General features: G+C 37.7%; 3 protein-coding genes, 1 long non-coding RNA gene and 1 pseudogene across 5 annotated transcripts in view; all 5 read left to right on the top strand.

Moving 5' to 3' along the window:
- Positions 1 to 20,601, top strand: part of LOC143887744 (2-methyl-6-phytyl-1,4-hydroquinone methyltransferase, chloroplastic-like) — a 20,895-nt gene extending 294 nt beyond the window's left edge. The window contains exons 1-3 of the mRNA XM_077391913.1: positions 1 to 706; positions 1,389 to 1,695; positions 20,283 to 20,601. The exon at positions 1 to 706 is cut by the window's left edge and continues 294 nt beyond it. Coding sequence (XP_077248028.1) covers positions 147 to 706; positions 1,389 to 1,695; positions 20,283 to 20,438 — 1,023 coding nt within the window. The 5' untranslated portion in view covers positions 1 to 146 and the 3' untranslated portion in view covers positions 20,439 to 20,601. The remainder of the gene's footprint in view (positions 707 to 1,388; positions 1,696 to 20,282) is intronic.
- A 4,820-nt stretch (positions 20,602 to 25,421) lies between these two features.
- LOC143887130 (calmodulin-1-like) lies at positions 25,422 to 27,504 on the top strand. Of its 2 annotated transcripts, none has more exons than XR_013254075.1 (4): positions 25,422 to 25,658; positions 26,214 to 26,371; positions 26,867 to 27,017; positions 27,129 to 27,258. XR_013254075.1 is itself a non-coding variant. In XM_077391234.1 (4 exons), exons 1-4 carry the CDS (start codon positions 25,583 to 25,585, stop codon positions 27,261 to 27,263), a joined length of 450 nt encoding a protein of 149 aa, XP_077247349.1. In that variant the 5' UTR covers positions 25,427 to 25,582; the 3' UTR covers positions 27,264 to 27,504. The 2 variants fall into 2 exon arrangements, 1 of the variants encoding a protein (XP_077247349.1); XM_077391234.1 differs by having other exon boundaries at positions 25,427 to 25,658; positions 26,867 to 26,947; positions 27,129 to 27,504.
- A 5,428-nt stretch (positions 27,505 to 32,932) lies between these two features.
- On the top strand, positions 32,933 to 44,586 carry LOC143887743 (uncharacterized). Its single transcript, XM_077391912.1, has 4 exons — positions 32,933 to 33,117; positions 34,569 to 34,633; positions 43,867 to 43,970; positions 44,333 to 44,586. Exons 1-4 carry the CDS (start codon positions 33,009 to 33,011, stop codon positions 44,517 to 44,519), a joined length of 465 nt encoding a protein of 154 aa, XP_077248027.1. The 5' UTR covers positions 32,933 to 33,008; the 3' UTR covers positions 44,520 to 44,586.
- Positions 44,587 to 58,602: 14,016 nt separating this feature from the next.
- On the top strand, positions 58,603 to 62,272 carry LOC143887742 (uncharacterized). The gene is made up of 2 exons (XR_013254358.1): positions 58,603 to 60,118; positions 61,910 to 62,272. It is a non-coding gene; the product is annotated as an uncharacterized LOC143887742 (long non-coding RNA).
- Positions 62,273 to 82,612: 20,340 nt separating this feature from the next.
- Positions 82,613 to 106,392, top strand: LOC143888653 (pentatricopeptide repeat-containing protein At4g21065-like; annotated as a pseudogene).
- Positions 106,393 to 144,179: the final 37,787 nt, after the last annotated feature.

Genomic DNA, 144,179 nt, shown 5'->3' with positions numbered 1-144,179 from the left:
ACATGCATCTCAGTCTCTTCAATCTGTAGATAAAAATTAGATTTTACTTGGGGGGTTTGTGTTTTTCTTGTGTTTCTCAGTCATCATATCTCTAGAAAGATAAAGCACTAGATTTTGGTTGTGGGTTTTCTTTCTTTCATCATTTAATGGCTTCTTCCCTGTTCAATGGAGCTGTTAATCTCACACTCATTAGACAAAGAACTTCAAATGGGCTAGGTTTTGTGGGTTCAGATTTTCATGGGAAATGTTTGCCCAGAATGGCTGTTTTTCCTTATGGTGGAAATTCTAGGGTTAAAACCTTATCACCAAGATGCAGTGTTTCTTCTTCAAGGCCAGCTTCTCAGCCTAGGTTTATTCAGCACAAACAAGAGGCATTTTGGTTTTATAGGTTCCTTTCTATAGTGTATGACCATGTCATAAATCCTGGTCATTGGACTGAGGACATGAGGGATGAGGCCCTTGAGCCTGCAGATCTTAGTGATAGAAATATGACTGTTGTGGATGTGGGTGGTGGGACTGGTTTCACTACTTTGGGCATAGTTAAACATGTTGATGCGAAGAATGTCACAATTCTTGACCAGTCGCCTCACCAGCTTGCCAAGGCGAAGGAGAAGGAGCCTTTGAAGGAGTGCAAGATTGTGGAAGGTGACGCGGAGGATCTCCTATTCCCTACGGATTATGCAGATAGATATGTCTCTGCTGGAAGGTAATTTGCTCATTCCCTTATGTTTACTTTGGTTGAACTTTTGGGAATTTCAAACTATGAAGTACAAATTTTTCTGTTACAAAAAATGTCTGGGTGTATTTCAGTTACCCATATCACACATTTTTGGATGATTTTTGTCCAACTATCAGCATGATGTGTAGTTGTATACTTTTATTTGAATCTGTGTGTTGAGTTGGAAACATCCACAGATTCGCATGGAAGATTTTTTTTTTTTTTTTTGTGGAATTTACAAGATATTTACCATCTCCAAATCTGTATCTAGGCATCTGGTTCATGGGTTTTCAATTGTTTCTTTGATGAAATCCAATTTCAATTATTTGGAAATGATTGTTAATGCTTTTTTTTTTATGGATTTGTAGCCCTTGATGGGTATGCTGTGTTTGCTCATAGTTGTAACCCTTGATGGTTATGCTCTGTTTGCTCATATTTTATGGCATCATATTGCTCATATGACCTTGCTCTTTGAATAGATTCATGTTGGTATATGACACCTGTCCTTCCTTGTTTCTTTACCTTGATTGATGTGTTTTCATGGGTCTCTACTCTTGTTTTTTTCTTTTTCTCTGTTTTCCCCCCTTTAAGAATAATAGGCGAGGCATTCATTTCGTCTGAATAATAATAATTGGTAGCTGATATAGCTTCTATGGCTGTCTTCTATCAGCATTGAGTACTGGCCTGACCCTCAGCGAGGCATCAGAGAAGCATACAGGGTCTTGAAAATAGGTGGCAAAGCCTGTGTCATTGGTCCTGTTTACCCGACTTATTGGCTCTCTCGCTTTTTTTCGGACTTGTGGATGCTCTTCCCAAAGGAGGAAGAGTACATAGAGTGGTTCGAGAAAGCTGGATTTAAAGATGTTCAGCTGAAAAGAATTGGCCCTAAGTGGTATCGTGGAGTACGCCGGCATGGTCTAATTATGGGATGCTCAGTTACGGGGGTGAAAAAATCATCAGGGGATTCTCCACTTCTGGTATTGTTCTTGCACTGCATTTCTTGGTAGTACCAAAAAAAAAAAAAAATCTATCAAGATCAAGAACAACTCTTTTTTCCTTTTTTTTATTTGGAATTCGTTATTTTCCCTTCTTCACGGTGATCTAATCTGCATAAATAGGAATAGACTCTTTCATCAGGTCCTTGTCGGGACCATTTCAAAAAAAAAAAAAAACTATTTCTTATAAGAGTAAAGGCTTGTTTCATATCTGAGCAAGTGAATTTTTTATTGGAGCAAATTTGAAAGGCTTAAACAAGTAGCAAAATATTCCACTGTTTATCTCTGTTTTTCACGTTCATGTCTAGGTAACTTAAATCAATTATGAATAAATCAAACCAACTAATCACACACATAAACCCTATAAAAAAATGGCTCTTGCCGAGCCATCAAAGAAGGTACCGGATGCTTCACAATTTTGATGTTCCAACACTACACTGATCGGACAAGGCATTAGCGCAACTGTTTGCATAATTGCATCCCCCTTATTGTAGCAGGTATGCATTCTCTAAACCTAATGAAAGGCAATCAAGAATCTTTCAGACACTATTTATAGGTGGTAGCTTTGTCTCTCATTTACCAAGTAATTGGCATCTTGCAGTCAGCTGCTAATGCTTCCTGGAACTGAACATTTAAAACTGCAACTCCCAGCTTATGTTCATCCATTCTATATGCCCGATACCATCACACCAGGGACGCCCGGTGGGGTGTCAGGCTTAATGGCATACAACTACTTGACTTTCATCACTCTCTTGAGATGCTGTTTTGGTGATTTGGACAAGATTCTTTTCTTCATTAATGTTAGGAGTTTTAGAACCTCTTGAACCACAAATCTGGTGTTTATGGACCAGGTAAAATCCCTATACCTCGTACTTAAAGGGTTACCAAAAATGGGACAGTGAACCACTTTCTCCCTACAAGCCTAGTGAATAGCCTGCTCACATTTTGGATGACCAAATATCCCATGGTACCAAACCTACAAAAGCAATGAATTTGTTATTGCTAGAATAACAATTCGCTGTCGAGTATCGATTCCAAGGGTATATACTATGGTGAACTCCCTCAAGAAATGGACCGAAACCTTCATCCAAAGTCTCATAATTTTGTTGTTGTCTCCTTAGTACCACGCAACATGGAAGTAAACTCTGATGCTAATTTTGGATAAATAAACTGCACTCAGTATTGCAATCGACCTCCAAATCTCATTTGGTCCTTATCATCCCCAAAATCCATCAAACCAGATGATACATATAGCATATTCAGATCGATGTTTACTCTTAGTCACCGTACTTATTGAGAGAAAAAACCATCAAATCTGTTTCAGATTAATGGCACTCTCATTAACTCATTCAAAATTTGAGATTTCCTAAGTTCCTCTCCTGTCGATTCTTGTTTGATGATGCACCACCTCTCCAGACTGTTCTACGCCAAGCTAATGGTCATCCAATCCATAATGTGTCAGCTTCTACTTTCCTAAATTTGTTTTGTCAGAAATAGTTGCTTTACCCATTTTCATCTGTCCAGATATATTTGATAAAAGTCATGACGGAAACATGTACGTGATTTTTTTCTTTTGTCAAAAACAGTCTTTACGCCCATTTTCAAATCTCATGATAAGTCATTGCATAATACTTAGCACGATATTTTAACGATTTATCTATTTATGTCACAAAGGAAAAACATATGAAATCAATTTTTGGAATGGAAAATTTGTTTAACCATAGAAAATGATAGGTTATGTGCTCATTCGACATGAAATTATATAAACTGATTGCCCAAGTGGTATAAATTCAACTTATGATAGTACATATAAAATGATTGCCCAAGTGCTATAATCAGCACATATAAACTGATTGCCCAAGTCCATAAGGACAATTCAACTTATGATAGTTGTATCATTGCTGTAAATAGAAAATTGACAACTACAATTTGCATAACTCGGTATTATTGGACCTGAATGCTTAATGACATAGAGGTCTTTCTTTTAAATGGTTGCTTAATGACATAGATGTCGTTGTAAACATTTTGGAGTTTCATTTAAGTACAACTGTATGACCATGATTCTGGAGACCATGATTCTACAGTCTCCAGAATCATTTTTAGGCAATCTTGCAATTTAATGTTGTTATAAACCTTCTTTATAATTTTTTGAGAACAGCTGGCAGAGAATATTATGTCACGGAAAGAACCATAACTTTTATAAGGTTGCAACAGATATTTGAGAGGATCACTGGTGGGGGAACTCTTGGCCCCTGGGAAGTCCTTATGTTGTATTCCTCTCTTTCATTATAACAAGTTCGCATTCTGTGGTTCATGTGATTTTCCGTCAAATTGGCATACCCCCACTGACTAAAATTAATTAGTCTAAACTTCTTTTCGTTATAACAAGTTCTCGAGGTGCAACTCGGGTAGGGTTGGGTCAGGTTGAGGCCAACCCGACTCGACCTAAGGAACCCTTTTTTCCAACCCGACCCAACCTGAGTTCAACCCGACCCAACCCGAATTTTTAAGCTTACCAAAAAAAAAAAAAAAATCCTAAAAAATGTCGGGTTGCCCAAACCCTCAACCCGAACTCGACTCGAACTCAACCAGGGTTGGGAAAACTCAACCCGCACCCGAACTCAACCCCACCCAACTTTTTTTCCGGTTGACTTGCCGGGTTCGGGTTGAACCTGACCCTAGTTTCACCCCTAATTCTGGGCGATACTTCTCTTTCATTTCATCCCAGTAAATTATAGGATCTTATCCCATTCTTAGATTTTGGCATTATACATTGGTCCGGTACATATTAGCCTAACTCGTTAGCTTCATCTTTGCTAATCTAATCCGTTGGTTATTGGACATTTCATAACATTTAAAGTAATGGTCTATGTCCGATAACCAATCAAGCAAAACCTTAGGGTCAAGTCTGCCATCAAAGGAGGGCGCGTCAACCTTAACCTTCTTGGTGATGTGACCGGCCCGATCATTCCCATGCAAGTTGTGCACATATTCTTGAAAATCCCAGCGCTCTTCTTCACAAATTGGTGGGTGTAGACCTCTAGGTGATGGGGACCATCGTAGAGCCATATTATAATATTTAAGTGTGTTTTAGGTGTCTTTTAAGTTCTTTAAGTTATAGTATGGGTATTAGAGTCTTTTTACATCAAAGTAACTTAAGTTCTTTGAGTTATGTATGTTTTAAATAGGCCCCACATGTGTATTACCGGATTTTTCAAGTTAGAAGCAAGTAAGAGGGTAGTTTGGTCCAAAGGTATTAGTTTTTTTAGGGTTTGAGAAAGTTCTAGTTATCTTCTTTCTTATATATTGTAAGCCTTAGGGCACTTTTCGAAAAGAATGCTATGTTATGTTTTGATTAATGAAAAAAGATTTGAAGCTTTTCCTCTTATGTGGATGTGATGTCTACCTCTTGGCAAGGTGCGATGCCTTGATCTTCCTTACGGTGCGATGCCTTGTGTTTTTAGTTTGTTAGATTCCAACCTTTCTATCTCTCTTTCATGTCCTTTTTTTGGTTTTTTCCCCATAAATCACCTTTCCTCTCTTTCCTCCATTAATCTCACCTTGCATTATTTTCTTACCCATCTTTTACCCTAAACCTAGTAGAAATATTTTTCGAGTCTCATAACATATTTTAGGAACCAAAACCTAATTTTTACAATTTTTACCCATCCTTTTCACCCCTAGCATCCCTTCAATAGACCCATCTTGCTTAAATTTGGTATCAGAGAGAAATATTAGTTCAACATTCAATTGTCCTGCTTCACTAGGTGGGCGAGGATATCAGAGAGGTCTAACATGCTCAAATGTTTGATTGAGATAGTGTGGAACCTCATTCCTTTGAGCAGTGTTCCTTCTCATAACTCATGTACTAGGAGGCCCACCATTGGTGACATCAATGTTTTGAAAATCAGAATCGAATCATAAATTGTAATCAGGGTTGAATCGTATCGGATTGTAAATCGGAAGATATATATATATATATATATATATATATATATATATATATATATATATATATATATTGTTAACTTACCAACTTCTCCAATAGCTTAAGTTGTTGGAGAAAGGCGTTATTTATCTTTATACTTTAACACTCCCCCGCACGTGTGGCCCACTTGGCAAACACGTGGCACATGTGGTCCCACTTTTGGGCCGACCATCACATGTGGATTTTTGCTATCGAGAGGTTTGAACTCGAGACCTTTGGCTCTGATACCATGTTAACTTACCAACTTCTCCAATAGCTTAAGCTGTTGGAGAAAGGCGTTATTTATCTTTTATACTTTAACATATATATATATATATATATATATATATATATATATATATATATATATATATATATAGAAAACGGTTTCTACACACAAGTGTAGATAACTTATCTACACACTAGCTTAAAATACAGTGGAGGCCCACATTGTTTGGGTGATCCAAACTATTCATTTGATTGGCCCTCACATAGATAGGGTGTCCACAAAAAAATCACCTCCATAGGATCATCCTAACCCTTCGAACCGTGGAGGCAAAAAATGGATAGATTTGTGAAGGTTTATACACGTCAATTTTACCTCCACAAATCGTAGGGTTGGGATGATCATATGGAGCTAATTTTTTGTAGACACCCTATCTATGTGAGGGCCAATCAAATGAATGGTTTGGATCACCCAAACAATATGCCCTCCACTGTATTTTAAGCTAGTGTGTAGATAACTTATCTACACTTGTGTGTAGAAACCGTTTTCTCACTCTCTCTCTCTCTCTCTCTCTCTCTCTCTATATATATATATATATATATATATATATATATATGAGGAATGTGTTCGTGCGCTTGAGCTCTAACATCAAATGGTGCGCTTGAGTGCACCAATCACATGGGTCCCACAATTTCTGTGAGGATCCAAACCATTCATTTGCAAGGCCCTATCATAGATAGGGTGTGTACCAAAAATCAGCTCCATTGAATCATCCTAACCCCTCCAAAAGTGGAGGGCAAAAATGGGCAGATTTGTGGTCTGTCCATTTTGACCTCTACAAATGGATGGGTTAGGATGATCCTATGGGGCTGATTTTTTGTACACACGCTATCTATGTAAGGGCCTTTCAAATGAATGCTTTAGATCATCCTAACAATGTGGGCCACATGGGTTTGAGAGCTCAAGCGCACCATTTGATTGGAACGCTCAAGCTCACAATCCTTTTCCTCTATATATATATATATATATATATATATATATATATATATATAGAGAGAGAGAGAGAGAGAGAGAGAAAACAGTTTCTACACACAAGTGTAGATAAGTTATCTACACACTAGCTTAAAATACAGTGGAGGGCATATTGTTTCGGTGATCAAAACCATTCATTTGATTGGCCCTCACATAGATAGAGTGTCCACAAAAAATCAGCTCCATAGGATCATCCCAACCCTACGATTTGTGGAGGTAAAATGGACGTGTAAAATGGACGTGTATGTTTATCTGTCCATTTTTTGCCTCCACGGTTCGAAGGGTTAGGATGATCCTGTGAAGCTGATTGTTTGGGCACACCCTATCTATGTGAGGGCCCATCAAATGAATGCCTTGGATCACCCAAACAATGTGGGCCCCCACTATATTTTAAGCTAGTGTGTAGATAACTTATCTACACTTGTGTGTAGAAACCGTTTTCTCATATATATATACATACATATGAGAGAACATTTCCTGTACACTTGTGTAGGTAAGTTACCTACACACTACCTTAAAATACAGTGGGGGCCCACATTGTTTGGGTGATCCAAACAATTCATTTGAATGGTCCTCACATAGATAGGGTGTCCACAAAAAATCAGATCCATAGGATCATCCCAACCCTACGATTTGTGGAGGTAAAATGGACGTGTATAAACCTTCACAAATTAGTCCATTTTTTGCCTCCATAGTTTGAATGGTTAGGATGATCCTATGGATCTGATTTTTTGTGGACACCCTATCTATGTGAGGACCATTCAAATGAATGGTTTGGATCACCCAAACAATGTGGGCCCCCACTATATTTTAAGGTAGTGTGTAGGTAACTTACCTACACAAGTGTGTAGGAAATGTTCTCTCTATATGTATATATAGGAAAGTGTTTCTGAGCTCGAGCTTAGAAACTCATGTGGGCCCACATTTTTGGGGTGATCCAAAGCATTCATTTGAAAGGCCCTTTCATAGATAGGGTGTGTACAAAAAATCAAGTGGTTAGGATCATCCTAACCCTTCCATTTGTAGAGGGAAAAATTGGGCAGATCCGTGGAGAAACAATATCTGTCCATTTTCCCTTCACTTTTGGATGCATTAGGATGATCCTAACCACCTGATTTTTGGTACACACTCTAGCCATGTAAGGGTCTTTCAAATGAATGCTTTGGATCACCCCAAACATGTGGGCCCACATGAGTTTTTGAGCTCGAGCTCAGAATCACTTTCCTCATGTATATATAAAATAAAAAACTAGAAACAAATTAAAGAATAAAAAAAAACCAATTATTCAATCAAATTCATTAATTCAAATAGAAAATACCATTATTAGCCATTCAATATTGTAATACGAATTGTTTGCTAACACATACTAATAATCTATTTCTCATCCAAACCCATGCATATTGGATAACAATCTTAAAAATAAAAAGAGACACAAGATGTAAGTAAGTAATGCCCTCAAGCACATGCACCGTGCTTGACTGGTTCGATTTGTTCGAATTCCTAGTCCTCTGTCTTCTTCCTTCTAATGAGAGGGATTTTGAAGGCGTCTTGTATGTAGAAAGGAAATGAGATCTTTCGAAAGAAAGTCTTTTTTTTATTTTTTATAAAAAACTTAATTTGGATAAATCGCATGAATCGTAGGATTTATGATCGAATCGTATGATTCATACAAATTAAGATTCAATCATGAGATTCAAATCGTTTTGCATAAGATTTGATTTGAATCATAAAATGGAATCGCAAATCGTAAGATTTTCAAAACAATGGGTGACATTCTCATGCTGCCTAGCGTGGATGGCTTTCTCTAACTTCCCTTGACGTGTCTCGACATTTTATTTGTGGGCTTGCATGTTTTCTAGCTTAGCATTATACTATCTAAAATCTCTACGCACTGGTCTCGGTTTATAACCCTGGATGGTGTTCCCATTTGGTAGTTGGTTCTGCTGTGAGTTGCAATACAAATGGGAAACTAAAAGACCCAAAACAACTAGCTACACGAAAAACACTTATGGATCTCATGACTAATATGGCATATGATAAGACTGGAATGACAAATCCTATAGTTGATTGGTGGTGGAGAACTAAAGTGGACATGTCCGTCAAAGGGTAGGGACCTAAGGATGTGGGAAGGCTCTAACTCACGATTGGGGGTTTTTAGAGAGAGTGAATTGCAAGTGCAACCGTGCAACACAAAAATGTTACGCAAACAACGTGCTGAGATCAAAACAATATTCTGCTGTACATGCACTGAACAAAACAAGACTACAGCAGACATATACATATTTTTATCGTCATTGAGGGCACCAAAGAAGGTCGACAGTGAGATGGAGTTTGACACTTTGACCTTCATTGCTGTCCCAAGAATGCAGTTTCCTTTTAGAGGTTAAAACAAACAAGACATGCTGTCCTAGCCCTCAGATTGGACTTCAACAGCACTCCAACAAGTTGGAATTTGATCCTTAAGGGTAATTTCAAGTAACAAACCAAAATTTGGGGACTTGACAATTTAGGATTCAAATGCACAAATTGACTATACAAACAGGTTGTTTTGAAGATATTAAGTACTCCAAAGAGCATCTCTGATGTGGATGCAGATCTTGGCCAAGGTGATTTGGGCATAGAGTCGTTTAAATATACCTTTTTCATGAATAAAGGAAGGGAAACTACTCTCAAAAGGGCTCACAAGTTGTTGAAGTCAAAGAGCATCTTTGAATTGGCACAGCCATTGACTTGGCATCAAGAGGAATGCACTTGGCATGGAGACTTGAAGCCTTTCAAGCTTGGACATGTGGAGCTATCCTTTGGTGGTCATTTTCTTCATGTTTTGCCGTTTTGGTTATATGCATATTGTATAGGTGCATGTAAGTCAGTGTCAAGTGTGTGTGTGTGTGTGGCTGAAACCCTGAAACCATGTGATCATGTTGTAATGGTGTAATAAGTGATAAAGGGACTTCCACATCATCAAACTAAGTGGCATCCAGCTGTAACCATGCCACATCACTACTTGTGAGTGGGGTAAAACTGTCATTTTCTTAGTAAAAACTTCTCGAAAGTTTCCTAGTGGCCTATAAATAGGACCTAGGGGTGGCATTTTAGGACAGCTTTTGATATCCTGAGATTTGGTGAGAGTTTAGGTGTGGAGGAGCTTGAGAGATATCTTGTAGGGGATTTCCCTTGAGATTTTGAGGATTGTGGACTTGGAGAACAGATTCTTGAAGCAAGAACTCTCCTTTCTTTCTAATCTTCCTTGTGTTAGTGCAAGTTCATTCATTCAATTCATATAAATTTGATTCCAAACTATTTTTGTTATACTTCCATGCAAATCCACTTCATTTCTGTTTTGATTTGTATCTTCTCGTCATATCCTTGCATATGAGATTGATAAATCAATAAACTGTTAATCAATAGAGTTTCACTGTTTTGAATCTGATCTAGACATCGACTAGATCTAGTTTCCATCGGGAAACTCCTCTGCTTGCTGTAATTTTCTAGATGTTAAAACCAGCCCTATAGATATATTTCAAGAACAGATTATGCTCTGTTTACTTTAAATCCAATCTCAGCTTCTTCCCTCAAGTAGTCCCCTAGAGCATGGTTTGGGAGGTTTAGTGATGCTATCATGCGTTTTGGCATGAAGCAATGTGCAGTTGATAATTCTGTCTTCAGCCGTCAGTCTGCAGTTGGTTGTGTGCTATTGATAGTCTATGTTGATAACATCATCATTACTGGCAGTGATTCAGTGGGGATCCAGAATTTGAGGACCTTTTTGCAAAAAAATTTGGGCCGTCTGAGATACTTCCTTGGCATTGAGGTAGCGTATACCACCAGGGGGATCTCCCTCTCACAGAGGAAATACGTCTTGGACTTGCTTGAGGAGACAGGTTATCTTGGAGTGAAACTGCCTCAGTTCCCATGGACCCAAATGTAAGATTACTTCCTGAAGAGGGAGACTTATTGGATAATCCTCGCAGATACAGGAGATTGGTTGGTAAACTTATATATCTTATAGTCACTCGCCCAGACATTTCCTTTGCTCTTGGCGCTGTCAGCCAACATATGAGCTCACTCGTACTTCACACTGGGTAGCAGATCTTTAGATTCTTCGGTACTTGAAAAGTGCTCCAAGTAGAAGTTTGGTCTTCAAGAAGTAAGGACATCAGAGGATAGAAGGGTCAAAAGATGTAGATTGGGCAAGATCTCCACCTGACAGGAGATCTGCCACAGGTTATTGCACGTTTGTGGGAGGTAACCTTCTGTCATGGCGAAGTAAGAAGCAGGACATTATTTCTAAATCTAGTGCAGAGTCTGAATATAGGGCCCTGGTACACACAAATGGAGAGCTTATTTTGTTACGCTCTCTTTTGTCAGAGATTGGTTTTCCTCCATCTCCTTCTTAGTTATATTGTAACAACAAGGCTGCCATTCACATTGCCACAAATCCGGTCTCCCATTAGAGGACCAAACACATTGAGGTCGATTGCCACTTCATCTCGCGTAGGATTCAGAAAGGGGAGATATGCACAATGTTCACTAGATTGGTGGACCAATTAGCTGATATGTTGACAAGCTATTGAACAAACCAAAATTGAGTGATATTTGTAGCAAGCTAGGAATGTTTGACATTTACATTCCAGCTTGAGGGGGGGGGGGTGTTAGATGTATGTATATGCCTAAGGGCAGAATGGTCATATGTAATATTCTCCTTTTATATAAATACATAAGTGAGGGGGATATTTCCCAAAACTCACTTTTCTCCTCTTCATCTTCTCTCCAACAATAACCAAACTACACCTACATTCTAGGAATGAAGGAAACTAGCTAATCCTAGACTAATGAGCAATCTAGGGCTGATGTGAAGTGTCCAGGGGATGCTCCTGCATCAGGTATTGACTAGGTCATTAGGGGTGAAATCTTGGCGTTAAAGGCAATCCCAAGGTGGCAACCTTGGACTGTGGCAAAAAGAAAAATTAATAGAAGGGATCGACTCAGGAAAAGGAATCTCCAATTTGCTAGTAGATGCGTATGTTCTAAGAACGAGGAAGAGTCATTGGATCATCTCATGGAGCATTGCTCTGATGTTCATCAACTATGGAAGCACATCGTTAAAAGCTTGGAATTTCATGGGTTTTCCAAAGCTCAATCGAGAATATCTTTGTTAACTGGAGCCTTGGACCTTTTGGAAAAGTAGGCCAAATCCATTGGAGGCTAATACCTTACGCATTGATATGGCAAATATGGAAGGAGAGGAATAATTACATTTGCAAGGAGAAAAAAGGGGCCTGAAAAGGATTGTGTTAGAAATCAAAATTGATCTCATATCTTGGGGAAGGAAGGGCGAGAACTTTGCCTCATACAGCATGGGAGACATCCGAAGAAACTAGAGAAAAAGGTATGGCGATAAAAGCAGTCCCAAGGTGGAGACCTTCTCCCTATGGATGGGTTAAACTCAACTTTGATGAAAGTTCTAAAGGTAACTTGGGTCCTGCGGGCATTAGCAGGATCTTCTGTGGTCATAACTGTAGCACACTTCATATTTTCGAGTCCGATGGGGGTGTACGACTATAATGATCTGGAAGCTGGAGCCCTCCTTTGGGGATTGAGATGGTATTCAAGATCAAGGAACAAGCCGTTAATTATCGAAGGGGACTCCACAAGCATTATAGCATGGACAAGTAGCAAAGTAGCCAGACCATGGAAACTAGCTGATATAATACCTGAAATTTGAGATCTATGTTGGATTATAGATTCTAGTTTCAACCATATGAAGTGGTCAGCGGATGAGCAGACGGATAAATTGGCTAAAGATGGTGGGGATAAGGAAGAGCTGACTGGGGTAAATCCTAATCGAGAAGAAATGAGCCTAAGGTGTTGGTTGGTGATTTTGGCGGAGTTTCTATTTTATTTACTTTGAGGGACACCTTCTCCGCACGTATGTACACTGTTGATTCACAACAATAAAATCATTACCTCTCCAAAAAATATTCATAGAAAGTGTTGGGAATCACCTCGTGGGTGGAGGGTGAGTCTTTTAAGTGTGCTAATACTGTGGATGAGACTTTGAAGAGTTGAGACCATGGCGATTGATTCAATTTATTAATAGATTTCTAGATTTGTCTTGGAGATATCTAATCTTATATTCTCAAAGTGCTAATGAGATTGTGGACAAATATTCTAGAAGTGCTTGCTAAAAGCAGAGTCCATATATACATGAGGCAACTTCATTAAAAGCTTACTTTATTAATAGTTGAGAATTGTTATCCTCATGCAGGTGAAAACCGCATGACAGTACGCGGATGGCCATTGGCTGAAATCGGTTGACGTGGCACATGTTGTTTTTTTGTAGATAAATGACTGGGTGAAAAAGAGGAGAAAAAATGACGTGACAACCAGATGACAAAGAAAGTGACGTCTCTCTTTCTCTCTATTGACACCTGTTTTCAATTTGACACCCTTCCATTGATATATTCACTCCATCAAGCTTATATTTTACAAATGATATATTCACCCCTTTTCTTCCCCTTGCCACCACCTCGTAGTGTAAAAAGACTAGAGGAGAGTGGCCCATGGAATAAAGGGGGATTTCACGTACAGCGAGACAAGTCTCTATCTCTCTCACTTGCTACAAAAAATAACAAATCTCACCCTTCTCCAAAAATTAATGGCTTAGAAGATGCAAATAGGTGGGTCCAAGTATACATAGTGGCTGTCCCATGGGATTTATTCCAACCCTTAACAAACAAATCTCATTTGTTGGTCCATGATGTAGAAGGGTGTGCCTAGAAAATCTTCTCTGTAGGAAGATCCTAACCCTTCTCCAATTTGTTAGTGAAGTAAAATGAATGGCTTAGCACTGTATTGGATGCTCCTAACCCTCCTATATTTTGGGGTAAAATGGACGGCTCGGAGAGTTCTAAGAAAATGAAGGGTTGGAATAATCCCATGGAGAACATTTTACTAGATTGGGAAGAAAGGGGGTTGTCACCTCTCTCTCTCTCTCTCTCTCTCTCTCTTGCTACAACATAATTGAATCTCTCTCTCATTCATAAATGGTGGTTTTTGTGTAGAAATTCCCAGTGAGAACAATATCTTCATATCAAAGTGAGGACCCTACTAACTACGTGACATCCACATGTATAGTGGGCCCATCTATTTGGATCATCTATGCGCCACCCCCCTCTAGCCTATTTATGTCTACTCTTTTTACACTACAGGGTGGTGGTCAGGGGAAGAAAGGGGGTGAATATATCATTTGTAAAATATAAGCTTGATGGAGTGAATATATGAATGGAAGGGTGTCAAATTGAAAACAGGTGTCAGTAGAGAGAGAGAGACAGATAGTAGAGAGAGAGAGACAGATGCCACTTTCTTTGTCCTCTGGTCTGTCACGTCATTTTTTCTCCCCTCTTTCAATCAAAGCCATTTCATCTACCAAAAAGCAACATGTGCCACGTCAACCGGCTTCAGCCAATGACTATCCGCGTACTGTCACACGGTTTTCACCCACGTGAGGATAACAATTCTCAACTATTAATAAGGTGAGCTTTTAATGATATTGCCCCATGTATATATGGACTCTGCTTTTAGCAAGCACTTTTAGAATATTTGTCCACAATATCATTAGTACTTTGAGAGTGAGATTAGATATCTCCTAGACAAATCTAGAAATCTATTAATAAATTGAGTTAATCGCCATGGTCCTAACTCTTCAAAGTCTCGTCCACAGTATTAGCACATTTTAGACTCTACCCACAAGGTGATTCCCAACACTTTCTATGAATATTTTTTGGAGAGGTAATGATTTTATTGGTGTGAATCAACGGTGTACATACGATGCGGACAAGGTGTCCCTCAAAGTATATAAAATAGAACTCCCAAAAAATCATCAACCAACACCTGAGGCTCCTTTCCTCTAGATTAGGATTTACCCTTGTCAACTCTTCCTTATCCCCACCATTTTAGCCAATTTATCTGCCTGCTCATTTGCTGACCACTTCATATGGTTGAAACTAGAATCTATAATCCAACATAGATCTCCAATTTCAGGAATTATATCATATAGTTTCCATGGTCTGGCTGCTTTGCTAGTCTATTTATGTGAGTTTTTGTGGGGTGACAGCCCCCCCTTATTCCCTGTGCACTCCCCCCTCTAGTCTATTTATGTCTACTCTTTTTACACTACAAGGTGGTGGCCAAGGAAAGACAGGGGGCGAATATATCATTTGTAAAATATGAATTCAATGGAGTTAATATATCAAAGAAGGGCTGTCAATCCAAAAAGCTGTCGAGAGAGAGAGAGAGAGAGGTAACTTTTGTCCTTTTCTCTTACGCTTTTTATCAGTCATGTCAGTTTTCTCCTCTCTTTCACGCAAAGCCATTTCGTCTCTGAAAAAGCAACTTTTTATAATTTTGAAAAACTACGTCACAATGCGCCACATCAACCGGTTTCAGCCAATGACCATCCGCGTATTGTCATGCTAGTGAAACCTGCCTGAGGATAGAATGCTTTATGTAGAGGGATAGATGTGTTTCTTTCTCATACTCATAGTTCTAATAAAAATGTAGTCACACTTGCTAAGGATGTACAATAAGTAGGGCAAACTCTACTCAAGTTGTAATTTTCTTCATGCTCTTAATTAATTTTAGTGATCGTTTAAGGAAAAAATCATGTTGAATTATGTATTTTTATGACAACACTACATGGTCATTTTGAGTGTGCAACTACTTGCATTTTTCAGGGTAAACTGTACTATAAAATACTAGTTGGGTGCACGCCTTAACTGACCTTTACATAGCAGTAGTCTTACTGATGAGATAATTCTGAGAGCTACTTGTGCCGCTATGGATTTTAGGAACAACAAATGCAAAAAAAAAGACAGAGAACTAATATTCTCTATCATTTAATTATTTTTCTTCTGTCTTTTTTATTTTTTGAGGATGTACCACCAAGGTTGCCCAGTAGGAGACCATTCTTCTTCTTCTTTTTTGAAATGGAAAAATAATTTCATTAAACAGGGAGAGGGCCGAGATGGACCACCCCGAAGAATACAAGATACTACAATGATACAAAGATGACAAGAAAGCCCTCAAGGAAGGTAAGAAATCAAACCACTCCAAACCCAATCGACTAACACTAGCCTAGCCAAAGAGTTAGCTTTCCCATTTGCAGATCTCCTCACATGATTAAAAACAATAGAAGATCCCAAAATAAGATCATCTATTTCATAAAAAAGAGAAGAAGATCTCTTAGGAGGCAACACTGATCTATGCAACCAACGAATCACATTAAGTGAATCTCCCTCCACAATAGTGCAATCTATAAAACCTCTATCAAGTCTTTTTATACCCTGATATACCGCCTTAACCTCTGCCTCTGAAGCATCACATACCCCTAATGGGCCAGAATAAGCTCAAACAACAACACCACAAGCATCACGACAAAGACCTCAGATCCCAGCAGTGCCCGGGTTCCCAAATCTCAACCCATCGAAGTTTGATTTAAACATCCCATTACGCGGAGCCTCCCATCACTGAGAAATATGAGGCCAATCCTCCTACTAAAACACACTTCCCTCCATCCCTCGCATAAGTCAAAGGCCGACCCAAAACCGAAAGCCGGAAGACATATCTCCCCAGATATAGTGAGTGCAATAATTTTAATGTAAAGCCAATAAAGAGATTTGGCCAACCCCTTAAATACTCAAGAATTTCTCTCCTTCCAAATCACCCACCATGTAGTAAGAAGGCAAATTCTCTACAACTGTTTACCTTTCTTTTTTCATGGCACGAATACCCAACTACGAATCAACTCCGGAATAGAAAATGGAAATACCTAGCAAATGCCAAACCTCTGAGCAATGCATGAAGAGATGACCCACAGATTCACCATCTTCCTAGCATAAGGGGCAATGGTCGACAAGCCACATACCACGATTTCAAAGGAAGTTAATCGTTTGAATCCGATTGCGACATGCCGCCCAACCGAAGATAGAAACTCTAGGAGGGCAAGGAAATTTCCATTCCTTTGCTGAAATAGAGGATACACCACTCGGCACCTAGAGAAAGTGGAAAGATTTAACAGAGAAAAAACCTGAGGATTCCGAAGTCCATACTCTCTTGTCCGACCCATTCCTTTTAATGTAGCACCCATCTTTTTTTTTTATGGGCAAGCTGGGGTTAGGCAAGACCCATACCAGATATATTAAGAGAAATTATGTAGCACCCATCTAATAGATTAATAAATTGAGATACCGAATCCAACTCCCTTTCAAAAAACTTCCTCCTAAAACTGGGTGTCCAATCTAAGCCTCCCCCGTTACGAACAAAACAATCACAGACAAAGGCCTCCTTCTCAGAAGCTACAATATATAAATTCGGGAACAGATTCAGAAGGGGCTCATCTGCACACCACACATCCCTCCAAAATTTAATCCGGTCCCAGAATAAACGTTAAACCTAATATCTGTGTTAAACACATGAGTCATTTTCAAAATATCGTGCCACACGGTCAAACCTTATTTATTGAAAAGGTTATCGGATTCTCACTTTCGTGGTTTACATCCTTACTTGCTTCCAAACACTCTAACCCAAAGTTGAGATTGCTCCTCCCCAAACCTCCATAACCACTTTCCCAACATGGTATGATTAAATTCTTTGACTCTTCTAATTTATAGACCTCCATTCTTGATAGGAAGGCATACTTTCTTCCACTTCACCAAAGGAATACCCTTCTTGTCATCAGAGCCTCCCCATAAGAATCTGCACTGAATCTGCTCAATACGCAATCCTACACTCACATGACATTTGAAAATAGATAGAAAATATATGGGTATGTTGGCCAACACCGCCTTAACCACAACCAATCTTCTTCCCCCTTTAAAGACAAGATTCCTTTTCCAAGTCTCCAACCTGCTTTCAATTCTTTCAACAACAAGCTCCCACAAGGCTTTATTAGATCTACCTAACCCCAGAGGAAGACCCAAATAGGTAGAAGGCAAATGATCCAATTGACAACCCAAGATCTTAGCTAAATCAAGAGTCTCGGCCTAGGGAACATTCAGGGCATACAACCTAGACCATTCTCCTAAGACTGCGTTTGGATCACAGGAATCAGGAATTGGTATTGGTAACAAATTCCAATCCTATTCCAATTCCCGCAGTAAAAGGAATGTCAATTCCAATTCTAGTGTTTGGATAAACTTTAAAAACAGGAATCAGTATTGACATCTCTATCCTGTGAAGATTTTCGGCATTCAAACCAAAAATCAATAGTGCCACAAAAAGCATCTTAACAGGATGATCAAATCCTCTCACTTGTAGAGATCTATCATCGGAGGATTAGATTCTCCTTTGAAGATTTTTGGAGCATAGTGTATTTAGATTTGGGCCCAAAAAATGGTTGAGCCAAATCTCGATCACTGATACCATCCAAGACATGGGTTTCTTCAATGAGATGAGAATTCTCTGTGAAGGATGGAGACAAAGATCAGCCATCTACACCTTGGTTGTCATAGCTCCATCCGTTGTGGGCACTCAACAAATCTATTATTTTCTATGTTACACCTGAAATTATTAGGTTAAAGAGATTCATCATCCCTCCTTCCCTTATTCTCAGAACAAGATAATCGTTGACGAATTCGGAATCCATGGAGAGAGAGAGAGAGAGAGAGAGAGAGAGAGATCACGGGGAGAAATTTTCTTCTCAAATTTCTTAGCCAAAATGTGCTTTTTTGAGTTAAGGGGATGAGAATACCACCTACCTCGGGCGGTAACACAATCCGCCCGAGATTCCACTCGAAATTTCCCTTCGCGATACCCTTTACATCGATAAAAACCATCCAAACACTGGAATCGGCCGGGTTAGAATCAAATGCCGATTCTTCTTTCCAATTCGGACAATCCAAACGTGTCCTGAAAGAAGTTTCAAAAGCCATGGCTCCATATCCCCTTAGGGAGGGATGCATGTCGAGGGTAAGATGTTTCCTTTATTATTATTTAAGGGAGGCCAACAACATAGCTGGTTCGTTGACCAAGTACGGTGTAAGTAGGGATGATTTAGTTGTGGGACAATCGCTGCCCCTGCTGGATTCCGTTCCTTTCCTTGTTTGTATAAATATTATGTTACATTCTAAATAAAACTTTCAAAAACTGTCAGATAATGAATTTCCCCATCAATAGAAATGCCAGCCTTTTTATTGGCTTGCATATGAAATGGATGATTTTATGAGAATATATATATATATATATATATATATAGAGAGAGAGAGAGAGAGAGAGAGAGAGAGAGAGAGAGTGCTGGAGTTTCATAACCAGGCTAGAGACCGATAAAAGTATTGGTTAATTGTCTGGAAGAATTTAGCCATAGCCTTTTCATATTCCGAGATTTATTCCCTATTAAAGAAGTTATTAAACTCTCATCAATCTTTCCTCGTTTATGTTGCAAATATATGAACCCACTCACGTCATCTCAGAAATCATGCTGTCTAGGTAGTGAGGTACTATTAGCAGCTACTTGTGCCAAAAGCGATTGCAACTCTAGCGCCTCCTCATTCTTCATTTTCCATATGTAGCTAGTTGGTCTTTATATTAACAAAAATAACATTATTGAGGTGCTTATTAAATTTATTATTCTTTGAAATAAATGAACAGAACGATCAAGTTATTCATGAATTTAACTGTTTAGTGTAAAAAATTGATGAATTTAGATATAGCTGTATATTCTTTATCACATGCTTTATGGTTTTAATATCTAGACGACGCACATGGCATGTATCGTATAGAACTGAAGCCATAATCACAGCACATTAGACTGAACTTTTAAGGCCATGTTTGGAAGCTATGGAAGTTTTTTCCATGGAATATTGGTTTATCAAGTGGTGGGAGATCGGCAAGGAGGGCAAGCCTTGGCGCAACGGTAAGGTTGCTCCATTGTGACCTGGTGGTCACGGGTTCGAGTCACGGAAACAGCTTCTCTGCAAAGAAGGGGAAGGCTGCATATATCTAGCCCTCCCCAGACCCTGCAATGGGGGGAGCCTCGTGCACTGGCCGCCCTTTCAAGTGGTGGAAGGTGGGCAAGGAGGGTGGGAGATGGAGAGAATTGAGAGGGCATGAGTGATGTGAGGGCGAGAAGTGGCTGAAAAATAGGGAAAATTATTTTTGAGCCACTTCTCATCTTCTCTCTCATGCCCTCTCAAGTCTCTCCCTCCCTCACTGTCCTTGCTCTGTGAAGACTTGGTAAGCTAATATTCCATGAAAAAAAATCACGGGTGCCAAACAGGGCCCAAATGCTTTTGTTTTCTATGCTTCCTTTTTGTTTCCTTTTTCTTTTCTGAGAATTTCTTTGTACAGCTTGGGCCGAAGGTTGAGGATGTGAGCAAGCCAGTAAATCCGTTAGTGTTCCTTGTGCGCTTGATTCTGGGTGCCATGGCTGGGACATATTATGTGCTGGTTCCCATTTACATGTGGCTCAAAGATCAAATAGTTCCCAAAGGCAGGCCTATATGAGTTTTTGTTGGGATATAGCAACAAACTATTGTGGTAATCAAGCACTTTAAAAAAAAAAAATGTATTTATGTTTTTATGGACGTTCCTTTTTTGAAAGATGACATATATATATTCATATTATGAAGGTTACATTGGGGACAAGTAGTCCCACCCGGTTTGCATAGCATGAAGATCCAGGACCATACATCTGGGCCAAAAACATAAAAGACCAACTCATCATACATCTGTTTTTATGGACATTGACACTTACATCTGCCTTGGTGATTTGCTGGCCCCTGTTTTTTAGGTTTATCAGCTTTCTTTTGTCACACTTGTTATTTCTATAGCATAAAGAGTATGCATCTTAGGTTATTATGTTTGTTTTGGGCGTATGTTTAATTGTTTAGTCTTTGTACAAGGCAATTACACGTTTTAGGACCTCAGATGGTGTGTCTGCATGGGAAATATGGAGGAAAATGAAAAAAAAAAGGGATTTTCAATTAAGGAGAACAGCTGCCGGAGAGAAAATAAAACTGGAATCAGAGTGGGAAATTGACTGCCATATATGTATGATGTCAAAGAAGAAATCTATAAGTGAAAGTCAGTTGTTCAATGTTACGTTTGATAGGTCCCACTTAGGGTGGAATAAATAAATTAGTTTAGATATGTGTTGTTTACTTGTTTGTGGAGTTTTTTCTCAAGTTGTTTGGTATGTGTAGGAGTTTTAGAGATATGGGTTAAAATGAGTAGATTTGTCTGGAGATGGGAGTTTTAGAGGAAGTGAGTTTTCTATAGTTTTTAGAGGAAATGGCAAGTGAGTTTTCTATAGTTTTAGAGGAAGTGAGTTTTGGGGCTACCCTGTGATGTTTTATTTCATTCATTGTATGTGTAGGAGTCTTAGAGATATGGTTTAAAATGACTAGATTTGTTTGGATAGGAGTTTTAGAGGAAGTGAGTTTTCTATAGTTTCAGAGGAAATGGCAAGGAGTTTTCTGTAGTTTTAGAGGAAGTGAGTTTTCGGGCTACCCTGTGATGTTTTATTTCGTTCATTGTCTTATCGGCAGATTGACCGAATGTATGGCTTGTAGATGGTGGGACATCTTGTCCCCCTATTTTTCCTTTTTGATGGAATAAAAGTTGTTAGATTTCAAAATAAAAAAGAGGAAATGGCAACTGAGTTTTTTATGAGGTATAAATAACATGTAAGTAGTCTTTTTTTAAAGGGCGCTGAATTTTTTTCACCCCCAATTAAGGATAATGTGCCCCCCTTTAACATGATTTGAAGTCAAAAAGCGTTAGAGCCTTAAAGCCTGCCCACAATTCACGTTAAAAGAGAGGCTCATTTTCCTACAGGGCCAAAAAACCTTCTCCCTTCTATAAATCAATGAAGAAATTTATCCTGAAATTTGTGTCTTTGCACAAGCCACAAGGAAGAGAATTGACCCTTCCCTTCGCCCTTGGGTCAAGAGGCTAATCTTCCCTTTAAGAAGATCAATCATATTGCGAATCGAATTGGGTTCGTAACATTCAACAATCCAAACCATTCATCTTCATGGTCTAGATGGATAAGCCATTTGCCGAATTCCACCCCATATGGATGGTTGTAACCGTTTAATTTATGGGTTGTGAGAAAAGTGAAAAAAACATGGGCGGGTCGGAAAAGATCAAACCAATATGAACTGCTTGCATTACAGAAGAAGTATAAAGGCCACCGTCCTAGTAGGGCGTGGCAATAGAGATGTGGAAAAAAAAAAAACTTTTGAAAAGCACATTATTTGTTTTATTAGGCATATGGCAGCACAAGATTTGCTAGCAACCATCGTAGAAGGCATTTTGCGGATGGATTGTTGCATGTGAGAGAAGCCACACCGGCTCACTTTTCAGTAGATTTTGTCTTCATTCATGACGTGGCTGCTCTCACATGCAACAACCCATCTGTGAAATGCCTTCTGCCATGGTCGCTAGCAAATCCCTAGCAGCACATATATGGGTGGAACTCAATTACTTGAGTGGTCGGGAGAGAGAGAGAGAGGTGACAACCCCCTTTCTTGTTAAAATGCCCAAAATACTCTTACCTCATGAAATAACCAAAAGACCGTCATTTCATAGGCAGGGGTGTTTGTACATTTTATCTTGAGGTGGGCGTACTTTGGTACTTTACTTTTTTTGATGGGTTCTTTGGTACTTTACTTTTTAGCGAGATAGGGTACCTTATCTCATAAAAATTACAAAATATCCTTATTTTATAAAAAATGGCCAAAAGTCGATTTACCATAGCAAACCCACCCATGTGCTCCTCTAGAGTCACAAAGTCTATCCTCCGCCCCCTCTTTGGCTCTTAGGACTTGTCCTTCTTTGACTTGGGAGGCACATACCTCTCCCTTTCCTATAGCAAGATCCTGTACAATGACTTGCCCATAAACACAGCAGCCCACTACTCACAAAAGTAGAAACCTTTCTATAATACTAATTGTTCGGGTCCCCTTTACTCAGACCCCGTTTGGCACTCGTGATATGCTCCGAAATTAGGCCCAAGTGAACCAACCTCAAGTGAAATTTAGTCTCTCATTGAAAGGATGTACACGCTAGTAGAACGTGAAGAAAACTTGTATTGCACCACGGAAGACTTCACATGACTAAGTTTTTAGAGGTGACTCATAAATGGGGTGGGGGGGTCTCACCTATTTACAAGCTTCCTCCTATACCAATGGATTAGATAATGTCACTTGGCAATCTTCCAATTGTCAGGATCATCTTAAGACATGTTTGGCAACTACGAAAAATTATTCCATGGAATATTCATGTGCCCAATTGTAAAGGACGAACTCAGAAGGATAGAGGACAGAAAACTAATAAGGCACAAGTGGAGCATATGAAAAATCTCTATAAAAACAACAGTAAAAAAAAATATGCTACTTCAAATTGAGATTTTTTTTTTTCAAAATTATCGAGGGGTGCATCAATAATTAAAAATGAAGACCTGTGTAAAAAGGTGGGGGTGACGCCAGCTGAAGACAAGATGAAAGAGCACTGCTTAAGATGATTTGGGCATATCCAACGCAAGCCTTTGGATGCTCCAGTGACTCGTGCCAAGTTGATGGAGTAAAAAAGAATTAGAGGCAGATCAAAAACAATTTGGGTAGAAACAATTAGAAAATATTTGATGGTTAGGGAACATAACAGAGAACATGACCTTGGATAGGAGAGAATGGAAAAAAATGATCCATGTAGATGAACCCAACTAGTGTGAATATTAGACTTAGTCAATTTGAGCCGGGTAGATTCTTTCACCTTCTTCATGAAAATTTTCTAAATGATTCATTAGATGACCCCAACTAGTAGTCGAGTTGAGTTGAGTGTCGAGGGGTGCATTCTCCCATTCTATCAAATCTCTCCCTTCCCGCCAATCTCTCACAATTGGTTCTAATATTCCGTGAAAGTTTTTCATGGTTGCCAAAGCATTCCCTTAGAAACATCTAAGTTCTCCACAAAACAAAATATAAGAATACCTCTTGTTGCAATCTAAATTGGTGATCTGTTTAGGTGGCTTAGTGATGCAGGTACATCTAGGAAATCAGTGTGAACCAAGTACCATATCAAGTCGAGCATCTTGAGGAAGGTGTGCAGATTGAGCCACCAGTTCAAGAACAACTACCGCAGCAGCGTTCGGTTGTTTGAGCCGATTCTCCACAGCGGAACAATTACAGATGGGACTCCGGGATTAAATTGGAAATATCAGAATTCCAATGGACACTAGAACCCGAGGAATTCATTGATGCCACCTGCTGCTTTCCATTGTTGCCTCGAATTTCCCAAGAGTTACCCTTCTATTTCAGCCCATTGTTTCTTCTCCAAACCACCCCTTATACTCCCCTGCGCTTTTGATGAATAAAATTTTAGTTGCCTTTCATTGCCTCAGTTTGTCCTTTTGCCGGAAATTATCACCCCAAAACAAGCCATCTGCTGCTTGTTGCCTTCCCATGCATGCCACCTGCTTCTTCCCATTGTCGCCTCGAATTTCCCAAGAGCTACTCTTCTATTTCAGCCCATTGTTCCTTCTCCAAGACCACCCCTTATACGCTCATGCATTACTTAGTAAGAGCTGAGGTATTCCTGCACAGGGTAGCAAACGGTCAGATGACCAATCCGGAGTGGTTACTCTAGGAAGGCCCTCCGATGCTTAAGTCAGTAAATATAATGATGATGAAAGTTTGCTATGAATAGTAAATTTCGGATTCGGACCCTTACCTTTCAGCCTTTGGAGGCTACTTATAGTGGAGGCTTGGGTATCAGATTACACTTTTACCCTTGGGGACAGGTGTAAGCCTCTTGATTGGTAAAACGTTGCCCTTTTCCTATGCAATTGGACATGTGTAGGATTATGATTGGGCAAGGTTTACACTAAGACTTTCCTAAAGATACTGAGCCACATGTTGGTGTATGAGTGGAGGTTCATTTTGGTCCCATCACCTCCGAAGCCCTCACTGCTCTATTAGAATCAGATGGTGATCAGGGACTTTGGTGGCACCCTATGATTTGATACTAAATAACCTCAAACCAGGCCATCTTGTTCATTCAACATTACATTACAAAATTATCGACCAATGGCATCTATGCAATTTCTCATAAAACCAGAACCATTTCGTGACACACAATCGTTCAAACCAACCGCGTAAACGCGTCGGAAAACAACCGCATTTACTCACATCTATCAACTCTGCTGAAATAAAAAACATAAAAAGAAATTAAAAGAAAATGGAAAAAGAGCGCAAAAAACAAAACAAAAATCCTTAGTCACGGTCATGAGACCTTGTCGTAAAGACCCGGCTAAAAATCGAGCAAGCCATTGAATTATTAGTTTTCAATGGAAGAAAAGCCTTTTGGTCTTCGATCCTTTATCTTTAATTAAAAACACTAGGCCCACTTTGAGAAAATCCAGAAATTCCGTATAGCCTATTTGACTACCACCTTTGCTCTACCACTTTGAAAAAAAAAAAAAGAGAGACAAATATTTATTAAACAACCCGTCATGACCCTACATAAAGCCCGAGTAGGAATGAGATTGTGTTATCTTTCCTACTCCCTTCTTTCCTTTCTCTCTCTACATTTTAAATATATCTTTCTTTGCTGTTTGAAGTCCATTTCCCTGTTTTAGAGATACAATCATGGTGGATGTATTGAGTGAAGAACAGATCTCTGAGTTTCAAGAAGCTTTTTGCTTGTTTGATAAGGATGGTGATGGTATGTTCTACTCTACTCTTACGTCAGTGCTTCTTTGTTTTTTTTTTTTCCATTTCATTCTTATGCATTTTTTTTTATATAGTTTGCTTAGAGTGATGTATAGATGATGTTTTGATGGATTTCTGAGAGATTGGGTTTTGGTTTTTACTATTTTTTTGTGGGTTTCAACAATGATGGGTATATAAAACTTTGGATTGATTTCTAGGAAAATGTTTATTTTACCTTTTTCTTAGTTTTCGGCTTTTGGGTATCATTAGAAATGGCTTTTGGATATCATTAGAAATGGTTGTACTTTTGATGGAAATTGGATATTTGACTTTTCTTAATGAACCATCAATTATGTGTAAAATTTGAAATTATTATTTGGGATTTGCTAGAGACCTTCGCAGAAGGCATTTTGCGGGCGGTCTAGCAAATCCCTTATTGTTAAGTTCATTTTCCATTTTATTATTTGTAAGTAAAGTGGTTGATAAGGTTTTCATTCATTTGTTTCAAGGTATTTTTACTTTAGTTTATGCGATTTCAAATCTGGGTATTATGTATTCTTTTTTGTAGGCTGTATTACAATAGAAGAACTGGCCACTGTTATTCGTTCCTTGGGCCAGAATCCAACTGAAGAAGAACTCCAAGACATGATCCGTGAAGTGGATGTGGATGGCAATGGGACAATTGAATTTGGGGAGTTCTTGAATCTCATGGCAAGAAAAATGAAGGTCAGATTAATAAAAAAAAAGCCAAAAGGAAAGAAAAGGAATTGCTTACCTTGAAAGCCTTGTATGTAAATATACACAAAAAGTTGGTGTATAAGCTACCCTTAAAAGCTAGCTGTTAAGTAGAGGGTGCCCAAGTCTTTAAAAACCCTTCCACGTGGAACCCGAACAAGGGGTTACACAAAAAGTAAAATGAGAACTACGAGATCTTTTCCGAGGGATTTTCTCAGAGGGTACACCTGGGTTACTGGACAGTTTTTTCCCATTCTCGAGGATACATTGGAGTTACCATGCCCCAGCTCCATTACCACTTTGTTGGGCTAGGGTAGAAGCCACCTTAAAAGCTAACCGTTAAAAGCTAACCGTTAAGGGGAGGGTACCCAAAGTACTTACAACCCTTCCACATCCGGTCGCTTTTATGATGTAGGATCTTTTGCTTTCGCGTGGAACCCCAACATGCAACACATGCCCATTGATTTGTTACTTTTTCTCTTGTAGGAGACTGATGCAGAAGAGGAGCTGAAAGAAGCGTTCAAAGTATTTGACAGGGATCAAAACGGATACATCTCTGCCAACGAGGTGAATATTCGTTAACCATGTCTTCGAAGGAGATGAATGATCCTGTTTAGTGTATACACCATTGCTCCATGTATGAACATTATATTTCGTGTACCTTTGAATGGGGGACTTTCTGCCATCATTTTATATTAGAAGTTGTTTTATTGAGAGAAATGCTTTCTGTTTTTTTGCTTTTGTGCAGCTGAGGCATGTAATGATCAATCTAGGGGAGAAATTAACTGATGAAGAGGTGGAACAGATGATTAGAGAGGCTGACATGGATGGTGATGGGCAAGTTAATTATGAGGAATTTGTGAGGATGATGATGGCTGTTTAGTTCAATTTTATTCCTTTTTTCCACTTTCTAGAATTTATTATATCTTTGTAGCTGTTCGTTGGCTTCCTTCAAGATCATCCATCTTAGTCTTTGTTTTTTTCGTTCATGTCATGTAGACAAAGAAAAATGGATTCTTCAAGAAACAGAACTACATTAAAAGCTGTTCTTCTATTCTTTTACATTTAGTTCTGTTTTGCAGTTATGAAATCATTTTATCATATATAATGATATGTAGACCATCGATTTGAGCTGTTTCTAATATAACACTTAAATTTATTAAGCAGAGAATTTATATGATGGGTGGCAGTGAAAACACGTGAAGTTTAAAAAAGTAGGTACGGCCCACTTTTTTTGATGATCCAAACCGTTCATTTGTTTGGGCACAACGTAAATAGGTTGTGCCCCAAAAATCATTTCCATCGGATGATCATAACACTCCGATCTGTAGAAGATTCCATAAATGACTTTTGGAAATCTTCATATTCAGATCAGTTCAGATCGGAGGGTCAGGATCATCCTATGGAAATAATTTTTGGGGCACAACCTATTTACGTTCTGCCCAAACAGATGAACGGTTTGGATCATAAAAAAAAGTGGACTGTACCTACTTTTTTAGAATTCACGTGGCCACCCATCATATAACCTCTCAAGCAGAGAATACCTCTCTTGTTCATTTAAACTGCAACTCTGCAGACAAAAGTAAACCATGGTGGCCCTTATTGTAACTTCAAAATTTCATGGTTGAACTCACCCTTAAAAGCTAGCCTTTCAAGGGACGGTGCCAATAAGCACATCCAAATCTCTGTACTTTTTTAATATGGTATCTTAGCTTTTGCGGGAACCCCCAACAGGTATATTATTAATATTAATATGGTGAAAGGCATTAAGAGAGATGTCTACAGACCCAGCCCCGGTGCACGCAAATGGTCCATCATGTGGGCCCCACCTAAATCATTAAGCCATCTAAACCATCCAATGTATGCCTCAAACATTATATTTTAGAGAAAAATTTAAAAAGCAATGCTCCAAATCTAAGAAAGATACGTTAGAATCACTGTCCCAATGAAAAATTCAGACTAAAATGGCACTCTCAAATGGAGCCCACAAGGATGAACAGTCCAAACTCTAAATCATGTGACTGGATATAGGTGGGCCCCATTCTGTCTCATAGTATATATAATAAGTTCGGTTACTTAGATATTCCTAGCTGAATCTTGTGAAATATTAGCTGTCATTGACTGGATCAAGATAGGAAACTCCAGGTCAGCTCCTTGTTCTTTGCATTCATGTTTTCAAATAAACACTTGGGAGGAAAAGTCTCACATCTGCCTCTCTTTCCGATGATAAGAAAAAAATGCACCCTTGACTCTCATGGCTGTCATGGACGGGGACTGCTATTTTTTAAATGGGGAAATGACAGAAAGAATACCCTTTACACTCACAGATAGGATGATAAATGCTTATGTGGGGGCACATGGTGGGCATTGGATTTTTTTATGCATTACTAAAGTTTATTTGATTTAAAACAACACCAAATTGGGAATTTTGGATTTATATCACATGAATGGTCATGAATATTGAATCTAATAAAGAAAAGAGAAAAGAAACAGAGATTTAAGTTACTTTTGCTCAGTTCTCTCGTCGGGAAAGAAAAGGGAAGGGAAGGAAACTGACGTGGCAGAAAGGAAAGTGAAGGAAAAGAAACCTGACAGAAAACCTGTCAGATGAGCGTTTCGATGCACAGAAACCTGACAGAAACTAACATAAACTACAGAACTATGTGTTTTGTTGCAGGAAAACTCAATAGAAACCTGTTAAACAGAAACTGTGACAAACTAACATGTAGAATGATGCCGACATAGAACCTAGTCTAAAATAAGTAGGTCCAACCCTCTGAAGTCAATCAAAATAAGAAAACCATGACAAAAAGAAGCTGAACAATAACAATGCCAATCAAATTATCACAAATATAGAGTTGCCAAGATATAAATCAGGCAACCAACATAGACTTGACATAAAAACTACATATGTATGCCAATAGATCCTACTAACAACAAGTGGATAGTACCCAAGAAGAAGAAGAAGAAGCCCCAAATTTCAGAGATGAGAAACACAATAGCAAATTTCTCCCAAAAATTGGCCAACAAAAAAAAAATCTGTTTGCTTACAATTACTGTTGAGCATTAAACACGAAAATGATACCCACAAAATCGTGACCCGAGAATCTCACCCATAAAAAACCCACTAATCTGTTGACAGAAACCCCAACCCTAAAAACGAAAATGATACCCGAAACCCTAACCCTAAAAGCGAAAATGATAAACCCTACAATCCACAAACAACAACAATCCATCACAAATAGCAACAATCCACAAAATCCAAAAAACAACAACAACCCATCCCAAACCCAATTAAATCCAGCACCTAAAATCGAAGGAAAAAATGACAGAAGCGTTGAAACCCTACACAAATATCTTTGAAACCCTACCCAAAAAATGATAAAGAGGAGGATGAAGAAGAAGAAAAAGAAAAATGGAGGTCTAGTTAGTGCAAAAAAGTGAACAAAAGAAGAAAATAAATGGCAGAAGAAAAAGAAAAAAAAAATGACACAAGTAGCAGTAGAAGAAGAAGAAGAAGAAGAAGAAGAGGGGAAGGGACTTACCGGACGAGTGGAGGTGGTCGTGCCGGCGAGCCGAAGATCAGCGAGAGTTCTAGGGCAGAGGAGTCGAGAGAGGGAAAAAGTTGGGGAAAAGTAGAGTTTCCGATGTAAGAGGTGTGAAAAGGGCTTTCCGTGAAATCACAGAAACCCCTTTTCCACATTTTTTTTAAAAATTTCCACGTAAGTTAAAAAACCTTCCGTGGAAAGTAAAAGAACAACCAAAAGCAAGGTTTCCGCAGAAAAAAAACCCATGTTTCCAGGGAAAACTAGGGGAAAAGAAGATAAAAGAACACAGCATTTAGGAGTTCAGATGCATTATCACTTTGGAGTAGCTCTTTGAAGTCTCTCTAACTAGTAGCAGGAGAATAATTAAGTTGTTTAATATCTAAGACCATGACAAAATAGCTTATATTATGCATTATTAACCAGTTCAGTTTTTTTAGGGGAAAATAAAGGTGTTTATATTACTTCTAAATAATCTAACTCATTTGGTCGCATCCTATGAGTCATCCATTTTTATTAAATTATGTTTGGCATGCATATTTCAAAATTGGGAGGTGATTTTAGCACTCCACTCTTTTGATATGTAGCGAAGGCTTCTTGTCTTTTAGTGTTTAAAGGGCTGTCAAATTGAATCAAAACTCTAATTGTAATTTAAACTCAGATTAAGGTTTTGTTCGAAAAAGCCGAGAGATTTGATTGTCGCGTCGTAAGAAAAAAAAAGAATAAATGGGGAAGAAAAAATGTTTTTTTTTGTCAGAAGGAAGAGTTGTTCTAGTTAGTTTTTCTGGCAGTTGGGGGGCGGGGTGCATCTGGTTGGTCAGCTTACTGTTGGGGGGCGGCAGTGAGAGCGTAAGCGGCTCTCTTTGCTCATAGAATGGGCGGGCCCGAAGGGGCAAGCGAAGTCATCAGCCACACGTCCTTTCTCCTATATAGAAGATATACCCCGGCTCATTCTCGCCCGGCCAAGTTGCATGTTCAGAGGCTCACCTCCAAGTATTGTCACGGACTCGTCTCGTACTTTTATTTAGATTTCCCAAAAAGCTTTGACAACACCAATTAAAAACTAAAAGACAAGAAACTTTCGCTACGTATCAAAAGCGTGGAGTGCTAAAATCAATTCCTTTCAAAAATTAGTACTCTGGAATCAAATTAAATTATGTCTACTTGAAATGGAATCATTTCTGCATGTAGTTAGTTGGCTAGTTAAAGAATAGGATTGTAGTTAGTTGGCTATGGTGACATCCAGCCAATGGGGGAGCCCTTTTCACTTGATTTTAGCAAAGGCTCCCTCCATTCTAGCATTCTCCAATATATAGAGGGATTACTACCTAAAAAACTAGGGATTGAGCCTTAGCTCAATGGTCAAGGCTTTGTTCTTCAACCTAGGTCGGAGGTTCAATTCCATCTTCCCTACTAAAAAATATTCTTACACTTAACTTTCGTGATGCCAAATATGTCCCCGTGACAGTAGTCACCACCCTATTTAGCAAAACGCCATTTTCTTTTTTGAAAAAATTGCATTTATCAGTTTGCGGTTTAATATCCCATTTAAAACTTTTACGATCCGTGTTCTAGGAAAATGTTTTAAACATTAAACGTATTAAAAACGTTTTTTGACCAACTTTCCAACTTTATGCTCACTTTATTTTGTAAATGACAATTTTAAAGCATTTTTTTTGTATTTCCGTTATTTGAACCAACACTGTATTTTTTTTCAATGGTGAAAGAATTTCATTACTGAAAATGAGACCAAGAAAGTCCAAGCAATACAGTCAGAGAAAAGAAATAGATTCAGAGAAGCGAGGGAGGAAGAAAATAAAAATGCCCTATGCTCTCGTTGTCACTCCTTGTCTTTCTATTCTATCTGCCTCCCCATTGGCAGATCGCCTTACGTGTTGGAAGGAGACTGAAGCCAAATCCAATCTATCCTGAATCTCGTCAAAAAAGGTTGCAAATATCCAGGAAGCCACGTGTGGTCTTCTTAGCCATCTGATACCATTGAGAGAATCCTCTTAGACTATAATCTTACTTAGATCAACATAGTGGAGCAATCTAATTCCTTAGAGAATAGCACAAACTTCAGCCTCGTTAGCATCTGCGACCCCAATTAGCTCACTAAATGCAAATACATATACTCCTTCTTCATCTCCCAATAAACCTAAAATTCCATAAGGTCCTCAATTCCTCGGTTTTCAAGACTAGGGCCATCAAAATTTAGTTTTAAAATTCCGTGGGCCAGTGGGCCCAAGCTCTATTAAATTCGGATTTTGTCCATCACGTTTTATTTGTGTGCCAAATCTGCCAAATCACGGTTTGCTAACTATGGTCACGACACATTGTGCCACATATAAACGTCCTGTGAATCTAAGAACTTGGAACCTTGCATCTGAAGGGAAGTGATATATTCACCTCTTCTTTTACTTAGGACAGCCCCCTCTAGTGTATTTATGACTACTCTTTTACACTAGAGGCAACTGTCCAAGGAAAAAAGGGGCGAATGTATCATTTCTCCCTCCCGACATGCTAAAATCTTTCGCGCGTTCCCCGATAGTTCAAGTAGCCGACAACAATTTTCATTTCTTACCATATATGCTTCTTTTTCTAAAGCTTGCTTTGTAAGGTTTTACGTTCATTGTCTCCATTCGTTACGTTAATCTGAGCCGTTGAAACAGAAATAGACAACAGGGGCATGTTAGTAGCTTGAATCGCAAGGTAGTTGTCTCTTTTTAAGTTCCCTCTGATTTTCATTTTTACCATGAAAACCCAAATCCAAAAACCAGTAAATTTCAAGAAGAGTAAAAATGCAGTGGCTGAGTCAAAATGCAGTACCCAACTTGAAAAGAACGGCCTTGAACTCATGGGTTGCTGTTCAAGACACGTTCCTTTCAACACCAAGGTACTTTTTTTTTTTTTTTCAATTCCTCACCTTTCTTTAATGAGTTAATTTTTGTGGGTTTTGTCTTTCTTGTTTTTTTATTCTTAGTCTTTGTTTTTTTGTTGCTGTACTTTTTGATTTTTACTTGTTGTTGGGATTTCTGTATCATTTTACTTGATGGTTTTCTATGTTTGTATTTTAACTTCTAATGATTTTTTTAAAAAATTTATGTTTGGTGTTGAAGGATGTTTATGAGAAGAATAAGGTGGTTTTTACAGTCTCAACTACTATGCTATGTGTTGGGACGACTTGGGCTGGTGAGTTGCATTTGGATTGCCTTTCACTATTGATTTAGTTTCATCTGGGTTATATTCTGTAAGGATTTCCATCAGTTGAAATGTAAGCATTTTCATGGCAAGAATGAACTTGAAATATGATTATTAGAGGTAAACAGAACCCATGTGGCAATTTCTCTTTGTTAGTTTGGTTAGAATACTTCTAGGCATGTCTCAATGAAGAAGATTTTTGCTGGCCAAGCCTCTCAAACAGTGACCGTTTGATTAGGAACATTACTACAATTAAGAGTCAAACGAGAAGTAAAAAATAAAGTATTGTATGATTTTAACATTATGATCAAATGCATTGTTGGAGAACTCCCAACCTAACTTGTGTCACGCCCTGACCCCACTCACTCTGTAAATATTGTCTGGTTCTGGGTCTTCTACCCTCCCCGGTTTTGTTTTTTAGCAGCACTAACCATGCCCGACCCACCCACTCCGAGGGGCTCGCCCCTTTGAGATGTTGAAAACACGTCAACACAGGGAGAAGGAGAGTTCACATATATATCCTAGGAACATTCTCTCCCTCTCCGATTTGGGATCTTACAATCCACCCCCCTTAGGGCCCAGCGTCCTCTCTAGCACATCGTATTGCGGGAGGTATGGCTCTGGTATCATTTTGTCACACCCCAACCCCACCGTGTAAATATTGTCCGATTCTTGGTCTTTTATCCTCCCCGGTTTTGTTTTCCAGTAGCACTCGGCACGACCCACTCCACAGGGCCCGCCCCTTGGAGATGCTGAAAACGCATCAACATAGGAAGAGTGGGAGAGTTAACATATATAGCCCAGGAACTTTCTCTCCCTTTCCGATGTGGGATCTTACAATCCGCCCCATGCGGGATCTTACAGCTTGGAACACATTTTCGGTTTCTTTAATTGGTGTTCAAGAAAAAAATTGTATTGTGAGATTCATTTTACTGTTTTTTTTTAATGGTTCATTTTACTGCTAGTGTCAAGGGAATTGGTTTAGGCCTGGTACAACAAGTTACCTTCACTGGATGGGGAATCTGTTTGGTTTTGGTAAAATGATGCAGAGTGTTATTTTCATTGAATCTCAAATTCTTAACTTAGTAACAGTTACTGGAACTTCACCCAAGAGATGATGGTTCTTTTTCCTCGACTGTTCTGCAATATAGGATAATCTGCCATGTAGTCAAGTGCGGACTGTTTATCTCATTTAAATTCATACTGTGATAGTTTCAGCCTTCATAAATCTCTTATGATATACATCTATCAGAATTCAAAAGAGAAACAATAAGGGAAAAGAAACAGAGAAATAAAATGGCCATATAGAAAGAGAACCATCCTGCATGATTTGTTTCTTTCTTTCTTTCTTGCCATCTTTTTTTTTTTATGTTATACCATATATCTATATGGTTAATATGATAGCTTCAAATCATTTTCTAACGACAAAAATAACATCACAGGTTACTCTGTGGGAAACCTTCATCAATCAAATGTTGAGAACCACCACCAGTCAATTGAGCAAGCTGTGAGGGATTATATTTTGTTATGTTTTTCAGACCATGTTTTTAGATGTTGCTTTTTTTTTGAAAGATTTATTGTTTTTAGATGTTTTTAGATGTTGCTTTTGTTCCTTCCTCGTTGCAAACACACTCATATTATTTCTAGCTGTAATATTTTACTATTTCAAATTGGCATTATTGTATATTTTATTGATTTTTTTATGTTCTACTCATAGTAGGAAAATACTACACTTATCAACTTACAGTGGTCGTTAACTTGCAGAAATGAATTAGTTCCATACATTGGTAATGTTGTGAACAAATGTTCTTTTTCTTTGCTCATAATTACCACTTAAGGGAAATCTCCCAGTACTTTAACTATGCTAAATCTTTATGTTTATGTTTGGATTACTGATTCACTTGCGAAAGAGGGAATGAGTTAACAAGTAAGAATCAAGTATGAGTGTTATCATTCAAAAAAGAAAAAAAAAGCAATCAAGTAAGAGTAGTGGAACGATGGAGGACATAACGATGTAACATAACCATACTGTTCGTTTATAATCTGATAATTTGTGAATTCTTTTTTCTGATGGCTAAGAGAATAATTCAATTAACTTGCAATCCAAACACCTGTAGAAATGTAAAAGCAAAATGTATGAAATAGTTATGCCTCAAATATCTACAAAAAAAATTGCTAGCCCTTTTCTGGTAGTGTGCTATGAAATTGAATGATCACATGGTTGATAAATAGCCATGGAAAAGCCTAGAAAGCTGTTGTAAGAGCTTGACAATAATACACACCAAGGCTTGCTAAAAGAATTAATGTGGCCATCTTGATGTAGGAGAACTCTGCCATTGGTTAACATTTTGACATTCTATTCATTTAAGATGCTTGTTACCAAAAGAGAAAAAAAAAAGAAAAAATACGGTCCATCATTTAGCTTTTGGTTCTCAAACTTACTGAAATTGTCATTGAGTCATTGATGTACACAGTTCCAGTCATCAGTTTCATAATCACCTGTCTCTTCCTCTTTTGTGATATCTTCTTTGTCTTTCTACATGGAACCTGGAATTATTCAAGGGTTTAACTTCCAAAAAGTGTAAATTTTGGGATTGTAAATGTCAAATCCAGAATCTAGCCTCTTATATTTGTTAAACTCACATACAAAATGATCTTTTCTCCTTCTAGTCCTACTTGTGCAAACTTTCCCACCTTGATTTAGTGTGCAAAATGATATTTTCTCCTTCTAGTCCTACTTTTGCAAACTTTCCCACTTTGATTTAGTGTGCAAAATGATATTTTCTCCTTCTAGTCCTACCTTTGCAAATTTTCCTACCTTGATTTGGTGTGTCTCATTTTACCAAGGGCTAGGATGCAATTTCGATTGAACTGCACTCGTGGATGTGGATTGTGGCCGCTCATTCATTTACTGGTCATAGTTATGGAAGCAGGTGTGCTGGTTTTCATTATATTACTTTTGAGTAAACGACATTGATATCCAGTGTCGCATTATCACCAATAAACCATGATTACACAAGGTCGAAATTGTATCTTCTACATCTCTGTTCCAATCAGGATCAAGTTTCAAAATCCCAATATTGATCAGTGTATCAACTGGTGGCCAAAGAGATATGTATCAGCTGTATCAACGCCAAATCGGCCATATCGGTGGTATGCTTGTGAATCAGGTGATAGAGGTATGCTTGTGAATCAGGTGATAGAGGTATGCTTGTGAATTGGGTGATAGAGATATCGATGGTCAAACATGTCAGAATTTTGTAAAAATAAAAGTAAATACAAAAAAATGATTGAAAATTGTCGAGGACTCTCTTCAACCTCATCTCTTTGGTCAGCCTTAGTGCCACGCTTACAAATTGAAAATTGCCTGACTGAAGAGCTATACTCCGAGGTCTTGAATGCATCTATACTTGCTGCAAATTGATCTTTATACGTTGGTCTGAAGCTTGCAACCTTTGCAATATCTCATCCTTCTTTTTGAGCATCTCATCTTGTTGTTGAAAATTCTTAAATGATGATTTCAAGTTGGTTTTGATCTAGACCCTTGGAAGGGTCTAGAGGCGATTCAACTTTTTGTTCTGTTTCCAGAGCATATATCTTTCGCCTTGGGATAAGATCGGCAAAGGAATAAAATCCTTTCTAGAGCGTATATTCTTAACGGTGATTTCAAGTTGGATCTCGTACCAAATGATGTAGGGGCCCAAAAGATTTGGAATGCCTATGTGAGGAAATTAGTAAGGTGGTTGAATCAGGAACAGGGCCATTGGATTGGAGTTGTTAGAAGGTAAGGACAATGGGAAGAGGAAATTAAATAACAAATACAGGGCTGTTTTGACAACGCAAAATAGGTTAGTGAATGGATGCTTTGGTCAAGGAAAACTGGTACTAGAAGTAGATAATTGTGTTAGGGTGGATAGGATTACTCTTAGACAATCTCCTCTAGACCCTGGGTGGCTAAAGTTCAATTCCGTTGGCTCAAGTATTTGCAACCTTGGTCCAACTGGAGTAGGGGAATCCGTTGAGATGAGCCCGTGTTCATCAAGTGGGCTTTCTCCAGCCCATAGGGAAAAAAGGGCTCCAATCAGGCTGGGGTGAGAGTGATCCTTCAGGGTATCATGATCATGAACATCAGTGATTTGGGTTGGACTTTCGTAGCGGGTACTCCTTTAGTGTTAACTGATGGATGGACCGTAGTTGTTCTCATCCTTGGAGATTTGCGGATATGATAGATGATAGGTACCCCGAAATAGAAAATAGGAGAAGGAATGGTGGTTCTTTTGGGAGAACCAGTCCCTCGAAGAAAATATAAACGTCTACAATGATCTCAATTTTCAACACAACTAAGACTCTACTACCAATCGGAATTAAGAATAATCAAAAGAAAACTAAAAGATAAATATGAAAGATAGCTTAAACCTAACAAGCCAACGTCAACAGTTGGTTCTTGAAATCCCTAAAATCTGGGGACTCAACACTCCCTTCCCTTTGAAAATTGCCTTGTGCTCAAGACGGATGCTCTTCTTCCTCTTCTTCTTCCTTGTCACTGTCAAGAACTTCAATCAACTGAAATTGGGGAAACTTGCATTTGTGGCCGAGAACAAAGCGTTCATCACAATTTTAACACAACCCTTTAGAACGTCTGTCCTTCATCTCACCTATTGTAAGCCTTCGAAGACCCTTCAGATCTGAGTATTCATATTGAGCTCAATCGCTGTGGCCTTTTGAAGTATCTGGCCATGCTGGACTTTCTCTTTCACCATCCGTGCTAACCCAATATAGCCTCATTTAATATCTTTGGACATAAGACCTGAACTTCACTTGCCAACTCATCCTTAAGGCCTCTCACAAAAGTACCAATCAGGGCCTTCTCAGTCCACCCTTCCACCATATTTGACAATTTTTTGAACTGCTTTGATATTCTCTAACCGTACTTGTCTGTCGTAGCTTACTAAGGGCTGAGTCGAAATCCTCAAACTCAGTAGGCCCAAATCGAACACATAAGGCTATCTTCAAGTCCTTCCACTCCATATTTTTGTGTACTTTCTCATACTATTGGAACCATTGTAGCGCTTCACTCTTCAGATGGAATGATGAAAGAGTCACCTTCATATCTTCTGCAGTTTGATGGAAGTGAAAGAATTGTTTGACGCGATACACCCATACCGTAGGATCTTCTAAACCATCAAAGCGACGGAACTCGAGTATGGTGAACCTCGTTTGGACAGATCCTCCCGCTGTTCCATACTTTGAAGCGTTGTTTCCTCTTAATTCCATGTGGGAAGAGGTAGCCTTGCCACGGGAAGCCTCTTTCTCAACGGATTTCTAGTTTTGACTTTCCATAAAATTGGAAAACATCTCTGCCAGATTGTTAACAATCTCGTCCAACTTCTCCACTCTCTCTTCCATGGTTGATTTGTTCTTGGGTTGACTTCTTTTTGTCATGCCAAGATCAACCAAGCTATGATACCAAAATGATAGGTACCCAGAAATAGAAAATAAGAGAAGGAATGGTGGTTCGTTTGGGAGAACCAATCCATCGTACACGAGCACGAAATTGAATGATAGGTACCCAGAAATAGAAAATAAAAGAAGGAATGGTGATTCGTTTAGGAGAACCAGTCCATCGTACACAAGCACGAAATTGGGCTGAAATCTTCTCTGCGTTTTCATTAAGAGATAAGAAAATATAAACTTCTACAATGATCTCAAGTTTCAACACAACTAGGACTCTACAACCAATCTGAATTAAGAATAATCAAAAGAAAACTAAAAGATAAATACGAAAGATACCTTAAACCTGACAAGCCAACGTCAGGAGTTGGTTATTGAAATCCCTAAAATCGGGGGACTCAACAATAGAGGAGATCCATGATCGAGTTGAGGGGTATGCCGTTCATTTCCAACATACTTGGAGATCCATTAACTCTAAGGAAGATCGGCTTGCTCGATCTAGAATTTCCCGAGTTGCTTTGGAGCTCTTCGACACACTTCCCCTTGATGTTGTTTTCATTGTTCTCGCTCGATCTGGAATTTCTCGGCTTGCTTTGGAGCTCTTTGAGAACGCGCCCCCCTGATGATGTTTTCTTTGTTCCTATGCTCTGTACCTTTGTTTTTCCTTTGTTGCATCGACCAGCTTGGTCGCTTCTCTTTTTAATAAAATCATCTATCATTCAAAAAAAAAAAAAACATGTGTGGAGCTGATGTAGATCGAAGTGGAAATTCAGATTCAATAGGTTTTAGAACATAGATCAGGTTTAATGTAAGTTGAAGGAACTGTTAAATTCGAATTTATGAATCTCAGGTATGGTTCTTTAGATCCAAGTTCTAGATCTGAGTCCCTTCTGAAACTTTGTTTCGCAAAGATCAAAAGAGAGAACATATAGGAGTTTTCTGATAGCAACAAACGACATTAATACATCTTCTAGGACAGAATTCAATCAGCAGGATAATTAATCCGGCCAAATCAAAATCTTCTTGGTTCCAAGGTTTAAAATTTCGGTTTCGGACATAGCCGAAACCAAAATTTCGGCCTAAATTTCAGCCGAAATTATGGAAAAAAGTAAATTTCAGATTTTTTTTAAAATTACATTTTCCTAGCCAAGATTTCGGATTTATGTGATTTCGGTGTCGGTCCCAAACGAAATCCGAAATTTCAAGTGAAATTTCAGTTTTCGGGCGAAATTTAAAACGATGCTTGGTTCTAGTTGAAGCAGACAGATCCGCTTTGAAGTAATTCAGAAACTGAATCATATAGGACAATTGTGTCAGTTCAATGGTACTAACTACATTTCAGAGATTCAGGTAAATGAATTCTGAACTGAAACAATTCAGTCCTGCTGTTGAAATCCAGTGGTTCCTGGTCATTAACCATTTGGGAATTGGTTCACCTCAGCCGCATCTCATCTCCAAAAGGAAACAAAACACAAGTACCAGCAGCCTTGGTTCAGTACAAATTTAGATGCTCAACCGAACAGATTAATCTAGTCCTATGTTCATGATTTTTAGCAATTTCTGGATAGATCCAGATCTTTGTCAACAAGTTCAGCTTGTGGAGATGGAGAAGAACAGATCTGGTAGCAATTTGACGAACAAGAGTTGAGGCTATCAACTAAGAATTGCTTTAGTCGATGCCATCGAAAAAAAAAACAAACAAAAGAATTGCTTTAGTTGCAACAATGATACCAAGTCAGTGATCGACAGTCTCTGTTGCAGAAATTCTGCAACTAAGGTTGCCATTAAAGGTTTATTTAAACAACTATCTAAGTTCCATTTACAGTATAGCAAAATATTGACAATTGTCTACAGATCTAGCTTGGTAAAATTAGTAGACAATCTGCATCTAATCAGTGAACAAGAGACTGTTCTCATTTTGGCAGAATGCTGCTAATTGAAAGCTTCGGTTGAGTAGAGAAATGCTGCAGATCTACTTTGAACTACAAAAATAAGTCTCCTGGAATAAATTTCAGATCAGAGAACCGTGGGCAGAGATATAACTTCTGAGTGTAGATTCTTCATGACTTTATAAAGCTTTTACGGGAGAAATCTAATTTGGACTGTACCAATGGCATGGAATTTATGAGCAGAATTCAAGAAAGAAACAAGACAATTGTTATAATTGAATCTTCATGACAAAATGTTTACAATCTAATATGGAAATGATAACGGAGAGGACAAGAGATCCTTACTCGAAGAGTTCTCCATCGCTCTTCCTCGGAGGGGAAAGCCATCCTCCTTGAGCCCAAGGCTCTACAAGAACAAACTTCAGACACTCACAATCTTCTCAAAATCTGGACTGGAAAAATTGACAATTATTGTAATTGAACCTTCATGACAAAATGTTTACAATGTAATATGGAAATGATAATGGAGAGGACAAGAGATCCTTATCGCGAAGAGTTCTCCATCGCTCTTCCTCGGAGGGGAAAGACATCCTCCTTGAGCCCAAGGCTCTACAAGAACAAACTTCAGACACTCACAATCTTCTCAAAATCTGGACTGGAAAACTTGACAATTATTGTAATTGAACCTTCATGACAAAATGTTTACAATCTAATATGGAAAAGATAATGTAGTGGACGAGTTCTCCATCGCTCTTTCCTCGGAGGGGAACCTCATTGAGCTAAAAGACATCCTTCTTAGGTCCAAGGCTCTACAAGAACAAACTTTGGACACTCACAATCTTCTCAAAATCTGGACTGAAAAACTGAAATTCCAGCAACTACATGTCTATTTATAGGCAATAGGAGACGGATCTAGCCGGGGTGTGTTGGGGGGTTGTGTGGGTGGGGGGGGGGAGGTCGGGAATCCTCATTGTCCTATCTATTCATGTGATTAATCAAGGGATGTTGGGAAGAATGGCATTGATGTGGACTGGAATTCTCCAAATCCTCGAGACTTGGCTTGCTCGCACCACTGGAGTCAATCTAAGTTTCAACCCATACCAGGCAGACTCTTCTGAAGTGATAATTGTACTGCCGGCCATAGCCGACCTGAGGATCATGATTCCGGTGTGGAAATCGAAGGTGGGATCCCCGTTTGACGAGCTTGCTATTTTTTGAGGCCGAAGGTGATCAAAGTTCTTCTAGTTGATCTAGTGGGAGATATCTGGAATCCTGCCCCATGCTTGGAGTGAGGTAAACTTCAGAACTGTTGGAGAGAAGATTCACCATGTTGAGTGTATTTCCTCATCTTGGCATCTGGGCTGCAGATATAAGGTGGGATAACTGTTGATAAGTGTGTCTAGGCTGGTGTCCGATTCTCTGATTCTTCCTGCTTCCATGGATTCCGGCATGGTGTAGTTAGTTGCCAAGAAAGCTCTTGGCAATAATCTGGTTATTTCGTTTTTGTTGGTATTTTTTTCCCTGAATAGCAGCCAAACATTTTTGTTGGTATTACGTGAAGATTGTGGTTAAGAGTCTCCAATTTGTTTTTGAACAGAATTTTTGTATTTTGGCCTCTAATGAATTACTTGAATTATCTAAGAGCCTTAATTCCATTTATGTATTAGACTATGAGCAACGAATGTGAATTACTTTGGAAGGTAGACAAGAGTGGTTATTTATGGCTAAACCTTACTATGGTCACACAGTTGGCCCTTTGTTTGGAAATTTCAGTAATATTTAGAATAATTGTACATCCCCTAGAGCCATAGCTTTCATATGGTGTGCCATATAGCGTAAGATCTTGAAAGGAGACCAAATATCTTGAGGAAATACATGTGATTCTTCCACTTGTCTATTTTGTGGTTTTATGAAGAAGACACTCACTTTTCTTTCTGTCAATTGTCCTTGGACATCACAAATTTGGGGGTTCTTGGTCGAACTATTTGAACTTCCTAATCGTTTTGAGAATTGCGAAAATTTAGTCAACCTTTCGAAATGTAGTATTAGAAGGCTTAAAAATAAAAGGTACCCATGCTTATGGAATATGCAATATTCTTCTTCCATCTACAATATGGTTGGTTCGAAAGGAGAGAAATGACTGTTTCTTCAGAGGCATAATGAATTGCTCAAACACTATAATAAATAAAATAATAGTTGAAGTGTCTTAACCTACAACCGTCTCATCAATTCAGTGATAACCCTCTTTTAGAAATAATTAATGATTGGGTCTCTATATTTGTTAACCTCGCCCCTCCATAACGACCCATGATATCTCGTCTAAGTTTGCTTGAGGGTTATAAAATTAAATTTTTGTGGTAGTAGTAAATTATCCTTGGACCACTTGGTCTGATGGTTGGATAAAATTAAATTTTGATGGTAGTAGTAAATTATCCATTCCCTTAGCGAAAGAAGTGTGTATTAGTAGTGATATGAAGAACCGTTTATCGGAATGATTGACTATTTTTTTATTTTTTTTTTGAAATGGGGAATGCTTGATTATTTTATTCCTTTTATTGACTGTGAAGGGAATTACAGAGGTGATAAGTGAGCTAACCTTGGGGTTGAATGTACCAATTTAGTTTGTAACTCTAGGCAGCCTATAGTTTGAGTTTTGTGTATTGCAAGCTATTTCTTGTGTTTATTTTTCTTGTTAGCTTGTCTAACTATAGTTTGTTGTCTTTTTTCTTTCTTTTTTTTTTTTTTTGAATGGTTAGTGTGTTGTCTTTTATATATTATAAATTTAATTGTTCGAGAAAAAAGTCAGTTATTTAGTATTTGTGTTAACCAATATGACTTTTAGTGGAAAGGTATATGATATGATTTGCATTGGTATAGCAATAAAAAGCCCTACAATGATGTATACTTATGTAAACAGAACAAATGATGATATTGTTCATTTTATGCGATTTGATATGCATTATGTATTATACAACATTTTTCCCACACATGAATATTCATGTATCACGTCTTTCATGTTTTTGTATTTTCATATGCAGACCAGTTTTGTGATACTTGGACCAGAAAATTTTACTGGTCCACCCTCCCTGTCGATGCAATCAAAGAGAGAGAGGGAGGGTTTTTATGCATATATTTTGACTGATGAAAGTAAATTCTGTAGTATAAAGGAAGAGAGGCATTGGATGGTCTATAAGGATCCAGTGTTAACCTAGAATCCTGGTGTATTGATATATCCCTTATTTATTTATTTTTTATGAATCTAGTATTACAATTTATGATATTTGTCCAATTCTCTGTGGTAGTATCATGAACCTCGTCTGTTTATGCTTTTGATTGGTTTATGCTGTGTTAACCCTGTCTGCTGTCTTGACTGAACTTTTGATTCTTGTTTTGCAAGCAGATGAAACGCAATAATGACCGTGCACATATTAGAAAGACAGCTAATTCTGGAAATGTCAGCGTTTCAACCTGTATTGCCATTGCTGTATCCTCCTTAATTATTGGGTTTGTTCTTACTCCTTAATTAATCTTTAGTTTGAGTTAGAAAGCAGAACTTAATATTTTACATTAGAGTATTAGACTGCTTCCCATTTTAGGTAACGATGCATTTAGATTTAATTGCCTTGCTTCTTATTTCTTTAAGGCTCTGTTTCTTTCCATGTAAAAATGGACGAAAAACATAAGACAAAATTTTTGCCCATTTTTACGTCTTCGAAAGAAACAGAGCCTTAATGAATGACAGTCCTTGGCTTGTTTCCCTCAAAGTTGCATTCAAATTTTCTTTTTCCTTATGTTTTATCGCTAGCCCATGTATGTCTTAGTAAAACTTTGCAACTTTTGCTTACATGATCATTGTTTGATTCCAGGTTCGGACTGGGTTGGCGAGGTGGAAAAAGGAACACGAATAGAAAATTCCAGGGAGAACAGCTGAATTCGCCGGGACACATAATTAATCCTCGGAAGTCGCACTTCCGTTCCAAAGTCAACAACGTTTCCGTCAATAATACTATTAATCTAACTGTAGGAAATGGACCGATGGAATTATCAAAGTAAAGTTGCAATACCGAACATATAAAACATAAACCAACTGAAATAAATGAAATAATTACCCCGTACTTTATACATAGATATTGCTTCATCAAATCAGTGTTTGAAAATTTTAAATAGATAATACTTTTGAGTGACAATAAAGTAAAGAGTCAGAAAGACTTATGGGTTGAGGGTTAAAACCTGTTGTGGCAATATTATGCAAATGGCCTGTTGACGGTTGCCTCAACTAACGGCTTTTGGGAGTGGCAATATACGACTTGTGTCTTCTTATTTTCGTGAGTTCTCACAAGCCCATCAAAAAAGAAAAGACAAGCTGGGTCTTTGCAATTATTAAAACTGTAGTCCATATTGATGAGCTGCTTCTTCTCGTGTTTTGGTCATACACATGGCAACATATGCTACAAGCCTACGAGTAATCTTCATGTGAGTGCTCAAAAGAGGCTTAAGTTCTCTTCTTTAATCTCTTGGATTTTAAAAGGTGTTTGTACCCTCTGCTTCTCTTTGATAGGCCAATTTCAAGTCTTTATCATTGTCCTTTAACTAATCTATCCATTTCTGTTTTATGTTCAGTAGCATACTTCTTCAATTATTCCTTTTTGGATTGCCATTCTTCGTTTTGCTCCCTGAATTCATCCTTTAACACGACTGCTAATTCTATTGTGCGAACCGCTCCCTGAATTCATCCTTTAACACGACTGCTAATTCTATTGTGCGAATCATATGCTTATTTTTGGCTTCCAACTCAGTATCTCTGGCCCCTAACACTTCTTCTTTGGCCTCCAACTCATTATCTTTGGCTCCCATAACTTTATCTTAGTCTGTAAACTCAGTATCTTTGGCCTCCATTTCTTTATTATGCTCTGTTTCCTTTTCTTTCAAGGCTACCAACTGAGACTTAGTGGATGCCATGTCTGAATCTTGGGAAGAACTTATGGAAGCCAATTCTTTTTTTTTGGCATCCAAATCTAATTTTATGCCAGCCAATTCTTTTCTGTCGAAGCCAAATCTGATTTTTATAGCAGCCTGTTCTTATTCTGTTCTTATTCCTTACCATTTACTATTCTTTCATGAACTGCGACTTAGACTTAACAGATGCCAATTTTATGCTATTCAATTCTTTTACTTTGGCACCTTATTCAACCCCAATTTGCACTTCTTTTGTTTCCTTAGCTGCCAATACTAAGTTCACCATCTCTGAAGAATAGTTCACCATCCCCCCATAGTTGATATCTAGATTCCCAAACCAGTGTGTTCCCACGTCACCCAAAAACATTATCCCTAGCTAAGCCAGTTTATCCATCAAATCCCCAGCGAGAGGAACGATCAAGAATGTTTCATTCTCAATCCCAACAAAGTCATCCTAGAAATTCTTCAATTTCTCAACAGATCACATCTATTCCCAATCAAACTTCTCAGTCAATCATCTCTAGTAAAATGTCACCGGATCCTTAAAGCCCGAATTTCCTTAGTAGAGTTCCTTAATCCTCCGACATTTTCAAAAGTTTAAGTGTCAGCAAGAGATTTCCAACTTGAAGACCTAACAACAGGAATTCTCAGTAAGGAACTGAGTCCAAGGACCTAAGAAGGCATGTGTCCTATCGTTGGTCCGCCCAAAAAGGGGCATCTGTAGACACCCCATTTTTCCATGATAGGACTAACAATAGGCCGCTGTGATGATGATTCTGATGAGGAATTCGGTCAATTTTGGTTCCTTGTGTAGTTGACAGAAAGTCCTTTGTAGAAGCAAAAGAAGGTGAAATTTCATGTTTCTTTGACCTCAAAGCCAACCCAAACAATCTCAAATACATGTAAACTCTAGCACCTAGTAAAACCATCTTGAAAACCCAGAAACACTGCAAATAACCCCCGAAATGCAAACCACCCAATCACAACTTTCTGTCGCAAGCACAAGTTGCACGCAACTTTCGATCTCATGGTCGGTCAAGAATCATAAAATGCCTTCGATCTCATGGTCTGTCAAGAATCATAAAATGCCAATTTTTTTTAGTCCCTCATAAAAAATGAAGAGAATTCTCGCCTGATTTTGCGCCTATAAAAGGCCCTTCGGCCAATGAGCAAGGGACAACTTCCTTGCTTGAAAACCCCCTCAAGAAGACTTTGACAAGCATTTGGAGTACTAGAATAATCGAGATCCGACATGGACTTTACTTGGAAAAACCAGAAAAGAAGTCGGGACCAGAAATTCACCTTTTCTGACAAATTTTCGTTAGATTTCTGAAAAGATTGGTTGAGGAGTCAGAGCGTCACCCCTCGGAAGTACCAAAATTGATGGTTTTTGGGTAATATCTTTATCTTTCTTTTAAATTCCATTTGGATTTTAATTTTAGTAAATTAGAGGGGAAAGCCATTGGAATTAGGGCCTTTACAAACCCAAATCCAAAGGTTTTCCCCATAGTTTAGATGATTAGGGTTAGAATTTACTAATTCTAAATGGATTTTCTTCTCTTTCTCATCCTCTCTTCCTTGATTTCTTTATGGATTTATGCAACAATTGAAGCAGAGATCATGAGTGGAGGATGTTTAAACCTCCATTCCCATTACCAAAGAGAGCACGAATGACCAAAGAGAAAAGAAATTGAGTATAAAACAAATTTGGTAATAATTATCATGTATTTCTCCTTGATAATCATCTAATAAGTCTCTAATGATCTCCCTTTTCATTTTAAATCTTTGAATACTCTCTTAGAAGAACGTAAGTGAAATTTGCCGGTTTTACGATTGCAAGGCAGATCCTGAGATCGCAAGATCTGATTTCCCAAGAAAGTTAAATTCAAAATTAAAGGGAAGATTCATATCTTGCGATCGCAAGATCCAGAGAAATCGCAAAAGATGCACTCTACGATCCTCTCTGAAACTTGCAATCGCAATACCTGGTACATAATTGAAATCCCAATAGGAAAACCGAGAGAGAGAGAGAGAGAGAGAGAGAGAGAGAGAGAGAGAGAGAGAGAGAGAGAGAGAGATAAACTTTTGAGTGTGATTACTGTAAGCCCAAGGGTTCAATCCTACCTATGTTTTGATGATCTACAAACTCAAATTGATTATATGTTGCTAATGTTCTTGCTAGTGTTGTGATTTAGACAGGTTAGGGAAGGATTGCTGTCATTGGACAAAATGGGTAGATACAAAAAATGGGTACATAATTGAAATCCCAATAGGCAAACCGAGAGAGAGAGAGAGAGAGAGAGAGAGAGAGAGAGAGAGAGAGAGAGAGATAAACTTTTGAGTGTGATTACTGAAGACCCAAGGGTTCAATCCCCACCTTACCCTTTATTGACAAAATGGGTAGATACAATACTAAACTAATTCATCCCACCTTTTTATATGACAAAATGGGGAGAAGTTTTGGTAAATTGATTAGGACTCCTTGTACTCATAGCTTTTGTTCATTTACTAAGGGGGAGTAGTAATCATATTACTAAGGGAAGAAAAGGAAAAGAGAACTCAAATTTGAATGTCTATATTTCTCTTATCTCATATACTTGTGATTGCATTGTTTATATTTCTCATGTTCATGATTATATGCTTATCATGCTAGATCTTTTTGATATCTTTTCAATAAGCATTAATTGATTTTATCAACCTTTAAGGGGGAGCTCCTACCTCATAATCAATTTAGGTTTGTCATCATAAAAAAGGGAGAGAATGTTAGCCTAAAGGTTTAATCCTATGTATGTTTTGATGATCAAGAAACCCAAATTGATTAATTAAGGACTAATGGCTTTGCAAGATGTTGTGTATTAGACAGGTACATTTGGAAACCACAACTTGCAGAAGAGCCAAAGCCAAAAGCTTGGAGATAAACTATAGAAGGTGCCTCCTCATGCAACCCAAAGTGAAAGAATTCATCAAGTGGAGGAAATCACATGACCCATTCAAGCCAAGTGTTCATTGAAGACAAACCAAACTAAGAAGACCTTGAAGCCAATGTAATCTTAAGATCAATTAGTTTTTACATTTACTAGATTGTATTTGAGATCAATTCAAATGGTTTTGCAATTTCAAAGTGTTTAAACCAATTTTCAAAATCACCCATTCACCCTTTTCACGGGGTCCAAAACATCTTCAAAATATACTAAACATGATTAAAAACTTCCACCAAAAACTTATTTTTAAGCATATCAAAGTTGGAAGAAAATTGAAATAAATAACCAAATATGATGAAACATAGATGGAGTTGTAGACGTCTACCGCATCATCTACCGGCTACCAGAATTGATTTTCAACTTCTGGGATTTCGTAGACGGAATCGTAGACGTCTACATTACCATCTACGGCTGCGAAAATATAGTTATTGGCTCTAATGGCTAGTTGGAATTTTTACCAATATTTACCATAATGCCATCAAACGGTCATATCTTCTTTGTGGTTATAAATACCACATTAAATGGTCATTTAAAAGCTTCTAACACAATTGGAAAAAAAATTGAGCTTCAAATTTCAATTCTACGAGTGTTCATCATTACTCTTTAAAAAGTTTTGAAATTTCACATCCTTGAAGAGATCTCCATAGGGCTTCATTGTACTTTTATTTTGGAGGATTTATGATCTTTACAAGTTGTATCAAGGCTTCAAGAGCCTAAGAAAGTTTCTTCTTGTTCTTCATCAAGCGATTGTAAAGAGGGTTTTCGTTCAGCCCACTAAGAGAGGTGAATCAACCATTGTAAAGAGGGTCTTCGATTCGGCCCACGAAGAAAGGTGAATCAAGCTTGTAAGAGGTTTCGTTGATTCTGCCGGTTAAGAAAGGAGGATCTAATAGTGGAAGTCCCCTAGGAACCTAACTTGGGAAGAGTGGACATAGGCCTTGATATTGAACCCAAGGTCCGAACCACTTAAAAATCTCTTGTGTTCATTGCCTCTTTTTCCTTCCCTCATTCACACTTTCTTGGTAACATCTATCACTTTGCTTATTTTAATTTTAATTTTAACAAGGGTTAGTTACGCTTCAATTTCTAGGTAATTTAAATTCCAAAGGCAATCTAAGAGGAGGGGGGGGGGGGGGGGCGTGAATTGGGCCTAATTAAAAATCTCTATAATTTGTAATTTGGTTAAACCCTAAAAATTAGAAGTGCAACTTGCCCTTGTTAATTTATAAATGAATAAGTAAAGGATATTGCCACAATCTTGCACAAAAGGAGAGAAGAGAGAAAGAGACAATGTACATGAGATTTATAGTGGTTCGGTTTATCACAAGACCTACTCCACTCTTCACGTCCACGCGCGAGTTCCACTATCTCGATCCTCCTTTAAATGGACGGATCAATGAGCCAATTACAATGATTAAGCTTCTCCTTTCATGGGCCGAAGCGTGGAACCCTTTACAACCAAGCTTTTCATTTCTCAAGGACCGAAGCGTAAAACCTCTCTCAACAAGCTTCTCCTTTCTCAAGGGTCGAAGCATGAAACCCTCTCCTCAAACAAGCTTCTTCTTCTATAAGGTTGAAGCGTAGAAACCCTCTTTACAAAAATAGAAGAAAGAAAGAAATAAACACTCAAGCCTCTTAATAAGCAAATACAACTCTCAAGCTCACTAAATCTCCAAATGATAGAAACTAGATGCTCTTGGAGACCCTCTTAACAACTAATGGATGCAAGTTCAAAAGCACAAGAGGTAGAAGATGATTCCTTTCGATTTTCAAAGTTAAAGCTCTAGGATTTTGATAAGTGCTGTTTCAAAAGGTTGGAATGAAGGTCTTTAATGATGTTTAAATAGCCCTAAAGGATTTATGACCGTTTGGGAGCAATACTGTAATTTCTGGGTTAGGTAAACCTACCCTGCGCAGGCCCCAACGGCTCTTTTGCCAGACCGGAGCGGTCGATAGGGCTACGGCGGTCGCCCGCCCTTATCGGGCCCTCCTTTTTATTTTTGAAATTCGAACATCCGCGGTCGACCGAGGTGGTCGCAATCGCCCGCAGGGGGCTACCCGTCCGATAAATATTTTGGCTCAAAATATGGCACGGTCGACCGAGCTACAGCGGTCGCCCGCCAAGGGCTTTTTTATTTGAAAATTGTTTGGCTCGAAAAACATTCTGCGGTCAACCGGGTCATCTCGGTCGCCCGCCAAGACCTTCCTGGATGGTTTATGGCTTTCCAAAAACTCCATCCGCGGTCGACCGGATTGGCCCGGTCGACCGGCCCGCTTAAATTCGGTTGATCCTGGAATTCCAGGTATCATCCCTCGGTCGCCCGACCTAGCCCGGTCGACCGGCCCTATGTTAAAAACTTGATTTTAAAAGGTTATTCCAAGGGACTTTGGGCCATGGTCTTTGGGCTTTAAATATGTGTTTTCAAATACCTTTTGAGAGTTGTAAAGATAGGTCTAAATGAGTTTTGAAAACACTAAGTCATGCAAACACTAAATGCCAAGAGGACTCCAATGCATTCTAAAAACTAAAGAACCTTGAGTATTTTCTTGCTTCGATCTTCTTAATTGCTTGCATGGCTCTCTTCTTATCTTGAGATAGTCTTCAAACTTGATCGTGCACTTGTGGTTCCCTTGAATCTTCGATAGACAATACAGCTTGAAGGATGACCACCAAGACTCGACTTTCTCCAAGACTAGCCCTTGTTCTCCACATTACACTTATTTGTACTCGCAAAAAATAGGCCATGGAGATCGGACTTTTTGGGTGAGAATGGTTCATAACACTTGTTGGAATGAAACCAACTAGGTTGGAGGGAGAAGATGAGTATAAAGAAAAGAAAATTGTTCCCTTGAAAACGCACAAAGAAAGTAGCACAAGTTGTTATACTACTTAAGAACCTTCAAATTTCACTAAAATGGCTTACATATGAAGAATATACATGACCCAAAATATAGCCTATATTCCAAATCTGAGATTAACAAGACTTAACTAATATTAGCTTCCTTGAGTACCACTAACACACTAACATAGGAAAAGCAAATGTATTACATAATTCCAAAACAAAGAAACTAAATCCCTAGGCCATTAACTTCCACAAAGGAGATTTCCAATGTGGTCAAGTCAAGTCAAAGTTGCAACTTGCAAGCTTCCAAAATAGTAGAGTTCCAAAACAATAGTAAATCCAAGAGCAAAGTGAATAGGTGGTCAAGTGGTCAAGCTTAGAATTCCAACAGCCCCCCTTAAGCTAGACCACTACCATGTCGAGTTTTGTCTTCATCGTGATGAATATATCAATCTTCAAAGCCTTGTAAAAAATCTGAAACTTGATCTTGAGTTTTACAAAAATGAACGTTGACAAATCCATTATTTACCAAGCCCTCGAATGAAATGATAATTGCTTTTTTCCATGAAAAACTGAATTCTTTGTGAGTAAAATTGCCAAACTATTATCACAAAATAAACTCGTACCACATTCTTTTGGATGTTTGACTTCTTCTAACACCCATCGTAACCACAGATCTTGACAACCCGTTGAAGATAATGAGATGTACTCCGCTTCCGCCTTAGAAAGAGAAACAACCGATTGCTTCTTTGATGTCCATGAAATTGCACCCGAACCAATGTTAAAAACATAGCCGGAAGTACTCTTGCTATCATCAACACTTCCGCTCCAATCACTATCACAATAACCAACCAAACTTGAATCTTCAACTCTTCCATAACGTATCCCATGTTCAATGGTTCCATTTACATATCTTAGGATTCTTTTACCTGCTTCCCAATAATTTCTTTTTAGTGATTCCATAAATATACTAATCATACTCACCACAAACATAAGATTGGGTCTTGTAGCCGTCAAGTCCATGAGACTACTAACAAGAATTCTATAAAGAGTTGCATCAACTCCTTTCTCATCCTCATTCTTGCATAGTTTCAAGCCAACTTCCATAGGTGTGCTAATATGTGTAGCACCTTCCATTCTAAACCTCTTTAGCAAATGTTTTGCGTACTTCTTTTGAGAAATAAAATTTCCATCATCTCTTTGGTTGACCACAATGCTAAGAAAGAAATGGAGAAGACCCATGTTGGTCATCTCAAATTCTTGCATCATTGATTTTTTGAATTCTTCACATTTGCTTGAACTATTTCCAGTAAAAATCAAATCATCAACATATAAGCAAACAACCAAAAACTCACATTGGGTGCTCTCTTTGATGTAGAGGGTGTGTTCATAAAGACACCTTTTGAAACTATTCTTCATGAAATATCCGTCAATGCAACTATACCATGCTCTTGGTGCTTACTTCAAACCATATAAAGCTTTCTTCAATTGGCAATATTTGCTTTCTTCACCTTTCTTCATGTACCTGAGAGGTTAGTCAACATACACCTTCTCTTCAAGAAACCAATTCAAGAATGAAGATTTGACATCCATTTGATAAACTTTTCAATAATTTTGTGCCACCAAAGCAAGAATTATATGAATAGGCTAAAGACGAACAACGGGAGCAAACACTTCTTTATAATCAATGTCATACCTTTGCTTGTAGCTTTTTACTACTAAGCGAGCTTTATACTTTTCAACTTCACCACTTGCATTCAACTTTGCCTTGTATACTTCTTTCACACCAATAGTCTTTTGCCCATGTGGAAGCTCCGTTAGCTCCCAAGTATTGTTCCTTTGAATTGAACACATTTCTTGATCATTTGCTTGCTTCCACCTTTCTTCTTGACATGCCTCCTCAAAACTAATTGGATTAGCATCGGCAAACAATGCAAAATTCACCAACTCTTCATCGGTAATTCTTCTAGACATTTCATAGATTTTTCTATTGCTTTTGTCTTCCTTGGAGGAGAGTCGAGGCTTGTTGAAGATGATAAAGATGATGGAGCCAAAGAAGATGGAGAAGAATATGGAGTGATAGGAGGAGTCATATCCTCTTCATTTTCTTCAATTGCACCATCATGAGTATATCTGCTTTCATCAATATCTACAAAATTTCTTTCTTCTTCTCACTTTGATTCCAATTCCAAGATTCTTTTTCATTAAAATTTACATCCCTACTTATTACAATTTTTTTAGTCATGAAATTGAACAACTTGTACACTTTTGAACTTTCACTATACCGAACAAGGATGTATTTTTCAGATTTATCATCCAACTTTCTTCTTGTTTCATCCGGCAGTGAGAGTAGGCAATACTATAAATAAATTATCAAGTGAGAAACATAGGGCTTATGATCACTCCAAGCTTCTTGAGGAGTCATACTTTAAACATTTAATGATGAGGCCCAGTTTAAGAGATAGATGGCATATACAACGGCTTCCGTCCAAAACATATTAGGAATCCATTTGGCTTTCAACATACTTCTAGCCAATTCCATAATCGTTTGATTCTTTCTTTCGGCTACCCCGTTTTGTTGAGGTGTGTACTGAGTGGTAAGTTAATACCGAATCCCATTATCTTTTAAGAAATTCTCAAACTCATGAGAAACATCTTTACCACCTCTATCGGAACGCAAAGTTTTCAACATGAAACCACTTTGCTTTATAACAAAGCTCTTGAAACCTTTAAAGCATCCAAAGACTTCCGATTTTTCTTTAAGAAAGTAAACACATGTCTTTCTATTATAATCATCAATGAAAGTACGAAACTATCGATTACCTTCAATTGATGTTGTTTGCATAGGCCCATATAAATCCGAATGCACTAGCTTAAGAGAATTTGATGCTCTCCAAGCCTTTCCCAACGGGAAAAGAGTCTCTTTGATGCTTTCCAAGTGCACATCCTTCACACACTTGATCTTGGCGGTCGATGTTAGGCATGCTTCTCACAATATGCTTCTTGTACATTTGAGATAAAGTGTTAAAACTCATATGACCATAGTGAAGATGCCATAGCCATGACGTATCTTTGACAATGATGTTGAAACAAAGAGGAGCTTAACTTTGAAACTTAGAGGAAACATCTTGTTTTGAGTCATTCTCACCTTGTTGGAATGAAACCAGCAAGGTGAGAATGATTTTCGTCTTTGATTTCGCATACATCTTCCTTGAAATGAACATCATGACCTTTCATTAAAAGTTGCCCAACACTCAAGAGATTGTGCAAGACCGGGAACATAGAAAACATTAGAGATGCGCTTGACGCCTTTCTTTGCTTGGACGAGAATATCACCACTTTCCCTTATAGAAAGCCTCTTGTCATCACCTGTTTGAACTTCACTTTGGAGAGATTCATCCAACTTTACAAACACCCCTTTGTTGCCGGTCATGTGGTTACTACAACCACTATCAAGATACCACGTCTCATCAACGGCCACTTCTTACACATTACAAGAAAGAAAAAGAGTGTCTTCTTCTTTACTTTCTTCCTTCTCATGCATAGAACTAGATTCTTCCCCCAACTTCTTCTTACAATACTTCATGGTATGACCATATTTTTTGCAATGATAACATTGGAATTGTGATAGGGGTCCTCCTCTCCTTTTTCCTCTTGTAGAATAACCATTTTCATCTTTTTCATATTCTTGATTTCTTCCTCTTCCACGAAAAGAATTTCTTCCCCTTCCTCTTCCTCTAGAGCCACCACTAAAAGAAACTTGAGCTTGAAAAGCTTGTTCTAGAGGAGAAGAATCAAATTGCTTCATTCATAGTTCGTGCGATTAGAGCGATCCCAACAAACTTTCTAAGGATAAAGAAGCTAGATCCTTTAATTCTTCAATTGCAATAGCAATATACTCAATTTTTCGAGTCAAACTTTTAACGATTTTCTCTACTATCCTTCGATCTTGAATATTTTTACCATTTACTCTTAATTGATTCACAAGAGAAATAACCCGATTGAAAAAATCTTCAACCGATCCCAAATCCTTCATCCTTAATGAATCAAAATCACATCTAAGAGTTTGTAATCTCACCAACTTTACTTTGTCTTCTCTTTTGTATGATGTATAGAGTGTATCCCATGCTTCTTTTGCCGAAGTCACCGGTGAAATTCATTCAAAGATAACTTCATCCACTGCTTGATTGATAAAGAACAAAGCCTTCTTGTCCTTTTCCCGATTGTTTTTCAACTCATTGAGTTGTTGTGGAGTGAGAGCTGCTTGATCCTCGTGTTCTTCAACGTCATTCTCAACAATATCCCATAGATCTTGAGATCCATACAACACCTTCATTTGAATGCTCCATTGGTTGTAGTTCTTGCCATTGAATCAATTCAGTTGAGGTTGCAACATATTGTTGGAAGCCATGATCAACCTTCAACCTGGCTCTGATACTACTTTGTTGGAATGAAACCAACAAGGTTGGAGGGATAAGATGAGTATAAAGAAAAGAAAATCATTCTCTTGAGGCCAAACACATAAATAAAGTAGCCCAAGTTGTTATACTACTTAAGAACCTTCAAATTTCACTAAAACGGCTAACATATGAAGAAGATACATGACCCAAAATATAGCCTATATTCAAAATTTCGAGATTAACAAGACTTAATTAATATTAGCTTCCCTAAGTATTGCTAACACACTAACATAGGAAAAGTAAATGTATTACATAATTCCAAAACAAAGAAACTAAGTCCCTAGGCCATTAACTTCCACAAAGGAGATTCCTAATGAGGTTAAGTCAAGTCAAAGTTGCAACTTGCAAGCTTCCAAAATAGTAGAGTTCCAAAACCATAGTAAATCCAAGAGCAAAGTGAATAGGTGGTTAAGTGGTCAAGCTTAGAATTCCAAGAACACCATCCATTCTCGTAACCAAGTCACTGATCTAGGACTTTGGTGATGTGGTCGCCTTAAAATAGAGTGAACAAGGGTCCTAGGCCCCCTCGTATGTGGCGAATCTACTCTTCCCATCAGATTCCCATCTGTACGGGAAATTAGAGTGTGATTAGCTTTCCCATCTTTTGATTAGAGAGGAAATTACACTTGAAATCGATCTGAATACTAAATTTGCTCTAAAAAGTCCAATCCAGGCTTTGGGGCCGGTCCCACAAACACCAACATTTTCAATGTCCACCACTTTACTCCCTTACCATGGAGGATTTGATCTTAAGGCCAAGCACCAATCAAGAACCGGAGATGATATACCGGGGGCCCCCATTTTAAACTGCCGGTCAATTATTTACCGATAGTGGATTTCGTGGTGGATATTTGACCGTGGGCTATCTGTTGGTATAAATTTTACAGACAGCCCGTAAAACTTAAGATTTTTGCAGTGCAGTCTTCAGTTTTGAAAATTATTGCCAACATCCATGTAAGTTTGGCTTAAATGTCACTTGTAATAATGAAAAATATTAGATTTTCCCTAATCAAATCTTAAATTTTGGGCAGTGATAAATCGACCCCCATCTCCGAACTAAATAACTAAAAAGGTTATAAAAGCTAATAGTAATAAATTGAAAATGTTTAATACACATCCAATCCTTCGAAGCGTTTTCCATCTAAGACACTGATTTTCTCACCACGTCATGTATAGCTGTTGACTTTTTTTATGCAAAAGTCTTTTTGTAATTCAATCTTACAAAGGGGTGCTTTTAGTCTTTTACATTGGCTTTACTTTTTGCTTTAGGGCTTCTCACTCAAAGTTAAAGCTTCCCTCCAAAAAGACTAAAGCCATGAGAAAACTTTAGTCCCAAATGGGAAGTGTGAGAGGGTGAGAGTGGCCATATATATACTTTCACTCTCTTAGTCTTGTGAATGAGAAAGAGGTCATGGGAATCCTACGCGCACGGATCACCCACTTGGGTCCGGTGGGCTTTTGGTATTACCACACACGCGCGCCGCCCGGCCCGGCGCGGCTCGGCCGGCCGCGCACGTGGGCCCAAAGCCTTTTTATTTTATTTCTTTTCTTTTTCTTTAATCATTATTTAATACTTTTTACCGTTTGAGATTCCTTAAATCATGGTTTTGTGACCGTTTGGGAAACGTCTCTCACGCATTAAAAGAGTGCGACGTTTCATCCCAACGTGTCTATTATTTTTCTATAAAAACGGTTTTACAGAGATAGAAAAAAATAGAGAGAACGGATTCTTCTTCTGCTATCCTCTCTCTGGTTTCCTTCTGGTTTTCCCAACCTTTCTGATTAAGGCTTTTGGCACATATAAGCAAGTTGTTAGGCATCCGGGCTGCGTGAGTGCACACCCCTGGAGCGAGAGTTGTTGTATCATGGAGGCATACGCCGTGACGCCCATCTGCACCGTTGATTCTTCATAGTGGGGGCGAGATTTGCCTTAAGGACAGCGAAGATTCTTCGTGCCTCAACTCGATAAGTGATCTAACGATTTGTTCTTCCTTTACAGTTTATTATTGCAGAAAATTGTTACTGTTGAAATCTGCTTTTGAAGTTACCAGATTAATTTCGTATAAGGTATTATCTCATCCTAAATTACAGATTTGCACATCAGTTTTTATAACTTTTTATAACATAGCTATGCTGTGAAGTGACTATACAACCTTATGTAGAAGATAATCCAATTTAGGAGAAACATTTGATATCAAAGCAAGATCTATTATTAAGCAGCATTTTCTTAATTGACTCTATAAGATATTGGCCTTGGTATAAGCTAGTCTTTAAAAGTTACGTAATAGATGATAACGCTTTAAATAAATACTTTATTTGTACATGTGCAATAAACAGATACCTGAGCAACAAGCATTGGAATAATGGAAATACATGTTTAAAGATAGGGTTATCTCTAAAGTAAGAAAGGGGCCTTTATGAAATGAAGTAAATGCACATCATATAAGAAGAGGGAAATGATATCTGCGCCAAGGTGTTTCGATAAACAAGCGCTCCACTTGTTTGTTGTGTAGTATTTAAAGGGATTTCAGAGGATATTATGGTTCTCAAAAAGCTCTTTAAACCCTTTAAATACTACACGACAAACAAGTGGAGCACATGTTTATTGAAGCACTTGGTGCAGATATCATTTCCCTAAGAAGAATGAGACAAAGAAAGAGGGTCACATGATTTTTGTTAGGTTAAGATGCTTTATTTCTTTTGGCCTCTGTGGATCTCTGAACCTTATGCAATACATAAGAGGTCATGTAAGATGGTCCCCCTTACATTCCTTTGGTTTTACGTGCATTTTGGATTATTTGTGTGTGAGAGAGAGATGCATCCTAAAGTTATTAAAAGCCCTTAGTAAATTTAGAAACACTTTCTAACCTGCATGGTGGTGGCGTGGGTATGACAATATTCAATTCCCGTTGGGACCACACCTTTTTATTTCAAAATAGAAAGACCTTTCATATACATGATGATAAGTAATAAACTGATAAATAAAGACAAATATATGAGATAAGTGTGATTCATTCCCTCCTTCAACCATCTATTTATTCCAGTCTTCCCCACCCCTAGTCCAAAGAAGAGGATGGGGATGAGGAACAAGTAAAAGAAGACGGCCAAAGAGAGTTTGTCTTCCCTTGTGGTGCACCATCATCTGTTGAAGCTGCCAGCATGATCTGATTTATTTCTTCCCCACAAATCTTTCAAGGAAAAATCAGATCATGCCGGAGTTTCACCCGTTGATGGTAGCATAATAAACCCTAATTCCTACCAGTTACCTCACCTTCTCTCTCTCAACACACACACATATATATGTATATATCTATGTATATATTTACATATACTTGCTTATTAGTGTTTTCAGAAACCCTAGAAAACCATACATGAAGAAATAGAACGATTTGTTAGTTTCAAATTTCAATTGATATCAGCACTTAAGGTACCCATGATTACCCTTTTTCCTTTTGCAGAAAGTTATAAACTTAAACAGTGGTGTTGATTTGGAAGGATCTTTTTAGATTATGCAGAAATTCTATATATTCTGGTGGGTAGGACTTAGGTAGGACATAGGTAGGGGTCGGATTGAAAAATCAAAGTATAAACGTGCTGGGCTTCTCCTAGATCTTTCGGTCTCGGGGGCTGAGCCTTTGTTTTAGCCTCACACTTTCTAGTTCAAGGATTTTTTTTTTCTTTCTTTCTTTTCTTTTCTCGTTCTTTCATAACATGTCTATGCTAGTTGTGTGGTTATTTTGTTCATTTTCATAAATCTTTCATCCTGAAATAGGAAATAATCTGCTTAATTTTCAACATGAAGAAAATCAAAGAATGTCTGAATTTTTGTCCTAACATTCACTGCCAATTCTTCTTGTTCTCTCTTTTAATCTAATGTTTTATCTCATTCTTTTCTGTTAGTTGACATGACATATGGGTGTATCCCTATATTACCTTTTTCTTGAATTTTTTCCCCCATTATTTCCAGTTTTAAACATATGTCTTGTCATTAGTTTCTCCCAGTCCGTATGATTATATGTTGCTATCCTAAATGCATTTCGTTTTGTGGTTGGATCTGAACCATTTCTCTCATTTTTGTACTTTGTGTGTCGTTTAGTCTTTGAGAAACTCATCTGTCATACTTTTCAAAACCCTAAGAAGATTTGCAGTTTAAATATCTTGAAATTATTCCACTGTTTTTTTTTTTTTTTTTTTCCTGGCAGGTATGCTGAGATCAAAGCAGGGTAAGGCTGCGTACATCTAGCATGTATATCTAGCACTCCCCAGACCCCACAATGGAGGGAGCCTCGTGCACTGGGCCGCCCCTATGCTGGGATCAAACCAGTGACCTCAAAGGATATATACAAAGCATCCTCCAATAGAAGTACATACAATCTCGACAAATGATGTAGAACATGTTGGTTTTGATTTAGGTATTGTACTTGTATCTTCGACAGGGTTTTATTTATGTGATTTGTTTCTTTTGGCAGTTGGGTAGTTTGGGCTAGAAAACATTTAGGAGGTGAGGCTTTAATTTAATAGGATTTGAAGTTTAGTTTTAAAAGGATTTGAGATTTAGTTTTAAAAGATTTGAATTTGGTTGTTTGTTTCAATCCAATGCGAGGGACATTATCCTTGCATACTCTATTCTACTTTAAACTTCATTTTCTTTTACAGTAACAAGTGAAGCTTTTTTTCCCGTAGATTCAAGGATCCTCTTTTCGAAAGGAGATTGTGTTTTTTTTGCTTCAAAATGGAGGCATTAATGTGCGCCTTAGTAATAGGGCTTTGAAGCCCCCTTTCACCTAAGGCTTGCTGCTGTTGAAAAGCCATTCTGCCTGACAATCTATACTAATAAGGGCTAATAGGGGGGAGGGGGGAGGGGGGGGGGGAATGCCCTATTAGTAAAGTTTTGAAGTTACTCATTAGTCACACGGACAAAAACAAAAACCCAGAGCAAAAAATTATTGATAAATCTTAGTTAACCTTCTAGTTCTCTTTGGTAGAGCCATCATAAAATTCAGGGACAAAAAGGCTTACATTATAGAAGATGCTACTACAAAGTTGAGATTTGGTGGATTTAGAATTAACGGGAATTCCTATCTATTTGCTCCCTTTTGCTTTTGAAAGATGAAAGCTTGGTGGTTAATTAATTCTTTGAGGACAAAGGCTTTCTATGGAAAATAGGTAGCCAAAGCTGATGCAGAATGTGTGATGTGGGATAGGTCATTCAACTTCTATTTTTGTCATGTTATTTGTAACATATTTGTTGGGGATCAAATCATATTCTTTGGATGAATTTTGGTATCCTTTGAAAGGCTTTTTGAGTGTTTAAAGATAAAGTAACTGAATATAGTTTTGATAAAATCCTAAAGCAGGCTTTGAACGAAAGAGTACCTATCTAATGAGGCCAAGATTAATTGATTTGGATGTGATTTGATGAAGTTATGGACATTTATTGACTTGCTACATATCTATTACTACGGGATTTCTATTTTAGGATTATTTTAGTCATATTTCTAACTTCTATTTGGGTTACTTTAAATGGAAGCTTGAGATGAATTGCTTAGCTAATAAATTAGCATGTAGGGTTTCTATTTTTAGGTTTTGGCCATCTATATAACTTCATGATACGAGGAAGAAAAAAGATAGATTTGAATAAAATAAATCTTTGGAATATCCATTGTAAAGAGAGATTTGGCTCGTTAATTCATATGGTTGAAGGACTAATGTGTCATATCGGAGTTTTTCCCCAAAATCGTGGTATGGATTTTCGAACCCCCATGAGATAATTTAGTCGTTGCTTGTGTGATCCCCATCTTGTGTTGTTGCGGACAGTCCCTGCATCAAAATCCACTTGTATTTCTCGTGATCTGTAATTAAAGGGATTGACTATGTGTGCGGAAAATTTTAAAAAAAAAATTGTGTGCGTGTTTGTGTGTATCTATGCGTTTAATTTACAAAACCATGAGAAGTCTCTTAATTGAAATATGCAAAACCCAGTATGATTTTTTTAGATTCTTGCTCTTTTCATTAAGCCATTACAAAATTTCAAAGAAATCTAAAAGCAGACACGAACCAAATAAAATATACAAGTACTGAATAAGCTTAACTACAAAACGTCACAAGTAACTGGTGCAAGTATGAAATTTTATGGATTTTGTGCTGATACGAGGATATTTTGTTTTAAAGTTTTACCATTTCTTATTTGTTTTTCTGTGTAGGAAAATCATTGAAAAGAGATGAAGTTTTCATTGCTGAGGCCTGTTGTCAAGAATAGATTATTAATTGGCTCTGATTTTGGCAGGCAACATATGAATCTTTTCAATATCTGCACCAAAAGAGACCCATCTAGGCAATTTTCAAACTCTCTCTTTCTCTCTCTTCAGTTTGTCATTATAGTTTCTACTTTTTCTTTCTTTTTTTCTATTCCTTTTAGAATTGTGAACAAGTGGAGTTTCTAGTTTCTAACATTCGATCACATGTGGAGAATATATTCCTGAGTCAAAACAATGCCTAACGCTTGCCTACTTTTCTCAAGCTTTGACTCTTTCTCTATTGCTTGAAATTAAACCTGGTACATTGCTCATGGGCTCTCCTGCTTCTCTATTGTTGAATTTCTGCACCGCCAATTTTGGTTGGAGGCTCCACTAGGCTAAAGTATTTGACTTGTGTGAGTACCCACGTAACAAAAAACGTCACTAGTTTGATTCCGTTACCCATTTTAGTGGCTCTTGCTCTGTCCTTCTTACGAAGGAAAGATGAAGAGTCATGTGCCATATTCTAGAGTTTGTTTTAATGCCAATAAAGGTCCTTCCCATGAACTGCAACCACTGTGCCGTCTTGATTGACCATTCCCTCGAAATAGTAATGTTTATCTTGGAGCTTCTCAAGTGTTGTAAAGCTACAGAGACTCGTGATGTGGTGACGTGGGCACTTTGAAGAAAATGGGGTCCTGAAGTGGAGTCAAGAGTCTGAGAGATTCTTCCTAATTGGATGACTAAAATACCCTTTTTAGGGTGGAGTATTTTCAGAATAATGGGGCAGGGCAAGACTAATGCCAACAAGAAAGTTTTGCTGGCTAAAGGATTACTTAAAAATATAGTCAAATATCTATGGTGGATCTTGGATTAGCTTCCTAACATCCGACTTACCATCTTGCCCAGATGGACTCTCTTCTGCAGGTATCATATCATATGAATTTTGGATTAGCTAAATGATGATCCTAACCCTCTAATTTGTAGGTAAACTATACCATATAGAAATCTATGTGGATCGAAGAGTTAGGATCATCCAATAGAGATCATTTTCATGGGACGATGTATTTAAATTGGGGCCTAACAATTTAACAGTTTAGATCTTTGAAAATGGTGGGACCCAGTCTATTTAAAAAAAAAAAAATACGTGCACCTACGCACAGACACCATATAACGGATTTTTATTATAAAATTCAAGGGGCTAAAAAACAGTGTACTTTGTTAATATATCGATAAAAGGTTTCATTTTATGACATTTATGGGTATTAAATAATTGAAAATATGAGATGTGCTTATTGTTTTGTCACATAAAAGGTAACAAAACGTGCTGGGTTTTGCTTTCACTTGAATCTGACTTCGAAGATATAGGGTTTCATCTAATAGAGGAATGACAGTACCATGAACCATGAAGTTTTTAAGAAGAAAACCTTCTATTGATCTTGGCATTGAATCTACCTTCCACGATTTGGGTTTCTTTTGCTAATAGTGGACCCTAAGCAAGAAGATTGTGTGCAGTAATGGGATTGCGCACTGAATAAGATTACACTGAAATAGCCTGTGGACAAGAGATAATAAGGTTATTCGACTGGACAAGATCCTTTACTCGTCCTTTGACCTGAGGGATTGTATTGGTTTGTGGGCCCGTCTTTCATTCTTAGTTTATTAAATAGTGGTTCTTTTATAGATCACCTAAGGGTAGTATTGGAGTGGTGGAGAAAACTATGAGGCTAATAGGGACACCCAGCATAGAATTCTCCACCTCCAATTGTCGGGAAATCACCTACAATTTTGCTAAGAGAAGTAGGCTGTAAAATTACTTGGCCAGGTGGATTTGATAAAAGGTTTATCAAATGTTTTATAAAATATTATTTTTAAATGATTTTGCAAATGCATTTGCTGGCCCAAACTGCTTGACTAAAAGGTATACCATGAGTGGGCCCAGGGGGTAGTGTATGTCCACCTCTCGTAGGACCCAACTCAGTGAAGGTGGAAAGGAGAAGGGACTTGCACATATTAGATGTGATTAGGGGTATGATGATTTGACGATTATCTTCAGGATTACTTCTCGATGGAGGCAACTGATCCAATGTGATTGTAGTTTTGATTACGGAGCAAGATCACAGTAGGGCATATCATTGGCTTATGCAGGATCGACCGTTGAATCCTGCAACGATCCCACTCAACTCGATGACCCATTTAAATAAAATAAAATATTGCCCATAACTTTTGGAGAAAAAAAGGGAAAGAGAATATTGAATTGTAGAAAGAGAGAATAAAAGAGAGATTTTAGGAATTGTTTTAAACTAAATAAAAAGCAATCTTCTTTTGCAAATTGGAAACACCCCCACCCTAACAAAGGGAAAATGTGTAACAAGGTTTTTAAAATATCTCTGTTTAGTCTTTGTTTCTATTTTGAAAAGATAAGAGAGTTGGTTTTCTAATTTCACTAAGATTGTGAGAGAAAACTTAGGAGACTTGGATATCAAGAAATCTATTTTGAAAAGATAAGAGAGTTGGTTTTCTAATTTCACTAAGATTGTGAGAGAAAACTTAGGAGACTTGGATATCAAGAAACCACGCTCTATAAAAGCATAATGGGACGTTCCCAACAGCACTCTTGGTGCTGGAATTCACGCCCAACACTTCTAAAAAAATGTCCATATTATTTCTCTCTTTCTCCTCTTCTAGTTTCTCAATTTTAGTTCTAGTTTTTGAGAAAACCAAAAGCTCCATCATTGGAATTTCGAATTCCCATCCAAGGTACTGATATAGATCATTGCACATCAGAGAATAAAAGTTATTCTCCTTACCTTTGTGCAAAACAAAGGAATCCATTGGTCGACTTGCGGTGCCTCGGTATTTGGAACAATCATGGCCGTTCGAGGAGTAGGTCATGCAAACGGTTTCGCTACAGCTGTAAGTAAGGTAATTTTTATGTTTTATGTTTTTAATTACCTCACCATCAGATCATTTAGACCCTAGGTTCTTGGGCTAAAGGGAAAAATCAAAATGAAAATTTTGTTCAATGCGATTTCTAGTTCCACTACGCATAGCGATTTTGCCCAGGAGTGAAAAGCCTTCTAACACCTACGTATAGACACCATATAACAAATATTTCTTAGAAAATTCATTGTGGCCCACGTTATTCCAATATCCAAACCGTTCATTTGAAGATCCCCAATGTAAATAGGCTTCTTTTCCAAAAATTATCTCCATGTGATGAACGTAACACTACGATCGTAGAGATTTCTATATATATTATAGGGTATCTACAAATTAGAGGGTTAGGATCATCCAATGGAGATGAATTTTGGGGAACAATCTAGACACATTGGGGCCTAACAATTGAATGGTTAATTTGGGTCTTCAACAAGGTGGGATTCATTGTATTTTACAAAATATAGGCTCACCTACAAATGGACCACCTATTATATGGCACTACATAGATCATATAACGGATATTCTTTAAAAAATTCATTAGGCCACTTTGTTGGAAGATCTAAATCGTTCATTTCTTGAGCCTTAACGTAAATAGGTTGTGCCCTAAAAATCATGTCAATTGGATGATCCTAACCCTCCAATCTAGTATGATGACACACAAAAAAAATCTGTACAGTTCGAAGAGTTAGCATAATCTTAGGGAGATGATTTTTGGGGCAATGCTTATGTACGTTGGTTTGCAACAATTGCGGTTTGGATCTTCCAACAAAGTGAGCTCGATTGATTTTTTCTTGAAAAAAATACATATTTTATGGTGTCCACCTTCAAAGATCTAAACCATTCATTTTTGGGCCCCACAAAGGATTCATGTTCAGAGAGAGAGAGAGAGAGAGAGAGAGAGACCAGTTCAACTAGGGGTGCTGTGTACAGTCGCGATGGGGGGAGTGAATTTAACACCGTTCTAATTTCCCCCTTTTTCCATTCCATAGAAGGAGCGGGTGGAGGAGCTGGAGGTTGAGAAGGCTATTAGGCTATTACTGTAGATGCCCTAAAATCCAAGCAATATATTTTGTTGGATATGTTCTTGGATATATTCTAATATAAGCCCAATAGATAATGGACTAAGTGTAGTGAGCCTTATGGGCTGGAGCCCATTAACTTATAAACACCCTTTAATATTTATCTACTTAAATAGGGGCTGGGGGCAGCTGTCAAAGCATTCCAAACTAGATGCCTTGAGAGCAATGTTTCAAGCACCAACTCAACCGACTTTCTTCTCCTTCCCACCGCCTCTAACATTCTTGAAGCAATAGCTTCTTGCTTCGGCAACTTCTCTCTCTATTTTGGTTTTGGGTTTCACTCTCTCGAAACTGGTTTTTCTCGTGGGTTTTTCTTCTACCCAAAGAACCAACTTGGCCATGGGACTGCTTCCTTGAAAACTACTGTTTTGGGCGTGGGTTCATACTCTCATAGATATTTGTTTTGGGTTTGGAATTTTGATTTTGTTGGCCAAACCCTCTTGTGGCTGATTCTTGTGGTCAGTACACTCCCTCGAATTCGGTTTTTTGGGCGTGATTTTCACTCCACTAGAAATCAGATTTTTGGCCGTGGGTTTCATTACAACGTTGAATATTGGTGGTTCTTGGGTATCGACATCAAGTCATTTGGAGCCGAATTCCTTTGGGGCTAATTACTTTGGTAATTGTTTCGCAATCGTTCTTTGAGGTTCGATTCGATTCTCGGCTTTGGCTCTCGGATTGGGTTCTTGCGATTCGCCAATCAGGTGCACTCTTTCCAATTTATTTTGGTAAATATTAAAATGAAAAAGACTGCAGTTCCCTTTGAGATGGTCAAACTTCAATTGTTTGGAGGATCTGAGTTTAATTCCTGGAAGCGAAAGACTCAATTCGGTCTAAAATACGTGAATGTTTTCTACACCGTCTTGAGTACCTTTGTTGATTAATTTGAAAGTGTTGAGGAATCTCAATGGATTCGAGATGAAGATTTCTGCAAAGACTATTTGTTAAACTGTCTGTCAGATCGTCTTGCAGAAACCTATAGCAAATTTGAAACTGCTAAAGAAAATTGGGATAATTGAAATGCTCAATTTAGAAAGGAGGAGGAATTGTCCAAGACTCACCTTGGGGACAAATTCATGGATTTCAATTTCCAGGAGGACATGAAAATCACTCCTCAAGTAACTGATTTAGAGAATTTGAGATCTAAATTAACCAATGAGAAAATAGTAGTGTGTGATCCGTTTCTTCTGGGTGCAATCATATATAAGTTACCATCTGTAAGGCACTCTTTCAAAACAGAAATGTATAGAAAGAAAGTGCAAGTGGGACTGGATGATCTCAAACGATTCATTCGAATCGAATATGAGAATAGAGCTAGGAATAACTTGGAGATGATTAGACAGCAACAGTCAGCTGCTAACACGGTGATATTTCCCAAGAAATTTCCCAAGAAATCCAAGTCACCTAAGAGTAATATCTGTAGAATTTAAGAACTTAAAAAATAAGATATACAAGGAGAGAGAAGAAAATATCAAAGTATAGAAGAGGAAGACAAAGAACTTTTTTATTTTATTTTTTCATCTCACTCAAAACCCACACAAATAACATAAAGAGAGTTGCTTTATATAAGCAACACCATAACAAAAAAAAAAAAACTTACGTTACTAAATCTCATGAGCACTGTTGCTCACACCTTTCTTAATTGACAAAGTCTTTCCAAAAAAACTTTGACCCTCTACTGATGAGAACAAATATAGAAAGAGATAAAATATAGAAAGATAAGAACTGATAAAAGGACTTGTGTACATCATATTCATAGCCATCTTAACTATAATAGAAAACTACTAAAAATAAGACCAAACTTGGGTGGACTCCGGTGGGCCCCACAATGTAATTCACCGCTTGAATTACTTTCCAACACGCCCTCTTAATTCAAACTAGGTGAATGATTGTCCTCCCATCATATGACAAAATTTTTTGAACTTCTCTTCTGGCAATGCTTTGGTGAAAATATCCGCCACTTGATCTTTAGTGTCGCAATGCCTTAAATCAACTTATCCTCTGGCTGTAATTTCTCGAATGAAATGGTGACGAATCTCAATGTGCTTCGTCCTTCCTTGATGAACTGGATTATTTGTTAACGCAATTGTGGATTTGTTGTCACAAAACATCCACATAGGCCCGTTTTGTTTCTCCTTCAAATGTCGCAAAATCCTTCATAGCCAAATTGCTTGACAAGTAGTAGTTGTAGCAGCAATATACTCGGCTTATGTGCTTGAAAGTGTTGTACTGGGTAGCTTCTTGGATGCCCAAGCTATGACACTCGATCCAAGGCTAAAACAATAGCCTGTAGTGCTTTTACGATCATCAATAAAACCTGCCCAATCACTATCAGAGAAACAAACCAATTTAGAGTTAGTGACTTTTGAGTACACAATACCAAAATTGATTGTGCCTTGGATGTATCTCATAATTCTCTTTGCTGCCCCAAAATGATGCTTGCTTGGACTTTGCATAAACCTGGAAATACTGCTAACTGCAAACATAATATCCGACCTTGTATGAGTTAGATAAATCAAACCACCAACAATGCTTCTAAAATTCTTCTCATCTGCCTTTTCTACTCCATCATGCAAAGTAAGTTTCTCATTAGTATTCATGGGTGTTTTAGCAGGTGCACAATTTGCCATTCCAAAATTTTTCAATAAATCCAAAGCGTACTTTTTTTCTGACATATGAAAATCCTATTAGATCCTTGAATTACTTCAATTCCAAGGAAATAATGCAATAGACCCAAATCTAACATTTCAAAAATTTTCAACATGCTTTTTTTAAATTCCTTAATCATTTCAAGAGAATTCCAGTGTATATCATATCATCCATATATAAACAAACAACTAAGATATCATCCCCATGAATTTTAACATAAAGAGTTGGTTCCCTGGCACTCTTTTGAAATGAGCTTTCAACAAATACCTGTCAATTTTACTATACCATACTCTAAGCGCTTGTTTAAGCCCATAGAGTGCCTTCTTCAATTTGTACACTTTATGCTCCATGCCTTTGATTTCAAAACCTTGATGTTGATCCATATACACTTCATCCTCAAGTTCTTCATTTAGAAAAGCCGATTTCACATCAAGCTGAAAAACTTACTAATTCTTTTGAGCTGCTAAAGCCAAAACAGTTCTAATAGTATCTATTGTACCAACAGGTGCAAATGTTTCAAAGTAATCAATACCTGATTTTTTGGCATAACCTTTTGCAACTAACCGAGCTTTATGCCTTTGGAGAGAACCATCGGCATTGAATTTGGATTTGTAGATCCACTTAAGTCCAATTGCTTCTTTATTTGGAGGCAAATCCACCAATGTCCAAGCGTTATTCTTTGTAATTGCATCAATCTCTTCCTTCATTGCATCACACCATTCTTTCTTTTTCACTGCATCAACAAAACTAGAAGGCTCCATTGCAAAACAAGCAAATTCTCATTCTTAAGGGAGTGGAATCACCAGGTGAACTTGGTGACTCATCAGGATTTGGTAAAAAAATATTAAGAGAATAAGTTTCACTTGATGTGTTTTCATTTAGAACACATAAGGGGGCATCCACATCATTTTTCCAATTCCAAGCTTCTTTTTCATTAAAAATAACATCACGACTTATGATTATTATTTTTGAAATAGGATCATAAGTCCGGTACCCTTTTGTCTCCACACTATAGCCAATAAAAATACACTTTCTATTTTTATTGTTTAATTTTTGTCTTTTTTTAGATGGAGCAAAAGCATAGGCTATAGAACCAAATTTTAAAATGACTCACATTGGGTTTTCTTCCACTCCAAGCCTCATATGAAGTTTTGTCCTGAACTGCTTTTCTAGGAGCAGGATTGCATAGGTATACCGCCGTGGCTACTGCTTCAGGCCAATAATCATTAGGCAAACCTTTGTCCTTTAGCATGCTCTTTGCAGCTTCAACAAAGGTTTTATTTTTTTGCTCTGATTCTGTTGTGGGGTGTAACTTGCTGTTAACTGTCTTTTGATTCCACTTTCATGGTAGAAATCCTAAAATTCTTTGGAAATAAATTCACCACCACGGTCGGTACGAAGAGTAACAATAGAATGACCACTTTATTTTTCAACAAGAGCCTTGAACTATTTGAAGATAGAGAAAGCCTCATTTTTTGTTCAAAAAATAAACCCATGTCATTCTTGTGTAATCATCAATTAAATAAGATGAAATATTTATTCTCACTCAAAGATAAGTTTGCATAGGGCCACAAATATCGGCATGCATAAGCATCAACGGCTTATATGCCATCCATGACTTACGACTTAGAAATTACTTACGGTGGTGTTTTCCCAAAACACAAGCTTCACAGACTTTTTCTTCATATCTCAAAGAAGGAATACCAACATTCATATTCAATTTTTACAATAAAGATAATCCACTAGAATTCAAATGTCCATATCTTCTATACCATAACATAGAGTTATCATTAGATGCAGTAAAAGCATTGACTACAAGTTTTGAAAACACTAGTGGAAACATCTTATTTTCTGTCATCTTATGGAGAGAAATAGTTTCATACTTTTCTTATCATAAAGTTTACATTCTCCTTCATCAAAGATAGCACGGTACCCCTTTTTTATTAATTGACCAAAACTTAACAAGTTTTGAGCCAACTTAGGAACATACATAACATCTTGAATTTGTTTCTTGCTGACCATTGTAGAAACTACGATGGGACCAATTCCATGGGCATTAACATGATTGTTATCACCCATCCTTACTCGTGGTTTAACAGTTTCATCTATTTCTAGAAAATAATCATTGTTCCCGGTCATATGGCTACTACAACCACTATCTAAATATCATATTTCATCATTCAAATCAACATTAGCAGTAAGACATGATACAAACACGTTATCTTATTTGTCAACTTTTTCATCACTTTTCTCTTCATGATAGTTTGCATGTTCCCTAGCCTTTTGATGACAATTATTTTCAATATGACCATATTTTTTGCAATAAAAAAATTATGGTAAATTTCTATTTTGATTTCCACCATCCTTATACCAGCAATCCTTCTCAGTATGATTTGATTTTTTACAAATGGAATAAAATAAAGAAGTAGATTCATGGTTACCTCCACTTTGATTTCTTTGATAACCACCGAATTGGCCTCTACCTCTTCTTCTACCGCGGAATCCACCACATCCACGGCCTCTTTCTCCTCGGAAACCTTTATTTATGTTCTCTGATTTTTTTCTTTAAACCCACTTTCGAGTGATACGGTTGTTCCAGTGGATTTTCTGCAGTCCTGTTCAATCTCTGCTCATGTGCTTGCAAAGAACCCATTAATTCATTCATAGAGTATTTAGATATATCTTTAGACTCTTCTGTGGCAGCAACTACATGATCAAATTTATTCAGAAGATTCCTTAACACCTTTTCAACAAATTTTTTATCATCTCATTTTTCTCCGTAAGATCTTATTTGATTTATAATAGAACTCATTCTAGAGAAAAAAAACTTGAATTGATTCAGTATTTTTCATAATCAAATTCTCAAAATCACGACGAAGGGTTTGTAACTTAACAGAGATTATCTTCGAAGTGCCTTGATATTCCTCTTGAAGCAAATCTCATGCTTCTTTTGATGTAGTTGCAGCCATGATCCTTGGAAATATTGGTCCATCCATGGCTTGTTGGATGAGGAAAAGAGCCCTTGCATCTTTCTTTTTACTCTCCTTTAATTCGTTACACTGTGCCGCGGTCAATTGTACATGTTCTGCAAAATTGTCATACCCATTCTCCACCAATTCCCATAATTCATAAGACATAAATAACGTCTTCATCTTAATTGATCAAAATTAAAAATTATCACCTTTAAATAAAGGAACACTTTGTTGAAAATTTGAAGAATTAGTGTTACCTGCCATGTTGCGAACTTACGGAACCCTTGCCGGTGTTTTCTTGAATTCGCCCTGGCTTTGTTGCTCTATGAAAATCCCAAGAACTTCTGCTCTGATACCACTCTGTTGAATTTAAAAACTTAAAAAATAAGATATATAAGGAGAGAAGAAAATACCAAAGTATAGAAGAGGAAGACGTAACTTTTTTTTTTAATTTTTTCATCTCACTCAAAACCCACACAAATAACATAAAGAGAGTTGCTTTATATAAGAGACACCATAACAAAAAAACCTACGTTACTAAATCTCACGAGCATTGTTGCTCACACGTTTCTTAATTGACAAAGTCTTTCTAAAAAAACTTTGACTCTCTACTGATGAGAACAAATATAGAAAGAGATAAAATATAGAAAGATAAGAACTGATAAAAGAAGGACTTGTGCACATGGACTAGTGTACATCCTATTCATAGCTATCTTAACTATAATAGAAAACTACTAAAAATAATACCAAACTTGGGTGGACTCCAGTGGGCCCCACAATGTAATTCACTGCTTGAATTACTTTCCAACAATATCCCTAAGTTGGAGCCAAAAAGACTGTCTTTAAGAGAAAGAAGGGCAAGTGCTACAACTGTGGGAGATGAGGTCACTTTGCAGCAGATTGTAGGCTACCTAAGAAAGTTAAATCTGACACACCACAGAAGAAAACTACTATGTTGGTAGAAAAGGTTGAGCTTAAAAGTTTTATTGTTATGATGGGCAAAGATAAGGCCAGTACTTCTTCAGAGTGGTGGTTAGATACAGGCGCCACTTGTCATGTTTGCAACTCAAAGAAACTTCTCACTGATGTTGCCAATGTAAAGGAGTTTGTTACAGTGGCTAGTGGAGCAGATGTAGAGGTCACTCACACTGGTACTACGAACTTGGCCCTTTTTTCAGGTAAAATACTAACTTTAAAAGCTGTTAAAGTAGTTCCTACTATTCAAAAAAATTTGATTTCCATTGGTCTGCTTGACAATGTTGGCATGCGTTCATCTTTTTTGGGTGGTAGAGTAATTTTAACTGTTAACTCTTATTATTTTGATTGTGCTTTCTTAATCGATGGTATGTATAGAATGAGTTTAGCAAATGAGACTATTAGTCAGGTTAGTTTACCACTTACTGATCCTAAGTTGTTACACAACCGATTGGGACATGTGAACTATAAAAATTGGTCCAACTTGCTAAAACTTATAATATACCATTAGATGTGTCAATTAAGTTTGACAAATGTGAGGTTTGTGCTCAAACTAAAATCACTAAAAAACCTTTTTGTCAGGTTTCTAGGAGCATACAACTCTTGAGTTGATACATTTTGACCTCTGTAACTTTAAAAGTTTCACTACTACAGGTGGTAGAAAGTATTTGATCACATTTATAGACGATATGTCAAGATATTGTCATATTTAGTTGCTAAAATCAAAAGATGAAGCTTTTGATAAGTTTAAAGTTTTCAAGAATCAAGTTGAATTGCAACTAAACTTAAAAATTAAAAGATTTAGGAGTGATAGAGGAGGAGAATAAACAATGAAAGGGTTTAAGGAATTCTGTGCCTCTCAGGGCATAATCCTTATAACTACTGCTCCTTACTCGCCTCAATCAAATGGCATAGCTGAACGAAAGAACAGGATGTTAACAGAAATGTTAAACTCTATGTTATTGACAGCTGGCATGCCTAGTTGTTATTGGCGAGAAGCAGCTTTGACTGCAAATCACATCCTGAATAGAGTGCCAAACTCAAAATGCTCCTCCACTCCTTATGAGTTATGGCATAAGCATCATTGTAGATATGATACTCTTAAGACTTGGGGCTGTATTACTTATGTTAGGATACTAGACTCTATGAGACCAAAAGTGGAAACTAGGATAAACAATTGTGTTTATCTAGGTGGTGTAGAAGATAGTGCTGCTGATTGGTTTTTGGATCTATCAACCAATATGGTTATAGAATCTCAAGATGCAGTTTTCTTTGAGAATAAATTTCTCAGAGATCAGGGTTTGACCATACCAGGCAATACAGAATTGCTGGTTGAGTCTGAACTAGTTACTTCTAACACTAGTCCCAATCTGATTTCTGAATCAATTCCTGTAAGAGTTTCTACAAGAGTTAGAGTACCCAAAAATTTTGGTAAGGACTTTGTGACCTACCATTTAGGGAATGATCCATCATCCTATAAGAAAGCGATGACGTTTAGGGACTCTTTGTTGTGGGCAGAAGCCATTGATGATGAAATGAACTCTCTATTGCAAAATCTAACTTGGCAGCTAGTCGATTTGCCAAAAGGGGCTAAGATTGTGGGCTGTAGGTGGATATTGAAGAAGACACTTAATCCTGGCAAATCAATAGCTTGGTATAAAGCACGTTTAGTAGCTAAGGGCTATACTCAAGTGAGTGTGATAGACTACTTTGATGTCTACTCACCGGTCTGTCATTTGGCCACGATAAAAATTCTTCTTGCTTCGGTGTTTATTGAGCACTTTGTTGTACATCAAATGGATGTAAAGACAGCTTTTCTCAATGGAGAACTGTCAGAAGAAATCTACATGAATCAACCTGAAGGATTTGTCATGAAAGGTTTTGAGAATAAAGTTTGTAAATTAAACAAATCTTTGTATGGTCTTAAACAAGCACCTAAATTGTGGCATCAGAAATTTGACAAAGTAGTAAAGAGCTTTGGGTTTCTGACGAGTTACTTTGATAAATGCATGTGTCGAATAACGTAACAATTATTTGCTTATATTTAGATGGCATGTTGATTCTTGGTTTCGATCTCTCTGTAGTGAGTGACGTGAAACTAACATTGGGTAAAGAATTCGACATGAAAGACCTGGGTGTTGTTCACACCATTCTTGGTATGAAAGTAAGTTTTGACAGGCAAGAGATTTTCCTTAGTTAAGCCCATTATATTGAAAAACTACTTTCTATATGGGGATGCAGTGAGTGCAAACCGATTGGGACCATTTGATTATACAAAGAAGCTGATCTCTAATGAAGGAGAGAGTGTGAATCAGTCAGATTATTCTAAATTGATTGGTAGTCTCATGTATGCTATGAGTTGCACTAGGCCAGACATAGCCTTTACAGTTGGCATGCTGAGTCATTTCACTAGTAATCCTGGCCATGAGCACTGTGATGCCCTTATGAGGTTGATTAGATACCTTAAGGGTACTCAAGATTATGTTATATGTTATAGTGGCCATCCTCCTGTCCTGGAAGGATATTCTGATGCATCATGGGGCTCAGAATTAAGAGACAGTAAGTCTACCAATGGTTATGTGTTTAGACTGGGTGGAGCTGTTGTTGCGTGAAAGTCAAAGAGACAGACTTGCATTGCTCTATCATCTATGAATCAGAACTTTATCTCTAGATTCTACAAGAGATGAAGCAGAATGGATAAAGAATCTGATTATGGACATTCCACTGTTTAGGTTAAGGATTAATTCCTTAAGTGTGTTTTGTGATAATCAAGCTACAATTACGATTGTGAAGAACTCACTCTTTAATGGTAAGAGGAAACATCTTACGCTGAAATATGCCATGCTGAATTATCTCATAGAACATGGGATTATTACTTTGATTGATGTGAGATCAAAGGATAATTTGGCCAATGCTCTCACAAAAGGATTGAACAAAGATCGAATATTCAAAACTGTAAGGAAGATGGGATTAAAGTCTATATATAAATGACTTAATCTCCATTATCCATGTTAGTTTGAATTTTTGAATCTTCCTCTTATGGCCCAGATAGGCACTTGATATGTCTTCCTAAATGTTTGTGGTTGTTGTGTGTCATTCCATACATAGATGACATGCCCTTTTTGGGAAAGATTGTACATTCCATACATAGATGATACAATTTAACTCAAATTTGGTTTTCCTTTTTGGGAAGGGTCCATACATAGATGTTTCAGCTTAACTCAAATTTGGATAAGATGACTGTAACAGTCAAATGGAAACATGAAATGGTTCTTTGCAAAAGAAACTAGTTTGGTCTTGTTCTTTATTGAAACTTGACAATAATGAATGGTTATTTACAAAAGAAGCTGTTTAGGTCTTGTTCTTTATTGAAACTTGACAATGATGCTTATGGTGAGAGTGATACTGATACTTTTTCAGCCATTTTTGAATTATATTAAGTTCTTCAGGTAGAACTAGATACCTTCATGTTTACACTATTGGTTGGATTCATTTTCATGAATCCATATTTGGTAATTTACAGGGATTGACGAGAAAGGAGGAGATTGTCTTGATTTGGACTTTGATGAGGATGACTTACTTGATGTGTAATCTTCTAAAGTCATGCAGACTATGCTTTCATTTTAGTATGTATAGAGTTCACTTTTTTGTGGAACTTTATTTTGGATCCCGATGAGAATCATACCCCATGAATGAATTCATCTAAGATCAGTGGGGTTCACTTATATGTGAAACTACTTTTGGTTGAGTTTAGATTGTATCTAAAACTCTTGTTTAATCATAAAAGTATTCGTGTTTTCAGATGGATTACAGATCTTTTATGATATAGTGATGTGGATGATTCAATATTTTGTTTGAACATCACACTATCTATCTATTGGATGGTGCTATATGTAGAACGTAGGAGGAGATTGTTGGATATGTTCTATTATAAGCCCAATCGATAATGGACTAAGTGTAGTGGGCCTTATGGGCTGGAGCCCATTAACTTATAAAAACCCTTTAATATTTATCTACTTAAATAGGGGCTAGGGGCACCTGTCAAAGCATTCGAAACTAGATGCCTTGAGAGCAATGCTTCAAGCACCAACTCAACCGACTCTCTTCTCCTTCCCACCGCCTCTAGCATATTTTATGTAATTAATGGATTTCATGACATTTATTGGGTACTTTAAGGGATTTTGTAAAGTGCTTGTTAGTTGCTGCTTAGGCTCAGAAACCTTAATTCTTGCACAATTTGACCAATTCAACAATATTTCAGGTGTGGTGAATTAAATGTAAATGCACTCGACCTGACCTTGAAGTAGCGAACATGCTTCATTAGAAACGACACATTGTGTAAGAATTCTGTCCAGAATCCTACACGATTTCAATAAGTAACTTCATACCAGAATAGTGTGAGTTCTGGTGCTTGTGCTCTCTGAACTAGTGACAAAGAATATCATAAGCAGAAAGTTGTATGTGCAGGACCATTCCAAATTAAAGCTACAACTAAAAGAATTAATGTCTTAAAGCTTAAAAGTCAATCTCGCCCTCAATTTCTCGTAAAATGAAACTTAATCAAGCCACCCAACCCCTTTTATCTCTATAAGACCTTCAGGTACCAAAATTCACATGAGTAGTGAATATTTAAAGGTGAAAAAGGGGTCCAAAATGTCTCAGACCATTGCAACATAACATCTCACGTCCATAAACCAGTCTTTGCAAGAGCATTACAGGAAAAATATTTGCAATAGTGGCCTTTTAAAGAATCACCAGTCCTAAGGTACTTGAGTCTCAGACACATCCTCAATGCCCAGCATGAATATTTAATCTCAAGAAGAATTCAACCACACCAGGGCTTGTTTCACAATTTTAGTGAAGGAAAGTGTGTTCGTAACTAGTAGTGACACTATTAGTGGCACTATTCAACTCTGTTCTCCTTTCAAATTCTTATCTACTAAGGGATATCTCCTTTGTAAAAAATACCATCGCATCATTAACATGCATTAGTATTCAACATGCTCCAAGGTTCAGGTTAACTGTCTTTCTCAAATGATCTGGACGGTCAACAAAAGAGTTAGAAAAAGCTAAAATCTAATTTTGTGATACTCTATTTTTATGAAATATTTGGAGTTGAAAAGATATGTAAAAGTTCTGCACAGTAAGGCTTAGGGGTGCAAGTTTGGCCCTGTCAGCCCTGACCCGCCCTGAGCCCGAACAGGGTCAGGGCTGGATTTTCTAACCCAGAGGGCGGGTCAGGGTTCATTTTTTTAGACCCTGACTAAGGTCGGGCGGGTTTTGGGTTAATGCCTCGGGTACCCCGACCCGGCCCAACCCTGAGTTTTCTATTATAGAATTGAACCATCTGTGCATGTTTCTTTTGCTAATGTTTTCTATTATCTTGGATTGATGTTTCTTTAGATTATTATTATTAATTGTCTATGTTGCCCGTCATGTTGTTGAATTCATAGTCTTATTTTGTTCCCTTTCTTTGTTTATTGATCATTTTGTTCCATATGATAAGTGGTTGCTTTATTTTTGGCACTCTTAACAAGTATTTGCATTAGGGCCGGCCCGGCCCGGCCCTGCTCAATCAGGGCCAATCAGGGCAGGCCAGGGCCAGCACAATACCGTGTAGGGCGGGTAATGGGTTGAGGTTTTCCGGCCCTGACTCAGGGTCAGGGCTGAGATAATGGGATCCAGGGTTGGGCTAGGGTTTTGAAAAACCAGACCCAACCCGACCTGTTGTAGCCCTAGCAAGGCTAATATGCAAATCAAACAACAGTGAACAAAACAAGTTCCTGAGTCTAAAACTCGTTCAACAGAGCTGATACACGTCTCATTTTTTGTAGAGGTATTAAGATACTTGAATCTTGATAACTCCCACAGAAGTTTCATCAAATAGGTAACCCACAGTGACAATTCACACGGGATTTTTGCACACAAGTCTGAAGAGAAATTGACACTTCTGTGCAAAGTTGATCTTTCAACAGCACTTATATGAAATGGCAAACTTTAAAGGGAAAAATGCAGATTCACCCCCTCAACCTTCTGTTGTCAATGATAATCCTGACTTTTCGAAGTCATCAACGGCACCCCCTTAGTTTTCAATAATGCTTATTACGTGACGGGGTGGATGGGGAATGAATAAATTGTGAGGGAGTATCTTTGATGAATTTTTGAACTATAGGGTGAAAAGTTAGGAGGTCTACTTCATGGACGGTGAAAAGCCAGGGTGTCATTGATGACTTTGGAAAGTCAGAGTTATCGTTGAAAATGTCAGAAAGTAGAAGGGCTGTATCTATATTTTTCTCAACTTTAAATGTCCTTCACTATAGCTACTTCTCTTTTAGATAATAGGTAAAATTTCATGACCAATCTAGATGGATAGGTACCCAAAAATAATACCTAAATACTGATAGCTCTGGCAACCAGGGAGCTTATTTCCTTCAAAATTTTAATAATCTTTATGCTCAGAAAGGTTAACAACATGCAACTTCAGTACTGATTTCGATCGTTAAGATGGAAAATCCTGCAAAATCGCGGAATTCTCCACAAGAATGTAACCAAATAACAGGTCCCCTAATTACGAAGCATGATCAGATTCATACGAACACAGATCATCTGAAGCCTAAGTTGATCAAAACCTGTTATTTTTCACAAGCATACTTCGAAACTTCAGGCCATGAGACAAACTGAAATTTTATTTTGATGACAGCCATAGCAACTGCCTGGATATGAACCTTGATTCCTCAATGAATCTTGTCAGTCCTTACTGAGCAAGAGCTTAGCATCCAGCGAAATTCAGTCCTCACTCAGATGATCAACTTAATTTGCATTAAGGTTTAGTTTTCCTAAATAGACATGTCTCAGCAAATAGAAGCATGGAATTCTAGTAACATGCAAACGATCTTCAACCCTGAGCACCAACTCAATTTTCAAAATCATATGTGGTGGGGATCTGAGCAGGATTCTGGTTCCGGTGCTTAGATCACGGAAACGAAAATACAATCCAAAGCATTTTTCAATACTGAGATCTGATGAGAAATACTAAGATAACTGACATAATTTTTAATGAAAAGAAATGATGAGATTACTTATTTGAAGTAGATTTTGAAGAATTCCACTGAATTTTTAATGAAAAGAAACGATGAGATCACTTATCTGAAGTAGATCTTGAAGAATTCCTCAACTTTTACAGCAAGAACGAGTAATATGACAGATCATGCACACTTTCTTTGATTTTGATTGATGTTGTCCACAAATTGCATCAGATATTTCTTCCAAGATCACTTGAAATTGAGAAATTTCAGCGATCTGAGCTCCAATACCACTTGATGCAAGTGGCCGCGGAAGCAATTTATCGACAATCTTGAGCTAATAAAAAACCGTTATTTTTCACAGGCATATTTTGAAACTTCAGGACATAAGACAAACTAAAATTGTATTTTGATGACAGCCATAGCAACCTCAATGAATCGTGTTGGTCCTTACTGAGCAAGAGCTTACCATCCAGCAAAATTCAATCCTGGCTCGGATGATCAACTTAATTTGCATCAAGGTATAGTTTTCTTAAATAGACATGTCTCAACAATTAGAATAATGAAATTCTAGTAACATGCAAACGATCATCAACCCTGAGCACCAACTCAACTCAGCTTAACTCAACTAAGCCTTTGTCCCAAACTAGTTGGGGTCAGCTAATGAATCCTTTAGAAAATTTTCATAAAGAAGGTGAAAGGATCTACCCGACTCAAATTGACTGAGTTTAATCTTGACACTAGTTGGGTCCGTCTAAATGGATCATTTTCAACCCTGAGCATCAACTCAATTTTCAAAATTGTATGAATCCAAAGCATTTTTTTAAATTGAGATCTAATGAGAAATTCTCGGATAGCTGACTGAATTTTAAATGAAAAAAATAATGAAATTATTTATCTGAAGTAGATCTTGAAGAATTCCTCAACTTTTACAGCAACAACGAGTAATATGACCAATCCTGCACACCTTCTTTGATTTTGCTTGATGCTCTCCACAAATTGCATAAGCTATTTCTTCCAAGATCACCTGAAATTGAGAAATTTTAGCGATCTGAGCTCTGATACCACTTGATGCAAGTGACCGCAGAAGCGATTTACCTACAATCTTGTGGATCGGATCTCCGATTGTTCAAAGATGAAAGTGTCGACCAGATCTTCAATTTTTTTTAATTATTATCTTCTCCAAATTGCTATAGGATCTTGTAAGGGGATGCAAAATCTTAAAAAAATGAAAATTTCTTTGATTCACAAGGAAGATGGGCTGGATTAGAAGAAGATGCTGAAAATTCCAACTTCAAGGCTTCAATTCAGTGAAAAAATCACAAGAAAACTTTCTCGCTGCAAGGAGAAATTTCTCTCCAATTTTTCAAATCTGAGATTCATTTTTCAAATTTCAATTCAAATTCAAAACAATCACCAAATAAGAGGGAAATGGGTTTATATAGGCTGCTCCACAATGTAAAACACAAGTATAGCCCTAACTAAGCCAACATGACTAAAAAGGACAACTAAACTACAAAATAATCAAGCTACTCCTACCAATGAAAAAGACCACTAAAGGCAAAAGAAAGGAAAAATAATTACAAGCATGCCACTATTAAAAACAAAAAACAAACTACCCTGAGGAGATATAAAGACCGATGTTGAAAATTCAGGAGATGCTCCAAATCAGCATGCTTTCTGAATAGGTATTCCAAGGGACCTATATGAGCTGAGACAAATACCTTGTTAGATAATATGTTGTGCTAGAGTCTTTGAGTGCCCAAATTATGGCCAAGCATGTTTTCTCTAACAGAGAATAATTTTGCTCAGAGTCCAACATCTTCTTCCTGAGGTAGTATACGAATCTTTCGTATTAATTGGAGGGATTGTTTTGAGCCAGCATACAACCCATTGCCGTGTCGGTTACCTAAAGGTAGAGCAGTAAAGCCTTACCAGATTTGAGGGTGCCAATACATGTTGTGTGACTAGACAATGTTTTATCTTTTCGAATGCTTGATGGAATTCTTTGTTCCATTCATTGGAAGCATATTTTTTTAGGAGCTTGAAGATGGGGTAACATGCCGCGGTCAACCGAGCTATAAAACGACTAAAAATTGGATTCTTGCCATGAAACCTCAATCTCCTTCTCTGTTTTCGGTAGTGTCATTGCTTTTAACTTATGAGGGTCCACTTCAATGCCCCTTTGGCTAACCAGAAACCTAACAATTTTCCTGATGTAACTCCAAACACACATTTGCTTGGGTTAAGGCGGCGTTGGTAGTTTAAGATCCTCCAGAAAGATTTTCTTAATGCCTCAATGTGTCCTTCTCTTGTTTTTGCCTTAATTATCATATCATCCACATAAGCCTCCACATCTTTGTGAATCATATCATGTAGCAGGGTGGTGGAAACTCTGTAGTATGTAGCCCTTGTGTTTTTTTAGTCTGAATGGCATTACCCAATAATAATGTGTCCCCCATTGTGTGATAAATGATGTCTTGATCATGTCCTCTTAGGCTGTTTTAATTTGTTATATCTCGAGAACCCATCCATGTAAGATAGCGATGCATGCCCAATGGTCTCATCTATATGTGGTGGAGCAAAATCCTCATTGGGACTTCCTTTATAAAGATCCCTAATATCTATGTACATTTGTGCTTTTCCATCCTTTTTGGGCACTAGGACTATATTGGCCAACCATTTGAGATATTTAGTGACTTGCAAGAGTCCCACCTCGAGCTGTTGCGTCACCTCTTCCTTGATTTTCAGGACCTACGACCTACTCACATTTCATCCTCCTAAGCCTTTGCCTTTCTAAGTATTGGCGTTGCTATTAGCAAGAGTTTGTGTAGCACAATTTCCTCGCTTATTGCTGGAATATCCCTGTAGGATCAAGCAGAGATCTCATTGAATTCTTTACGGTTAGTGCCGAGGTGATATAGTCAAAAGGCTGCAATTGACTATGAGAAAACCTTCTCATTGGTAGCCATGCTAAAGCCTTTAAGGATTTTGTTAGCTATCTTAGCACTCTATGACTACGAGATTTGACAGATGGATGTTAAAACCGATTTCTTGAATGGAAACATTCAAGAGGATATCAATATGATCCAGCCAAAAGGTTTTAAAGCTGCCGTAGAAGGAAACCAGAAAGTGTGCAAGTTGTAAAGATCCATTTACGGATTAAAGCAAGCATCATGCAGTTGGAATCTTCGTTTTGATCAAGCAGTCAAAGAGCTTGGCTATACTCAAAACGTAGATGAGGCTTTTGTTTACAAAAAGGTCAGTGGGAGTGATGTGACATTTCTTGTTTTCTATGTAGATGACATTCTACTCATTGGGAATGATGCTGGAATGTTGTCTAATACAAAAAGTATGGCTTTCTAGCACATTTGCTGTGAAGGATTTGGGTGAAGCGTCTTATATCCTAGGCTTTAAATTGTTTAGAGACCGTAGGAATAGGACACTTCGACTATCACAGAAAGCTTACATAGATAAGATATTGGCCAAGTATCATATAGCGGATTCCAAGAAAGAGTTAATACCCTATAGGCATGGAATCAAACTCTCTAAGAATATGTCTCTTAAGACATCTGAAGAGAAGAAAGAAATGAACAGGGTTCCCTACGCCTCGGCAGTGGGAAGCTTGATGTATGCCATGATAAGCACAAGGCCATATATTTATTTCTCTGTAAGCGTGGTTAATAGATATCAATCAAACCCAGGTCCAAAGCATTGGACGGATGTCAAGCATATTTTTAAGTGCCTCAGAAGAACTAAACATTACTGTTTAGTATATGGATGAGATGAATTAGTCGTTTCTGAATATACCGATGCGGATTTTCGATCAGATGTTGACGACATGAAATCCTCATTGGAATTTGTCTTCACCTTAGCTAATGTAGCAGTTTCATGGAGGAGTTGCAAGCAAGACACCATGACGGACTCCATGACTGAGGCAAAAAACTTCGCTGTGAATGATGTGGCCAAGGAGGCGGTATGGCTGCGAAAGTTGATAGACAAACTTGGAGTTGTGTCCTCTGTTGAGAGACCTATTACGCTTTATTGTAATAGCAGTGGACGATCGCTCAAGCAAACGAACCAAGGTCTCATCAAAAGTCAAAGCACGTCCTTCGAAAATATCATGTGATACGAGAAATTATCGACAAAGGGGATGTAGCCATAGCTAAAGTAGCTTCAGTGGATAACGTGGCAGATCCTTGACCAAAACCCTTAGTCGAAAGGTTTTTGATAAGCATCTGAAGGGAATGGGTCTTAGATACATGCATGACTGGCTTTGAGGGCAAGTGGAAGATTGTTAGAGTATATGCGCTAAAAAGCCAGTAGAATGACATTTAGTAATCAATAAAGATTTATTTCATGACATAAATGGGTAATTATATTTATGAATGTGTGTGATGTGCTTGTTTTATGACACATGTTCGTCCTTAGGTAGCATAGTTAAAATGCCATGCTCAAAGGATTCACAGATCCAAGGGAGCAAAGAGATTTGACATCTCGGTTCATTGCAAGCCTAATAGTTCCTAGTTGGGAAAGAGACTAGACATCTCTTTCTGTATACAACCAGCACCAGTCTTGCCTACATGCACGTGTCGTGAGGTGACTTATTTTGTTCATCTGGGTAGTGGACCCTAAGTAAGAAGAGTGGGTGCAACAATTGGATCGCGTAACCAAACCAGATCAAACAAAGAACAACTTGTGGACAAGAGAGTGTAAAGTTGTTCTTCCTGACAGGACCCTTCACATGTCCATAAAACTGATGGATCTTATTGGTCTGTCGGCCCGTTCTAGGGTCTTAGTCTATCTCATAGTGATTATAGCATAGAGTCACATTTGGATAGAGGTATATTCTATAGCAAACCCTCGAGACCAATAGTGATACTCAACATGGGATTTTTTGCCCTAAAATTTAGGGATTGACATCTACAATTTTGTCAGAGCGGTAGGCCTATTAAATAGCCTGGCCAAGAGTACTTGATAAAAGGTTTACCGGAAAGTTTTATGAAACATTGAAATGTTTTCAAAGGATTTTACAAATGCATTTGGAGGCCGAACACTGCTTGACCAAAATGTATACCAAGAGTGGGCCAAGGGGTAAGAGGTGTCCACCCCCGTATGACTCAACTCAGTAGATGTAGTCAAGAAGAAAAGACTTGCACATACAACATCTGATTAGGGGTAAGATGATCTCACGGTTATTTTCAGGCTTACGTCTCGATGGAGGCCACTGACCTAATGCGAGTGTAGTTTTAACAAAGAGTGAGAACGCAGTGGGGCCCACCATATGTTTTTACAGGATCGACCGTTGGATCCCTACGACGATCCCACTCATAACTCGAATGACCCGGTAACATCCAAACAGATTAAGGTTCCTCAGTTTATGTAATTGCACGGACAGATACGATCCGTTAGATTAATATGAATATTTAATTATTAAGTATATACATATATATATATATATATATATGTGTATATGTATATGTATATATACATGTCTTTGTTAGGTAAGTAACAAGAGACTGTAACAGAATTTTTCAAGAACAAAATTGTAGCTGTATAACTCCCATTGGATGCGAGTTATTAATTAATTAAGTGGATAATTAATTGTTAATTGATTATTCATTTATTATACATTATTATATATTATTAATGTAATTAATAACAAGTATAATAATGTGAAATCCAAATGTGGATAGTTATTCCCAAACCGGTTTTGCAAGAGGAGTGAAATTGGAACGGAATAGGGAATTGGAATAGTCCTACACTTTGGGTAAGGTTGGTGGGGCCCACCACACTCCCAAAACAGATAAGAGAGCCAGGGAAAATGTTTCCCAATAGCTCAAGGAGTTAAAGTTGCACTACAACTCCTCTTTGGATAGGAATTGCACATATGAAGCTTCTAGACTTTGAGCAGTTCATTGCAAACTCGAACACTTATTGGATAAGGACACAATGGGCAGGAGAATGACTCAACCACACTTCTGCCAATCTGATCTGGACCTTCCCTGAAATTCCACTTAGCAACCCAAGAGTAGGGCTGCAAATGAACCGAGCCGGCTCGTGAACATGTTTGGGTTCGGCTCGTTAAAAGCTCGGCTCAGGCTCGTTCGTTTACTAAACGAGCCGAACCCGAGCCCAAAAATGAGGCTCGCCAAATAAACTAGCCGAACTTGAGCTTTGTATAGTTCGGCTCGGAAAAGCTCGCGAGCTTTTTAGGCTCGGTTCATAAAGAGCCGAGCCAAGCTTTAAAGCTTGGAATATGTTTGTTTTTATATATAAAATAAAAGAATGTGGGTTGTTTATCACAAATGAAAGTTTGGCCGAGTGGCTAAGGCGCTGGATTTAGAGGGGGCTTGGGTTCAAATCCCACAAAATGTATGTTTTTATCATTCTTGTCTTCTTGAGACGAGCCGAGCCGAGCCCGGGCCGAGCTTTCTCGAATATTTCACGAGCCGAGCCGAGCCGAACACGAGCCTTCATAAAAACTAAACGCGCAGAGCCCGAACACCCCAAAGCTCGGCTCGACTCGGTTCATTTGCAGCCCTACCCAAGAGGGGGGTGAATTGGGTGTCTTTTAAAATTTTAAGAAACTTTGTAAAACTTTCTTCTACTTGTTTTAAATTGATTAAGAAGATGAACTAGTTTTAGAGTTAAGAGGTGATGCACTTACCACAAGTGAAGAAGAAAAGAGACAATGATAAGCTTGACACAAGATTTTTAAGTGGTTCGGTATTAAACCCAAGACCTACTCTACTCTTCCCAAGTTGATCTCTTGAGGAATCCACTAGTAATCTTCTTTGCCAACCCGGCCGATTACAACGAGCACCAACACTCCAAGGAACTTAAATACGGCGTCCCTTTCGCTAAAAATATTCCGAGCACAAACACTCCAAGGGCTTAAATAAGGTGCCCCTTTCGCCAAATACAATGAAGAAGAGAGGGATGTAGCTCACTTGCTTCTTAGTAGGCTGATTACAATGTATAGAACAATCACTTTCACTCTGAAAAGATAAGAACAAAAAGATCTTAAGGTCTCTCAGTGGTATTCCAATATTAAAGGAACAAGAGAGAAGATGAGAGTGTGATTATGAGTCTTAGAATGACTCAAGGCTTTGTAGGTACTTAAGGTATAATGTATGAGTCCTTGAGGAAGTCTTTTGAAAGCCTAGAGACCCATATATATATATAGATTAAAGTGAAATATGGCCGTAGTTACGGAAGCATCGCTCATAATTCCTTAGTGACCGTTACACATATTATTTTTTTTCGACCAGAACATATTACGGAATTCCGTAGGGATCCAAGGAATTCCGTGAAGGCTTTCTGGACAGCATATTATCTTTTTTGTGTGCTGTTTGTTTTGGGCCTTCGGAATTCACTTCTAACATGTTGATTGGAATGCCATATGGGTCCAAATATGTGAGGACACCACCATGGTCATTCATTTGTCCAATTAGGTTCATTTTAGGTTGATTTTAGCTCTCTTTTTGTGCTTTTAAAATGGGATACACATGATAGACCAAATACAATCTAAGTAGAGCTGGTTCTTCAACTTGATGGCACTTTGATGATTCTTTGTCTTAGCTTCAATTAACTCCATTGATTTTCTTGTGCATGACTTTGGTCCTTGGAGTGATCACCGTCCTTTGAGCTTGCACTTGTTATTGCCTTTGTCGGTTCTTGGTCTTGTCTTGATCTTGCTTTGCCCTTGCTTTGTTCTTGCCTTCTTCATGCCTTTGAATTGTCATGTACTTGAATGGTTTACCCTTTGATGTGCAACCTTGAGAGTACATGGACTTGACTAACATTCACTTAACCATCAAAGAACATTAGTCCAAATAATCATTACATGACAAATTGAGTTTGTTAATCATCAAAACAAATAACTAGGAGTACTTGTTGAACCCTTGTGCTAACATCCCATAAAGCCTTGGACGTTTGGGAGAGTCCCATTCATTCGAGGAGTCTCAAAACAACTTGGTTTCTCAATTGGATAGGAATTGGGAGAGAGAAATAAGGAGAAGATCAAACCAAACTCTGTCTTTTATAAATCATAAAGGGTCGAATGAATTCCAAAGGTAATTGATCTCCAAAATTAGTCCCCCTCTTCTTCCCCTTTGGAAAATTGGTTTCCATTCTCTCTGTCTCCCTCCATCTTTTTACAATTGTTGGAATTCACACCATAGTTTCAAAGAGAAAGGCTTCCAATTTAATTCTCTGATCTCTACAACAAAGGTACTGATTAGATCAAACCTTGTTGAAGTGAATAAGTGTTATTCACATCCACAATTGATGGTGCAAAGAAAAGAATCCATCGGTTCAACTTGAGGGATTCGCAGCATTTAGAACAATCACAACCGTTCAAGGAGTAGATCAAGCAGCGTGGTTCCTTGATTTATTCTTCAAAGAGGTATTTACTGATGTTTAATTAACAATAATAACTAATTTAGACTCTAGAATCTTGAGCAAAAGCAAGACCGAAAATAAGTTTTAAAGTTCTATGCGATTCTACTTTTCGCTGTGCACAACAATCTTGCCGGAAGGGGATAACCTTCCTTTAGTAAAATAACCCCCTCAATGCCCCATATTTTGCCAACCTATTTGCTAGATCATTGGCACTCCTAGGAACATGAAGAAAAGAAAGGAAACTAACCGAGATCATAGAACTATCTCTAAAATCCCTCTGATTCCCAATGGGTGACCACGGTAAGTTTGACAATTAACGTGTCATTGTCCTAATGTGTTTTTTAGGGAAAAATACACTTACACCCCTCAACTTTCTGACACATTCAAAGATGACCCTATAGTTTGAAAGTCATCAACTACACCCCCTGACTTTTCAATGTGTATAAGGTAGACCCCCTCTGTTGACGGTCTGTCACTTTAACCTAAAAGACTGACTCAAACTAACCTAGGATAACATTTTGAGGACAGAAATACCCTTCTCACCGGTTTAAGACATTTGAAGAGGGATTTGAGTTACGCCTTTTCCTTCCACCACTGGATTTGCTGCCGGCGACATCGCCATATCTAGCCGTCGCCGTCTCCGGCCACCATCGTCGTCTCCATCTCCGTTTCTGGCAGAGGGGCTTCTCACGTTTTGGGAAGAGGACGTCTGTTAGGGTTTTTGAGAAAGCTAAAAGAAAAGGAAAGAGAAAAAGGAGGCTTGGCTGGCGCCGTCCACCACGGCCACCATCTCCAAACCCGCCGGTCATCCTCTCCAACCTCCAAATCCAACCCTCTTTTCTCCATTGCTACCCCCACGGCCGGTTCCAAGCTCTAGCCACCACCATCTTCTCCCATTCCGACTGCTACCACCAAGTCCCTCACCGATTCCATCACAATCTCCCTCCAATCCATCCATTTCCCTTCATCTCTTATGTGAAGAGAAGAAGGAATTTTCTTATTTGAAGGTTGAATCAAGTGTAAAAATAGAGATATTAGGGTTTAAGGGAGAAGGGTTCAAGGGTTTTTAAAAGAGAAGAAGATGGGGGTGATCCGGGGACTTTCAAATCTAGGGTTTGTAGTAAAAATTTGAAGGGGGTTTGAACATGGAGAGTTTCCGATGCAATCCCAGAAGCGATTGCAGCGAAACCATAGGATGAGAAGTGAATCAAACTCAGATGAGGTTGGAAATAATTCGGCAAATCTAGTTAAACATGAGATTTCCCCAAATATATTTCAAAACTCAAACAAACAATGGTAGGGAGTGAAGCAAACCACCATCAATACGTGCTTAGATCATTAGTAAAACATTAAGAGATCAAGCCAAAGAAAATTCACAGAAAAGTTCACAAAGAACCCAAAAGCCTAAAGGCAAATTTCTAGTCAATAATTCAAGAAAAGTCACTTCCATTGCTTTGATGTTAATTATTTATAAGAAAAGGAGCCCTAGAGCTAACTTAAGGCCAAAGCAATAAATCTCAACCATTCATTTAATCTAAGGTAAACTAAATGAAAGTTCAAACTTACCTAAAATAGTAATCCCGTAATAGGCATATACCATATCCGTAAAATGCCCATGACTTAGTTAAATCACATCCAAATCGCCTAATTTTGGGCTCGTTAGATAGGTAATTGAAAAACCTTTATAATAAATACCAAATTCATGCCAAACAGATGAGATTTGATACAAAAAAGGCTACAAATTAAGTGACGATAATAGAAGTTAAGAATAGGAAACTTCTTCCACACCGTATGTTCTTTGCAGTTTCCATCTGCATCATCAGTTTCTGTGAAGAAGTCGAGTTAGGGCTTTGAAATTCTTGAAGAAAGGAAGAAGAAGAAAGGGCTGATGTGGGGATTTTGTTATTTGATCTAGGGTTCTGCTAATTTGGAGAAGAAGGGAGATGGTTTCTAAACTCTTCAACTTAAGAAGAAGGAAGAGGGTTTCAGAGTATAGAGAATACAAGTCGAAGAGTCAAGATGTCCAAAGGGAGAAGGATTCCGACGAGGCTTTCCTTCAGCTGTAAAAGCCCTAATTTTTGGGTGTAGAAGAAGACATTTTCATTAAGATGGTGGGCATTAGAGACATTTTCTCATTTTCGTCCACTCCGTCACATTAAAAAAACCTATAGAAAAGTCAGGGGTGTAGTTGATGACTTTGAAACTATAAGGTCATTGTTGAATGCGTCAGAAAGCTGAAAGGATTTCCCTTACTTTATGTTCTTCACTTACCTCCACCTTTTTTTTATATTTTTCCGGTGCATTAGAATTGAAGGAGCTTACATATAAATTAAGGGAAATGTTATCAACACTACTAGTAGGTTATCAACACTACTAAATATCAACACTATTTTGGTGACGGCAGTCCTCACTTTATTAAAAGTACGGTATAGCCTGCGCCATAGAATGATCTAAACCGTCCATTAGATGGGCCACAGCCTAAATAGGTTGTGCCCCGAAACTAATTTCCATAGGTTGATACTAACCCTCCGATCTATAGAGGGTTAGGATCAACCCTCTAACATTCAGATCGGAGGGTTAGGATCAACCTATGGAAATAATTTTTGGGGCCAAACCTATTTAGGCTGTGGCCCAACTAATGAACGGTTTGGATCATCCTACGGTGCAGGTCACACCGTACTTTTAATAAAATGAGGAGTGCCCTCATCAAAATACAGTAGTGTTGATAACATTTCCTTAAATTAAATGAGTCCACATAACTTGTATGGATACCTGGAGTCCTTACAAACCATATAAGATGCTTGATACACGTTAACGTTGTTTAATGTTATTCCATGTGAATTGAAGGAATCCATCTGCTTTTTTTTTTTTTGCTAGGTAAAGAATCCATCTGCTTGTCATAGATTTGGATCTACTTTTTCTAAATATATGGTTGACCCAGGTCCCTCTCTTTACCTTATAGGTATCTTTGTGTTCCTAACTTATGTTTTGGTATAAATTTGTTGCTATCTGCAATATCTTACGGGTAACTCTAAACTGCCTTACACCGATCACGTGTCTCCTTAACAGACTAATGAAGCTAACCCAGTCAGAACTTTGGGAGAAGGGAATGCTTTTTGAGGCATTAAATTGCCTTCAATCTCTTTCTCCTCATCTGGATTTCTCTCAACGGCTATTAAATCACTCTCAACAGCTAATCTTTAGCATCGATATTATCAAAATTTCAATCCAATAATTGCTCTCTGTTCTCTGCCAAAATAAAGGAGAGCTCTTTGTACGGTCACTATCTATCTCCTAATGGTGCCCCCCCACTCTCTCCTGCCGTGCCGCCCTGCCAGCACAACCTATGCCTGAAACCTATGAACCTATGTTACACTTGTTTCTAGGATCTTTTTCTCTCAAGACACTGATTTTCTCTCTCTTGCTACTAAGAAGTGAAGAACCTACCTTCAAAGTTCAAACCCATACTTGTTGTATCTCCTCACCTCACTTTTCCTCAAAGTGTCTATAAATAACAATCCTCATGTGCATGTTCTATCCATTGAGTCCATACCAAACTTATTTTCGGGTTCTGGTTTGTTCTTTGTTTTTTGTTTAATTATTTCTTTTTTTTTAACCCATATTCTTCTTTTTTATGATTGAAAATCTTTTTTCCTTCAAAAATCATTTCAATCTCTTCCTTATTTTTGGAGGATGTTGTTACACCCCAAGGTTTCTCTTTCTTGCCATTTTGAGTCTCATTTCGAAGTGTATCTTTATGTTTTATATTCTCAATTTTCAGTTTTAGGTGGGTTTCTTGCACTTAGATTTCCTTAATTTTTCTCTTTCCATTTTTAATGCAGTAATAGTGTTTTCTCTATCTCACTTGCCTGGCACTTAACTTATTCATATGAATTATTCATCTTCCTATTTCGTAGTGCAAGTTGCACTAAGCTTCATGAAGTCTTCTTTAGGTTAGAAGTCTCCCTGATTTTCTCGTCCTCTTGCTCTTCCTTCATTTGCTTTTTATGCCGAGAAAGTAAAAGTTGCACTCTAGCTTCAAAACCCATGAAATGAACAAAACCCATGAAATGAAAACTTGCATTTCCTCTTCTTTTTTCTTTTCTCTCTATGGTTACTTTTACTATATTAGAAAGATTTAATAAAAAATCTTAGCTCGTAAATGCATGGAAAAGAAGTGTTCTCCTGCCTATTAACTAGGGCATTACCGCATTACTACATTTTATTCTAGTTTTTCTAGGATGAGGGTTTATGATTTTTACTTGAGCATAGGTTATGTGTGAGTTTCTCTTTTATTACTTCATTTGGATGGTTGACCTATCTTTTCAAGACTTGTGCTAAAGGGAACAAGTGAAGCTGCCAGCATGATCTAGCTTTTTATGGCCATTTAAAGAGAAATCAATGACAAGCCATATGCTAGGTCATGCTCTGACAGCCTCACTCTTTCCCTTTGAATGGCACGCGAGAAGACTTAGACGAGAGAATCACTGTAAGTATCTTCCTTTCATTTGTTTATTATGTAAGTACTTTCACTCTTTTATTTTTGATACTTTTTATCTTTTTGGCTCTATCTGAAATCCATTGTTGTAATTTTTGCATCTACAACGAGCAGCATTTCAATGGATTTATTGATTAGTCGAGAGGGGAAGCAAAGAGAGATTCTTTAAATATTTTATTCTTTCCTTGTTTTTTCCCTCTCTAATTCATTTTTTTCATGCAATGGAGAGACTCTGGGTAAGTAATCCTATTAGAATGGCAGAACTGATATTGTCACCCACCTTGTTTTGATACTTACAACTCGCCAATGGTGATGCTCAGAGAGACTTCATGACGTGAGAGTTTCTTTCTCCTCTCAATTTATTTTTTACATGCAATGAAGAGACATCCAAAGATAGATTCTTTAAATATTTTGTTCTTTCCTTTTTTTTTTCCCTCTAAACTCATTTTTTACATGCAATGGAGAGAGACTCTGAGTAAGTAATCCTATTAGAACGGAAGAACCGATATTGTCACCCACCTTGATACTCACAACTCGACAATGGTGATGCTCAGAGAGACTTCATGTCGTGAGAGTTTCTTCTTCATCTTAGACTTGAGCATACACATATTTTTTGAAGAAGAAATAAGATATTGCCATTAAGGAAATGTTATCAGCACAACCTTATTTTGATATTTGCACAAACCCAGCTGTCCTCCTTTAATAACCTTTTAACAGCTTTTTAAACACTAAAAGACAAGATATGTTAGTGAAAATATCAAAATATGGTTCTGCCGATATCATTTCCAATGACTTTGTTCAAAAAGAAAAATCTATTATAAACTATTCCATGTCATGCATGTTCTGACAGTCTAATTGTTTCCCTTTAATGGCAGGAGGGATTCATGTCCCTTTTTGAGGGGTTTCATAATGAAAAATTAAAGATAGAACCACTGGTAGTCCTTTTTTCTTCATTTTGGTTGGAGGCAAAATTTATGGATGTACGACTACGTGTATTCGTCTAGAGTTATTTCTCTTTTATTTTTTCTAACACAAATACGGTTTGTTTATCATCTTCCAACACAAATATGGTTTGTTTACAATCTCTTTACTTTTGGAGTGATATGTGACTGTAAATTTAAATGTATTAGAAGCTTTTTAAGCATTGGTTGGCTGAGAAGAAGCAAATATAGATAGTTCAAATGTTTTATTAGGATGACGTTTTGTATTGGTCGTGGGAGTTATTGTCGTGTCTACTACCCAGCAGCACAGGCTGAGATTGTGGCAGCGACCACGGGGATTTGCTAGGGTCCATTGCAAAAGGCATCTCACAGAATATTTGTTGCACGAGAGAGCAGCTTCATGCACAGGCTGAGATTGTGGCAGCGACCACGGGGATTTGCTAGGGTCCATTGCAAAAGGCATCTCACAGAATATTTGTTGCACGAGAGAGCAGCTTCATGAATGATGACAAAATCTGTTGGGAAAGTGAGCCTATGTAGCTGCTCTCTGATGCAGCAGATGTTCCTCACAATGCCTTTTGCGATGTACCCTAGCAAACCCCAATAACTAAGTAAGAGATTAACTTGATGAAATAAATTCAAAACCACGTACACTTGTGAGTAAATGAAATAATGCTCATCTCAGCTGAACTGGTTCACCCTAGTCTGTCAAACTCAGGGTCATTTCAGCATTCTTGTCTGACTTCGAAACAATGCTCATCTCAGCTGAACTGGTTCACCCTAGTCTGGGTCAGGGTCATCTCGGTCTAACTTGCTGTCATCACTTATCTCGGTCGAACTCGGGGTTATCTCGTTCAAAATCAGTGTCGTCCGGATCTGACTCTATGGTATTTCGGTATGACTAGAGGACATCTCGGTCTGAATTGGAGTTAACTTGGTGTAATCGCTTATCTCGGTTTGTTTCGGGGTTATCTCGGTTTGACTCGGGTACATTTACCGAGATGACCGTGAGTCTGACCGAGATGATTGTGAGTCTGACCGGTATGATCCCGAGCCATAAAAGGATGGCCCCGAGTCTAACCGAGTTGACCCTGCTTACGACCAGAACAAAAACAAAATAAGATTTATTTCCTACAATGAACAAAAAAACAAAATTTCTTTACAGGTAGGACGGAAGAAAGGTTTCACTTACCATTTATCTTATTGACGCCAGCTTGTTTAACAGAAGAAATGGAGTCTTGCTGTTGACCGATAGCTTTTTATTCAATTGAATCACCGGAGGTGAAGGGTTCCTCCCTTGCTATTCCTTGTCGCCTTGCTGCTGCCCGATAGTAGAAATGGAACCATCATAAGGTGAAATGTTTGACATAAGGTAACCACCCTCTGATGCATTTTTAGACTTTTTCTTACCTTTTTTCCCTCAAGGCGCGTCATTTTGCATGGTCTTGATTTTAAGTACCACTCGTTCCAAATTTCAGAATTTTGATCTAACCGGAGGTTCTTTTATCCAAAACTTGGAAGGGTAACAACCCGAGCGAAATTGCCACGCACAACAGAACTAGAAATTGGGTAGAAAAAAAATTTCTCGTCAATTTTGCCCGTTAAATCGGAAATCTATGATCTTGATGATCTGATGGTGATACAAATAAAAATATAAGACATAAGATACTTTTTTGACTGACCCTATTATCAGCCTCTGCTTGATCTACTCCTCAACGGCCATGAACGATTCAATCGTCGCGGGCTGGCAAGTTAAACCGATCGATTCCTTCAAATTGCGCAAGGGAAGTTGAAGAACTTTTCTTTAAACATATATACTGATCTATATGAGCAGTCTTGGATAGAAATTTGATTTTTCTTGATGGAGCTTTTGGTTTTTCAAAGATTATTGAACTAGAAAGCAAAGCACTAGAAGAACTGGAAGAGAGAGAAAAGAGAAGAAGTTTTCGACGTCCTCCCAAGGAGGGGAGAACATTTTTCCAACTGAAAACACTTTTTCTCCTTTGAAAAACGTTCCCAATTTCCTTAAATCAAATTCCAAAAAAAATCTCCTAAAATCTCTCTACATTAGCTCTTTTTCCACTTTCCCACTATAATGTTGTTGGCCAATTTTCGACTTCATTTTTTGGACTACTAGATGGTTGAATCTGGAAAAGTTGTAACTTACAAAGTTGTATCCAAGTTGTAACTTACAAAGTTGTATCCATTTCAAAGTTGTTAGAAAACGAGTACTTATACACTCATTTTGTTCAATGGTTAGAAAATTATGATTGTTTTAGTAAAATGAGTCTATAAGCTAAATACACACTTGTTATTTAAATTTTCTAATTACAAAAACTTATTTTCTCCCATCCAATGTGTTAAAAGCTCCATCCATAATATTCTATAATTCTCAAAATACCCCTTAGCTAGCAATTAACTCTTTGGGCATTCTAAATGAGTCCTACGGTGAGTATACACCAAAAGAACTATGTAAATCTTTCCCCTTGCAACAAATGCGACGAATCTAGTCCGTCCGTGCAATCTAGTAAATGTGGGACCCTTATCCAAAGGATATAAATGGGTTATTTGAGTTGTAATTGGGATCGTTGCAGGGACTCATGATCGATCCTGCAGAACCCAATAATGGGCCCTACTGTGATTTTGCTCTGTAATTAACAACTATAATCGTATTAGATCAGTAGCCTCCATCGAGACATAATCCTGAAGATGACAATCAAATCATTATACCCATAATTACATCTAATATGTGCAAGTCCTTTCTCTATTCCTCATCTACTAAGTTGGGTCCTTGGGGGTGGACAACTATTACCCCTTAGACCCACTCGTGGTATACCTTCGAGTCAAGCAGTTAGAGCCCGCAAATGCATTTGCAAAATTATTTGAAAAATATGTTTTAATAAAATATTTGATATACCATTTATCAAATCTACTAGGCCAAGCTATTTTATAGGCCTATTGCTCTGATCGAAACTGTAGATGATATCCCCTTAAGTAGGGGCAGAGAATTCCATTTCGGGTATCCCTATTAGCCCCATGGATTTGTCTTAGACGCCAGTACTACCCTTTGCTCACCAATAGAAGGACCACGGTTAGATAGACCAAGAATCTAGGCCGAGCTCACAAACCAATACAACCCATTAGGTCTAAGGACATGTAAAGGGTCATGTCTGGTAGAATAGCCTTACAAACTCCTGTCCACAGGCTATTCTAATGTGATCATATTCAGTGCGCGATCATATCGTCGCACCTACTCTTCTTGTTTAGGGTCCACTACCCAAGTGACTGAGATAAGCCACTCCACGACAGGTGCATGTAAGCAAGACTGGTGCTGGTTGTGTATAGGATGAGATGTTAAATCTCAACCCCAACTAAGAACCTTTAAGGTCTGCAAAGAACTGGGATATTAATTCTCCCTTCTCCCTGTGATCTGTGAATCCTTAAGCATGGTATTTCTACTTTGCTACCTAAGGACGAATAACAAGCAAATCATACATATTCAGGACACAAGATATACGACATGTGATAAATCATTCCACATGAAATTAAACCTTTATTAATATTAATGTGACAAGATATACGAAATGTACTGGCATTTAGGACGCTAACTCTAACAATGGCATTTAGGACGCTAACTCTAACAATGGCATTTAGGACACTAACGCTAACAATAAGCGGGCATTTTGTTCCCAAAATTATGACTTGACTTGATTTGTGATCACTGAAATGTGATAAATCTATTTGCAAGTTGTCAATATAAAAGACTTCTTTTGCAAAAGGCCATTTTGGAATTAAATGCTAACAATCATACCTGGGAGCATAAATCGGGTCCATTTATACTGATACCACCTTGATTTGATGATTGTACCCTCGCAGAACAATCAAGTAATGATTTAATGATTTGTCAGGCAAAGCTAAACCGGAGTAGTGCCTACAATTTAATTGTTATAAGGCTCAAAGGCTCTCTTCCCAAACTAAGATGTCGGAGGTTCAACCCCAGCTTACCTGCCCAAAAAAAAAAACCAAAGTTAAATGCTTGATTTTGGGAAATGATATATTGGCCGCTTTTCCTTACTTGCCACACCCCAACTAAGATTTGGGAAATGCCTTACTGGGCTGTCAAAAGTAAGAAAAGGGGTGATCAATTCCCTTGATTTTTGTTAAATTTAATCTTTCATATATTGGTTGTTTGTTCGCGATTGGTCCAGGACTACCTGGTCTGCCTGGGTCTACATGATACAAATGTGTGTCCACGTGTGCTCTTAAAATTGATTTCATTTTCGATTATGAGAATATATTTTGGGAGATGATATCCCCCTGACGGATAAATCCCCCCCTTTAATGTTATTCGTTAACTTTCAAAGGTAAAGAAAAACGTTAAAGGGGGTGGATACAATTGATGAGAGTTGTTTCTTGGTTGAACTCTACCTTATCTACTGATGTTCTAAAACAAATCCTTAAACCTTATCATTCCTTCACCGCCCGTGAAACTTGGACCGAGAATGAAAAAATATTCCATGACCAAGCCAACAAGTTATCTACAATTGAAAATAGATTTTAACGAACTTAAAAAGGAAGACAAATCCATGGCTTTAGTTCTTCAAGAAATAAAAACTATTTCTGATTCTCTTTCTGCAACTCGTCATCCATTGGATGACAATGATTTAGTCAAGCAAACTTAGAGGACTCCCCTCTGAAATATGTTAGCTTTGTTTCTGCCATTACTTCTAGACCTCCTCTTCCTAAATTTGAACAAATCCATCCAATTCTTCTTGCTCAGGAACATCGTATAATTCAACATCGTCCTTCCCCCCCCACCTATCGACAAGGTCTTCTTTTCAAATCGTGGTAGAAGTTATCAGGGTGGCAGCGGTGGTCGTGGTCGTGCTGGGCGTGGAAATCAATCCCAATTTATTCCATTCTATGGTCGTGGTCGTGCTGGTCGCAGAAATTTTAATTCTCAACTTCCACAACGAAATTCCGATGGAATACTTGGCTGACCCTCTCTTACACCTTCCAAAATTGACGTATGTCAAAAATGTGGAAAACCAAATCATGTTGCATTGGAATGTCGAAATCGTTTCAATCAAGCATATATTGCTTATCAGATTCCCAAATCTTTCGCCGCTATGAACATTAATGATAATTCGAACCAAAATTGGTATCTCGATACAGGAGTAACTTCACATATGACGCCCTCTGAAGGTTCTATTCTTCCTAAAACACCATATTATGGATCTGATTGTATTTATGTTGGTAATCGAAATTTGTTCCCAATTTCTCATGTTGGAAATTCGACTTTAACAACTAATAATCATTCCTTTCAAATGAATGATATTTTAGTTGTTCCACATATTAAAAAGAACCTTTTATCTGTTAAAAAATTTGCTTTGGATAACAATGTTTGTTTTGAATTTACCATCTAATGGTTTTTTTGTGAAGGATATGGTGACGAAGAAGCCTCTACTTCACTGCACTAATCATGATTCATTATATGAACTTCCTCCGTCTCTTGCTCAAGTTCATCCCGCGAAGGAAGAATCGCTCTCTGTTGTCCGTGTTTCACAATCAATATGGCATAATCGACTATGCCATCCTGGTCAACCATCCTTTAACCATATCCGTCGTTCTGCTCTTTTAGAAAAATGTACAAAAGTTATAAATAATTTGTGTCAAGCTTGTGAAATTGGCAAAAGCACTAGATTGCCATTTTCTAACTCTAATTCCTGTTCCTCTTTCCCTTTAGAAATTATTCATTCTGATGTATGGATGTCCCCTGTAAATTCTTTCTCCAATTATAAATATTATGACTTATTTTTACATGAATATTCTCGTTTTTCTTGGGTATTTCCTTTACGTCAGAAATCTGAGGTCTTTAATTGTTTTCAAAATTTCAAAGCTACTGTTGAAAATGTTCTACAATATAGGATAAAATATTTGCAATGTGATGGTGGTGGTGAATTTGTAAATAAAAAATTCCAAAATTTTCTTGATACTAACGCCATTCAATATCGTCTTTCTTCTCCTTACACTCCTCAACAAAATGGCGCTTCAGAACGTAAACATCGTTCCTTATTAAACATGGTTCGTTCAATGTTATTTCAGGCCAATTTACCTTCTTGCTTTTGGGTCAAGGTGTTACTTACTGCTGTATATGTCATCAACATGTTACCTTCTAGAACCTTGAATTTTCAAGTTCCATATTTCTTACTTCATCGTAAATTTCCAAATTATGATTTTTATGTGTATTTAGCTGTTTATGTTTTCCTAATCAATCTGCTACTGAAATTAGTAAGCTATCGCTCTTTCCCTTGTATGTTTGTTGGATATGCTTCCAACTATCATGCATATAGATGCCTTAGTTTAGGAAACAATAAAGTTATAATTTCTCGGCATGTTAAATTCTTTGAAACTGAATTTCCGTTTAATAATTTTTCAAAGAATAATAATATCTCTTTACAATCTAATTTCAAGAACCCGTCTCACCTACTTCCTAACTTTTCTCCACTTCCTTCTTATCATTATTCTAATCCTCATTCAAATCCTATTCGATCTCAACGGACTCCACTACGTAATAGTGTTTCAAATTTCAACACCAAGTCTGACTCTACCCAACTAATTTTTCAACAGCAAATAATTCAAATGAAAATTCAATTTCGCTTAAAACTCCTACTTTTTCTCAACTACCTACACGTTCTCCATATACTACGTGTATTCCTTCTTTATCTCAACCATCTTCAAGTTTCCCCACGAATTCAACTACCCAACTCGCATTGCACTTTATCTCCTAATATTTCTCCAGCACTACCGAACACTTCTCCTTCACATCCCACTAACCAAAACCAAACCGTTCCCTCATATCTTTCCAACGAAAATTTGTTGAATTTTAAATCTTCAAGTAATTCACGTCCACCAAATTCTCCTACTTTCTCTCACCACTTAACGCAAGTTGAACAATTATCACCGTTCCCTCAAATCCTTCAAACGAAAATTCTTCAAATTTTCAAATTTCAAGAGGCTCACGTTCACCTCATTCTCCTATTTTTATCTCAACCACTACTAAGTCACGACTCTCCTTCACACCCACTTGAACAAATCTCAACCGTTCCCTCAAATGTTCAAAATCAATCTACTCACCCTATGGTTACTCGTAGTCGAGATGGTATACACAAACCCAGCTTACTTCCTTCCTTACTTTCATTAGAAAAACTTACAGAGCCTTCATGTTTTACAATTGCTTCAAAAAACCCAAAGTGGAGAGAGGCGATGTCGAATGAGTATAATGAATCATACGTGGGATCTTGTACCATTTCCGAAACATAAGAATACTATTGGTTGAGAATGGGTTTACAAAATCAAATTTAATGCAGATGGAAGTGTTGAACATTACAAAGCCAGATTGGTTGCTCGAGGTTATAATCAAAGGCAAGGTTTTGACTATGATGAAACATTTACTCCAGTAGTTAAACCTGCAACAATTCGTATTGTTTTATCTCTTGCTTTATCAAGAAAATGGTCTATACGTCAACTTGACGTCAAAAATGCCTTTTTGCATGGTAAATTACAAGAAGAAGTGTATATGTCACAGCGACAAGGTTTTGTGCATCCAGATTATCCTGATTATGTTTGCAAACTCAAACGAGCCTTTTATGATTTAAAACAGGCTCTGCGCGCTTGGTTTCAACGGTTCACAGATTTTCTCAAGGAAAAAGGTTTTAAGTGTAGTCAATCTGATAATTCAATGTTTACGTTTCAAACTGATTCTGATATGGCAGTACTTCTACTATATGTAGATGATCTTATTTTGACGGCATCCAACAACGCCTTATTAGACTCCATAATGCAGTCTTTGAATCAAGAATTCGCAATGTCTGACTTGGGTGATTCACATTATTTTTTAGGAATTCAGCCTCAGAAAACAAGCAATGGTTTATTTCTATGCCAAGAAAAATATACTACTGATGTTTTGGAAAGGGTTAAAATGGAAAATTCCAAATCAGTTTCAACTCTTATAGCGCAAAAGAATGACATGTTTGACGCTTCAAGTGCCTTAATAATAGATCCAACTGAATATAGGAATATAGGAGTGTGGTCGGTGCTCTACAATATTTAACCTTTACAAGGCTTGATATATCTTATGCCGTTAACTTGGTGTCACAATTTATGCATGCTCCAAGGGAAAATCATTTCCAGGAGGGAAAGAGGATATTGCGTTATCTAAAAGGCCACAAAAAGCTACGGAATTTGTTTTTCTTCATCACCTATTACTCATCTCCGTGCATTTTAATTTGGCCAATTGTCTTGATTCCAGAAGATCTACTACAGGTCTTTGTATTTTCCTTGGAAATAATCTTATATCTTGGTCCGCTAAAAAGCAAACAACTGTTTCTTGATACAGTACTGAATCGGAATATCGAGCTATTGCCTGTGCCGTGGCAGATACGTGTTGGATAAAATCTTTGTTGTGAGAACTTGATATCTTCCTGCCAAAGCCAGTCACACTGCACTGTGATAATATAGGTGCAACTTACTTGGTTGCAAATCCAATAATGCACTCAAGGACAAAACATGTGGATATTGATTGTCATTTCGTTCGTAAAAAGCTTGCACGAGGTGAACTTCAAGTTTTATATACACCAATGGAGCATCAAATTGCTGATATCTTTACCGAAGGCTTATCTTCATCACGCTTTGCATTTTTACGATCCAATTTGACCGTTTGTTGTAATCCGTTTGTTTTAATCCCGCTCAAATTGCGGGAGGGTAATGGCGTTTGTAATTCTGTGATTATGGTAGTCTTGTAATATCGCCCTCACTCAAGGGCATTACTGTCTTGTAATATTATTTACTTAATGTAAATAGCAACCACATCTATCACAGATGTAAGGTTGCAGGTTTATTCAAATATTCTTTAGGGGGAAATATCATTCCCCTTGATTTTGAGTACAAAACTGATTATTATGCTTTAAATTAAAAGACAATTTTCAGTGTAATAATTAGGCTCTGTTTTTTAGTCCATAACTGATTATTGAATCCAAAATTATCATAATTTTGAGTTCAATAATCAGTTTTGGACTTGAAATCAATTATGAAATTCCAAAACACATAATTTTGAGTTCAATGATCAGTTTTGGACTTGAAATCAATTATGAAATTCCAAAACACACAGGAGAACTTATTTTGAGTTCAAAACTAAGTATGGGACTCAAAGTTGCACCTAATTTTGACTCCAGAATCACTTTTGCACTCATAACCCAAAACTTAAGGGGGATGTCCATAAGCGGCATATTTGAAGTTGGACTCTCAGATAGATCAACCCTGCATAGACCTGGCAAACGGGTGGGCAGGGCCGGGTCAACCCGCGGGTGATGCTGGTGCGGGTCACACGGGTCGGGTTAGGAAATGACCCGCATTTTTGTAGGTCAGAATTTAGGTGACCAGTGCCTAGTGCGACTAGGCGCGGGTCTCCCCGCGGGTCACCCGTAAATTCAAACAGTCGTTTATTTTGGGAAATGCTATCACTGGATTTTGATGAGGGCGGTATGGCCGGCACCGTGGGATGATCCAAACCGTCGTTTATTTTGGGAAATGTTATCACTGGATTTTGATGAGGGCGGTATGGCCGGCACCGTGGGATGATCCAAACCGTCCATTAGATGGCCCACAGCCTAAATAGGTTGTGCCCCAAAAATCATTTCAATAGGTTGATCCTAACCCTCCGATCTATAGAGGGTTAGGATCAAGTGATCAACCCTCTAACATTCAGATCGGAGGGTTGGGATCAACCTATGGTGCCAGCCACAACCTATTTATATTCTATGGTGCCAGCCATAACCTATTCAGGCATCAAACCCTTAAAAAAAATAGATTAGCAACACAAAATCACCATCCTTTGCATGAGAAAAAAAAAGCCATGTAACTAGATTAGCATAACAAAATCACCATCCTTAAAAAAGAGAAATGACTGGCGGGTTGACCCGACCCGACCCGACCCGTGTTTTTGGGGGTTGGGTCACCCGCGGGTCACTTTTGACGGGTCACTAAAACTCAGACCCTTGCCCGCAAATTTGCGGGTGGGTCGGGTCGACCCGCTGGCACATTAAGCCCCAAAATCCAATCATCAACCAAACTTTCATTGCTCTTAGAAAAATGCAAGAACATAAAAATATTCAAGCAAATCCACGCCCATATGATCACCACAGGCCTCCTCCTCCACGCCTTTCATCTCAGCCGAATCCTCCACTTTTCCTCACTCCCCCCTTTATCCTCCACCCTAGGCTTAACCTACTCCATCTCTATCTTAAACCAAGTCTCTCACCCAACCATTTTCCTCTTCAACACCCTCATCTCATCTCTTTCTACACACAACCATACCCTCCTTGCATTCTCTCTCTACTCTCGAATCCTTAGCGAAAAAACAATCAAACCCAATATTTTCACAAACCTATCTCTCTTCAAAGCATGTGGGTCCCACCCATGGTTCAAACATGGTCGAGCCCTCCATGCCCAGGTGATAAAGTTCCTAGACCCCCCTTTTGACCACTTTGTTCAAGCCTCATTAGTCCATTTCTACGCAAAATGTGGCAAATTGGCCCTTGCTCGTTATATCTTTAGTCAAATTCTAAAACCTGATTTAGCTGCTTGGAACTCCATCATATCTGCTTATGCTCGTAGTAGCATTGGCTCTAGTGATGTAAGTAGCATTGGCTCTAGTGTGGCATTTAGTCATTTACCAACACTAATAGTTTATCCATTGAGGCTTTGTTTCTATTTATTGAGATCTAACTTTAAAAAATAAGGCCTAATGAAATAACACTTGTGGGTGTGATTGGTGCTTGTGCTGATTTGGGTGTTCTTAGCCAAGGTGTATGGGCACATACTTACATAAAGAGGAATGAGCTTAGTCTAAATCGATTCTTGGGCACAGCTTTGATCAACATGTATGCCAAATGTGGGCGCATCGATTTGGCTACCCAAGTGTTTGATACATTGCCCCAAAGAGACACTCTATGTTATAACACCATGATCCATGGACTTGCAATTCACGGATCTGGCCAACGAGCTTTCCACCTTTTCGAAACAATGAAGCTTAAAGGCGTTGGGATAGATGATGTAACCTTATTGGTGGTGATGTGCGCTTGTGCACATGTTGCATTGGTGGTCGAGGGACGCCAATGTTTCGACACTATGAAGGGGCTTTATGGGATCGAACTGAAAATTGAGCATTATGCGTGCCTAGTTGATCTTCTCGGTCAAGCTGGGCAGCTCCGGGAAGCGGAGGAAGTCATTAGAAAAATGCCCATAAAGCCTAATGCAGTTTTGTGGAGGTCTTTGCTTGGAGCATGTAGAATTCATGGTAATCTAGAGTTAGGAGAGGAAGCACTAACTCATTTGATTCAGTTAGAGCCAGAGAATAGTGGGAATTATGTGCTTTTGTCTAACATTTATGCAAACATCAATAGATGGGATGATGTAAGGAGGGTAAGGAAAGTGATGAAAGATAAGGATATTAACAAAACTGCTGGCTCTAGCTTGATTGAAATGGATGGGGTCATACATGAATTTATGATGGGAGATAAGACACACCCAAATTCGTGAGAGATTTATGCCATGCTTGATGAGATTTCAAGGAAACTACATGCCTCTGGTCATAGACCAAGCACCCACGAAGTGTTGTTTGACATAGATGTGGAGGAGAAAGAGTGTGTCCTTTCTTACCACAGTGAAAAGATAGCCATTGCTTTTGCTCTTGTCGCTTCCCATTCCAATGCACCTTTTCGAATTATAAAAAATCTTCGCATATGCGAGGATTGCCATGAAAGTACAAAGCTTATTTCACAAATATATAGACGAGAGATAATCATGAGGGATCGGAATCGGTTCCATCATTTTAGAAATGGGGCCTGTTCTTGTATGGATTACTGGTAGTAGCTGGGGCTAAGCAACTTTCAGCTAAGGTTCAACAAAATATAGCAGAAAGTTACAGGTCAGAAAGCATAACATCAATCATATGCTTGTTGTTTGGAATACCTAAGAACTGCCTTATCCAGTCTAATGTCATTGATGAAATTGAGAGTTTTTTAAAGTTCTGGTACTTAACAAGTAACAAATATTCCATAAAACCAATTGGAATAACTGTCTGCAGACTAAAATCAGAAGGGTGTCTTGGTTTAAGAAAACTGCAAAATTGGAACAAAGCCACATTATTGGAGATGGAAATGGTATTGGCTTTTGGTTTGACCCATGTTCATCTCAAAGTTCCTTAACTGATATCTGTGAAAAAAGTTCATTAATAATGTTGATTGGAAATTTGATTACTTCACCAAGCAGATTCTTTCTGATATCAAGGAGCACATGCTAAATACCCACTTTATCAAAGAGTTTCGGATACTCCTGTGCAGGTTTGGTAAGAACTTAAAAACTTTTAAATTAGTTCGAATTTCTATTTGGTTAGTCCATCATTATCTCCCATGGAGTTCTATCCTTCAGTTCAAAGGTAATAACATTCAACATGCAATTTGTACTTGACATATCGTCCACAAGAAGATTAAAACCAAGGACAAATTGATGCAGTGCATCTGATTGGATTGATCAGATCAATGATCGGGCAAACAAGAGTGCTCAGATCGATGGTCAGATGATTCAGATCGACGATCGGGTCGAAGATTTGACTGAAAACTATCGTCAGAGGATGCATCAACCAAAGGCTTTTAAGCGATCTGAGCGCGTCCAAGATGGACAGCTCCATTTGATCTCGTAAGATTGATATGCAAAGAGAGAGAAGACATATGAGTGATGCCACATGCGCACATGCTTACCTATCTGAAGTCCACCACAGGGATGGCTTTGCCATTTTCATGAAAAATTCACACATGAAAACTTCCAATTTTGAGCTAAAAAGTTAACTAAAAAAATGCCCAACTTAGCTATTTCCTATATTGAGTTCCGCTCAAATGGCATCTATTTCCATTCCCTAAACTCTTTTCATTTGTATTGTTTTTAAAATTAGTAACTACCTAATTGTTGGAAGAAGAGAGCAATTATCTTATTTATCTAATATATCTACTAGCTTATTGCTTAGAGTTTTATAGAATCAGTTGCCTTCATTAGCTATTATTTTCTACTGTAAAAGTGCAACTACACTTGATATTGGGGATTTTCGGTTTCTAGACTTTCTGTTTACAAATCTGTTTTTTCCATTTTAGTTGCTGATATTTCTTTTATAGTTCTTGTTTGTAAAAAGGAGAACCTCTATAAATTAAATGAATGGAATAGAACTTTTTAAGTTTTTAGAAGAAATACGTCGTGTTCTCTATCATGTGTGTGATTTTGAACATTGAAGATGGCAAAACATAAAACAACAATTTTCAATTTTACTTCGTATCATTTTTTTTCTAGCCTGTTTAATGCAACAAGTTTAATCTTTTTCCGGCTGCCAATATAGCGAAACTTCGCTGCCTTCTTGTTCTCTGTCAACTTCAAGAGAAGCTCTTACGCCTGTTCGGTTTAGATTGTTGCAACCGATTGTAGCCCCAAATTGATTATTGGACTCCAAATTACATTTAGTTTGGAGTCCAATAATCTGTTTGGGGTCCACAATCGGCTGCAACAATCTGAAACGGACAGGGCTAGTTGTTTCGCTTGTTATGAACGGACTGTCAGTCTGTAGAAATAAAGAATAAAATAAACACAATACACAAGCAGAGAAAATTAATTGAATGAAGAAACCACTGCTATTCTCTCTCTCTCTCTCTTTTTATATTTCATATCACTTTATGTTTTACACGATGAAGCTATTAAATAGGCAAACAACTCTTGCCGTTAAAGAAACAGATTGCACGTTTCTAAAAAATTCAGCCTTACAATAAAAAAAACTATCCTTAAAAACAACTTCCTAGAAAATAGCTTGCTATCTTTATCTTTTAACTAAAAAAACAAACAACCCACTAATCAAATTAGAAAGTGACGATTTCGCCTACTTACTAAAGACAACTTTCCAAAAACTCATCAGCGACTATTAAATAAGCAACATGATAAAAAGACTCACACTTTCTAAAGATAGATTTGGGTGGAGCCCACTTGAAAATTCACCGTTTGAATTACTAATTCCAACACGCCCCTTAATTCAAACTAGGTGAATGATTGTACTCCCATCATATGACGAAGTTTTTTTAACTTCTCTTCTGGCAATGCTTTGGTGAAAATATTCGTCACTTGATCTTCAGTGTTGCAATGCTTTAAATCAACTTCTCCTTTGGCTGTAACTTCTCGAATGAAATGGTGACGAATCTCAATGTGTTTCGTCCTTCCTTGGTGAACCAGATTCTTTGTCAGTGCAATTGTGGATTTGTTGTCACAAAACATCCACGTAGGCCCGTTTTGTTTCTCCTTCAATTCACCCAAAATCCTTTGTAGCCAAGTAGCTTGACAAGTTGTAGTTGTGGCAGCAATATACTCAGTTTCAGTGCTTGAGAGCGCCGTAGTAAGTTGCTTCTTGGATGCTCAAGCTATAACACCTGATCCAAGGCTAAAACAATAGCATGTTGTGCTTTTACGATCATCAATAAAACTTGCCCAATCACTATAAGAAAAATAAACCAATTTAGTGTTAGTGACTTCTGAGTACATAATACCAAAATTAATTGTGCCTTGGATGTATCTCATAATTCTCTTTGCTGCCCCAAAATAATGTTTGCTTGGACTGTGCATGAACCTGGAAATAATGCTAACTGCAAACATAATATCCGGCCTTGTATGAGTTAGATAAATCAAACCACCAACAATGCTTCTAGAATTCTTCTCATCCGCCTTTTCAATTCCATCATGCAAAGTAAGTTTCTCATTAGTATGCATGGGTGTTTTAGCAGGTGCACAATTTGCCATTCCAATTTTTTTTCAATAAATCCAAGGCATACTTTTTCTGACATATGAAAATCCTATTAGATCCTTAAATTACTTCAATTCCAAGGAAATAATGCAATAGACCCAAATCTAACATTTCAAAAATTTTCAACATGCTTTCTTTAAATTCCTTAATCAAATCAAGAGAACTCCCAGTGTATATCATATCATCCACATATTATACGAACAACTAAGATATCATCACCATGAATTTTAACATAAAGAGTTGGTTCACTAGCACTCTTTTGAAATGTGCTTTCAAAAAAATACCTGTCAATTTTACTATACTATGTTCTTGGTGTTTGTTTAAGTCCATAAAGTGCCTTCCTCAATTTGTATACTTTATGCTCCATGCCTTTGATCTCAAAACCTTGGGGTTGATCCACATACACTTCTTCCTCAAGTCTCCATTTAGAATAGCTGATTTCACATCAAGCTGAAAAACTTGCCAATTCTTTTGAGCTGCTAAAGCCAAAATAGTTCTAACAGTATCCATTCTAGCAATAGGTGCAAATGTTTCAAAGTAATCAATACATGTCTTTTGGGCATGACCTTTTGCATCTAACAGAGCTTTATGCCTTCGAAGAGAACCATCGGCATTGAATTAGGATTTGTAGATCCACTTAAGTCCAATTGCTTCTTTATTTGGAAGCAAATCCACCAATACCAAGTGTTGTTCTTTGTAATTGCATCCTGTAGACACCTCATTTTGACCATGCCCTAAATCCCTCCATGATTGTTCAAAACCATATCAAATCAGTGAGGTAAGACTCCAAACTTCACCCTTAGCTAGGTTAGAGACTCACCAAGGTCCCTGTAAAATTTCGTCGAAATCCGAGTGCATTTGCCTAGCGAACGAACCACAGAGGTGTTCGTAGTGTAAATCAGAAAGGGGGGTGAGTTTATCCTGAGAGGGGGGCGAATTTATTCCAGAAAGGACAAGATTTATCTGCACGATCATCAGAGGTTCGCGCAACCGCGCGCTTATAAAAAATGGTAGTGCCAATATCAGCACCTCATTTTACTTATAAAAATCGAAAAATCCATTTTTACAGAGGATGGGGTTTTCATCTTCGTCGGAGATTTTTGGGGAAAAACCAGAGAGAGAGAGAGAGAGAGAGAGAGAGAGAGAGAGACTAGAGTTTCTTCTCCGGTCAATCATTCCGGTGACCTCGTCGGAGCTCCGGTTAGTGTAATCTTTTCAATTTTATTCCTTTTCTTCATTTCAACAAATAATTTTTGTTGTTTAAAACCTAGATCAAAGTGTAAAAACTCTAGATCCGTCTCTCTAATCCCATTTCTAGCTAATTTGTTTCTTTTCTGGTCACTCTTATCTTTCTCCGAGCTCCGATGAGTTTCCATTTTTTCCGGCCACATCTTGTTAGATCCGGTCATCTACCCTACCAGATCCGATGGAAATCCGATCATGTTCATCTTGTTTTTCTCAATCTAAACCCTAGCTATAAAAGCTCAAACCCTAACTGTTCTTTATTTGCTCCGATCACCTTCTCCGGTCGTTCTTCGTCGGAGCTCCGGCTATTGAAGATCAATGGTTTTTCTCTTAAAACTATTTGTTTGTATTCATCCTTTGCCCTTTAAATCTCAGATTTGATGCCAAGAAACTCAAGATCCATAGGTTTTTAAACCTAGAAACCTTCATTTCATCTCTGGTTAGCTGATCTCTAATTGGATCTAATTTCCATTAGTGACCTCATCGATCTTGATTACTGTTGTTTGAGCTAGAAATTTGATTTTTCTTCTTTTCCATTTTCATTTTAACAAAGAAAAAAAGAAAGAGCTGAGAGGATTTCTTTGATTTTTGCACATTTCTGGAGCTAGTGTACTCTTCTTTATCTTTGATTTGGTTCCATTTATTATAATTTCATCATTTTACATCGAGGATAATTCAATTCATCATCCTTTGAGTTGTGCATCGCAACTGAGCTTGTAAAAGGCCGAGGAAAGGCAGAACACTCTGATCTGGATTTTGTCCTTGAAGAGATGAAGAGCCTATCTTTCCTAAATTAGATCAAGCGATTGAATCTGCAAAAAGAAGAGGGAAAAGTTTTGAGAAGATTTACTTAGAAGATTAAACCTTCATCAATAAGGTAAGAGTTGTTCTATTTCTTATTTACAGAGTTAATTTTAGTTTGTATGCATGCATAAATTAGTAGATTTGCGTGGAGTAATATTTAGATATGGTTGTTTTGTAAAAATAAAATCTGATATCTGCAATATGTAGCATTTCGTATGGACTAGAATCAAGTTATTTCACATCAAATTTGGTATTAGCGCTGTGTGGTATTGATTATTACCCTGAGGTCTATTGTTTGACTTTCAGATGGGATATTAGTATAGCCTTATTATGTATACTGTGAGAAATTAGCTTGCTTTTCTTGTTATGTTGATATCTGCGGTGTATAGGGTGGAAATACTCATCATATTTTGTTGAATATCTGTTTGTTTATGATGCAAGTATTCGGATAATTTAATAGTGTTGTTTCTTCTATCTCTGATATTAATACCACTCTATTTTGATAAGAGCATTAGATCGGTTGGATGTTGTATGCTTAGGAAATGAGTTTTATTGGCTGAAGTATGTTTTTCTAACTTTCGAGGTTAAAAGCCAGCAATTGATTTTGTTCTATTCTTATAATCTATTTGGTTTAATATGAGTGATGCTTTCCCAAAAGTGTCTAGTTCTCCATATCCTATCAATTTCCTTTTTTGTAACTTGATTTTCTTTGCGATCGAATTTTGGAATTCTCCTGATCATTTGTTATTTTGGGTATACTCATCTAAAAATTTATACTGTGCTTGTCCCTCAATGCTTTCCCCTATGATCTTCATGTCATTGCATATATAAGCCTTATCTTTACAGATTGTAAGGGAATTTACTGTGTGCCTTGTACTTGTTTATATGAATTGATCTTTGTCTCAAGCTGATTTGAAATTTTCCTTTAGATCCCATGCACTAGTATATGTATGAAGAGAAGAAAAGAGAAATGATTGTGGGATCATGTAAGCTATCTATTAAATCTAGCGATACTCTTTTCTCATATGATTTGGGAATATCTATATGATCTCACTTCGTATTGGTAGCTGGCAATGCTTATATCTTTAGGAATCTTGTCTAAAGTATTTTTTTCGACTATCATTGCAAGGGCGATGAAGGAGTCATCCCAAGCCCATCTTTTAGGGAGACCTACTTGGTCCATGCAGTATCCCTCTTCCTTTTATCTTTTATAAAGATAGTCTCAAGTCATTAGATCCTCCCATTCATCGCTAGGGCGATGAAGGCGATAGCCCAAGCCCATCCATAGGGGACTCGTTTAGTCCAAGTAGCACTCCCCTCATTTATTTTTTAAGACTTGCCCAGTCTTTTGGTATCTCTCAAAACATAAAGTCCTTTCATTGCAAGGGCAGTGAAAGAATCATCTAGAATCCAACCCTTTTAAAGAGACAAGCTATGTCTCGCGTAGAAATGTCATACACTCTTTAGAGACAGGCTTTATCTCATTAGTGAGTCACCCATAGGAGACTATCTAAGTCTCAAATAGAACACCTCCTTTAGGTTGAGGACCAACTTGGTCTGTTAAAAACCTTGCCTTTCTTATCAATTGCAAGGGCAATGGAGCCCATCTCTGTGTTTAGGAGACTTGCCTAGTCTCACTAACACCCTTCTTTCTCCTCTGTGGTTTAGGAGACTAGCCTAGTCTCATTGGCACTCCCCTCTTAGGGTTGTGCATTAGGAGTCAGTCCTTTCGTATATGAGTCAGCCCTTAGCTAGAGAGTCTGTCTTTAGTTAGAAAATCAGTCTTTCAGGAGTCAGTCCTATCATCATAGGGGTTAGGAATCTGTCCAACCTTTCGTCAAGTCGCATAATTTTATCCAGTTCTTTGCAAGGTATAGGATGCTGTCCAACCCTTGCAGAGCTGTGTCTCTGTTCTTTTCCCCCGCAAAGCATAGGATGCTGTCCAACCTTTGCGGGATATCAGGAGTCTGTCCTACCCTTATGATGATAGGGATTTGTCCTCTTGAGTCAAAAACATTTGAAAATTCAAAAACATTTTAAAAACTAAAAATCTCAAAATTCTTGAGTCATTTAGGAGTAGTTAGGAAAATCATTTTCGAACTACGTTGGCTTGATCCCTTCCCATAGGGTACGTAGTGCAGCTTGGGATTCACATCCCAAGTCCAGCCAAACCTTTCAAAACAAACCTTTCAAAATAAACCTTTCAAACCTTTCAAAAATTACAAAAATATTTCAAAACCTTTTTCAAAGAGATCTTCCCCTAGAGTTAGGAGTCTGTCCTAGATATTTAAGGTGTTTTAGAGTTAGGAGGCTGTCTTGATTTGTTTGATATGATGTGTCCTGTCGTGTGAGTGTCCCTAGAGTTAGGAGGCCTCGAGTCGATCGGTTAGACACTTAGTCGAACCGATGGCTAGACTAGGAAGCATATAGTCAGCCCATGGTTTTCATTAGATTGCACAACCTAGTTACACATAGGATATAGGGCCCATCTGTATTAGCTTAAGGCTAACCAACTTGCATTAGTTAGGGCATATAGAGAGTCCTAAAAATTACAATTCACTTGAATTTAAGCAATCGTACAAAAAGCTTTAAAAATCAATCGAGTCTAGTGGATCGAGTCTAGGATAGCGGTTCTAGATGGTTAGGCATTGTAGTTTAGAATAGGTCATCGAACTACGTTGACTCCGATTCTTCCCGAGGCCGGGATACGCAGAGCAGCTGAGATGGACATCCATCTTGGTCCGAGTCAATGCATTAGAGTTTTAGGATTCATTTTATCCAGTTATGTTTAGAATTGATTTATGTTGTATGTTTTGCTGTGTTTTCTTACTTTCATGCACAGATCCTATACCTTTAGCTGTAGCATGCATGTGTTTGCACACCAGAACTCAGACACCAATTAGGTATGACACTCATAACCTAGCTATTATTAGGCGACACTTCTTTCATTTCTTTTATGTGTGCTTATTATTCATCTCCGAGACATGCATGATTAGATAGACGTCTTCTTGGAGATATTCGTTCACATTTCATATGACTTTCGCCCAGAACTCTTCAAAATTATTAAGTAAATGGCATAAAAGACCAGGTGCTTGCACTTGGGCGGACGAGGTGCTCTTAGGACCTTCCAAATTCGTAACCAGGCACGAACCTTATTTTATATCTCTGGTTATCCGTTGTAACAGAGCATAGTATGGGATCCTTGGCCCACTTCCTTGGATGACGACTCTTCTTTGTTTAAGGTACGTCTCGAATCTGGGCTAGTCCCCGAATCGAGAGGTATCTCACCTTTGTATCGCCACTCATGCTGTGAGGGGCACCTCTTTCGAGAGTTCCTTGGTAGAGCTCTTCATTCACGTGGATGATCATGAGACTGTTCGTGTGGGGGCCCGTCCCCCGCCCCTCTCTCGGATCGGGGTCCACAGGCTGGCGACTCTGCTGGGGAATTCTCTTTCGAGATATTGCCTAACTCTGTTAAAATGCCATTTATTACTAACTTTGAAGAATTCTGGGCTTAAATCATTATAAATGGGAACTTTTTCCGTTAGAATCCAGGGGCACCAAATAGATACAAAATAAAATAAGGGCTCACACACTCACTTTCATCCCTTGCATATATTATATGTTTTGTGGTTACTTTTTTGCTGTGGATATACTATCAGATGACCTATTCGAGATACTATGAGTAGGAGCCGTGAGGGCTATACCCGCCTTCTAGTGCCACCGCACCAGTAGTATACTCAGCACCTGGACACTTCTTGTGTAAAACGGACATAGTTCGTACGCTGGACTCTATGTCACAATGTACAAATAACTATGCACCCGGCCAAGTGGACCTCACAACGATACCCCTTCTATATATTGCATTGTCCTCTTGTTTGCATATAGTGACGAACATATGTGTTGCTTACACATGTGGAGCCTAGAGTTAGGGACCTTATCCTATTTTTTAGACTAGGGTAGCTCACTTTATGTGGCTATAGACGCAGTCCTAGTACACTCGCCATGTCTGTCATGAGTCGAGACTCTCTCGACTCCACTAGATTAGAATTAGGGCTGGTGCCCCTGGTTAGGATATATATGTATATATATATATATCTATATTTATTGATTAATAGATTAATGCCTTCTTATTTAGTGGAGATTCCCTATCTAATCCAATCAATTATATCAATTCATCTTTCCGATATAAATTTGGTCTATAGCTCTTACTCGCCATCATTATGGCTATAGTCTATCCTTTGACTCCTTTTTACTATACATTTGACTTGTATCTTGTATCATTGATCTCTATCCTATATATTGATATTTAGATTAGGGCCTACCTCTTAGTTAGGTTCTCCTGTGTAATCTAATCAATTTTTTCTATTTATCCCTTCTGTGGATACTCATTAGATTATTAGCTCTTTATCCATAATCTATCTCGTGATCTATTGTTCATAAAATTGATCCATTTTTTTCCATCGTGTATTTACATTATTAGATTAGGGTTTACTTCTTAGTTAAGTTTTCCTTCCTAATCTAATCAATTATCCTTATCCATTCATTTTTTGGAATATGATCAGATCGATAGCTTTTCGTCACCATTCTTATTGTCATGATCTATCCTTCAGTCTTTTTGTCACAAATCCGACCCATGGTCAAGCGTCGTCATTCATGGTCAATCCTTCATTTGATCACAACTCTTTGATGACCATATGCCTCCTCTCGATTGTGAGCTTATCCTGCATCTTGCCCCCATCATTTGAGTGCAAGTATCCTTGCTGGGAGTCCTATACTACCGAGTTTATCCATATACCCTTATGATGACTTGTGCGGTCCTTTTGTGTGGCCGTCATGCTGCCGAATTTTACCCAGCACATTTTCAGTGTGATTGCTATCCTTTAGCGATGTTGATGAGTCATGTGTTTATCTTACCATGACCTTTCTTACAATTGTTATGCTATTGGTTCTTACCCAAGAGAGAGATGTGTTTGTATTATCTCTTGTTTCAACTTGTGTATAACATTCAATGAGATTGTCTCACACTAAAATTAGTGTTTGTCATTTCCATGACAGGAGTCAGACCTAATTGACTTTACCCATCTGCTGTACCGGTTTCCTTTCATTTTTTCCTGATAAAATGGCTCTACCTATGGACATCTTAGCGGAAGTGGTAGAAGTTTTGAGGGAAGTATCTAGAGAAGTGTCAGGTGTGAAGGAGGAAGTGGCCCTTTTGAAAACAAAAGATGATGGACAATCCGTGATTTCTGAAATGGTAGAATTACTGAATGAAGTATCTAGAGAAATGTCAAGTGTGAAGGAGAAAGTGGCATTTTTGAAAACAAAAGATGATGATAAATCTGTGATTTCTGAGGACTTTGTAGTCCAAAATCATCCTCCTGTGACCCTTGATCCTACCAAGGCCATGATAGCACATATTGGTGATTCTGAAGAACAACTTATTGAAGAGAAGTGTTTTACACCTCCCACTGTCATAGGAAAGGAGAAAGAATTTGCTGACGAGGTTGAGAAGCTGTCTCCTATGATCCTTATTCCTGTCTCGGTCCCAGTATCGCATATTGATAATTCCAATGGCAAGCAACATGTCGAAGAGAAGTGTCTCTCATCTCTCATTTCAGTAGGAAAGGTGAAGGGGCATGTTAAAGAAATTGAAGAATTAACCATTGATCACCAAAGCGTGAAGAATCCAAGAAATGATAGCAAATCAGTTGCTGATTCTAGGAAGTCTGATCAAGAAAATGAGAAATCAGCACAAAAGCCTAAGAAGAAGTTCACTCCATTACCGAAACCTCCAGCGGTCATTCTCCGAAAACTTGTTAAGGATGGACAGTTGAAACTCATGGCTCAGAAGCCACCTCCTAAGGTTCTTCCAAGGTTTTACAACAAGGATGAATACTGTGAATATCACCAAGGCCCTGGTCACATCACCAATCGTTGTCGCTCCCTCAGATTTGCGATCCAAGACCTCATAGATAGGGACCGTCCTATTTGGCCCGGATTTAATGCTAATCAGAATCCTTCACTTAGATGTGTTGATATTCCTCCAGCTGTTACTAAAGCTAACTTGACAGTTGAACATTTTGAAGATCCCTCCATCATCATGCATCCCAGTTTTGAGTCAGAGCGTTCTTCATCTTCAAACTTGGGAGAGCTTGAAATGTCAGGAGATGGTTATATGCCAAGAAAAATATTGTCGATGTCAGTTATTGAAGATCAGCTGAAGCCGGGTCAACATGACCTACACAAGGGTTGAACCCCTAGTTATGGACATCATGGAGGAAGGAGTGCCACCCATAACCTTTCAATGCCAGTTCATTTACCATCGAGGAAGTGTCATGTGTTGTTTGTCTTTCATTGAGTGTACATCAACTTTCTTCTCTCAAAGTTGGTAAGTCTTATTGTGTCAATGTCAAAAAGAAAAAAAAATGTGTATCATGTTTGTCAGTCGTGTTCATTCATAGTTTGTTGTTTCCATCCTTTGTCAAGTTCAATGTAGAGCCCATTGAGGCGCGTCGGGAAAAAAAGAAAAAAAGCGAGTGTTACTGTTGTACTTAAGAATTTCAATTCAATAAAGTTGTTCATTTTGTATCTTTGATATTCTATGATTCACTCTTAGATCTAATGTTTAAAATAAAACTAAAGACACCCTTCTCGGATGAGAATGCGGACGAAATTCCCCTCGAGATCTGAAAGATGGTCAAACGAGAGGAAGAGCGTCGGGCATAGCCACTTAAAGAAGAAATTGAAGCTATTGATAGTGGTATTGAAATCCGAAACTCGGGAAAGATGAATTGGCAAAACTTTATCTCCCGAGGAGCGCAAAGAATTGATAAACCTGTTTATAGGGGTTCGAGATAGTCTTGCTTGATCCTATAAGGATAAACCGGGTGAACACCTGTTGTTGTGCAAAGCAAGACTCCATCAACTTTAGACATTTAGTCAAAAGCAAAGAATTCAAGAGAGTGAAGCATTAGACATCAAGTGAAGCTGATGAGAACATTGAGAGAAGGTTTTCAGATGCAAAGTTGTATTCATAGAACTAGATCCCCAAGAAAAACACTCGAGTTGTACATCTTGGTGGGATTTCAAGTCATTGTATTCAGATAGTAGGGACAATTCTTATGTCCAAAAGAAAGAGCACATCTAAAAGAAACAAGAGCCTGAGAAAGACAAAGAAGGAGAAGGGAATGTGTCCCTTAGACAACTCCTTAGAAAAATCAAAGACCCAAGTGATGGAGTCTATGAGATAGATTGAATATCAGAATTTTCTCCGACATTTGGAGATTATTGAGAGCGGTATAATCTTGAGCATAAATTCAAGATATTCGAGAAGCGCACAAGTTTAAGAGCAGAGCATCATGGTTGAAGTCTTGCCTGCAAATACCGCCAGACTCTCGAAAAAAAAATTTTTAAGTCTTGAACCTTAAACATTCAAAAGCTTGTACATCAAAACACCAGGAGGCCATCCTTGGACGTTTGAGCCTTTATAGCCAAAATCCCAATGTTTTAAAAAGAAAAATCCTTTTGTGAGCCCTTTGAGCCAACACTTTAAAACTAAACAATTCTTTCAACCATATTATAAACCAGGGGCATTTTATGCACCTGAACTACGCGGACCTGATCCCCAACTCTTCGGGGGTACGTAGGCAACCTGATCAATTTAGGTTCGGTCAAATCTTTGGGATAAAAGCTAAATCATCCCCCTTTCAAAATTTTGAAGCTAAAAAGCTAAACCATTCTTTGATAAACCGCAAAGCGAACTACACGGACCTGATCCTCCATTTTTGGGGTACGTAGGTAGTCTGGCAAGACCAGATTCGGTCCAAATTCTTAGAACCTTAGATATCCAACCTTTTTGAACCCGAGCTTACCTGGAAAGTCCTTCTGGTGAAACAAGCAAAGGTTCAAGACGAATGAAACAAAAACAGAAAGAAATGAAAAGAACGAGAGTCTGAAGACCTGCTAGGTTGAAAACCTGAAAGGGCGGCCTAGAGAAAAGTGAGAATCATTTTTCTTGCTAAGTCAACAACTAAAGAGGTTGGCTTATGCAAAGTAAGGGTAGCGATTTGCTAAATTGAAAAATTCAAGAAGGCAATCTAGTCAGTAGCAAAGACTTCCCACTGACAGAAAGTTGGTGAGATACAGAAGGCGCTCCTCAGTTATGGAACATTTCAGAAATTGAGTTTAGAGTGAGAACTCAAAGCAAGAATCAAGACAAGCGGTCTGCAAGACTGAAAACTTGGAAGACATCAGTTTGACTTCCTGGAAAGAAGGAGAATCAAAGAGTTGGAGAAGCAGTCTTCAAACAGGGCAGGATCCCAGAATCTGAGTAGTGTCGGCGAGACTTACTTTGATACCCTTCTAAACTAGGGGCATTAAAACTGAGCAATCCGAAGGGGGTAATAACCATGACGGACATACCGATGGAGGAAATTAGTGCCTCTTGACATGGTTTTCGAAATTACTTTGAGAGCGGCTAGCCTTGCCCTAAAAAAATAATACATTGGATCTAAGGGTGAATCAAAAGTGAATCGTCCCTTGAATCGTATAAATTTTCTTTGATCGAGTCATTCGAAGTCTATTCCTCATTCTTATCCGTTTTTCTCTCAAGGTCTAAAGTTGTCTGGTACTGGAAGAGCGAGAGTACACCTTCCAAAATGCGAAGAAAATTCAAAGTGAATCCTGGTTGGAAATCAAAGAGGGACAAGAGACATCTTGTTCAGATCTGCTAAGAGACATTAAGGCCTCAAACAGTGAGCAATGACAGAAGGGATTCTCAAACCCAGGCATTGTAGAGATTGTTCTTCCTATTTCTTCCTATTTCAAAGAAAGAACCCATGCAAACCCAAATTTTCTTACCTATCCTGGTTCTACTTTCCTTGGGACTCTTGTCATGGAAGTATAATACACTAGGGGCATCTTTTATGACTTGCGTCATAAAAGATATTGAATGCACAAAGGCAATCAGTGCCAATGTTTATAACAAATTGAGATAAGAGAGATACGAGTACGTCTAAAGCCAAATCTCTAAACTCCTCAAATGAGCCCTCTTTCTAAAAAAGAGTCAGTTTCCAAAGAAAATCAATTTTCCGAGCGGAGTCTAGAATTTGCTCCCACAACCTTCAAAACCTCAGCAGAATGCTTTTCACCTATCAAAGAAGGGCCAATATCCAAATCCCTGCAAGTTATCTGAGTCCAATTCTCAGCAAGGAACTCGTACTCTCAATTTCCTCGGCAAGAGGCAATCAAAAAAAAAATCAAAAAAAAAAAAAATTCTCATTCAAAATCAATCAATTCTCAGCAATACCCATTGGTTCCCAAGGCTCTTCATGGTCTACTATTCAGGTATACCATGGACCCTTGTTTCCAGAGTGGCTCTTCGTGATCTGTCTTCTACGATGTATCATAGACCCACTATCCTTTTCCTTTCTTGGCTCTTCATGGTTTACCATTTGGGTACACCATGGACCCTTGCTCCCCGAGTGGCTCTTCGTGATGTGTCCTTCCAGATATATCATGGACCCGCTATTCATCGTCATTCCATTCATATCTTTTACATGTCATTGTTTCTGCAAGTTGGGCTCTTCGTGGCTTATTGCCATGGACCCCAGATTCAATGCTTGGCTCTTCACGGAGTATTGCCGTAGACCCTTGATTCCTTTCTGCTGGGCTCTTCATGGTTTCTCGCCATGGACCCTAGTTTCATTGCGTGGCTCTTCACGGCTTGTCACCGTGGACCCTCGATTACTTCTTAGCTCTTCATAGTGTAAGCCCAATGGTTTTTACCTTGGCATTCCCATCTTTTTTTGATGAATCCAACACACAAGTGATCATTTATCACTAATGTGTTTAATTATCTAAGTTGTAGATCATGAAAAAGTAAGATCAAGGATGCTTGGATTGAAGGCCAAGAAGCCCACATTGGACCACTAATTGGAAGGCCAAAGTCATCAAGCAAGAAGTCATGAAGACTTGAAGACATGAAGAAATTCATATTGAAGACCATTTTTGTCTTTTAGAATGTAATTGATCCAAACCTAGATTAGGTTTTTAGCGGCATAATTAAGTTAATCTCACACACCCTAAATAAACAAGTGATTGTATTTGTGGAGTTCCAACACCTTGGAACCCTCATAGCAATCCCATCTTGGTTGAGAATTGGAAGCCCAAAAAAACAGAATTGAAAATCTGCTCTTCATAGGCTTCTCGGAACTCCGAGAGTTTTTCTCGGAACTCCGAGAATTATTCTCGGAACTCCGAGAATTATTCTCGGAACTCCGAGAAATGGTCCAGTAGACATTTTTTCATCTTTTGTTAGAATTCTCGGAACTCCGAGATTTTTTCTCGGAACTCCGAGAATTATTCTCGGAACTCCGAGAACACTCCAACGGTCTGAAAAAGAGCCGTTTGGAATTTTGCTGGAATTACCTCAATGCCATTGAACGGTCATATTTTGGTTTTCCTATAAATATGGGTGTTCTAAACATACAAACTATCAATCCTAACACTCTAAAACTTCATTTGAATATCCAAGAGTGAATCAAACTTCAATTGTGCCTCTCATCACCATCTTTAGGATTTGGATCATAGGTTCAAATTTGTACATCCATTTTGTAACCCTTGTGAGGGATTTTTCATTTCTTTCTTTCAAACCTTCGAGTGTTGTATTCGGGCGAGTATTCGGAGAAGCGAAGCCCATTCTCCGTGGTGAGGATAGCCACTGAGGTTAAAGCTATTGGGGTGAGGATAGCCACCAAAGTTAAAGCTATTGTAATTGGCATTCGATCTTCGCCAAGGTTAAGAAGATCAAATAGTGAAGCCATCAACGGGTTTGGTTGGTGGAGTGGAGTAGGCCTCGGATTTGAGGACCGAACCACTTTAAATCTCGGGTGCACTCTTTCTATCTCTTTGCTCTTTTATTTGCATTGCACCATTAGATTTAACTTGAATATTGATTCTTGATCTCTTAATCTTAAAATCGGTTTAAAGGTTTTAAATTGGTAGATTCTATTTCTTAAACAACCATATTCTCCCTCCTCATTGTGTTGCCAATCTAGTATAACTTGGGACCCCCCTACATCGGATTTTCACTTGGTATCAGAGCCTTGGCTCTTAAAAGATTTTAAAATTTTTGTGAAAGTTATTTCAAAATCTAACTAGGGAAAGATTTTATTTGGCAACTTCTAATTGTGAAATGGCACACCAAATTGGAACCGGACTTCCGGAAGGCCATTCCACAACTAGACCTCCTTTCTTCAATGGGTCAAACTATGGACATCGGAAAACAAGGATGCGCATCTATCTTCTGTCGATAGATGTGGAACTTTGGTACATTGTGGAAAATGGATACAATGTACCTTCCAAACCATTTGAAGAATGGAATGTGGTAGAGAAAAGGCAAGCTAATTTGAACTACAAAGCAATAAATTCTTTGTTTTGTGCCTTAGCTACCGAGGAGTTCAATCGAGTTGCTCTTTTTGATTCCGCCAAGACTATTTGGGATACCCTTGCTATTACCCATGAGGGAACATCACAAGTCAAGGATTCCAAAATTAACTTGTTAAAGAGCAAGTATGAAATGTTTAGAATGAGTCCAAACGAGAGTATTTCCGAAATGTATACTCGTTTTTCTCTAATTTCTAATGAACTAGCTAATCTTGGTAAATCTTATCCTAACGATGAGCTTGTGAGTAAGTTACTTAGGTCTCTTCCTCCCCATTGGGATCCAAAGGTGACCGCGATTCAAGAGTCAAAGAATCTCAAGACGCTAACCATAGAGGAGCTTGTAGGATCTCTCATCACCCATGAGATGCTCTTAACAAGTCGTCAAGAGGAGAAGAAGCCAAAGGAGAAGGAAAGGGAAAGTAGATCCCTAGCACTCAAGGCTTCCAAGGAAGACTCATCAAGTGAAGCGGATAGTGACGAAGAAGAAGCTTTACGAAGATTCAAGAGCTTGTGGAGAAAGAAGCATAAGAAAGATAAGAAGAAGAAAGAAGAAAGTGATATTGATGGAGCCTTAAGATGCTTCAATTGCAAGAAGATTGGACACAAAAGACCGGATTGTCCACTTCTAAAATCAACTTCCTCTAAGTACAAGGGTAAGAAGGATTGGAAGAAGCATAAGGCTCTTGCCGCCGGTTGGGATGCGTTAAGCACATCGGGCAAAAGCTCAAGTGAAGGGGAAGAAAATAAAAAAGATGATCTTTGCTTCATGACATTCACCCATGAAGATGAGGTAAACTCTAACTCATCTTGTAAATCATCAAGTAGCGATAGTGAAAAAATATCTTATGATGAATTGTGTAACACTTTGCACTCCCAAATTTCCAAAAACAAAGTTCTTAAAAAATCCATTTTAAAGTTAGAAAAAGAACTTGAATTTTTGAAAATTGATTTATCTTCTTCCAAATCTCAAGAACAAGTTAATCTTGCAAATCATAAACTTGAGATTGATACCCTTAAGGGTAGTTTGGATCAGAAATCTTGCCAACTTGTAAAATTTCAAAATATGGCAAGCTCCTCCAATTCTTATGAAGATGAAAGAAATGAGCTTTTAGTTCAAACATCCCATCTTCATAATGAAAATGAGAGACTTAGATTATGTTTACATGGATTTCTAAATGGAAATAAAATTATTGACATAATCCTAAGTAAAACTAGTCTTAGACCTCAACATGCTTATCATGATAGGACTAGTGTATCTAACCCTCTTGTTAGATGCCATTTCTGTGGAATGAATGGTCATTACCAATTCCAATGTGCATCCAAGAGTAGGGCTAGATGTGGGACCAAGAAATCTTGGGTTCCCAAAACCCCCATATGATTTTATTCATTTTGTGTAGATTAGGGATTTTTTTGAACTTAAAATTGAATATATTTCATTTGTATGTTTTTTTTTGATAACCCCTCTTGTATTGTAAAATTATTTTAACTAGGGGGAGTTAAAATTGAATTTTTCTTTGAAAAAGGGGGATCTTTAAAATTGTACATTTTAAACCCTTTGTTTTTCTTACCCCTTCTTTTTGTTGATGACAAAGGGGGAGAAGAATTTAGAGTAAAGTCTCTAGAGTAAGAAAAATGTGAAAAGAGTATATGCCTTGATTTGTAAAATCTCTTGTGCTTGTCATCATCAAAAATGGGGAGATTGTAAGCCCAATGGTTTTTACCTTGGCATTCCCATCTTTTTTTGATGATTCCAACACACAAGTGATCATTTATCACTAATGTGTTTAATTATCTAAGTTGTAGATCATGAAAAAGTAAGATCAAGGATGCTTGGATTGAAGGCCAAGAAGCCCACATTGGACCACTAATTGGAAGGCCAAAGTCATCAAGCAAGAAGTCATGAAGACTTGAAGACATGAAGAAATTCATATTGAAGACCATTTTTTGTCTTTTAGAATGTAATTGATCCAAACCTAGATTAGGTTTTTAGCGGCATAATTAAGTTAATCTCACACACTCTAAATAAACAAGTGATTGTATTTGTGGAGTTCCAACACCTTGGAACCCTCATAGCAATCCCATCTTGGTTGAGAATTGGAAGCCCAAAAAAACAGAATTGAAAATCTGCTCTTCATAGGCTTCTCGGAACTCCGAGAGTTTTTCTCGGAACTCCGAGAATTATTCTCGGAACTCCGAGAAATGGTCCAGTAGACATTTTTTCATCTTCTATTAGAATTCCCGGAACTCCGAGATTTTTTCTCGGAACTCCGAGAACACTCCAACGGTCTGAAAAAGAGCCGTTTGGAATTTTGCTGGAATTACCTCAATGCCATTGAACGGTCATATTTTGGTTTTCCTATAAATATGGGTGTTCTAAACATACAAACTATCAATCCTAACACTCTAAAACTTCATTTGAATATCCAAGAGTGAATCAAACTTCAATTGTGCCTCTCATCACCATCTTTAGGATTTGGATCATAGGTTCAAATTTGTACATCCATTTTGTAACCCTTGTGAGGGATTTTTCATTTCTTTCTTTCAAACCTTCGAGTGTTGTATTCGGGCGAGTATTCGGAGAAGCGAAGCCCATTCTCCGTGGTGAGGATAGCCACCGAGGTTAAAGCTATTGGGGTGAGGATAGCCACTAAAGTTAAAGCTATTGTAATTGGCATTCGATCTTCGCCAAGGTTAAGAAGATCAAATAGTGAAGCCATCAACGGGTTTGGTTGGTGGAGTGGAGTAGGCCTCGGATTTGAGGACCGAACCACTTTAAATCTCGGGTGCACTCTTTCTATCTCTTTGCTCTTTTATTTGCATTGCACCATTAGATTTAACTTGAATATTGATTCTTGATCTCTTAATCTTAAAATCGGTTTAAAGGTTTTAAATTGGTAGATTCTATTTCTTAAACAACCATATTCTCCCTCCTCATTGTGTTGCCAATCTAGTATAACTTGGGACCCCCCTACATCGGATTTTCACATAGCTTATGGCTATAGACCCTTGATTCCAAGTTTTCTAACCTACCAACCACCTCATATCGCCATTTTAGTAGACTGTATCTGTAGGCCTTTGACTAGTTAATGTGTTTTGAGTTCCTAAATCATTTATGAGTTTTGTAAGTCCCTAAAATAGTTAGTGGGCTAGTTTGAACATCCTTTTCTATTGTATTTTCTCTATAAAAGTTTAGTAAATATCTGTAATGAAGTTTTAGTTGAATATTGAAGGAAAATTTGCTTAGTGTATTTTTCCTTGAACCTTGAAGAGTTCATCCTTGAAACCTATAAGAGTTTCACTCATTTCTTGAAGAGTAGGAGCTTTTTCCTATTGTTTGCATCCTTGAAGAGTTGCAACCATCAATCTAGAAGAGTTGATGTTACCTATCTTCCTTGGCAACCTAGAAGAGTAGCCATTAAAGTTGTTATATTTACCCGGAATTTAATCTTTGTCGGACATCTTACTTCCAGCATACTTTCGAGTACTTTGTAATGCTTTTCTGAGAAAACTTTCTTCATCAAAGTTTTAGATCTGTGAGTCCTTAAAATTTTGGTTTTGGAATTACGTCATTCCGACCTGTATCGAAGAAGATATGCTCATTTTATCGAACTTGTACAGATATGTTTTTCTTGAATCCAAATTATTGAGTGATTCAGTGTGTGTCTATCACTCTCCCGATCCTTAGTCCAAGAAGCCTATGAGAGAATTGCATCAACCCCACTCTATTTTCTTAAAAAAAAAGTGCCCCTCCTGTTAGAGTTAGTGCTTATTGTTTCATCGAATTATTTAGCGTCCATCGGAGAAGGCATTTCGCGGATGGTCCTTCGCATGTGAGAGTACCCACTCTATTTAAAAAAAAAAAAGTGCACCTACTGTTAGAGTTAGTGGTTATTATTTCATGGGATTTGCTAGCGTCCATCGCAGAAGGCATTTTGCGGATGGTCCGTTGCATGTGGGAGTAGCCACCTCATGAATGAAGTTAAAATCTGCTGAAAAGTGAGCCTTAGTGGCTGCTCTCACATGCAACAGACCATCCGTGAAATTCCTTATGCGATGGACACTAGCAAATCCCTTGTTTCATTTTAGAACATTTATGGGTATTAAATAATTGAATATGTGTGATGTGCTAATTGTTTTCTCACATGTTTGTCCTTAGGTAACAAAGTAGGAATACCATGCTCAAGGATTCACAAATCCTACAGAGCAAGGAGATATGGTATTCCAGTTCTTTGTAGACCTTATATGTTCTGGCTGGGTTTGAGATTGGACATCTCCTCTTGTACACAACCATCACCAGTCTTTCCTACATGCACGTGTTGTGAAGTGGCTTATCTCAATCACTTCGGTAGTGAACTCTAAGCCAGAAGAGTGTGTGCGGTGATGGGATCACGCACTGAACAAGATTACATTGAAATAGCCTGTGGACAAGAGATAGTAATGTTATTCTACCAGACATGATCCTTTACATGTCCTTTGACCCGAGGGATCATATTGGCCTGTTGGCCCGTCTTTCATTCTTAGCCTATCTAACAGTGGTTCTTTTATGGATCACCTAAAGGCAGTATTGGAGTGTTGGAGAAACCTACGAGGCTAATAGGGATACCTGACATGGAATTCTCCACCCCGAATTGTTGGGATATCATCTATAGTATTGGTGAGAGATGTAAGCCATAAAATTACCTGGCCAGATAGATTTGATAAAAGGTTTCTCAAATGTTTTATAAAATATTATTTTGAAATGGTTTTGCAAATGCATTTGCTAGCCCAAATTGCTTGACAAAAGGTATACCATGAGTAGGCCTAGGGGGTAGTGTATGTCCAACCCCTGTAAGACCCAACTCAGTGAAGGTGGAAAGGAGAAGGGACTTACACATATTAGATGTGATTAGGGTTATGATGATTTGACGTTTACCTTCATGATTACTGATTGTGATATTAAATAACTGCAAGTGTACGAATCGTGTAAATACGGGTCGAACTCAGGGAAGAGCTTATTGTGATTTCTACCATTATACTACTTAGAAAATAAACATATGATATATTGTTGCTTAGAATGGACTCAGGATTTCTCTGGACTATAACCTCGGATCCAACAATATATTTAAAATTTATAAACTAAATAGACAAGGATAAAAAACAATAAAGAAACGATTACCAATTTAACCCTTATATTTAGGCAAAGTAAACCAATAAATGATTTCTATTAATTAATTATCTAACCTAATTAGAAAACAAAAATCTAAAACCTAAATTGATTGGAAAAAACTACTCTAAAGTGAATTGGAATTCTATTGGAAAAGTAATTGGAAATCTAATTGAAACTTTAATTCGATTAAAAGATTACTTAGGGTTAGAATCTAACATGGGTTTGGATTGGATAATTAATCAAACCAATTTTTGTGTATTGAATTGTATATTTGTTAATTAGTTTATGAGAAATAAGATCAACGGATGTCATTGCCTATGAGTAATTTATCAAAGACACCCTCCAATTTTAAAGGCTATATAAATGTTTATAATGTTCATAGCAATCACTCATACGAAAGGGAAAGGCCAATGGCATGAATGATTGACATGCAACAATTATAAACCATTAATTCCATACCATTAAATTTAATTAAAAACCTTTCTTCTTCCACATGATTTCATCTAAACCCTAAGTATATAGGATTTAGTTACTCATGAAGAAAGTGAAAGAAACAAAAATAAAAAGTAGAAAGAAGAGAATTTTCATTAAGAACTTGAGAAGGAAAAAGAAAACAAAAGGAACTCTTCTTTAATTGAAATTGAAAGAAACAATACATCAAATTGTAATTGAAAATAAAGAGCAAAATAATAAAAACTTATTCATTTTCTCCTTCAATGGTTGAATCCTTGTCCTCCTTCAAGCCTTGATCGGATTCCTCTTGTCGATATGAGTCCAACAGATTTGACCACGCGCGAATCGGAGCTAAAACGAAGAAGTTATGGTCCGTTGAAGTTCTAGAAAAAAAATAAAAGACTGCTAAAGATGCGACAAGACTAATTTTTTTTTTTAAGAGGATATTTGGGAGTGATATATATAGGATTTGGGTGAGAAGGGTTGGTAAATTAGAAGATGGAGAAAGATGTAGGGTGGAGATAGTTTGCATAGATTAGGAAATCAAGGGATGGATGAGATCAAAGCTCAAATTGGCTTTCTATATCACTTCTAAAAAACATGGGCTACTTTCCTATTTTTCCTCTTTCCAAAGTTATGTCTAAAACCTTCCAATTATTTTCTCAAGCAACTTCCTAAATGTTAGAAAGAAAATAATGGAAAGTTTCCAAGTTGAGGAATATGTGCATGAAACAACCAAGTTGTCCCTATCCTTCGAATGAATTGCACAAATGCCATAATTATTTGCAAATGGCTAATCTATCCCTCCATGTAATACACATAAATAATTATATTTGCCTTCTCCCCTCTTGATCTCCAAGGAACAATCCAAGCCATCCAATTGACGGTCAACTATATAAATTAATTGCTCCATTAAACCATTCCAATGAGATGATCCGAACCGTTGGATCTACGGATCCCAATGTGAATTTCAATCTTACCAATGAGCGCACCTCTTGAATAACTTTTGTGGGCTGATCTTAACCATCCAATTGATGGTCAACAAATGTGAATTAATTTGCCCTTCCAAGCCCATTGCCATTAGACGATCTTCACCGCACAATTAGTGGGCCTTGTGATAAATTGCTTGTACCTCTCCAAATCCTTTTCCAAAGCTATTCCAAACCAACCAATTGATGAACCATAAATTATCTAAACCCTTCAAATGATGGGCCACAATGGTGATGATCCCATATTTGATCTTTTCTTTGGAATTTCATCTCTTTAGCTCTATTTTTTGTGAAAATCCATAAATAACCTTGAAACACCAGAAACACACAAAACACCTTAGTAGCACCGCTTTAATTATCAAATATGCATGCTTTTTACACCTACCATTTACACATAAATGTGCTCATCAATTACTTTTCGATGGAGGCCATTGATCTAATGCAATTGTAGTTTTGACTACGAATTATGATCACAATGGGACCCATCATTGGGCTCTGCAGGATCTCCCGTTGAATCCTTGCAACGATCCCACTCAACTCAAATGACCCATTTATATCCTTTAGATAAGGGTCACGCATTTACTAGATTGCACTGATGGACTAGTTTTGTTGCCTTTGATACAAAGGGAAAAATGTACGTAGTTTTATCGGTGTATATAGGTCATAGGACAGATTTGGAATACCAAATTAGTTAATTGTTAACTAAGGGGTATTTTGAAAATTATAGAATAATTAAATGGTGCTTTTATCTCATTGGATGGGAGGATTTTTACAGTATTTAATTGGAGAATTAAATAGGAATTTTTATTTAATTGGAAATTCAAAGTGGAAACCACATAAGAGGTGGGCCCCATGCAAAAATGGCCCAGCGTGTTTTCCAATTTGATTTAGTTTAATTTAAATAAAATAAAATATTGTCCATATCTTTTGGAGAAAAAACAGGGAAAGAGAATATTGAATTGTAGAAAGAGAGAATAGGGGAGAGCTTTTAGGAATTGCTTTAAACTATATAAAAGCAGTCTTCTTTTGCAAATTGGAAACACGCCCACCCTAGGAAAGGGAAAATGTGTAACAAGGTTTTAAAAAAATCTCTTATTAGTCTTTGTTTCTATTTTGAAAAGATAAGAGACCTAGTTTTCCAATTTCACTAAGATTATGAGAGAAAACTTTGGAGACTTGGATATTGTAACCCCAAGGGTTCTCATGGGTTCAATCATTCACCTTTACCTTCTTGTTTTGATGCTAGCAAACCAAAATTGATTAGTCTTTATGGACTAATGCGTTGTTTTGGAGTACTGTGCCTTAAATAGGAATGTCATATGTCATATCGCCATTACACAACTAAACACAACACATGGCTTGCGGATCAAGATGCAAATGAACCAAAGAGCTTGTACATTGGAAGATGTTCAAATTAAAGAGCTCAAGTTGAAGATCCCACAAGCATGCCTAGCAAGTGCCAAAGAAGCTTGGAGTTGAATAAGCATTGGTGACACCTCATGTACCACTCAACATGATTTGAAGAATGGAGGATGTCACAAGAGCCAAATCAAGTCGAATAACTCACTCGCAAGTTCAAGATGTCCAAGAAAGTGCGGAGGAGCCAAGCAATCCAAGAAGACTCAAGATTTTATCTTTTTAGACTGTATTTGGAGTCCTCTTGTTTAAATGTATGTTTGGACTTTCAAAGGTTTTCAAAGTAGTTTTGATAAATAAATTTGATATCTTTAGAAACCATCCACACTCCCCAAAATGTGTTTGAAAACCTTGGATAAAAGCCCAGAGACCATGGCCCAAGTCCCTGAAATTTTTGTAATTAAAACTGAATTTTCAAACAGGGTTGGTCGAATGGGGTTCCCCGGGCGACCGGGGTAAGGTGGCTGGAAGTCCAGCATCTACCGAAACATAGCGGGCCGGTCGACTGGGACCTCCTGGGCGACCGTGGATGTGTTTATGGAAATCCAGAAACAATCCATCATGATCGGGCTGGTCGACCGCCATAGGGTTGAGCGACTGCGGATAGGGATCTGGACAAAAATAAAAAAGTCCAGGTTGCTCTAGGTGGGCGACCGCGATATACCCGGTCGACCGTGGGATTAAAAAATTCAAAATAAAAAAGAGAGCGCCCGATAGGGCGGGAGACCGTGACACCTCGGTCGACCACACTGGTCTGGAAAACTAGCCGTTGGGGCTTGACTTTTTCAACCCAGTTTTTTACGGTTTTACCCCCAAATGGTCATATTTCCTAATGGGCTATTTATACCCTATCCTAGACCAACTAAACAACCTTTTCAAGATTATTTTACATCTATTTTGAGCCAAACTTTCAAATCCAAGGTTTTTAGTTAATTCTCTTATATGCTTTGATTTTTGCATCTACATTCAACAAGAGGATCTCCATAGGATTTCACATTTGTTATCTTTGGGAGAGTATTTGTGAGCTACCATTTTTGTATCAAGCCTAATAAAGAGGCTAAGAAAGTTTTTCTTTTCTTATTCTTCATTTGTAAGAAAGGTAAATCAACATTGTGAAGAGGGATTTTCGCTTCAGCCTTAAGGAGAAGCTTGATTGTAAGAGGGTCTCCGATTTGGCCAGTTAAGAAAGGAGAATCTGGAGCAAAGAGGGTTTGTCCCCTCAGAGGCGAAGAAGGTATTTGTACAACTTGGAGATTGTGGAATCTCACTATTAGTGGAGTACCCAAGGAGCCAAACTTGGAAGAGTGGAGTAGCTCTTGTTGATAGACCGAACCACTATAAATCTTGGTGTATTCATTGTGGTGTGCCTCTTCTTCTCCCCTTCTCTTTGCAATTGGTGATTAGTAACTTCTTTCCCTTTGTATTTATTTTTAATATATATTAACAAGGGTTAGATGTAAATTTCTTTAATTGATAATATTTCATTCTTCATTTTCAACTAAGCAATATTTGAATAAGGGTTAGAATAATTTACAATTAATCTCACACACCCTTTTACTTAAGATAAAATTTTTAATTGACCAATTCACCCCCCTCTTGGGTTGCCTACTTGTATTTCATTTAGTATCAGAGCTAAGGCTCTTAAAAATATTTTTAAATTTAAAATCTACAAGAGAAAAGATCATTTGGCAACCCAATGGCATCTAGACTTCCTCGATTTTATGGAACCGACTTTGGATCTTGGTCGATCCAAATGAGGTCATATCTAAAGGGTCTAGATAATGATTTATTAAAATTTATTTAAAATGGATTCACCCTATGTAAATCTAAGAAAGTAAGTGAATATGACAAAAAAATATTTTCCTTAAACTCTAAAGCTATAAGTGCCATATGTTGTGTTTTACCGGCATATTTATTTGATAGTATTTCTACTTGTAAAGATGCTAACGAAATATAGTCCAAACTTGAAAACAATTTTGATTCAACATGTCTTATTGCTTTGGAGAATGAAAATAATAGTATATCTTGTGAAACTCCAAATATTAATGAACTTGTTGATAAATGTGAAAAGTTGAAGGAGGCTTCAAATATTGAACTTTCAAAAAATGAAAAACTTCAACACTCTATTGCCTCTATTTCTAATGAATTGTTAGAATCAGAAAAAGATTATCAAGATTTATTAGATGAAGAAAATGAACTAATTGAAAATAATAAGAAATTAGAAAAAGAAATAGAGGAATTGAAATTAAAAGAAGAAGAACTTAAGGTAAACTCATCTCATGAATTAATTGTCCTAAAAGAAGAAATTAATGAGATGAAGCTTAAAAATGAAGAACTAGTTTTGGAAAACCATACACTACAAGAAGACAAAGCCAAACATGTTTGTGAACACTCTTGTAGTTTATCTTGAACCTCATTTGCCTATTCATTTGTATCTTGTGATTATTGTGGTAGGTTTGAACATTACAAATCTAGGTGTAGGCTTAGATTTGTAAAAAGTTCCAAGTTTGTATGGATTAAAAGATATTCATTATATAAAACAAACTTGAGTGAGCCCAAGTTGGTTTGGGTTCCAAAACCCCCTACTTGAGGCATTTTCTATGCTTAGTAGATTTAGGGGTTGAGCTTAAATTATAATATCATTTGAATAGTAAGATATGAGATACATGAGCATATTCTTGATTATTTTTTTGTATCCATATTGTGCTCAAAAGCTATATCTTTTGTGATCATGCATGCTAGATGCTATATGATTCTCTTTGAATCTAGTTTATATTTGAACTTCAATGTGTTGATTATTTTAAAATTTGATCTCTAGATGCCTTGTACTCGATTTTGGATATAAAATCTTGTATCTAGTTGGTTTGTGCTAAAAAGATAAATCATCTAAAATCCATTATAAACATGTTGTAATGTTTGAATATCATATGTCTAGATGATTGTGGTTAAAGATCATATCTTGTTGAAAGTGCATTATAGATAAATATGTACTTATCTTGCTTTATCCATATGTATCTATATATAAGTGTTCATACCATTGATAACAAGATATATTATATTGATATTTAAAAGCTCATGTTATTGTACGCAATAGATTACTCACTCTTGTTTTGGTATGACCATATACCTCGGTCGAAGTGTTTGATATCTCACTTGAAATTTGTTCGTACACTTAGTACCTAAATTGACCCATAGGAATAGTTTGGGATGGTTCAAGCTATATTCCCAAGTATTATCTTGTTATTGCTAGACCTTTCCATTTTAGAGTTGTTGACAATGTCTCTCTAGCAAATATAAAAGATATAGAAAGAAAATAAAAAGATTCATTTCAAAACATTGAGTCTAAGCAAAATCTTTGAAAATCAAACCTTAGATTTGTTTAAACAAACAAGGTTGGGCCAAAACGCAAAACTTAATGAATCTCCTTGTATTTGGTTAAAATCTTAAGGAGTTCATAAGTGAAAATGATTGCATTTGCCCAAGGTCTTACTCTTTAGTAATCATTCTTGAAAATCCTTGGCCATTAAATATATTTTCTAGATTTTAAAGTTTCATTCTTGATAAGAGAAGTTGCAAATGCAACTTAGTTTAATGAAGGAATCATGATTCATCCTTGATTGAACTAAGCCATATGTAGCATGTCCATAACCTTAACTTGTCAATCATCATTGACATGCAAACCATATGAGAATATCACTTGTTGAAAAGAACTCTAAGTTGAACCTCATACAATCAAACAAGTGAAATTTGATTGAAGGAAGAAAAGTGTTAGTAAATTTTGATTATCTAAAACCCTTCTCACCAATCTCATGTGCACTAGTTAAATGAAAATCTAGTTAAAATCTAAAAGTGTGCACATTGGAACACATTGTCACCATAGATTGATTTGAATGTCTATACATCATCCATATGACATTAATAAGTTCACAAAGTGATTAAAACTTGAAACATTTCAGATATGTTAACTTAGAACTCAAGTGGAATTATTAAAAGAGATGATCATTAAAATTCATTTAATAACAGGCATGGGATCTAAAATGATGTATATATACATACATTATGCTTATGTATGTGATCTATAGATATCTACATTTGAGCATTCTTAAGATAGATCACTATAGAGTTTGAGTGATTTAATAATATGAGAAATCTAAAGCCACTCAAATTTGAATCTCATGAGTTCATTGCAAATTATGAACATCATCTAAATCATGAGATTATGACTAAAAAGCCATACGTGCGCTAAAAATGAGATATGTATATAATTTTCTTTAAAAGAGAGAAATTGAGATAAAATGTGTTTTGACAATCATGCTTAATCATTCAATTAAAATTCAATCGATCAAAACACATTTAAGAAGTTGATAGGGAACATGAAAATGAAAATGAAAATGTGGATTCTCTAAAATTGAAAACTAGTTTGTCTCTATAAGAAATCTTCTAGAATTACTTGTCTTCACAATAGGATAGAGTTGCTTATCCTAGGATAGACTCTTAGAATATTTGTCATCATTAGCTATCCCTGGTTTGTGTATGGTTGTCTATCTGTATAGCACTCTTTATATGTGTGTGATATTCCCCTTGTGTGGTATTAGCTGCATGGTAAAGATGTTAAACCTTAAAGATAAAAGCTACTCAATTGGTGCTTTTAGCCTTCTTACTTGTTAAGAAGGAGACAATACCCTTACCTTTAATCAATGCGTTTAATTACTTTAGCTTCTTGGCAGCATCTTAACCATGATAAGTCATATGTGCCTTGAATTGTTATATATATATATATGCACATAGTTAGGGGGAGCATGTGTTGCTAGGATACCTCACCATCTCATTTGATATCAATTGAGTGTCCTTAACAAACATGTAATTGTAGCCCAATGGTTGTTTTTCAATTATTCATCTCTCAAATCCTTGGTGACTCTGTGTTGGACAACCCTTTTGATTCATACTTTATATGAGTCTTTAACAAAGGGAGAGCTATATATGTAATATTTGTACTCTCTGTCTTATCATATGTATTTGATATGGGTATTATATTACATATGATAAGTACACTCATTTGGAGCCCCATTACTCCATTTGTGTTGGAGTTGGGTCTTGTCTTGTGCTTTAATTCTGAGATCATCTCTCATTTAAGACAAGTACCCTTAGCCTGAGCCTCAATGTCACATCATCTTAGGCTTTTGACTTATCTTGGATGGACTCATATGATATCATCTCTTCCAATGATAAGTATCATTGTCTAGAGTTTGAAAACTCTCTAGAACTCTCTTTCATAGGATAGTGCTCCAGTTGATCATCTCATTTCCTATGAATTACACTCTTACCATGCTCCTTTGAAGCTAAGTATATCATTCTCCATGATAAGATTCATTGGCTATGTATTTATTGTCATATCTATAGCCAGTTTGTATAGCCATGTCTTGCCTTATAGGTTTTACCTAAGACCAATGACGAATACTTAGGAGGAGAGCCAAATTATTTTAATCTCATGTTTATATGGACCATAGTGATATGCTTACAATGTCCATTGCCCATTAGTTGTGCTTAAAATGTAAATCTTTTAGATTCAAATTTAAAAAAAACTGCTTATCATGCACCATGCTTGATTTTTCTTCTTCAATCTTTATGATAAGCATTAGATGAGCCTAAATGTCATATCATTATTAGTTTCATGGGCTATAGAAGTCATTTGAAGTATATACCTTTCACCTATGCTCATTCACATTGTCACATTGTATCTCTACGTTTGATTGTTGTTATCATGCATATTTTACTTTAAACATCCCATATTCATGATAAGTAGATAGGGGTAGTCATTATGGCACCATAGTTTGAACTTTAACAGTTAAATTCCTTCTTTTTTGTTGCGGCCAAAAGGGAGAGAATTTTGGAATTGATTAGGCAGTCCATAGTCTATATGCATTGTTTGCTTTCCTTTTCCATAATATATTTGTGCACATAGTGAGAGGGAGCTACGCTCTATTGTTATATCAATTGATGCTTATTTATCTATCATTTTGATATCTCCTGCCTCGTAATCAATTTTTGTTTGCCATCATAAAAAAAAGAGAGAATGTAAGCCCAAGGGTTCCCATGGGTTCAATCATTCACCTTTACCTTCTTGTTTTGATCCTAGCAAACCAAAATTGATTAGTCTTTATGGACTAATGTGGAGAAAAAATCTCGGAGTTCCGAGAAGCCTCACAGAAATTGGAAAAAGTCAACTGGACCATTTCTCGGAGTTCCGAGAATAATTCTCGGAGTTCCGAGAATTCTCGGAGTTCCGAGAAAACCTCTCGGAGTTCCGAGAAGCCTATGCAGAGCAGATTTTCAATTCTGTTTTTTTGGGCTTCCAGTTCTCAATCAAGATGGGATTGCTATGAGGGTTCCAAGGTGTTGGAACTCCACAAGTACAATCACTTGTTTATTTAGGGAGTGTGAGATTACTTTAATCATGCCTCTAAAAACCTAATCTAGGTTTGGATCAATTACATTTAAGAAATGGTCTTCAATATTAATTTCTTCATGTCTTCAAGTCTTCATGACTTCTTGCTTGATGACTTTGGCCTTCCAATTAGTGGTCCAATGTGGGCTTCTTGGCCTTCAATCCAAGCATCCTTGATCTTACTTTATCAAGATCTACAACTTAGACAAACAAACACATTAGTGATAAATGATCACTTGTGTATTGGAATCATCAAAACAAGATGGGAATGCCAAGGTAAAAACCATTGGGCTTACAGTTTTGGAGTACTGTGCCTTAAACATGAATGTCATGTCATATCGCCACTACACAACTAAACACAACACATGGCTTGCGGACCAAGATGCAAAAGAACCAACGAGGTTGTACACATATGGGAGACATCATCCTTGGAAGATGTTCAAGTTAAAGAGCTTAAGTTGAAGATCCCACAAGCATGCCTAGCAAGTGCCAGTAGAAGCTTGGAGTTGAATAAGCATTGGTGATACCTCATGTACCACTCAACATGATATGAAGAATGGAGGATATCACAAGAGCCAAATGAAGTCGAAGAATTCACTCGTAAGTTCAAGATGTCCAAGAAAGTGCTTAGGAGCCAAGCAATCCAAGAAGACTCAAGGTTTTATCTTTTTAGATTGTATTTGGAGTCTTCTTGTTTAATGTATGTTTGCACTTTCAAAGGTTTTTAAAATAGTTTTCATAAACAAATTTGATATCTTTAGAAACTATCCACACTCCCCAAAATGTGTTTGAAAAGCTTGGACAAAAGCCCAAAGACCATGGCCCAAGTCCCTGAAATTTTTATAATTAAAACTGAATTTTCAAACAGGGACGGTAGACCGGGGTTCCTCGGGCGACCGTGGTAAGGTGGATGGAAGTCCAGCACCTACCGAAACATAGCGGGCCGGTCGACCGGGACCTCCCAGGCGACCGCAGATGTGTTTCTGAAAATCCAGAAACAATCCATTATGGTCGAGCCGGTCGACCGCCATAGGGCCTGGCAACCGCGGGTAAGGATCTGAGCAAAAATAAAAAAGTTCAGGTTGCTCTCGGCGGGCGACTGCAATATAGCCGGTCGACTACGGCGATAAGAATTACAAAATAGAAAAGAGAGCGCCCGATAGGGCGGGTGACCGTGACACCTCGATCGACCGCGCCGCTCTGGAAAACTAGCCGTTGAGGCTTTCGGGGCTTGACTTTTTCAACCCAGGTTTTTACGGTTTTACCCCCAAACGGTCATATTTCTTAATGGGCTATTTATACCCTATCCTAGACCAAGTAAATAACCTTTTGCAAGATTATTTCACATCTATTTTGAGCCAAACTTTCAAATGCAAGGTTTTTGGTTAATCCTCTTCTATGCTTTGATTTTTGCATCTACATTCAACAAGAGGATCTCCATAGGCTTTTACATTTGTTATCTTTTAATTGTATTTGTAAGCTACCATTTTTTTTTATCAAGCCTAATCAAGAGGCTAAGAGAGTTTTTCTTTTCTTGTTCTTCGTTTGTATTGAGGGTCTCCGATACGACCCGGTAAGAAAAGTGAATCAACATTGTGAAGATGGGTTTTCCCTTCGGCCTTAAGGAGAAGGTTGAATGTAAGAGGTCTCCGATTCGGCCCATTAAGAAAGGAGAATCCGGAGCAAAGAGGGTTTGTCCCCTACGAGGCAGAGAAGGTATTTGTACAACTTGAAAATTGTGGAATCTCACTATTAGTGGAGTACCCAAGGAGCCAAACTTGGAAGAGTGGAGTAGGTCTTGTTGATAGACTGAACCACTATAAATCTTGGTATCATCATTGTGGTGTGTCTCTTCTTCTCCCATTCTCTTTGCAATTGGTGATTGGTAACTTCTTTCCCTTTGTATTTATTTTTAATCTATATTAAAAAGGGTTAGATGTAAATTGCTTTAATTGATAATATTTCATTCTTCATTTTAAACTAAGCATATTTGAACAAGGGTTAGAATAATCTAGGATTAATCTCACACACCCTTTTACTTAAGACAAACTTTTTAATTGACCAATTCACCCCCCCCTCTTGGGTTGCCTACTTGTATTTCAGATATCTAGAAACGACGCTCGATAAAAGCATAATGGGACGTTCCCAACAGGACTTTTACTGCTGGAATTCATGCCCAACACTTCTAAAAAATGTCTATATTATTTCTCTCTTTCTCCTCTTCTAGTTTCTCAATTTTAGTTCTACTTTTTGAGAAAACCCAATGCTCTATCATTGGAATTTCATATTCCCATCCAAGGTACTGATATAGATCAGTACACATCGGTGAATAAAAGTTATTCTGCTTTCCTTTATGAAAAACAAAGGAATCCATCGGTTCAACTTGCGGTCCCACGACGTTTGGAATGATCATGGCCGTTCGAGGTGTAGATCACACATATAGTTTCACTACATCTGTAAAGTAATTTTTATGTTTTATGTTTTTAAATACTCCACCATCAGATCATTTAGACCCTAGGTAATGCAGGAGCATAAAGTCACATGCAACAACATTTATTTTTGGTCTTTAAGTCATTAGTATTTAGTCTTTGGTATTTATGGTTTCTTAGTAAGTTGTGGTTTGTTTAATAACTTGAAGGAGTGTTTTGACTAGCTAGTAACTTGTTTGTGTTTCTCTGCAAGTTTCCTGGCTTTGGAGTTGAGTGATTCCTTCTACGAATGAAGCTTCTGGCTTGGTCACGTTGATTGGCTTCCACGATTAGAAACTGAAAATCCGATGTAGGGGGGTCCCAAGTTATACTAGATTGGCAACACAATGAGGAGGGAGAATATGGTTGTTTAAAGAAATAGAATCTACCAATTTAAAACCTTTAAACCGATTTTAAGATTAAGAGATCAAGAATCAATATTCAAGTTAAATCTAATGGTGCAATGCAAATAGAAGAGCAAAGAGATAGAAAGAGTGCATCCGAGATTTAAAGTGGTTCAGTCCTCAAATCCGAGGCCTACTCCACTCCACCAACCAAACCCGTTGATGGCTTTACTATTTGATCTTCTTAACCTTGGCGAAGATCGAATGCCAATTACAATAGCTTTAACTTTGGTGGCTATCCTCACCCCAATAGCTTTAACCTTGGTAGCTATCCTCACCACGGAGAATGGGCTCTGCTTCTCCGAATACTCGCCCGAATACAACACTCGAAGGTTGAAAGAAGGAAATGAAAAAATCCCTCACAAGGGTTACAAAAGATGTACAAATTTGAGCCTATGATCCAAATCCTAAAGATGGTGATGAGAGGCACAATTGAGGTTTGATTCACTCTTGGATATTCAAATGAAGTTTTAGAGTGTTAGGATTGATGGTTTGTATGTTTAGAACACCCATATTTATAGGAAAACCAAAATATGAACGTTCAATGGCATTGAGGTAATTCCAGCAAAATTCCAAACGGCTCTTTTTCAGACCGTTGGAGTGTTCTCGGAGTTCCGAGAATAATTCTCGGAGTTCCGAGAATTCTCGGAGTTCTGAGAAAAAATCTCGGAGTTCCGAGAAGCCACACAGAAGTTGGAAAAAGTCTACTGGACCATTTCTCGGAGTTCCGAGAATAATTCTCGGAGTTCCGAGAATTCTCGGAGTTCCGAGAAAAACTCTCGGAGTTCCGAGAAGCCTATGCAGAGCAGATTTTCAATTCTGTTTTGGGCTTCCAATTCTCAATCAAGATGGGATTGCTATGAGGGTTCCAAGGTGTTGGAACTCCACGAATACAATCACTTGTATTTTTAGGGTGTGTGAGATTAACTTAATTATGCCTCTAAAAACCTAATCTAGGTTTGGATCAATTACATTCTAAAAGATAAAAAAATGGTCTTCAATATGAATTTCTTCATGTCTTCAAGTCTTCATGACTTCTTGCTTGATGACTTTGGCTTTCCAATTAGTGGTCCAATGTGGGCTTCTTGGCCTTCAATCCAAGCATCCTTGATCTTACTTTATTATGATCTACAACTTAGACAATCAAACACATTAGTGATAAATGATCACTTGTGTATTGGAATCATCAAAACAAGATGGGAATGCCAAGGTAAAAACCATTGGGCTTACAATCTCCCCCTTTTTGATGATGACAAGCACAAGAGATTTACAAATTAAGGCATATACTCTTTTCACATTTTTCTTACTCTAGAGTCTTTACTCTAGATTCTTCTCCCCCTTTGTCATCAACAAAAAGAAGGGGTAAGAAAAACAAAGGGTTTAAAATTTACAATTTTAAAGCTCCCCCTTTTTCAAAGAAAAATTCAATTTTAACTCCCCCTAGTTAAAATAATTTTACAATACAAGAGGGGTTATCAAAAAACCATACAAATGAAATATATTCAATTTTAAGTTCAAAAACCCCTAATCTACACAATATGAATAACATCATATGGGGGTTTTGGGAACCCAAGATTTCTTGGTCCCATATCTAGCCCTACTCTTGGATGCACATTGGAATTGGTAATGACCATTCATTCCACAAAAATGGCATCTAACAAGAGGGTTAGATACACTAGTCCTATCATGATAAGCATGTTGAGGTCTAAGACTAGTTTTACTTAGGATTATGTCAATAATTTTATTTCCATTTAAAAATCCATGTAAACATAATCTAAGTCTCTCATTTTCATTATGAAGATGGGATGTTTGAACTAAAAGTTCATTTCTTTCATCTTCATAAGAATTGGAGGAGCTTGCCATATTTTGAAGTTTTAAAAGTTGGCAAGTTTTCTCATCCAAACTACCCTTAAGGGTATCAATCTCAAGTTTATGATTTGCAAGATTAACTTGTTCTTGAGATATGGAAGAAGATAAATCTTTTTTCAAAAAATCAAGTTCTTTTTCTAATTTTGAAATGGATTTTTTAAGAACCTTGTTTTTGGAAATTTGGGTATGCAAGGTTTCACATAATTCATCATAAGGTATGCTATCACTTTTACTACTAGATGAAGAATATGAGGGGTTAGAGTTTACCTCAACTTCATGGGTGAATGTCATGAAGCAAAGATCATCTTTTTTATTTTCTTCCCCTTCACTTGAGCTTTTGCCCGATGTGCTTAACGCATCCCAACCGGCGGCAAGAGCCTTATGCTTCTTCCAATCCTTCTTACCCTTGTACTTAGAGGAAGTTGATTTTAGAAGTGGACAATCCGGTCTTTTGTGTCCAATCTTCTTGCAATTGAAGCATCTTAAGGCTCCATCAATATCACTTTCTTCTTTCTTTTTCTTATCTTTCTTATGCTTCTTTTTCCACAAGCTCTTGAATCTTCGTAAAGCTTCTTCTTCGTCACTATCCGCTTCACTTGATGAGTCTTCCTTGGAAGCCTTGAGTGCTAGGGATCTAAACTCCCTCTCCTTCTCCTTTGGCTTCTTTTCCTCTTGTCGGCTAGTAAGGAGCATCTCATGGGTGATGAGAGATCCTACAAGCTCCTCTATGGTTAGCGTCTTGAGATTTTTTGACTCTTGAATCGCGGTCACCTTTAGATCCCAATGGGGAGGAAGAGACCTAAGTAACTTACTCACAAGCTCATCGTTAGGATAAGATTTACCAAGATTAGCTAGTTCGTTAGAAATAATAGAAAAACGAGTATACATTTTCGAAATACTCTCGTTTGGACTCATTCTAAACATTTCATACTTGCTCTTTAACAAGTTTATTTTGGAATCCTTGACTTGTGATGTTCCCTCATGGGTAGTCGCAAGGGTATCCCAAATAGTCTTGGCGGAATCAAAAAGAGCAACTCTATTAAACTCCTCGGTAGCTAAGGCACAAAACAAAGAATTTATTGCTTTGTAGTTCAAATTAGCTTGCCTTTTCTCTACCACATTCTATTCTTCAAATGGTTTGGAAGGTACATTGTATCCATTTTCAACAATGTACCAAAGTTCCACATCTATCGAAAGAAGATAGATGCGCATCCTTGTTTTCCAATGTCCATAGTTTGACCCATTGAAGAAAGGAGGTCTAGGTGTGGAATGGCCTTCCGGAAGTCCGGTTCCAATTTGGTGTGTCATTTCACAATTAGTAGTTGCCAAATAAAATCTTTCCCTAGTTAGATTTTTGAAATAACTTTCACAAAAATTTTAAAATCTTTTAAGAGCCAAGGCTCTGATACCAAGTGAAAATCCGATGTAGGGGGGTCCCAAGTTATACTAGATTGGCAACACAATGAGGAGGGAGAATATGGTTGTTTAAAGAAATAGAATCTACCAATTTAAAACCTTTAAACCGATTTTAAGATTAAGAGATCAAGAATCAATATTCAAGTTAAATCTAATGGTGCAATGCAAATAGAAGAGCAAAGAGATAGAAAGAGTGCACCCGAGATTTAAAGTGGTTCGGTCCTCAAATCCGAGGCCTACTCCACTCCACCAACCAAACCCGTTGATGGCTTCACTATTTGATCTTCTTAACCTTGGCGAAGATCGAATGCCAATTACAATAGCTTTAACTTTGGTGGCTATCCTCACCCCAATAGCTTTAACCTTGGTGGCTATCCTCACCACGGAGAATGGGCTCTGCTTCTCCGAATACTCGCCCGAATACAACACTCGAAGGTTGAAAGAAGGAAATGAAAAAATCCCTCACAAGGGTTACAAAAGATGTACAAATTTGAGCCCATGATCCAAATCCTAAAGATGGTGATGAGAGGCACAATTGAGGTTTGATTCACTCTTGGATATTCAAATGAAGTTTTAGAGTGTTAGGATTGATGGTTTGTATGTTTAGAACACCCATATTTATAGGAAAACCAAAATATGACCGTTCAATGGCATTGAGGTAATTCCAGCAAAATTCCAAATGGCTCTTTTTCAGACCGTTGGAGTGTTCTCGGAGTTCCGAGAATAATTCTCGGAGTTCCGAGAATTCTCGGAGTTCCGAGAAAAAATCTCGGAGTTCCGAGAAGCCACACAGAAGTTGGAAAAAGTCTACTGGACCATTTCTCGGAGTTCCGAGAATTCTCGGAGTTCCGAGAAAAACTCTCGGAGTTCCGAGAAGCCTATGCAGAGCAGATTTTCAATTCTGTTTTGGGCTTCCAATTCTCAATCAAGATGGGATTGCTATGAGGGTTCCAAGGTGTTGGAACTCCACGAATACAATCACTTGTATTTTTAGGGTGTGTGAGATTAACTTAATTATGCCTCTAAAAACCTAATCTAGGTTTGGATCAATTACATTCTAAAAGACAAAAAATGGTCTTCAATATGAATTTCTTCATGTCTTCAAGTCTTCATGACTTCTTGCTTGATGATTTTGGCCTTCCAATTAGTGGTCCAATGTGGGCTTCTTGGCCTTCAATCCAAGCATCCTTGATCTTACTTTATTATGATCTACAACTTAGACAATCAAACACATTAGTGATAAATGATCACTTGTGTATTGGAATCATCAAAACAAGATGGGAATGCCAAGGTAAAAACCATTGGGCTTACAGAAACGTTGAGTGACGTCCGTTGCCTCCTGTTGAAGATTCCCGGAACCATCATTTTCTTTGGTTGAGATCATTTTGATCTTGGCCATCCCTCGTGCTTTCCGGCCTGCATCAAAGTGCTATCAAAGCAAGATGGAAGGCCGATTGCTTATTTTAGTGAGAAGCTAAGTGATGCCAAGGTGAAATATTCAACCTATGACAAGGAGTTGTATGCGGTGGTGCAAGATTTGAAGCATTGGATACATTACCTCATTGGAGTGGAATTTGTTCTTTATTCTGACCATGAGTCATTGCGGTTTCTTAATGCACAAAAGAAGCTGAATTCTAGTCATCCGAGCTGGGTATCCTACTTTTAATAGTTTAGTTTTGTTTTAAACCATAAAGCTGGTTCTTCTAACAAGGTTGCTGATGCTGCAGTTTATTGGTCACTTTATCATATGAGATTGTTGGCTTCA

Source organism: Tasmannia lanceolata, unplaced genomic scaffold (assembly GCF_043159265.1).
Source record: "Tasmannia lanceolata isolate RefF3 unplaced genomic scaffold, GAP_Taslan_0.1 ptg000012l, whole genome shotgun sequence".
In the NCBI taxonomy this organism is placed as follows: domain Eukaryota; kingdom Viridiplantae; phylum Streptophyta; class Magnoliopsida; order Canellales; family Winteraceae; genus Tasmannia; species Tasmannia lanceolata.
The sequence above is the reverse complement of the archived record's forward strand: the minus strand, read 5'-3'. Positions and strand labels throughout refer to the sequence as shown.

Excerpts from the sequence above, each read along its gene's own strand:
- LOC143887130 (XM_077391234.1), top strand. The coding sequence starts at position 25,583 with ATGGTGGATGTATTGAGTGAAGAACAGATCTCTGAGTTTCAAGAAGCT. Across the intron at positions 25,659-26,213 it reads GTTTGATAAGGATGGTGATG|GCTGTATTACAATAGAAGAA; the intron begins GTATGTTCTACT and ends TCTTTTTTGTAG. Across the intron at positions 26,948-27,128 it reads GATACATCTCTGCCAACGAG|CTGAGGCATGTAATGATCAA; the intron begins GTGAATATTCGT and ends GCTTTTGTGCAG.
- LOC143887743 (XM_077391912.1), top strand. The coding sequence starts at position 33,009 with ATGATTTTTTTAAAAAATTTATGTTTGGTGTTGAAGGATGTTTATGAG. Across the intron at positions 33,118-34,568 it reads TGTTGGGACGACTTGGGCTG|GTTACTCTGTGGGAAACCTT; the intron begins GTGAGTTGCATT and ends ATAACATCACAG. Across the intron at positions 43,971-44,332 it reads GTATCCTCCTTAATTATTGG|GTTCGGACTGGGTTGGCGAG; the intron begins GTTTGTTCTTAC and ends GTTTGATTCCAG.